Here is a 141988-nt window from a genome sequence, read left to right on the forward strand (position 1 = left end):
CCACTAGTATATTACCACAGTATATTACCACAGTATATTACCACTAGTATATTATCACTAGTATATTACCACTAGTATATTACCACTACTATATTACCACAGTATATTATCACAGTATATTACCACAGTATATTATCACAGTATATTATTACTGGTATATTACCACTAGTATATTACCACAGTATATTACCACAGTATATTACCACTAGTATATTATCACTAGTATATTACCACTAGTATATTACCACAGTATATTACCACAGTATATTACCACAGTATGTTACAACTAGTATATTACCACTAGTATATTACCACTAGTATATTACCACTAGTATATTACCATAAGTATTTATACACTGAGTATACCAAACATTAAGAACACCTTCCTAATATTGAGTTGCACTTGCACCCCCCATTTGCCCTCAGAACAGCCTCAATTCGTTGGGGCATGGACTCTACAAGATGTCGAAAGCATTCCACAGGGATGCTGGCGCATGTTGACTCCAACACTTCCCACAGTTGTGTCAAGTTGGCTGGATGTCCTTTGGGTGATTGACCATTCTTGATACACACGGGAAACTGTTGAGTGTGAAAAACCCAGCAGCATTGCAGTTCTTGACACAAACCGGTGCGTCTGGCACCATAGCAAAAGGTGAATGCACCAATTTGTAAGTCACTCTGGATAAGAGCGTCTGCTAAATGACGTAAATGTAATGTAAATGTAAAGGCACTTAAATATTTTGTCTTGCACATTCACCCTCTGAATGGCACACATACACAATCCATGTCTCAATTGTCTCAAGGCTTAAAAATCCTTCTTTAACCTGTCTCCTCCCCTTCATCTACACTGATTGAAGTGGATTTAACAGGTGACATCAATAAGGGATCATATCTTTCACCTGGATTCACCCGGTCAGTCTATGTCATGGGAAGAGCAGGTGTTCTTAATGTTTTGTACACTCAGTGTATTGTCCTGCTACCAGTCATTTTTCAGCCCTGTTTACATGTATATCCGAATATCCCGCATACACTGACACTCTTACACACACACTCACCACCACTTATGCTGCTGCCATACTGTTTACTATTATTATTATTATTATTATTATTATTATTTATCCTGTTACCAGTCACTTTGTCCTAATCCCAGCCTACATGTACATATCTACCTCAATACTCCAGCATCCCTGCACACTGTAAATGTGGTATTGGCACTGACCCTGTATATAGCTTCCTCTCTTATGTCTCATGTTTTCTTTATTATATATATATATATTATTAGTTCTACTATTTTGATATTGATTACTGCACTGTTGGGTAGAGCTTGCAAGTTAAACATTCCACTGCATGTGACAATAAAACTTGAACTTGAACCCGATGATGCAAAGCTTGTTGCAAAAAGTGTTACAAAGCCTCCTCAATTGAAATACACTGAACAAAAATATAAATGCAACATGTAAAGTGTTGGTCCCATGTTTCATGAGCTAAAATAAAATACATTTTCCATAAGCACAAAAAGCATATTTCTCTAAAATGTTTTGCACACATTTGTTTACATCCCTGTTAGTGAGCATTTCTCCTTTGCCAAGATAATCCATCCACCTGACAGGTGTGGCATATCAAGAAACTGATTAAACAGCATAATCATTACACAGGTGCACCTTGTGCTGGGGACAATAAAAAGCCACTCAGTTTTGTCACACAACACAATGCCATAGATGTCTCAAGTTTTGAGGAAGCGTGCAATTGGCATGCTGACTGTAGGAATGTCCACCAGAGCTGTTGACAGATAATTTAATGGTCATTTCTCTACCATCCAACGTCGTTTTATTTTTTTATTTGGCAGTACATCCAACCGGCCTCACAACCGCAGACCATGTGTAACCCCGCCAGCCCAGGACCTCCACATCCGGCTTCTTCAGGATCATCTGGGACCAGCCACCCGGACAGCTGATGAAACTGTGGGTTTGTACAACCAAAGAATTTCTGCACAAACTGTCAGAAACTGTCTCAGGGAAACTCATCTGCGTGCTCGTCGTCCTCACCAGGGTCTTGACCTGACTGAAGTTCGGCGTCGTAAATGACTTCAGTGGGTAAATTCTCACCTTCGATGGCCACTGGCACGCTGGAGAAGTGTGCTCTTCACGGATGAATCCCGGTTTCAACTGTACCGGGCAGATGGCAGACAGCATGTATGGCGTTGTGTGGGCGAGCGGTTTGCTGATATCAACATTGTGAACAGAGTGCCCCATAGTTGCGGTGGGGTTATGGTATGGGCAGGCATAAGCTACGGACAATGAATATATTTACATTTTATTGATGACAATTTGAATGCACGGAGATACTTTGCCGAGATCCTGAGGCCCACTGTCGCGCCATTCCTCCGCCTCCATCACCTCATGTTTCAGAATGATAATGCACAACCCCATGTCGCAAGGATCTGTTCACAATTCCTGTAAGCTGAAAATGTCCCAGTTCTTCTATGGCCTGCATACTCACCAGACATGTCACCTATTGAGCATGTTTGGGATGCTCTGGATTGACGTGTTCGACAGCATGTTCCAGTTCCCACCAATATCCAGCAACTTCGCACAGCCATTGAAGAGGAGTGGGACAACATTCCACAGGCCACAATCAACAGCCTGATCAACTCTATGCGAAGAAGATGTGTCGTGCTGCACCAGATACTGACTGGTGTTCTGATCCGCGCCCCTACCTTTTTCTAAGCTATCTGTGACCTACAGATGCATACCTGTATTCCCAGTTTTGTGAAATCCATAGATTAGGGCCTAATGAATTTATTTAAATTGACTGATTTCCTTAAACGAACTGCAACTCAGTAAAATCTTTGAAATTGTTGCATGTTGCGTTTATATTTTTGTTCAGTGTAGTATATTTAGTCTAAACATTTACTAGGCTTATTATTGTGAGTCTTTGGAAATGAAATGTTCAAGTTACAGTTGCATCAATAACCATTTTAGGGTTACTGTATGGGATAAGTTCTGTCCCTTTGGATCAGACAGGTGCACCTCCCCCTGTCTACTCTGCTGAAAACCACTCTGTTATGTCAACCTTCAACCAGCAGAGAGCAATCTTTGCCTACAGGTATACAAATGTGGGTCATTCCAAGAGCCATTTTGGTTTTGGTCTATAGTAGCTTTTTTGCTCTCTAGATCAATTCTATAATTCATGTTTTCTCACTGTAAAACAAGCCTGAGAGTATTACAAAGGGGATTGTTCAAACTCAAATTATGTAAGTGGAGCAACATTCTCCCACCTAGAGCACAAAATACACAACTCCCTAAAGCCCCACTTCGGTTTTTCAAGGTGCATACAATGCAAAGGGAGAGATCGAGTTGAAATGTTTTCAATGTTGAGTTTGCATCCCAATATTACACTTGATATACATCACAGAAAACTGAAATATAACAAAACCGTTTGACATACAAACACTGGATTTTTGGCGGGTTTTTGAAATAATGTTTATTAATTAGGAAATTATGATAAATATGAATAACATTCCACCCATGAGGCCACTAGGTCAGTTGACTGCAGGAAAGAGCTACGGCCTCTAGAAGTGCAAGTGACATAAAACACCAAATATTCAATAATATGCTGTAATGTTTGTAAACACTTAACCTAGCAGACAACCTGCTTGCACCAATCCCTTGTAATTACAGTAAAATACTGTGAAATATAAACCTCTCCCTTCAACGAATTTAATTCCTTAATTCCTTAATTCCGATTATGGTAGCATTTACTTTTTGACAGTGTAATGCAATCAATTTTAAGGTATTGTACTATGTGTCATTACACAGTACTTGCTTTGATACCATATTCATATTACAGTAGGTGTACAGTAATATAAAATACAGAGTTTTACTTGCCACCAAGCTGCCTGTAAGCTACTGTCAAAATCACAGTCAGCTGGAGCTGGCTATCAGTCCAGCCAAGGGTCAAATAAGTGTGTGTGTGTGTGTGTGTGTGTGTGTGTGTGTGTGTGTGTGTGTGTGTGTGTGTGTGTGTGTGTGTGTGTGTGTGTGTGTGTGTGTGTGTGTGTGTGTGTGGATGGAGGGAGGGAGTTACAGAAAGAGAGAGAGAGAAGGAGAGAGATTGTGAAAACTTCAGAAACAGCATACTCTTGCAGACAAACAATGGGGGTTGTGCAATGGTAGTGTATGTTCCATTCCCAATGCACAAATTATTCACACTCAGACTCCCATCATTCTAGAATGATGCCCCCATATATCTGTTTTCAAATGTACCCTGTGTGTAATAAAAAACATGAATACAGTCACAGAGTAAACATTACATGATTTATTTAATCCCTATGAAATATCAACATTTCCTGCTTCATATCAAAAACATACAATTGTTATTTTTTATTGCGCATCCTCTGGAGTTTATTATTCAACAGTGAGAGCGTGAGCCCTCATGACGCCAACGTCTGAGATAAGCTGTAAATGGTCTGAGATAACCAGTATGGGTAAAGTGGATCTGAACCAATAATGAGGCCAGGGCTAATGCCCAACATATCCTTAGGACTGGGAGTGGGTCCAAGATTTGTTTATGTAAGCATGTTCCCATAGTTGAGCCACATATCGACCCCTCCCATGGCAGCCCGCCTCGACATAAAAGCCAGCGGTAAACGGTGAAGAGTTGGAGTTTGTGCCAACTTTCACCGGAGTGGACTACTACCGTCAGCCTGGGTCAAGGACCGCCGCGGGCGCAACAAGCAGCCAGCAGCCGCAGCAAGAAGCAAAACCACCCCGAGAAGAAAAATGCCTCCCTTCGACAAATCTATGGAGCTGATGCCTTTCAAGCAAAGAAAATGCCTTAGTTGGTGCTTCTATTCTACTCTATTGTTCTATTCTATAGTCATTTTTAAATGATAGCTCTAGTCTTCTTGATGCATTGTCATTATGGTGATCATAGCGCATGATAAATGTTGGTCACGTGATGTTTTGGTTCATTCCAACCCCTATAATAGAGATTCTAGTGGTCTATAATAAAGTGGTAATGTTCTTCTGTTATGCTTTTTCTAGCGACAAGAAAACATGAAGTGTGCAGTATTCGTATTAAATTCCCAAACAAGTTACCTGTGAGTAATTTTGCTGCTCTTGACATTATGGTAAATTATTGCGTCCAATCAAATGCAAGGAATGCTAACAGTTGTCTATTTGTGTGCTGTAACTGCAAAGGTGATCGTAGAGCGTTACCTCCATGAGAAGACCCTTCCCCTATTGGACAAGACCAAATTCCTGGTTCCATTCGAGCTGACCTTCGGTCAGTTCCTCTGTCTACTCAGGTGAACACTGGTAGGGTGTGTGTGAAAAAGGATGTGTGAGGAAATCAAAGTGTATTTGCTGACAGTTTGTATGTGTGTGTGTGCGTGTGTGTGTATCCGTGCGTGCGTGTGTGTGCATGCGTGCGTGTGGTTTCCGAGATTATTGTGTGTGCATATGGGATTGACCATGTCTTCACGGGAACCCTGTGATAACCCCGGTTCCTATCCTCAGGGCCGGATTAAGAAATCATAGACCCCCTTCCCTCCCCTCTTCCCGGCACACCAACATTTTCTGTAAACAAATCCGTGCACCAAGATGCAATTTGATGCGTTGTAAATGTACTGTTGAAGAAAAGCCCCGTTATAATAAAGCCATAATAGCATTTGCCATGTGGCATAGGCTACAGTGGAGCAGAGGTGTTTGTACGATTTTCACACATAGGGAATGTTTTTTAGCAGGGTCCGCAAGAAACATGCCTTTTAAAAACGCATTTCATGCAGTTATACTTCATTTACATGACAGAAGACATTATCTTAATCTTTTTTAATACCACAAAAACGAGTGGCTACTCTGACAAATTGAGATCAATCTGGTCTTGAATTCAAACAAACAATAGCCCAGGCCAATGAAGCGACACACAGATTGTACAATACTAGGAGGCAATATACAGTACCAGTCAAAAGTTTGGACACACCTACTCATTCAAGGGTTTTTCTTTAATTTTACTATTTTCAACATTGTAGAATAATAGTGAAGACCTTGTCACAACACAACTGATTGGCTCAAACGCATTAAGAAGGAAATAAATTCCTAAATTAACTTTTAACAAGGCACACCTGTTCATTGAAATGCATTCCAGGTGACTACCTCATGAAGCTGGTTGAGAGAATGCCAAGAGTGTGCAAGGCTGTCATCAAGTCAAAGGGTGTCTACTTTGAAGAATCTCAAATCTCAAATATATTTTGATTTGTTTAACACTTTTTTGGTTACTACATGATTCCATATGTGTTATTTCATAGTTTTGATGTCTTCACTACTATTGTACAATGTAGAAAATAGTACAAATACAATTTTAAAAACCTTGAATGAGTAGGTGTGTCCAAACTTTTGACTGGTAGTGCGTTTGTATTTTGAAATCTGCAAAAGTCAAATTGACAAGCGCAACCAACCATGTAAATATATAATCCATAGATGGCAGTTCCCATTCAAGTCAGGACTGGCATCCATTGCTAGTGTACCCATGATTTTAACAGTCAAATTGCCAGGGTTAGAGGTTACAAAATCCTTCTTTGGATTATTTGTCTATGACCACGAAGCATCAAGCTGTAGCTAGCATGCTGCCCAAAGTGCGGCCTTCGCGACTGTAGGCATACCAGTAACTGCCAAAATAAAGGAAACACTTGAGTAAACAAGGAATACAAAAAAGTATATGTTATGGTGTGGGGTGCATTTTCCTGGCATGGTTTAGGTCCACTTGTAGAATCTATGCCGAGGCGCATTGAAGCTGTTCTGGCAGCTGATGGTATTGCAACAACACCCTTTTAACCTCTATGGGATCGATGTCCCGTATACGGGACGAATGAGCTAACATGCACTAATGTGATTAGCATGACTGTTGTAAGTAATAGCAAACTTTCCAGGACATAGACATGTCTTATACAGTTGAAGTCGGAAGTTTACATACACTTAGGTTGGAGTCATTAAAACTCGTTTTTCAACCACTCCACAAATGTCTTGTTAACAAACTATAGTTTTGGCAAGTCGGTTAGGACATCTACTTTGTGCATGACACAAGTAATTTTTCCAACAATTGTTTACAGACAGATTATTTCACTTATAATTCACTGTATCACAATTCTAGTGGGTCAGAAGTTTACATACACTAAGTTGACTGTGCCTTTAAACAGCTTGGAAAATTCCAGAAAATTATGTCATGGCTTTAGAGGCTTCTGATGCTAATTGACATAATTTGAGTCAATTGGAGGTGTACTTGTGGATGTATTTCAAGGCATACCTTCAAACTCAGTGCCTCTTTGCTTGACATCATGGGAAAATCAAAAGAAATCAGCCAAAAAATTGTAGACCTCCACAAGTCTAGTTCATCCTTGGGAGCAATTTCCAAACGCCTGAAGGTACCACGTTCATCTGTACAAACAATAGTACGCAAGTATAAACACCATGGGACCACGCAGCCGTCATACCACTCAGGAAGGAGACGCGTTCTGTCTCCTAGAGGTGAACGTACTTTGGTGCGAAAAGTGTAAATCAATCCCAGAACAACAGCAAAGGACCTTGTGAAGATGCTGGAGGCAACAGGTACAAAAGTATCTATATCCACAGTAAAACCAGTCCTATATAGACATAACCTGAAAGGCCGTTCAGCAAGGAAGAAGCCACTGCTCCAAAACCGCCATAAAAAAGCCAGACTACGGTTTGCAACTGCACATAGGGACAAAGATCGTACTTTTTGGAGAAATGTCCTCTGGTCTGATGAAACAAAAATATAACTGTTTGGACATAATGACCATCGTTATGTTTGGAGGAAAAAGGGGGCTGCTTGCAAGCCGGAGAACACCATCCCAACCGTGAAGCACGGGGGTGGCAGCATCATGCTGTGGGGGTGCTTTGCTGCAGGAGGGACTAGTGCACTTCACAAAATAGATGGCATCATGAGGAAGGAAAATGATGTGGATATATTGAAGCAACATCTCAAGACATCAGTCAGAGTTAAAGCTTGGTCGCAAATGGGTCTTCCAAATGGACAGTGACCCCAAGCATACTTCCAAAGTTGTGGCAAAATGGCTTAAGGACAACAAAGTCAAGGTATTGGAGTGCCATCACAAAGCCCTGACCTCAATCCTATAGAAAATGTGTGGGCAGAACTGAAAAAGTGTGTGCGAGCAAGGAGGCCTACAAACCTGACTCAGTTACACCAGCTCTGTCAGGAGGAATGGGCCAAAATTCACCGAACTTATTGTGGGAAGCTTGTGGAAGGCTACCCGAAACGTTTGACCCAAGTTAAACTATTTAAAGGCAACGCTGCCAAATACTAATTTAGTGTATGTAAACTTCTGACCCACTGGGAATGTGATGAAATAAATAAAAGCTGAAATAAATAATTATCTCTACTATTATTCTGACATTTCACATTCTTAAAATAAAGTGGTGATCCTAACTGACCTAAGACAGGGAATTTTTACTAGAATTAAATGTCAGGAATTGTGAAAAACTGAGTTTAAATGTATTTGGCTAAGGTGTATGTAAACTTCTGACTTCAACTGTATGGGCAGAAAGCTTAAATTCTAAAATTTTTACATTTTACATTTCAGTCATTTAGCAGACGCTCTTATCCAGAGCAACTTACAGTTAGTGCATACATTTTTTTTTTTTTTCATACTGGCCCCCCGTGGGAATCGAACCGTGTTAATCTAACTGCATTGTCCAATTTACAGTAGCTATTACCATGGAAAAATACCATGCTATTGTTTGAGGAGAGTGCACAACAACAAAAAATGTATCACGGCAACTGGTTTGATACATTCACCTCTGAAGGTAAATAATGTACTTACATTCAGTAATCTTGCTCTGATTTGTCATCCTAAGGGTCCCAGAGATAAAATGTAGCATAGTTTTGTTTGATAAAATCCATTTGTATATTGAAATGTAGGAACTGGGTTCTACAGTTTGAACCCCTGCTGTCTCTGGCTCCACACCCACCCCGCCCGGCCATCTAGATGTGTGAAAGTTAGTGTATAAGCTAATGATCCATCATGTATGACATTCCTGGGAGTGTGTAAATTTACATATTGAATTACCATATCATTTTTGTGTGTTCTCTATAGTTATGTACTTGAAAATATATCAATTGACCAATTCGGCACATTTGGGCAGACTTGATACAAAATAGTCCAGTATTGCAATGCTTCACTGGATCAATCTGAAACTTTGCACACACACTGCTACCATCTAGTGGCCAAAATTGCGCCTAAACTGCAATATTATATTGTGGCCTTTCTCTTGCATTTCAAAGATGATGGAGCAAAAAAATAAATAGAAAACGCATGTTTTTTGGTTTGTATTATATTTTACCAGATCTAATGTGTTATATTCTCCTACATTAATTTCACATTTCCACAAACTTCAAAGTGTTTCCTTTCAAATGGTAACAAGAATATACATATCCTTGCTTCAGGTCCTGAGCTACAAAAAAAAAGGGTCTGATCCTTATTAAGACACTTTATGTTGGTGTTTCCTTAATTTTGGCAGATACCTGTATGTGCTTGTGAGAACAATTGATCCTCTGTGGCTAAATGATGCTCTCTGGTGTATTTTGAACATTGAGAATGGGCTGCTGTCATTGGATAAAAAAGGATAATAAAAACAATAACATCATTTGTATTTGTTTTGCCTCTTGGGCCCCCTACGGGCTTGGGCCCAGCCCCTGACTCACATAATTGACCAGTCACATTTATTTATTATGCATTTGATTTTTGTTGTTGTTGATTAATCAAATCAAATCAAATCAAATCAAATTTTATTGGTCACATGCGCCGAATACAACAGGTGCAGACATTACAGTGAAATGCTTACTTACAGCCCTTAACCAACAGTGCATTTATTTTAAACAAAAAAAGTAAGAATAAAACAACAACAAAAAAAGTGTTGAGAAAAAAAGAGCAGAAGTAAAATAAAGTGACAGTAGGGAGGCTATATATACAGTAAAATAAAGTGACAGTAGGGAGGCTATATATACAGGGGGGTACCGTTGCAGAGTCAATGTGCGGGGGCACCGGCTAGTTGAGGTAGTTGAGGTAATATGTACATGTGGGTAGAGTTAAAGTGACTATGCATAAATACTTAACAGAGTAGCAGCAGCGTAAAAAGGATGGGGTGGGGGGGCAGTGCAAATAGTCCGGGTAGCCATGATTAGCTGTTCAGGAGTCTTATGGCTTGGGGGTAGAAGCTGTTGAGAAGTCTTTTGGACCTAGACTTGGCAGGGCCCCCCATTTACCCACGTGAGCCCCCTACCTTCTCTCCTCCCCCCTTCTGATGATTAGCAGAGCGGCAGCAGGCAGCAGCAGGCTGTCTACACTCATTGAGAGCTGGCTCCTGAGTCTTCCTGTGGTTGGTGGTTGCAATGAAAAAACATAAAATATAAACTACATATATAATATATACAGTATATATTTCCTAAATAATTAAGTGTTCTTTTTACATTGTTTTTTTGGCTGCCTTTTGGGCCCCCCACGGGCCTGGGCCCAGGGCTTTCAGCCCCGGTAAGCCCCTGCATTAAACCGCCCCTGCCTATTCTCTATCTCTCCTCAGGAGTAAGATTGACTTGGAGTCCACCCAGGCTCTGTATCTGTTGGTGTCGGAGAGGAGCATGTCCTGCATGTCGTCCAGTATGGGAGAGGTCTACTCTCAGTACAGCGACCCGGATGGCTTCCTCTACATCACCTACGCCTCACAGGACATGTTCGGAGGGGATGCAGATGCTACCCATCCCCGCTGAGCCCAAACCATGTCTGAAAGATCTGTCCTCTCCTCGCTTCCTCTCTCACCAGGTGAAGCCAGTCCAAGTAATGATGAGCTTCCACCATATTGTTTTCACCTGTCAAGTCTTTGACGATGAAGTGACAGTGTACGGGAGGAAAGGTTGGATTTTCATGTGCTCTGTTCTCCCGCCCTTCTACCTCACGAATGGACTGCGAATCACTGTACTGCACCTTCGTCCTTCTCTTGGTTAGTTTCTGACCACTTCCAGCTCTGCCAGAGTTGGACTGAGATGATTGGACTCTATTTGATTTATCGATTTATTCAAGGAGATTTAAGAAATAGAAAGAAACCTCTATAATAACTCTGTAATAATTGAGTAAAATATCAGAAGAGATCATTGTCGTAACACCAGAGAGAAATAGGTTGGAGAGGGATGCCCTACCTTGTGGGTACTCACCCTGACACAAGTGAAATTCCTTCCTGTTTTGATATTGTATCACTTCCATGAACCACTGAGGTCTGTTGGGTGCTCTGGGGTCCCCCATGTCTCCTATCTGTTACCTCCTCCGCCTCTCACAAGAAACATGTTGAAACGGAGGAAAATAAGGTCAATGAGAAGATCTTAATTGCATACTCCTCACGTCCTCGCTCTTTGTCTCCTTCTTAAAACCCATTGGAGGAGAAGGTCAGAGGGGTGGGACCTCTTGCTTTCAAATCCAATGGGTTTTTTCGAAGGAGACGAGGAGCGAGGACACGAGGAGTATGCAATTAAGATCTTCTCATAGTCTGGTTTTACTTCTTAGCACTTAAAGCTCCTTTAAGATCTCCTTTCTGTGTTCCTCATGAAACGTTATCATTCCTTTCTGTCTTCCTCATGAAACATTATCATTCCTTTCTGTCTTCCTCATGAAACATTGTCATTCCTACAAAATGTGAATTTTTGACCTTCAGGCACAGTGTTATTAAACACAATGTTACAAGTTAGTCAAAGTGTTACATGTGTTATTTGGACTGTTTATACTCAATGAAGACTTAGATGTGTTCATGTTGTATATCTAACAATGCTGTGCTCTGTGAAATCAAATGTAATCAAATTTCCCAAATAAACTCCATGTCCTTTTAATGTATACTATGGTTTGATTTATGGGTAGTCAAACAAGCCTGTAATTGACCATTCCCCATAGCATCATATAGCCATCATAACAGCCTTGTGATCATGTAACAGCATGTCTTTTTTTGTTCAAGGACACAAAGTCATGAATGCATGACTTCACATGCATCACCCAAGTTTCAGTAACTTCAGAAAGTCATGAGTTATATTAGTCATGTATGATTACTGGAACATGCCCATACGTACAGGCATGCCATGACACACACACACACTGTACTGACACACAAAGCTGCCATGCTGCTTCCCACCTCTGTCTTAGATGTGGCACCTTTCTACATTTAGCTGTGTTACAAACCCCCCTGGCTGCCTTTAACAGTACGGGTCAGGAGGGGTCAGTGTGTCACAGGGTCATCGGGGGGAACAGGGGTGTGAGGAGGGGGCCGAGCATAGAGATAGATAGAGGACTCTAGTGCCCAAAATCCTGTTTTAGCATGGGCATCGCCATTAAGGACTTTCACCATTTTTAAGTAGTCAACTGCAAGGGATTTCCTATTGGTTAAGAAAGGATCACACAATTCCATCCATGTCATCAGGAGGGATCAGCCAATGAATTATACTGTCTTTATACCTTTATACCTGTTCAAACAACACACTCCAGGTGGCAGTATGCACCCTTTCAGTTTGTTTGCCAACTCATAGAAATAGTAGAAGAAGAAAATGTACTACTTTCAAAATGGAGATGGCCTCAATGGCGCTGCACATGCTCCCACAGACGGCATAATGGGACAGATACAATGATGCGATGTCTATCTAAGTCTATGGGGAGGACAGAATGACAGTGACCCAGAAATGGACTGATGGAAGTAGAGAGAAAGAGATGGTTAGAGAGAGACAGCTTCACAAACAGGGGTAGATAGAGACACGTATAGAAAAAGACAGGGGGAGAGAGAGACAGGGGAAGAGAGAGACAGGGGGAGAGAGATAGGGGAAGAGAGAGACAGGGGAAGAGAGAGACAGGGAGTATAAGGGTTGAGTTAAGAGGAGGATACGTACACCCACTCACTTCACACCACCGTGGCCATTCTAGCACCCTTTTCTTTTGAAGAGTGGTTTAAACCAGACAACTGGGGGGTTCTCTCTCAGCTGTACATTCAGGCCATGGTGGAGTCAATGTTATGAGTGGCAAGGTTATTTTTGACACACTGTGCATGGCGTGGAAGCTGTTCTATTTAATCAAATGTGTGAAGAACACAGAGCAATGCTAAGGAAGACCTGTGAAATGGCTGTGTCATGGGACTTACATCATGTGCTGTTGGTTTACCTTAGGGTACTGATAGCCTTATACTACTAATAATATTATGAGATCATTTGAGCTGTTAACAGATTGTTCTAGTTTAAGTGTACTGTACAGATACGTTCAACACAGACATACAGTAGCCTATCACAAAGATGCCACACAAGCACTGTATTGATGGAAACTTTTGGAACAGTATCTCACCCATATCTATTACTCACAAGAGGAACTATAGCATTTACAGGTCAGTCAGTAGAACAGTAACAGATATAGTGTATGTAGGAATAACTCAAGATATTGCCCTAGTACCAATCAAAAGGAAAACAGTGTAAACCGGTTCAAACCTAATCCTGTCACACCAGAGGCATGTTGTGGGGATCATGCGGAACAGGGTCAGAGCATGACAGAGTATCACACAGTCTGAGTTTCATGCTGGGCCTATAGCTGAGGGTTTGACACGAGGAAAAACGTGTGTGTGTGTTTTTGATGCTAGCAAAAGATAAGATACACCACAAAAATCAGGTTCTAAAGGGAAGAAAGATGCAGACAAAATCAGAGCTGTCATGGAGACACAAAGGAAACATATAAAGAAGAAAACAACTGCAGTCATTATTGTGTAGTAGGTATAACCTTTATTGTGTGTAGTGGGCATCAAGTTCAAATATTAAGAGGTGCAACACAGAGCACAAAAACAAGCTTCAAAGTGTAAACAATTAGCTGCTTCTCCAGATGTAAAACAATCCCCATGCTGCATTCAAACAGCAGATGAGCCTGCTATACAGTAAACATGCATGAACAGACTAACGCACAGGAAACCAGATCAGGGTACCTCTGCATAACTCACATTCCTGTCCCTGGCCTATTCTCCATTAGCTAGATGTAATTTCAGTGCCATGTATGAAGAGAAAGATCTATGATCACCATAGAGACAAGGCATTGGGGGCAAAACAACTAGGCGGGGTTGGGGGGTGACTGTCATCGTGATGGTATGGGAGTTGTGAAAAAGTAAACATTGTCAATTGCAATCAATCTAGTACAGTTTGTTGAGTGGAAGTTTAAACATAGTTACTCTCTCGAGTGCTCGCAGTTTGAATCAAAGATATGGAACTAAGAGCATTTGAATGATGCAAAACTGGCACATCTAGACTTGCCATCTAACAATATCTAGGGTTGAGGTGAAACCAGTCTAGTAGTTTAAAACCTGCTTTTGAAAGCTTCAATGGTTTAAACTTTCAACTAAACATTTCTGTTTATTATTTGTGTCAACGTTCTGGAACTTTCTCAACTGTGCTTCCAGCATTCTAAATGATCTCCACATGTTCACCGTGAATGTGTTCCAGAATCTCATAATCAGTTCCTTCTTTCTCGGTCAGTATCTTCAGTTGATCAGTAGGCCTACAGCTGTATCTCTCCACCCTTGGTCAAAACATATTTGACAAGCAGATACATAAGCAGAGTCCTGTCCTCAGGTGCTTGCGTCCAGCTCACCGACAGGGGGGCACTTATGTATTAAATTCAATACAGGTAGACATTTCAAAATAAGAGTTTCCAACGTAGTAAATAATACACTACTTAATTGGGATCAATATTTCCTTTTTATTCATCTGAGAAAAAAATAAAATGGAAGCATTTGAAAGCATCTCATAGTAAACAGACAGGAAATACAAAAATATAGCTAAAACAATTCTAAGTGAGAATATTTTTTCACCAAAAAGGACAAGTTAATTACGTCTCTTTGGCTCAACATATGGACAGTATATTTTAAATGTCTTTAACAAGTTTCCCATCCCCTCACGCAACATCAACACATTCTGTTGCATTAATGTCCATTCATCAGTTCCAACTCTCCACCCGCCCAACCCTCCCTCTCATCAAATCTTCAGAAACATTTCCCCCACAACTCAAAACAACCCCTCCCTAACCCAGCCCTCCCCAGCTTCTCTCTGGCTCATTAGATTGCATTTTCCCCCTTCCTCCCAGCCCCATATCACTCTCCCATATCAATCTCCTGGTGGCGTTTAGAAGGTGGCACCAGGTGTTCCGGAAGCTTCCCTGGCAGCTCATGTCCCTCCAGCTTCACTCTGATCAGGTGATTGGCCAGCGCAAACTCCTCATCGTCTAGGTAACCATCCTTATCCACGTCGGCCAGCTTCCAGATCTTGCCCAGGACCGTGTTGGGCAGCTTGGACTTCACCATCTCCTTCTTGGCTGCCGCGCCCGACACTTTACCGTTGATCGGTGACAGAGTGTAGAAGATCTCATCGTACGAGGGTTTGTCCCGGCCCACCACCCACTCCTGCTCGTCGATGCCTTCCCCGGCGCCCTCTCCGTAGCCGTGACCGAAGGGGCCGGACATGGTGCCTTCGAAGGCGCCACCGTGGACAGCCTGGCTGGGCATGGCGGCTTCCTCCTGGCGAACCAGGGTCATGAGGCGGGCGATGTCGTTGGCCAACATGTCCTCCACAGCCTCCAGCAGCTTGGGCTTCATGGCAGGGAACTTAGAGAAGTCGTGGCCAGCCAGGAGCTCCTTCAGAGACGAGGGGAGATGAATACTATGTTAAAGGTCTGAGGTTCTCTGAGGAAGCTACACTAGATATGGATTCAGAGTCTCCATCTCACCTGCATCTTCTTGAGTTTAGGGAAGTCTCCAGGGGAGATCTGATGTTCCCTCTCTATCTTCAGGTACGTCTCTCCCAGGTTGGCGATCAGTTCCTTCTTCTTGTTCTCCTTCCCAAACACACTGGGCATCTCCTTCTTCAGAGAGCTGATGATGTAGGCATGGACCTGGACAAGGGTTCAAAGTTCACATAACCTTTAGAAACAAGCCATTGACCCAGACTGATATTCTGCCATAATAAACCATCTAGTTGAGGATGTAGGCATGTACAAGGGTTGAAACATCCTTTAGAAACTACCTGTTAACCAGTTGTGGAAAAGGTACCCAACTGTCATACTTGAGTAAAAGTAAAGATACCTTAATAGAAAATGACTCAAGTAAAAGTGAGTCATCCAGTAGAATCCTACTTGAGTAAAAGTCTAAAAGTATTTGGTTTTAAATATACTTAAGTATCAAAAGTAAATGTAATTGCTAAAATATACTTAAGTACCAAAAGTAGAAGTAAAAGTATAAATAATTTCAAATTCCCTATAATAAGCAAACCATACGGCACCTTTTTCTTGTTAGTTTTTTTAATTTACGGATAGCCAGGGGCACGCGCCAACACTCAGACATCATTTACAAATGAAACATGTGTTTAGTGAGTCCGCCAGATCAGAGGCAGTAGTAGGGATGACCAGGGATGTTCTTTTGATAAAAGTGTGTGAATTAGACCATTTTCCTGTCCTGCTAAGCATTCAAAATGTAACGAGTACTTTTGGGTGTCATGGAAAATGTATGGAGTTAAAAGTACATAATTTTCTTTAGGAATGTAGTCAAGTAAAAGTAGTCAAAAATATAAATATTAAAGTAAAGTACAGACACCCCAAAAAACGACTTAAGTAGTACTTTCAAGTATTTTTACTTAGCTACTTTACACCACTGCTGTTGACCCACAACAAAATACTACTAACTTGAACTCTGCTCCTCTCTGCTAAAGTGCCCTCTTGGATATTCCCTTATTCCTAGTCCCAATCTTTTAATATAGCTTAAATAGAACAATGAGTTTATAATGGTGAACGAGTGTTGCGCCTTTTCAATTATAAAAGAAAAACATGTTGCACCTCGACTCCCATTGGTTGAGTGCCCTCCACTTCTTTCTCCATTCTATGCCCTCATACCTTCCTACAAACATCTGGACCCCTCACCTCACCTTAGCTAGCCGGGCCCTCTTGATGAGGTCGTTGAGCTTCCGTATCGCTGCATTCCGGGGAAGACCCTGGATGTCCTGGAACAAGTCCTGTTCCTCAGCCTCAAACAGCTTCCTGTTGTCAGGGATCAGGAGAGGCTGGGCCCAGAACGACCCGATGTACACCCTCACCACCTGAGGACCACAATATATATATATATATATCTCAACACAGTGTACAAAACATTAAGAACACCTTCCTAATATTGAGGGCAGGGCATGGACTCATCAGACGCCCCCGAATGTGTTCGCATTCGGTGAAGAGTAGGGAAGGTCAGATCCAGACTCATTGAGAAGAAACTAACGTCCACGGGCGTGGTGTAGCGTTTGGCCATAGCAAGGAGTCTGGGTAGCCAGGCACGGCCCCAGCAGGACCACAATGGAAATAAGTTAGTAGACTTTGCATCCTTAATGTATGTGTTGTTGTGTTGTAGTCTGATGGCTAAGGCAATTCTATATGCATTTAAAAATTGTCTGCATCTGAAATGACACCCTATTCCCACTAGAGTGCGCTACTTTTGACCATGGGAAAGTAGTGCACTATATAGGGAAGTGAGTGCCATTTGGGAGACCTATGTTGGCCCTGTTTAAAATAAGTGAACTATATAGGCAATAGGGTGCCATTTCGGACGCACCTTTGTGGAAATAAATAAAATAATAATAATTCACCTCGGGGGTGTTGATGATCTTCCCCAGCGACCACATGAGGGCGCCGTAGACTCTCATCAGCTGCTGCGTGTTGATCTGGTCAGCCTTGTTCAGCACCACACGCATCTTGTCCTCGTGGTTCTTCAGGGCGCGGATCACCTCAGAGAACTCGTCTGAGATGTCCAGCTTGTGGGCGTCAAACAGGAGGATGATGCGGTCCACGCGTTCTGCGAACCACTCGAGTACCGCCGCAAAGTCATACCCTGGAGAAATTTACATTTTACATTACATTTTAGTCATTTACATATTACATTACATTTTAGTCATTTAGCAGATGCTCTTATCCAGAGCGACTTACAGTTAGTGAGTGCATACATTTTTCATACTGCAAGGGGAGGGTGGTTATGGTGGATTCATAAACACCAGTCTGGACTAGGTCTATTAGCAAGACTTATGTTGAGGAGGAACCCCAAATGAGATTGTGAGGAGACAGATGAGATGGCGAGGAGGCAGATGAGATGGCGAGGTGGCAGATGAGATGGCGAGGTGGCAGATGAGATGGCGAGGTGGCAGATGAGATGGCGAGGAGGCAGGTAGGGAGACAGATGAGATGGTGAGGAGACAGATGAGATGGCGAGGAGACAGATGAGATGGCGAGGAGACAGATGAGATGGCGAGGAGGCAGATGAGATGGCGAGGAGACAGATGAGATGGCGGAGAGACAAAATAAAGAGGAAAAGTGGGTATCGGGTTTTGAGGATGTGGGTTGTTGGTTTTGGTTTGTATTCTGTGGGTTGGACACTAACATGATCCTATAAATTGACAACTACATACTGAAACTATAGACCCTATGCAACGTGTTTCAAAACGTTGCTGATTCTGTCAAAATATTCAAACGTATTCAGTTCCATCCTCTTTAACCTATTTTTAAAAAAACAACAGGAAACAGATGAGGCTGAAACGTAATAGGAACAGAGAGGCCTTTTCTTCTTCGGAAACAGAAGCCTGGGGAGTTCTGGCGCAGCAAACCGAGGCTCTTTAAACAGACAAAGGAAAAGAAAGATGAATAGAAAAAAAGAGAGAGAGAGAATGATGGTTTTGATTAGTGCCGGTGTCATCTGATCAGGGAAGAATGCAGTCAGTCTGTCTAAAAATCTCATCTACGCGGCTGACCACACAATCAGCACCAGCTCTGCTGCACACGCATTGCAGGGGGAGGCTTTGTGCGTCGTGCGTGTCGGGGTGGAGTGGGGGAGATCAGTGGAAAGTGAGAGTGGGAGAGAAAACATTTGAGCAAGAGAAAGTGAGTGAGTGAAAGTGACAAAGAGACAATCACTGGTAGAGAGAGAAAAAGGTAAATCATACCACCAGCATATCAAGACAGGAGAGAGAGAGAGAGAGAGTCACAGCCAGAAACAGAGACACAGAGAGAAACAGAGAGAGAGATGAAGGGTCACAGACAGAAACAGAGAGAGATATGGAGAGAGAGAGAGAGAGAGAGAGAGAGAGCGAGAGAGAGAGAGAGAGAGAGATGAAGACAGAGACAGAGCCATGGAGAGAGAGAGAGAGAGAGAGAGAGAGAGAGAGAGAGAGAGAGAGAGAGAGAGAGAGAGAGTGTTATGGAGAGAGAGAGAGACAGAAAGAAACAGAGAGATATGGAGAGAGAGACCGAAACAGAGAGAGCGACAGAAACAGAGAGAGATTGAAAGATAAGGGAATCTGAAAGTCAGAGGCACATGGGATTTAGAGGACATTCCTTCCGTCAAATGGATAGTTTGAAACAACTGTCCCCACACAATGACAACTACACCACTCTCTACAGTCTACCAACTGTCCCCACACAATGACAACTATACCATTCTCTACCAACTGTCCCCAAACAATGACAACTACACCATTCTCTACAGTCGACCAACTGTCCCCACAATGACAACTACACCACTCTACAGTCTACCAACTGTCCCCACACAATGACAACTACACCACTCTCTACAGTCGACCAACTGTCGCCAAACAATGACAACAACACCACTCTCTACAGGTCTACCAATTGTCCCCAAACAATGACAACTACACCACTCTCTACAGGTCTACCAATTGTCCCCACAATTACACCACTCTCTACAGTAGACCAACTGTTCCCAAACAATGACAACTACCCCACTCTCTACAGGTCTACCAATTGTCCCCACAATTACACCACTCTCTACAGTAGACCAACTGTTCCCAAACAATGACAACTACACCACTCTCTAGTCAACCAACTGTCCCCACACAATGACAACTACACCACTCTCTACAGTCGACCAACTGTCTCCACACAATGACAACTGTCCCCACATGACAACTACACCACTCTCTACAGTCTACCAACTGTCCCCACATAATGACAACTACACCACTCTCTACAGTCTACCAACTGTCCCCACATAATGACAACTACACCATTCTCTACAGTCGACCAACTGTCCCCACAATGACAACTACACCACTCTCTACAGCCGACCAACTGTCCCCACATAATGACAATTACACCACTCTCTACAGTCTACCAACTGTCCCCAAACAATGACAATTACACCACTCTCTACCAACTGTCCTCCAAATTAATATTCATTACAGTGAGGGAAAAAAGTATTTGATCCCCTGCTGATTTTGTACGTTTGCCCACTGACAAAGACATGATCAGTCTATAATTTTAATGGTAGGTTTATTTGAACAGTGAGAGACAGAATAACAACAACATGTCAAACATTTTATAAATTGATTTGCATTTTAAAATTAGGGAAATAAGTATTTGACCCCTCGGCAAAACATGACTTAGTACTTGGTGGCAAAACCCTTGTTGGCAATCACAGAGGTCAGACGTTCCTTGTAGTTGGCCACCAGGTTTGCACACATCTCAGGAGGGATTTTGTCCCACTCCTCTTTGTAGAGCTTCTCCAAGTCATTAAGGTTTCGAGGCTGACGTTTGGCAACTCGAACCTTCAGCTCCCTCCACAGATTTTCTATGGGATTAAGGTCTGGAGACTGGCTAGGCCACTCCAGGACCTTAATGTGCTTCTTCTTGAGTCACTCCTTTGTTGCCTTGGCCGTGTGTTTTCGGTCATTGTCATGCTGGAATACCCATCCACGACCCATTTTCAATGCCCTGGCTGAGGGAAGGAGGTTCTCACCCAAGATTTGACGGTACATGGCCCCGTCCATCGTCCCTTTGATGCGGTGAAGTTGTCCTGTCCCCTTAGCAGAAAAACACCCCCAAAGCATAATGTTTCCACCTCCATGTTTGACGGTGGGGATGGTGTTCTTGGGGTCATAGGCAGCATTCCTCCTCCTCCAAACACGGCGAGTTGAGTTGATGCCAAAGAGCTCCATTTTGGTCTCATCTGACCACAACACTTTCACCCAGTTCTCCTCTGAATCATTCAGATGTTCATTGGCCAACTTCAGACGGGCCTGTATATGTGCTTTCTTGAGCAGGGGGACCTTGCGGGCGCTGCAGGATTTCAGTCCTTCACGGTGTAGTGTGTTACCAATTGTTTTCTTGGTGACTATGGTCCCAGCTGCCTTGAGATCATTGACAAGATCCTCCCGTGTAGTTCTGGGCTGATTCCTCACCGTTCTCATGATCATTGCAACTCCACGAGGTGAGATCTTGCATGGAGCCCCAGGACGAGGGAGATTGACAGTTCTTTTGTGTTTCTTCCATTTGTGAATAATCGCACCAACTGTTGTCACCTTCTCACCAAGCTGCTTGGTGATGGTCTTGTAGCCCATTCCAGCCTTGTGTAGGTCTACAATCTTGTCCCTGACATCCTTGGAGAGCTCTTTGGTCTTGGCCACGGTGGAGAGTTTGGAATCTGATTGATTGATTGCTTCTGTGGACAGGTGTCTTTTATACAGGTAACAAACTGAAATTAGGAGCACTCCCTTTAAGAGTGTGCTCCTAATCTCAGCTCGTTACCTGTATAAAAGACACCTGGGAGCCAGAAATCTTTCTGATTGAGAGGGGGTCAAATACTTATTTCCCTCATTAAAATGCAAATCAATTTATAACATTTTTGACATGCATTTTTCTGGATTTTTTTGTTGTTATTCTGTCTCTCACTGTTCAAATAAATCTACCATTAAAATTATAGACTGATCATTTCTTTGTCAGTGGGCAAACGTACAAAATCAGCAGGGGATCAAATACTTTTTTCCCTCACTGTATATAAATAGGCCTGTTTAATTTTGCCTGGCCTGCCTTTCCAAATAAAATGGAAAAAAAAATTCTCATATAATTTAAAAAACTGCTCGATAGGCGTAGGCAAGACCATAAGCAAATAGGTAAACTGGGATAATACTAAAGAGTTAATCAGGGTGATTTTTCAAAAAATTGACAGGTATTTACCTTTCCATGGTAGCAAGATCTTATCTATTTTTGCTAAATTTCTATTAAAATTTCTTGGAGTGAGATCATATATTTCATTTGGGATATGTATTCTGAGAATATCCACATCACCAACAGACCATTTTATTGGTAAACTACATGGTAATGTACAAATTGTACACATTGTATTTTTTAGTGATCCAATAGGTAATATAGTACATTTATCCAGAGAGGTTAGAAAATGTATCTAGATCCTCTATGAGGCTGTGGAGGGATTGAAGTTGTGGATTTAAAAGAAAACATGAATCATCAGCGTACAATGACACCTTTGTTTTTAAACCCTGGATGTCTAATCCCTTGATATTATTGTTGAATCTGATTTTAATAGCTAACATTTCGATGGCCATAATAAATAGATATGCCGATAGTGGACAACCTTGTTTCACTCCTCTTGACAGTTTAAAACTTTCTGAGAAATATAATTATTTACTAGTTACTCTACATGATTTTAATTCATTTTATAAGAGATTCTCCAAAATTGAAATGCTCCAGGCATTTATATATAAACCCCAGTCGTACTTTATCAAATGCCTTTTCAAAGTCGGCTATGAATAGCAGGCCTGGTTTCCCAGATTTTTCATAGTGTTCTATTGTTTCCAGTACTTGCCTTATATTATCTCTAATGTATCGTCCATGTAAAAAACCTGTCTGATTTGAATGAATGATGTCCGACAATACCTTTTTAATTCTATGCGCTATACATTTTGCTATAATTTTGCATCAGTCTCCTAGCCAGTCTCCAGACCTGAACCCAATAGAAAATCTTTGGAGGGAGCTGAAAGTCCGTATTGCCCAGCGACAGCCCCGAAACCTGAAGGATCTGGAGAAGGTCTGTATGGAGGAGTGGGCCAAAATCCCTGCTGCAGTGTGTGCAAACCTGGTCAAGATCTACAGGAAACGTATGATCTCTGTAATTGCAAACAAAGGTTTCTGTACCAAATATTAAGTTCTGCTTTTCTGTATCAAATACTTATGTCATGCAATAAAATGCAAATTAATTACTTAAAAATCATACAATGTGATTTTCTGAACTTTTGTTTTAGATTCCGTCTCTCACAGTTGAAGTGTACCTATGATAAAAAATTACAGACCTCTACATGCTTTGTAAGTAGGAAAACCTGCAAAATTGTCAGTGTATCAAATACTTGTTCTCCCCACTGTATGTCTCTGACCGCATTTATTTTTCTGTTTTGGCTGCATATAGGCAACTCACAGCAGGGCCATAAAACAGATGGGGACTTCTCTTTGGTGTATGGGTCGCTCAGGTGGGTGTCTAGGATATAGGGTTGGGGATTGTTCCATCATGATAGGACAATAAAAAAATAGATTAGATGTATACTTTATTTTAAAATGTATATCCCTCATCTGCACAAAATTGAAAGCTCTCTCTCTCACAACCCCCGCTCACAGGCACACGTTGGTTCTGGGATATGCAACCATTTCCTTTCTCAATCACTTAACGCCACACTTTTTCCAAACACAAAAATGCACACCACACCTTCTATCACAATACATCCACACATACCCACATACTGTGCCTTCTATGTCTTCTGTTTGCTATGTTTCTATCTCCTCTATGTTGATTGAGTACTTGTGTTCTAATTAGTTGTATTTGAAGATGTATTATTTTGCTTGTTATCTTTTCTTGTAATACCATCTTATCCCTTTATAAAATACTATAAATGTGCTTTATTATTACAATCCCTACCATTGCTAGTATTGGGTGTTCCATTATTCGACTCCTCTATTAGAACTTTCAGAATAGCCATGGAGTAGTCTTTGTGTCGCGGAACATTTGGTTGTCAATATACAGTTTATCGACAACGAGAGCAAAACGCTTCCCTTTTAATCTATTTTCCTTGAAGATTGGGTACAGAACTTTGCGCCGTTCTGCAATCTCCCTCGGGAACTGATCATTCATGCCTATTTTCATGCCAGCAAGTCTTTTACCTTTTAACCATTACATTATCCTAAAAAAAAGTGAATTTGGCAACGATTGGACGCTCATATCTCTGTCCTCTTTGTCCGAAACGGTGTACACGTTCGAGTTGGATTTTATCGACAGCCTCGAGTGGGATTTGAAGCGCTGTAAGAAAGAAGTCCTTCACAATTTTTTCGATAACCGCTCCTTCTTTTTCTTGGATACCAGTAAGTACTAGATGTTCTCTCATCGATCTAGTTTGTATGTCTTGTAAGGCTTCTCTCAGAAAGTTGTTCTCTTTTTTAAGTTCTTTAACGTCCGTTTCTATCTTAGTGACTGTCCCTTTTAGTTTTTTTGTATCGCTCTCCGTTATCGCAGCTTTTCCATCACTCATTTCAAGACTCGCCTTCAACTCTTTTACATCATTACTGACCAACTCTAGTACGCCTAGTTTGTCATTTAACTGATCGCTTTCCACACTTACTAGTCCCAGTGGTGAAAAGCATAAATCATCTGTATCAGTCGATGAGTCGCATTTTCTCTTGGAGATTGATTCTCCTCGTTTATCCTCTGTCATGTTTGAATGTTGCTTGTTGTTGTAATATTTGTCAATACATTTCTCTAGCCTTATGATTTGTTTTGTGTTATTCTCCAGATTGAATGTTATTACCCGCAAATATATGAAGTGCGAATATTTAGTCTAACCTACTGATATTGAATATTATGTTTTTATCTTGAGGTGATTCGTACCGCTCTGTATTCAATATGCCATCTTTTCTACCGGAAGTGAGGGGTCACGCTTCTTGACGCTCACTCAGTTTCACAATGACAACTGTTGCTTCTAACCCAGTCCCCTACCAGGCCCCGGCACTGTCATACTGCTGACGAACAATACAGTCAGCCCCGTGTGTGGAATCATAGGCGTCTGAGGTATGAATGTGGTATTCCAGTATCACGTTTCGCCTGCGTCTCCCCCCCAAGGCTAAACAGGGTCACCTTGACACACATTCATGTATGCATTTACACACTCCTCCCCTCTGCTCTCATCTCTGTTTATCTTTCTCATACTTCTCTATTTTGTCCCTTCTTTCATGTCTTTCCTCTCTTAAGATCTCTGCCCAGCTCTCCCTCTCAACCTTTCACTTGTAGGGGAAATAACTGACCCAATAAGAGATGATACTACTAAATATTATCAGCAGGATGAGCCAATAAGGAAAATATTGGCTGAGCAATATCAGAAGAATGTGCAATATTGGGGTTATGGGGAAATTCACAGTCATCTCAGTTCTAGTCAGCTTCCCTTCCCAGGACCCCAAATGTCATACGAGACAGTTGGATTACTTGCACTTCTCTTGACAGAAAAGAGAAGTATTTGATACTATTCTCTCCTCTTAGCTGAGTTTTAAATGGCCTGTGTTACCTCTGACCCGCTTTGAGTGGTTGACACTGGCAGGCTTGACACATTTGAGTTTACGGTGATATATTAGTTTGTGTGTGTGTGGCTGACCTCTGCTTATCCTCTGTTTCTCCCCTGACAGGATTCCAGGGGTATCGATGATACTGATGCTCTCCAGGACTGGGTTGGGCATCTGAGCACACATAAATCTGAGAGAGAGAGAGAGAGAAGAGAGGAGAGAGAGAGAAAAAGACAGTTAAGTAAGGATGCTGAAACAAAGCAAGGCATTCATGTATGCCCAAACTATGCTTCCAGTCAACCTGTCACAGCTAGAAATGTGAACTGAATGGTTTGACTGGAAGTGGAACAAAGCACAATTCAAACAAGGAGAGAACTGTTTTCTGTGAGAGTTGAATGCTGCATCATTTCTTCAATTATCCATAGAATAACCTTGACTCGCTGCCCAAACCCATACAACACATGATGTTGTCATCTTGCATTAGCTTTACAACTTCTATTACTTCTCATCCCAGAACTCTGCTGCCCCACCGCTCCCTCAGAACTAATATTCTGGACACTGCTCCCTCAGAACTAATATTCTGGACACTGCTCCCTCAGTACTAATATTCTGGACACTGCTGCCTCAGAACTAATATTCTGGACACTGCTGCCTCAGAACTAATATTCTGGACACTACTGCCTCAGAACTAATATTCTGGACACTGCACCCTCAGAACTAATATTCTGGACACTGCTCCCTCAGAACTAATATTCTGGACACTGCTCCCTCAGAACTAATATTCTGGACACTGCTCCCTCAGAACTAATATTCTGGACATTATGCTACATGCATTAGGTCACAAGACTACAAGAACTAAGCTCTTAACTTACATTCTCCCAGGATAGTAGATCTAGTCTACAACTGGACCGTTTACAACAGACGTTTCATAGAGAGAAGGGGGGGGGGGGCACAGAACATTTAAGGCCAAACAAGAAGTCAAATAAATAAGGGGGGGGAGTCCTGTGGTAGAGTCGTATCATATTACAATGGGAATATTTGCCAAGTATTTAAAAAAACAGTGTATTTTTCCACTTTGTATGTCATACAGTTGAATTCGGAAGTTTACATACACTTAGGTTAGAGTCATTTAAACTCGTTTTTCAACCACTCCACACATTTCTTGTTAACAAACTATAGTTTAGGCAAGTTGGTTAGAACATCTACTTTGTGCATGACACAAGTAATTTTTCCAACAATTGTTTACAGACAGATTATTTCACTTATAATTCACTGTATCACAATTCCAGTGGGTCAGAAGTTTACATACACTAAATTGACTGTGCCTTTAAACAGCTTGGAAAATTCCAGAAAATTATGTAATGGCTTTAGAAGCATCTGATAGGCTAATTGACATCATTTGAGTCAATTGGAGGTGTACCTGTGGATGTATTTCAAGGCCTACCTTCAAACTCTGTGCCTCTTTGCTTGACATCATGGGAAAATCAAAAGAAATCAGCAAAGACCTCAGAAAAAAATGTGTAGACCTCCACAAGTCTGGTTCATCCTTGGGAGCAATTTCCTAACGCCTGAAGGTACCACGTTCATCTGTACAAACAATAGTACGCAAGTATAAACACCATGGGACCACGCAGCCGTCATACCGCTCAGGAAGGAGACGCGTTCTGTCTCCTAGAGATGAAAGTACTTTGGTGTGAAAAGTGCAAATCAATCCCAGAACAACAGCAAAGGACCTTGTGAAGATGCTGGAGGAAACAGGTACAAAAGTATCTATATCCACAGTAAAAATGAGTCCTATAGACATAACCTGAAAGGCCGCTCAGCAAGGAAGAAGCCACTGCTCCAAAACTACGGTTTGCAACTGCACATGGGGACAAAGTTCATACTTTTTGGAGAAATGACCTCTAGTCTGATGCTGCCACCCCCGTGCTTAACTGTTTGGCCATAATGACAATCGTTATGTTTGGAGGAAAAGGGGGGTTGCTTGCAAGCCGAACAACACCATCCCAACAGTGAAGCACGGGGGTGGCAGCATCATGCTGTGGGGGTGCTTTGCTGCAGGAGGGACTGGTGCACTTCACAAAATAGATGGCATCATGAGGAAGGAAAATTATGTGGATATATTGAAGCAACATCTCAAGACATCAGTCAGGAAGTTAAAGCTTGGTCGCAAATGGGTCTTCCAAAGGACAATGACCCCAAGCATACTTCCAAAGTTGTGGCAAAATGGCTTAAGGACAACAAAGTCAAGGTATTGGAGTGGCCATCACAAAGCCCTGACCTCAATCCTATAGAAAATGTGTGGGCAGAACTGAAAAAGCGTGTGCTAGCAAGGAGGCCTACAAACCTGACTCAGTTACACCAGCTCTGTCAGGAGGAATGGGCCAAAATTCACCCAACTTATTGTGGGAAGCTTGTGGAAGGCTACCCGAAACGTTTGACCCAAGTTAAACAATTGAAAGGCAATGCTACCAAATACTAATTGAGTGTATGTAAACTTCTGACCCACTGGGAATGTGATGAAAGAAATAAAAGCTTAAATAAATCATTCTCTCTACTATTATTCTGACATTTCACATTCTTAAAATAAAGTGGTGATCCTAACTGACCTAAGACAGGGAATTTTTACTAGGATTAAATGTCAGGAATTGTGAAAAACTGAGTTTAAATGCATTTGACTAAGGTGTATGTAAACTTACGACTTCAACTGTACATTCTGCGGAACTCTGGCCAAGCCTTCCCGTTTATCTAACATTTCCCACACAATTGGGCTAACCTCAGAATCACTCTCTCTCCATCACACACTGACACAGTAACCCACATCATGCTGTCCCCCTCCTCACCCCCACCAGGCAGACCTTCAACTTCCCAAAGTGAAGAAATACTATCAGCATTGCCATTCATTGTATGAGCACTGAGGAAGTGGTGGACTGTGCCGCTGTGCAAGACAAGTAGGCCTACGTATTTTACAACACATTTCTCTTTGAGATGCTACTGGAAGCCCCAATGCAGTAATGTGCAGAGTCAGTCAGTCATTAAAACAGAGTTCAGTAAAACGGAACCCCAACCCACTGACTCTTACTACTCCCATTGTGAACACAAACGCACAGAGTGGCCGATGGCTGGTTGTGGTAGTTAAAGGTCAACGCTACGGTTATAGACCTATAATTACCACAACATCTGTCTGTGCTGTCCTCTCAGTTACAATAGTCATCAGTCTTGTTGTAAAACAGCCCTGTCTCATGGGCCTTGTGATGACTTGCGAGAATAATTATCAATTGACCCTCATTTACTTTCTCTGCTATGAGTCAATGGAAATCAACTGTACAGATGCACCCTGGGTAATGTAGTACCCCAGAACAGGGGTGAGGAGGAGTTTAATCCAGCATCAGTGTTGACCCATGTGTCTTGAGCCAGCATATGGCGGTGTGTGAGGCACCACAGCTAATCTGGGGTTGAGGAAATCCCCTATTGCCAGGTTCAGCACATGACTTCCTCTAAAACCTGTACAGTCAGTCTGTGTCTCTCCAACATGGAGAGAGACAAGGCCAGGTTTATCTGACCATCTGTTTGAGTGCTGTGTATTGTGGTGCCAGCCAAGCTCTCACAGAGAGGAGATAGACCTTCTCTCTAGCGGATACTTCAGCAAAGGACACTACAATAAAACAACCTTGAGGGATTGTGTGTTTGAAGACAAAGATAAGAGTACACACATAAAGCCCCAGAACAGACAAACTAACTTATTGTTGTCATAATGCCACGTAGAACAGACTAGAACAACTGACTGTGGTGTCAGAATGCACTAGAACAACTGACTGTGGTGTCAGAATGCACTAGAACAACTGACTGTGGTGTCAGAATGCACCATAGAGCAGTCTGGATCGCTGAATCACTTTGATGTGTCATGATAATGAGTCACTGAATACACAAGAAGACCAGCTGAGTACTGAGTAGCCATAGCCTAGATGCTGACTGACTGTGCTGTCACACTACCATGAAGAACATACCAGCACTGCACTATGACTAGGATTTCCTAATGCATCATAGCAGGCAGAAGCCTCAGTGGGAGTTGGCCAGCTGTTACTACTGATGTGGCAACCGTAGCCTTTTCTGGGGTGTGCAACTAAGGAGAAGAAAGATAAAGCACTGTCGCCTGCCTGCTGAAAACACAATCCATTATTTTCCATTTACCTTTCAGTGCTGCTGCAGGCTAAACAATGTTGCCAGACTAGTTTAGATTAGGCTAGGTGTTGTTACACTGTTCAAATAGCCAAGGGGAAAAGGTTCTCTCAACTTGGCAAGGTGACTTGTCCAGGTGGGTTAACAACAGGTATGGTGGATGGAACAGAGGCTACAATCTGTTGTGGTGATGAAATAAAGGGGTAAACACCTTGGGCTAAATGACAGGAGGAATATGATGCAACAGTAGAGATAGTTTTGCTTCAAAGAGTCCCTACATGCAGAGGCTTGTGAGGGAGGTATTTTATGGAATGTTGAGAGAGGTGTTACCATAGAGATCCTATTAAATTCCCATTGGGCCTGGGAACTTGGCATGAGTATTTATTTACCTGTTGAGGAACGCGTTACCAAAGGCGTTGAGTTTGCGGAAGGGTTTTTGGGGGTCGACAACCAAGGCGTTTCCAGGTATCATCCCGTCCTGGTCACCGTGCATCACGGCTATGAAAGAGTCTGTCGTCGGCTCCGGACCTATTCTCATACCGGGGAAGTCCTGCTCCATCAGGTGCCGAATAAAGGTGGTTTTCCCGGTCGAGTACTGACCAACCAAGAGAACCATGGGTTTGTTGTCGAAATCGGCATCCTCGAGCGCCGGTGAGTGGAAGTCGTGGAACTGGTAGGTGTCCTCCAGGGGAAAGAGTTTAGTCCGATATAGCTTTTTCAAACCTTGCGAAACATCCTGGAACGGTTCAGGCGTTTTTTTGTCCCTACTGCGGAACATGGTGGGCTGTTGAGCTGGTTTGACACAGCACTGTCGCTTTGGATCTGAAAACAGCAGAGAGAGAGATGGCGATGTAGTTAGCGCAAGCAACTATCACAGATAACAGTAGTAGAGTAACGTTAGCTAGAGATGCTAAAGTAGGCGAGGTCTTGAAGTGTTGATCGTCCCTCCTTCCTGACTAGCCAAACACGCCCCAGCTAGTTATTAACTTGAGAATTAATGTATCGCGACAGCAAGTAACTATCTTTTGTAGGAGTCGAGAGCGTAATTTCTCTTAAACATTAAATAATAACCACACGCTATCCGTTAAAAGGAGGAAAACATCACTTTTACCTGTCCGTTTGTGTTCTGTGGCCGTGTTCACCGGCTGGCTGACACTTGTGTGTGTGTGTGTGTGTGTGTGTGTGTGTGTGAGACACGCAGGAAGCGGAAGTGGAATGTGAACTTCAAAATAAAAGTCCCAGCGAATTAATGAAGTGCGTAGGCCTATGATCGCTCAAAATGATTCAGATGATTGTGAGGAATGAGGATAAAGAAACAGATAATTAATACCTGACTTCTCGTCATCTCACCAAGTCTTGTGATAGCTGCTGCACATTGCTGGTTTGGCCCTAAGGTTTGGCCTCACTATTCTGCAATTCATTAAAAGATGGACTCAGCTCTATAGTGCCCCATCTGATAGCCAAAGAAAAATCTGCTGTGTGTATGATTGTGTGTGTGTTCATTGCTGGCCCAAATATATGGTAGGCTGTGATGAAGACCAGATACAGTGAAAAGGAGAGACAATTACAGTAAATATCAGTATATTTATTGTGAAAAGTAACACTATACAGATACATTAGAATTGAAAGGCCTATTCAAGTACATACAAGTACATAGACAACGTCACATACAGTAGATTAAGGCTTACACCGTGCATCCAGGGTGACGACCAGGGGTGTCTCTCCGCCCATAACAGCAGCTCCACTGGAACCCTGAGCTATTCCATATGGATATGCTGTTACAGCCAGCAAGCACCAGACACTGGAGTTATACTGCACCTTGTAACACAGCCATAAATCCACATGATTCAGTAGTAAACCATTTAAGGACTGCGTCGTGCCTAAGAACAGCCTTTAGCTGTGATATATTGGCCATATACCACACCCCCTCGGGCCTTATTGCTTAAGTATAGCAGGGCTGTTCAATTACAGTCCTGGAGGCCCAAAACACTTCTGGTTTTCATCCTCTCCTTCTAATAAAGAAGCTCCGATGACGTGGACGTCAATTAAGGCAGCCCCCGCACCTATCTGATTCAGAGGGGTTGGGGTAAATGCGTAAGACACATTTCGGTTGAATGCATTCAGTTGTGCAACTAACTAGGTATACCCATTCTCCTAATAAGGGACACATTCAGACCTGGGACACCAGGGGAGTGCAATTTACTACCAGGTAGAGACAAAAACCAGAAGTGTTTCGGCCCTCCAGGACCGGAATCGAACAGCCCTGATGTATACATGAGAATTAAAAGGCATATTCAAGTACATACAAGTACATAAACAACGTCACACACAGTAGATTAAGGCTTACACCGTGCATCCAGGGTGACGACCAGAGGTGTCTCTCCGCCCATAACAGCAGCTCCACTGGAACCCTGAGCTATTCCATATGGAGATGCTGTTACAGCCAGCAAGCACCAGACACTGGAGTTATACTGCACCTTGTCACACAGCCATAAATCCACATGATTCAATAGTAAACCATTTAAGGACTGTATCCCAAGTCTCAAGGAGTCATGTAATGAAGTGTGAGATTAGACTGCCTCCTGTTGGTCAAGGAGAATTACAACACAGAGCTTCTGTGCCATAAATCTGAACATGTGATGAAAGGAAAGGGAAAGGGGGATACCTAGTCAGTTGTACAACTGAATGCATTCAACTGAAATGTGTCTTCCGCATTTAACCCAACCTCTCTGTCAATGCATAAAATGCATGTGATAATCAGTGGTGGAAAAAGTACCCAACTGTCATACTTGAGTAAAAGGTACATCATTTTCTTTAGGAATGTAGTGAAGTAAAAGTAAAAGTTGTGAAAAATAAATAGTAAAGTAAAGTACAGATACCCCCAAAAACTACTTAAGTAGTACTTTCTTTACCTTTGATCTAGCTCATTGCTTATTTACAATACAGATTGTGTATCACTTATTATGGCAATAAAATCATGTTGATTATCTGAATGAAACAGTATGACTAAAGAGAGTGGTGATTATCTGAATGAAACAATATGACTAAAGGGCATGGTGATTATCTGACTGAAACAATATGACTAAAGGGCATGGTGATTATCTGACTGAAACAATATGACAAAAGGGCATGGTGATTATCTGAATGAAACAATATGACTAAAGGGCATGGTGATTATCTGAATGAAACAATATGACTAAAGGGCATGGTGATTATCTGAATGAAACAATATGACTAAAGGGCATGGTGATTATCTGAATGAAACAATATGACTAAAGGGCATGGTGATTATCTGAATGAAACAATATGACTAAAGGGCATGGTGATTATCTGAATGAAACAATATGACTAAAGGGCATGGTGATTATCTGAATGAAACAATATGACTAAAGGGCATGGTGATTATCTGAATGAAACAATATGACTAAAGGGCATGGTGATTATCTGAATGAAACAATATGACTAAAGGGCATGGTGATTATCTGAATGAAACAATATGACTAAAGGGCATGGTGATTATCTGAATGAAACAATATGACTAAAGGGCATGGTGATTATCTGAATGAAACAATATGACTAAAGGCCATGGTGATTATCTGAATGAAACAATATGACTAAAGGGCATGGTGATTATCTGAATGAAACAATATGACTAAAGGGAATGGTGATTATCTGAATGAAACAATATGACTAAAGGGCATGGTGATTATCTGAATGAAACAATATGACTAAAGGGCATGGTGACTGTGCCCGCCAGCGCAATGTTCTCAAAGGGTTGGTCCCGTTCAGCACATAAGTAGTCTGGGTGTCCTGCAAAGGGGTTTCAGTTATTCAACTTCAATCAATGAAATACTTTTATATGCATTCATGATTGAATTTCAATTACATTTATTGAATTGAGAGGATTTCAAACAGTATTGAACTTACTATGATAAACATAGTATGAATCGTAGGCCTTCTCTAGTTCCAGAATCTTAGGCCTTCTCTTTCTTGCTGTCCTTCCCAGAATCTCTCTAGACTTTGACTCACTGATCTTTACCCTTCCAGCTTTGCAAAACAAAACAATAAAATAAAATAACAAGAGAGTGACTTTGGACCCTTATTGCCTCCTTCAACTTTGTTCACCTTTCTGTCTTACACATTGCTCTCTTTCTATATTTTTGAATTCATTTGAGTTTCTTTGTCTAATCAGTGAATTCACATATCACGAAATATAATAATGTAATCACTTAGAATTACAAAGTACTTAATCCGTTAAATCAAGTACCTAAAGAAGTTAGGAAATCAGCTGACTTTCTCTGCGCCTGTCAGTTACAAGAAGAGGAAACCAGAAGATGAAAGGCTACCAGTGTCCTAAATAAAACGGACTATGGATGGAATGATCTATTGCACTTTACTACATTTCTTCGTCTCATCCAAGGGGATCTCATGATGTAGACAGGTTGAGATTTAAACATAACAATTTGAAAACAAACTGAACCTACTCACCCTCAGGAACTGAAGTTCAGTAAAGGACTGGTCAAGGAGTGAGTGAGGGCTGCTTAAGACTGTGAGAGGGAGAGATAAATGAATAATTATATGTACAGTAAATATGTAACAGGCCCTGCCCATAAACTCTGAATCCTTGCCCATAAACTCTGCATCCTGTTTGAATACCTACAGGTATACAGTCATACTGTAAGACCTTAGCAAACACACAAAGCCTACACATACGGGCGCGCGCACACACAAACACACACACACACACACACACACACAATCACACACACCCTAAACTCAAATAGTAACTGTAAACGTATGCTCAGGAATCAGATATAACTTTATATACACTGCTCAAAAAAATAAAGGGAACACTAAAATAACACATCCTAGATCTGAATGAATGAAATAATCTTATTAAATACTTTTTTCTTTACATAGTTGAATGTGCTGACAACAAAATCACACAAAAATTATCAATGGAAATCAAATGTATCAACCCATGGAGGTCTGGATTTGGAGTCACACTCAAAATTAAAGTGGAAACCAGACTACAGGCTGATCCAACTTTGATGTAATGTCCTTAAAACAAGTCAAAATGAGGCTCAGTAGTGTGTGTGGCCTCCACGTGCCTGTATGACCTCCCTACAACGCCTGGGCATGCTCCTGATGAGGTGGCGGATGGTCTCCTGAGGGATCTCCTCCCAGACCTGGACTAAAGCATCCGCCAACTCCTGGACAGTCTGTGGTGCAACGTGGCGTTGGTGGATGGAGCGAGACCTGATGTCCCAGATGTGCTCAATTGGATTCAGGTCTGGGGAACGGGTGGTCCATAGCATCAATGCCTTCCTCTTGCAGGAACTGCTGACACACTCCAGCCACATGAGGTCTAGCATTGTCTTGCATTAGGACAGGGGTGTCAAACGTCCGGCCCGCGGGCCGGATCAGGCCCGCAAACGGGTTTAATCCGGCCCGCGAGATGATAAAAAAAAAATATATATATATATATAACAAACAAAAAAATACAAAAAATTGTAAAGTATAAAAATGCGCTGCAATTTTTCAATAAAATAAACTGCTGTTCCAATTGCGTCCACTGGATGGCGCAATAGCAATTGTGTTAAGCAAGCAAACTGTTTATACCGGGGCAGAGCAAGTAGGTCAAGCACGTGCAGCCAATGAGCTACTTTGTTTTGCCCGCGATATTTATTACGGCTTCTACTTTTAACATTATGTGCTTTGGCACCCTCATTGCCCCAATATGTCTCTGTCAAAAAAGAGAAAAGTGGACGCAGAGTGCAGAGTGTTCCAAGAAAAATGGTCATCCTATTTCTTCACGGAATTGAATGGGAAAGCTGTATGTTTGGTGTGTTCAGAGCATGTTGCAGTGCTGAAAGAATATAACCTTCGTCGCCACTATGTGAGTCTTCATGCCGACAAATATGACAACTTTCAAGGACAGCGGAGATGAGAGAAGGTGAATGAACTGTTGGCGGGTCTGAAGAAACAGCAGTCTGTGTTTACTCACAGCCGAGACATCAGTGACGCTGCAGTGAAAGCTAGCTACCTCATTGCTAATGAAATCGCAGTGGCTTCAAAAGTATTTAGTGAGGGTGAATTTGTAAAAACATGCATGATGAAGGCAGCGGAGATTGTGTGCCCTGAAAAGCGGCAGGCTTTTGCAAATATCAGCCTGACAAGAAACACAGTTGCAGACAGGATTTCCGATCTTTCAGTGGATTTGGACAGCCAGTTGAAGCAAAAAGTAAAGTCATTTATTGCGTTTTCGGTTGCAATTGATGAAAGCACAGACATTACAGATGTTGCACAACTGGCCATTTTCATCCGCGGAGTTGATGACACATTGACCGTCACCGAGGAGTTCGTGGAGTTGGTGCCGATGACAGATACAACGACAGCAGCTGATATTTTTACCGCACTCGTCGGCGCGCTGGACAGGGTCGGAGTGGACTGGTCCCGCGCTGTCAGCCTGGCTACAGATGGTGCGCCCTCAATGATCGGGAAAAAAGCAGGCGTTGTGACAAAGTTCAGAGAGAAAGTGCAATCTGCAAATGGAGGACGTGATTTTTTGACTTTTCACTGTATTTTGCACCAGGAGGCTTTGTGTTGCAAGTCATTAAAGATGGATAACGTCATGAAGGTGGACATCCAAACTGTTAATTTCATCCGATCCAGAAGCCTGAATCACTGTCAGTTTGACAGCCTGCTCAGAGAGAAAGACCACATCTATGGCCTGCCATACCACACTGAGGTAAGATGGTTAAGCCGAGGTGCTGTGCTGAGGCGTTTCTTTGATTTACGAGAAGAAATTGAACAGTTCATGGAAGAAAAGGGCAAACCAGTGTTAGAATTTCATTCCACAGAATGGATGCAGGACCTTGCATTTATGGTGGATGTTACAGAGCACCTGAATAACTTGAACAAACAGCTGCAAGGGCACAACAAAGTTGTCACGCAGTATTATGACAGCATACATTCTTTCAAGTTGAAGCTGTCATTGTGGGAGACAACTTGCCGGTGGTGATGCAGCTCACTTCCCCTGTCTGAAAAATGTGTGCGCGACCCAACATGTGGCAGACATGAAGCGGTTCAAAGATAAAATAACGGGACTGTTACGGGAGTTTGAGCAACGCTTTCAGATTTATGTTTATATGTTTTTATGTTGATGTGCTATTGTTTTTAATTGATTTTATTTTATTTGTATATTTAACCTATTCTTGACTCTGTGGTTCTTGCACTTGTTTGGGGAACAGGATTTCATTATTTTTATCTACATTTCTGCCTGAGAAATGACACCCTGATATAGTTCTGTGATCTGTGATATATTTCTGTGAATCACTGAGGCATTGTGTGTTTGTGTGTTCTTTGTCCTCAGAACTTTCAAATAACTTGAGGTGTTTTATGATTAATAGTGATGTTGTGCTTTTGGACACTGTCCTCAGGCTCCAGCTTTATGTTTATATGTTTTTATGTTGATGTGCTATTGTTTTTAATTGCTTTTATTTTATTTGTATATTTAACCTATTCTTGACTCTGTGGTTCTTGCACTTGTTTGGGGAACAGGATTTCATTATTTTTATCTACATTTCTGCCTGAGAAATGACACCCTGATATAGTTCTGTGATCTGTGAAACAGTTCTGTTAATCACTGAGGCATTGTGTGTTTGTGTGTTCTTTTTCTTTAGAATTTTCAAATAAACTTGACGTGTTTTATGATTAATAGTGATGTTGTGCTTGTACTATTTTGGACGCACTGTCCTCAGGCTCCAGCTTTATGTTGTATGTTGATCGTATTAAAACAAAGAAAACAATCTGAAGTTGTTGTTTTTAAGTTATATATACCATGATTTTTCCGGTCCGGCCCACTTGGGAATAGATTTTCCTCCATGTGGCCCCTGAGCTAAAATGAGTTTGACACCCCTGCATTAGGAGGAACCCAGGGCCAACCGCACCAGCATATGGTCTCACAAGGGATCTGAGGATCTCATCTCGGTACCTAATGGCAGTCAGGCTACCTCTGGCGAGCACATGGAGGGCTGTGCGGCCCCCAAATAAATGCCCACCCCACACCATGACTGACCCACCGCCAAACCGGTCATGCTGGAGGATGTTGCAGGCAGCAGAACGTTCTCCATGGCGTCTCCAGACTCTGTCACGTCTGTCACATGTGCTCAGTGTGAACCTGCTTTCATCTGTGAAGAGCACAGGGCGCCAGTGGCGAATTTGCCAACCTTGGTGTTCTCTGGCAAATGCCAAACGTCCTGCACGGTGTTGGGCTGTAAGCCCAACCCCCACCTGTGGATGTCGGGCCCTCATACCACCCTCATGGAGTCTGTTTCTGACCGTTTGAGCAGACACATGCACATTTGTGGCCTGCCTGAGGTCATTTTGCAGGGCTCTGGCAGTGCTCTTCCTGCTCCTCCTTGCACAAAGGTGGAGGTAGCGGTCCTGCTGCTGGGTTGTTGCCCTCCTACGGCCTCCTCCACGTCTCCTGATGTACTGGCCTGTCTCCTGGTAGCGCCTCCATGCTCTGGACACTACGCTGACAGACACAGCAAACCTTCTTGCCACAGCTCGTATTGATGTGCCATCCTGGATGAGCTGCACTACCTGAGCCACTTGTGTGGGTTGTAGATTCCGTCTCATGCTACCACTAGAGTGAAAGCACCGCCAGCATTCAAAAGTGACCAAAACATCAGCCAGGAAGCATAGGAACTGAGAAGTGGTCTGTGGTCACCACCTGCAGAACCACTCCTTTATTGGGGGTGTCTTGCTAATTGCCTATAATTTCCACCTGTTGTCTATTACATTTGCACAACAGCATGTGAAATGTATTGTCAATCAGTGTTGCTTCCTAAGTGGACAGTTTGATTTCACAGAAGTGTGATTGACTTGGAGTTACATTGTGTTGTTTAAGTGTTCCCTTAATTTTTTTGAGCAGTGTACAATACAGGCGGCAAACAAAAGTGGAGCTTACCCATAATGAAACTATAATGTGTGTGTATAAATCACACAGTGTTCAGAAAAGGTTATAAAGACACTGTTAGTGTGGTGTTGACTGGATACCCCATTCACATCGCTCTGGCCAACTGACGTTTCTTCTCAGCAATCGATAGAGCAGTGGAATTAAATTCAGGGTGACGTCAGGGAAGGTGTGCCACTAGATGGCAGCAATGTGCTGTGAATGAGAATGTTTGGAAAATGTGGTAATTTTCTATCCTATCAGGCCTCCGTACTTGCATGTGGACTGGTCGGTCTGAAAGCGGTGTTGTGTGTTGACCGATTCTGAATGTGAGTTGCTAACGTTAGCTAATGTTGCACAAACAAATAATGATATTTAGTAAAATAACGTTTATGAAATGGTTGAGCGCCATCATTTTTACAAGTGCAATGCAATAGTCACCCTAGCTATATTTTACAGCCCATTATCAATTTACTCTGCAAACAGGGTTCTTCTTACAAGCTAGCAGGAGAGGGTAACTGAAATTAGCCATCTCATTCATCCATCATACTAGCTAACGTCAGTTTACAGTTAGTTAGCCAGCTATATGTAAACACAGATAATACGGCAAAGTTACTGGACAATTCTTATTTGGTTAATTCATGATTTTCATGTGGTGGTCTGTAGATACTAAAATGTTTCCTGCGGGACGTTACCTAAGTGATGCTGCTTTGTTATCTTCATAGGCAGTTCAGTCTAGTCAAGTAGCTAACGTTACACAGCTAGCTAGCCAGCACATTCTGGACCTATGTAACAACCCATCTAACTAAACTAGTTATACGGGTAGCATGTAATTGGTTAAACCTGAATCTCAATCATATAGACATAACGATACATGTTTGTGGCCCTTGGATCTATCAGACTACGAAGTGAAACTCTTCGCTTTCATGTTCTCTCAGCAAGATGGCAGAACAAACAACGTTGGACAGCCTGCTGGAAATGGGATTTGACAGAAACAGAGTGTAAGTAGCTAACTGAATTAATGTGGCTATTCTTCTACACACTAAAGATCATGATAAGATGATGTGATCAACTCTGATCCTGTCCATCTTTCGTCTGCTTGCAGGGAAAAGGCTGTGGCACACACAGGAAACCAGGGCATAGAGCGGGCCATGGACTGGTAAGTCAACTGGTAGGGGCATTGGTGAGCTAGTCTCAGAGGCTTCTTCTTCCTCAGTTAAGTTATTCACATTGGATAACGGATTCGTGATGTCTCTCTTCTATCATGCGTCTTCCACAGGTTGATGGAACATGAGGGTGACCCAGACATTGACGAGCCCTATGTACCTCCTGTGGGGAACGTGCTTGGAGGAAGTGACCCACAACTGCCTAGTCCAGCAGCCCAACCCACAACACAGGGAGCAGACCCTGGTAAGTGGTAAATTGTCATGACAGCATATTGCAATATGGTTACTTATATTGTTATGATCTAGTTATAACTATGACTTCAACTTCCCATTACTGGTTAACATGGTTGTTGGTTTACATTGTCTTCTTGTCCCTCGACTCTTCTATGTCAACTCTACCTTTTAGCTACAGATGGTGGTGACCAGATGATCCATGACGGTGATACCAAACGACCAATGATAGAGGAGGAGAAACGTGAGCAGATAAAGAGGTCAGATAATTCACCACCACTGAGGTTCTGTTAACACAGTTATCTTATTCTGTCAGAAACTGGGGAAATGTCCTCTCAGGTTTGGTCAATAGATGTTACTCAGTAAGATGGAAGTATCAGGAAAAAGCAAGGCCTTCTGTTGGAAATACAAAGAGACGGCATACAATGAAACCTGTGTGTGTGTACCAGGCTAGAGGAGCTGATGCGGGTGAAGCAGGAGGAGCGGCGAGAGAGGGAGCGAGCGGAGGAGGTGGACAGGGAGAAGCAGAGGAGGAGGCAGGGCCAGGAGCTGCTGCAGGTCAAACAGAAACTGCAGGAGGATGAGATGAAGAAAATGGTGGACCTGCGCCGGAGAGAGAAGGACGGTGACAGAATGGCCAAGTAAGCCAAGATGTCAATGGGCTTGTTCAACATTTCAGCCAACATTGCAGGCGACTGCCGATTAACTGATCTACAGAATACCTTGCATATAAGTATTATTATTTGTAGGTCATTTAGTCAGTCACAATTTACCCACAATACATCACGGATGGATTTGATGCTCTCGACATGGCCAATGGCTGTTGTCTCAAAGCACATTGGAGGAGAGGATCCAAGGTCCCTCCCTCGAACCTCCTCCAATGAGCTTTGAGAAGAATTGAGGAAACAAGAATAGTTAGTAACGTTTTCAGACACAGCCAATAGTTACTTCTTCTAAACGGCTTAGTGCAAATAAGGTCTATTCCCACTCCACAACTCTTCTCTTTATCCAACGACTGCTCTCTCTCTCTCTCTCTCTCTCTCTCTCTCTCTCTCAGGCAGCGGGTGCGAGACAAGATAGCACGAGACAGAGAGGAGAGAGCACTTAAGGTACTGACTGCACCTACAGCATCTGACTCCTATGCTGAACTGTTGCTAAATAATGTCTCCATATCTTTCATAGAAAGAGTTGAACTCACTAACCCCTTCTACTCCTCTCTTCTCCCTCTCCAGTTTGGAGGCGGTTCTTCTAGTACAGCTCTAACCTCCCTTTCAGCAGAGGGCCCTCCCTCCTCTCCGCCCAGTCAGGGCCCGCCTCCCGCCAAGAAGGACTATAACGAGTGCAGAATCCAGGTAAGGGGCCATGGATGTCTACGGCCTAGTTCACATTCTGTTCACACTCACAACTGATGTACAACGCATTGAACACAACAGTTGTAATACAACAGATATGTTTGTTTGTTTGCTCAACAATCTTTACACAACTGTTGTTTGGTGTCTCAACAGTCAATAACGTTTATTCATTCATCCTTCTGTCCGCAGGTGCGTATGCTGGACGGCTCGGCGCTGACCTCCGTGTTCAAGGCCCAGGAGCCGCTGGCTGCCGTGCGTGTCTACATCCAGATGAATGGCGACGCCCCCGAGGGCCAGGACTTCACGCTGCTGTCCCCGTACCCCCGCCGCGTCTACACAGAGCTGGACATGGAGAAACCCCTACAGGAGCTGGGTGAGCAGACAGGATGATGCCCCTCTTACTGGGCTTGTCTCCTTCATCCGCACTAATCTGAAAGGACAAAATCAGCCAAAGCCATATTGCTTTCTTCTATCCTGTGTTGTCAGATCAGTGCAGTTATAGAGGAATCTAATCTGAGATTGAAGGTGTGTTTCATTTGATACTGTTTTAACTGTTTTGTGTCATTGTTCAGGTTTGGTGCCTTCAGCTGTGCTGGTCATTGCCAAGAAATAAGGACCTGAAGTAAAACTATGCTTTATGAGCCAACACATCATTTATCACCCCAACAGGACAGAGATGAGGATGTCAACTATGGATTGGATCTCCTTCAACAAACACTTTGAACTTTAATCTGAATCTTCTGTAGCAACACAAAATGGATTACTTTATTGGTTCTCATGGGTCCTAAAGTTAGACCTGGCTCATGTTGACACTGACACTTTCCACTGCTTTGCAAGTTGTAGTTTTTCAAAGCTAAATCATTTTACAGTGGTGTTATTGCATACTCACTCAAACTTGAATAAAACTTACTTGGAGAGTAATGTGGTGGACTGAACATACTTTCCATAGAGAATGCAACAATTTAAAACTTACAGGAATAACCTGTTATTTTTTATGAAGCTCCAAATCAGCTTAACATATACCTTCAACATACAAGAAATCGTGTCATATCAAATTTCCAAGAATTCACATTAAGCACATTGTGCTTCACTGAAATGTTTTATTGAGCAATGTTAAAAGGGAAGATTAAAAAGTTACATTGTCAGACATTTTCAAAAACTGAGAGATAAAGGCAAAAGTCGTGGTGGTTTATGAGTGGATTTAGCCATACATTTAACAGTTTCCTACTCCTAAAGTTTTACCAAACATGAACCAAAACATGACCGATACTGTTGGTTTTGGACATTAGGTACAGCACAGCGTACATACACTTACTACTCCTTGCTTAGCCTCAGACCAGAGGCACTGGTACACCTGCATACAACAACATGGCTTCCCTATCTTCTGTCTGGAGGACTCGACTGGGCAGAAACTTGAATGGCGATCCACAAGCATTGAATGAGGGACAATAGATTGATCTTAACCTGCTCGTATACGAAAAGAGCTCTGACTTCACACTATAAAACACCATTATGTACATTAGGAAAAAAAGACTAGCCTATACTTCTGGAATGATGCAAGACTTTAAATAATACAGGACCTGTGGAGAGAGACGGTTTTGCTTAAAGTGAAAGGGGCTGCATGTAGAATAGAATACAAAAATAGTTTATCATTAAAACAATGTACAAGAGCACATTTTCAAAGACCAAATGAGTAGTAGATGTCACAGGTCACACCCCTGTTCCTGATAAAAGATATGAGATGCATCCCTAATGGCACCCTATTCCCTACAAAGTGCACTACTTTTGACCGGAGCCCTATGGCCCCTAGACAAAGATCGTGCACTATATAGGGAATAAGGTGCCATTTGGGACACATCCATGGAGTTTAAACTGAGGTGGTGGTGAGTTCACTGAACACTGGGTCCTCAATGCTGAATCATCCTTGGTAACCTCTGCTGTCTGTTGGTGTCACATCATTTATCTTCCCCCTTAGCTGGGAGGGTAGTAACCCTGATTGTAGTTCCAGGGTTGCTGGTAGCCTCCGTATCCCCCATACTGTTGTTGCTGAAAGAGGAGAGGAACATCATTTAAAAAATGAAGGAACACCCCATCTCTAATCAACACTTTAGTGCAGGGGTATTCAAATCTTAACCAGAAGTAGTTTGGACCTCGTAGGGTTTCTGTTCTACCTGATAATTAATTGCACCCACCTGGTGTCTCAGGTCTAAATCAGTCCCTGATTAGAGGGGAAGAATGTAAGAAACACAGTGGCACTGTTTTCGAGGTCCAGATTTCGAGATCCAGGCTTTAGTCTCTAATATCTGGCTCAATTTCTAAAGACATTGACCATGTAAGAGTGTATGTAACCTATATTCATGTATCATAGTTTGTACAGTGTAACAATCTCTCATACCTGATACCAGCTTCCATATCCTCCGTAGCCCGCATGAGCCGCAGTCATGTCCCCACCCATCATGGGTGGAGGTGGTGTCGTCATGGGAACATGGGGCATTGAAGGAGGGGCCTGTGGTGGAGCGGGAACAGCGGAGCAGTCTTCTCCTTTACTCATCTTCTCTGGGTCCTCACTGTCTCTGCAGATCAATCAATACAACAACTACGTCAATAACCAAGCCATGAACAGTTTATCCATTTGCTTCTCCATAGTCGACTGTCACATCTCAATATGCTGAGTCACTACATCACACTATTTTATCGGTAATAAACCCTTGCATGATATTGACAGATATGCTATAAATCTCACCCATTCTCAGCCCCTCTCTTCTTGTTGCCGAGCTCTTTCAGCAGCTTCTGATGCTCCTCATAGACTGTTAGCACACTGCAGGCCAGAGTACAGCAACAGTACAGCAATTTAAAACATAGTCAAGTGATGCTCCTCATAGACTGTTAGCACACTGCAGGCCAGAGGACAGCAGCAGTAACATTTAAAACATTATAAATTGCATTTCTACCGGTTTCATTCCATTAAATTAAATGCCTTGAGATGTTTCTTTTTCTCTGGGTTCCTGATTGTATCTAAAAACAACAAACAATCCTGTGACCCCTGACCTTTGCACAGAGGTCCCATAGTCCTCAGCGTACTGCAGGCCCCTCTGGGAAAAGAGGATCTTGGTCCGTGGGGAGAGGGGTGCGGCCAGTGCCCGAGTCACACACTGCTGCACCCCCTCGGCCGACCCTCTGGGGTCACCAGACACCTCCAGCTCCAGCAGGTTCAGGTGCAGCTTCCCGTTATCCTGGGAAAGGGAGAGAGGATAGGTGGAGAGAAACAGAGGAAAGAGAGGGACAGAGAGTTATAACCTACTGCTTGGTCAAGAGATCTTCATCAAGAAAGAAAGGGAGATCTGGCTTCAAACCATAAGTGATATTTTCTCTGAGGTTTCATGTAAAAGTTAGAGCAAGTGATCTTCTTCCCCTCTGTACTAAAAGCTTCTAGCTTTGTTATTCCCTTGATCAGGTATCTCCCTCAATCCCCCCTTCTCTCACCGGGCTAATCTCCAGCGCCTCCTGCAGGACTCCCCTGGCCTTGCTGGGGTTCTTGCAGAGTTTCAACAGCAGCCGGGCCAGTTTGATAGAGTAGAACGCATGGAGGTGGGGAGTCTCTTTGGCCTGGGCCACAGCGTCCCTGAGCAGAGCTTCTGATTCATCTAGCTGGCCCGCCCGTCTCTCTAGCCCCGCCCTGCGCAGCCGGACCATGGTCAATCCTGGGATAGAGGTTTCCAGAGATTCTAGAACACGCCGTGCCTCTGTTAGATCACCTGGGAGGAGATGGAGGGGAGGAGGGCGTGAGTGGGCTACAACACTGGGTAATGGTGTCCTGTGTTTTTCATCTGACGTGTGTCTTCCTCTCTCACCATGCCTCTCCTCGAAGGTGGCCCACTGCAGGTGCATGGTGTGTTTGTGGGCCAGGTGGATCTCACAGGCTCGCCGGAACACTCCCCGCGCCTCGTCCAGACTCTGAGGTTCCAGGTACTGAACATACTGAGAAACATACATACAGTATACATTAGTTACACTGACATACAAACACGTTACTGACACACACACCCCTGCAGCCCGTCTTTACCTTGGTCCAGAACTCCTCGTAGAGAGCGCAGGCGATCAGACAGCGCTCAAACAGGATTCGTACCCTCCGGTCTCCCCCGGCAACAATCCCACTGCTCTTTGACCCCTCCTCCTTTTCCTCCTCTTCCTGGCCCTCCATGGCCTCTGGTTCTGTCTCGGTCTTCACCTCCTTTTCCTCCCCCCCTCCCAGCTGGGTGAGCTCCCAGTCCAGGTAGGAGTGCCAGGCCCTCAGCTGGGTCCGGTCCAGAGGCTTCACGTGGAAATACGGACGCTTGATCTGGAATGAAGGGAGGAATGGGAACAGAAGGGAAGATAAGTCAATGTTTCCAACCAATGAAAGTGTCACACTTCAATCATAGCTTCTGAGTTGCACATAGAAGGGATGAGTGTGTGTGTGTGTCTGTCAGAGGTAACTCACAGCTTCCTCAAAGTTCCACCTCTTCCTGACCTCTCCCTCCAGGTCCTGGTACACCTTCTCCCTGCGAGCCAATAGGAGTTCTCGCATCTTCGGAATCAGCTCTTCCTGATTGGGTGAACCGTAACATGACAGTTTTGATGACAGACTTTTAAATCAGTTTAACAGAGTTAGATCGTATACTGTAACCTCACTCCACAGCTTAAAATGTCTCCACTATCTGCTATTTTGGCAGCATCTGACACTCATTTTAAATATTTATCCAACACTAGCAGGGATTTGTCATTTTTAAACCACCTCTGTAGGTTCCTTCTCTTCCCCAGGTGGTAACTCATCTTCCCCCTCAGCCAGCTCAGACTTCTCAGTCTTGTGGCTCTGTTTAGATTCCTCAAGCAACCCCTCATACTCCTCTGCTGAGAGGACGTCCTTGGGCGCATGGGCATTAAGATGAGTCTTGAATCTGTAAGAGAGAGAGAGAGAGAGAGAGAGAGGAGGGATGGAGAGAGTGGAGAAGATTCACCAGGTCAGCAAATATGAGGTCCCGATTAAGAAGTGAGCTTGATAATCATCCAATTATCAAAATCTAGAATTTAATCCAATGTTAAAATGTCATAGTTTTGACTGATTTGAAGCGCTACTGTTTCTGAATGTGTATAGTCTCACTTCTCATAGTGGCTGCTGTACAGCTGAGTGGGGATTCTGAGGACTCTGTCGTAGACTCCAGTGGCAGCCTTCATGTCTCCCTGCTCCTTCTCCCACTCGATGTACAGCTCCCACAGACGGTCAGAGTGGAAGTCCAGTCCTGCTGCCACCACCGCCTCCTCAAATGCACTGGGGAGAATAGACAAGGGACAAGGATCAGTCAATCGGATTTATATAAAAATAGTTGTTTAAACATTAAGCTTTTGAATGAGAATAAGTACTGAATTAAAAAATGTGGAGTGTTCTGGCTAGTGTTGAATGTAAAGATGGCAAAAGAAGTAAACAAATGTGTATAAGTGTGACACTGACTTTAAGAGTGTATGAGTGTGTACCTGCGAATGCGCTGAGAGGACTCTGGCAGGTTCATGTTGAGCGTGCCCAGTAGCAGGTTAATGTAGTGGATCCACAAATCTACGCTCAGAGGGATGGCCTTCAGACCCTGAACACATACCTGGAACAACACAAAAACATTATGATGAATCACATCACTTAGATCATTTCCTAGTGCCAAAGACTTTCAAAAAATGTAGCACTGCAGTGTGTGCTCTTTGTTTAGTCAATGGCTATTAAACATAGCAGATGCTGGTTATTAAACAACTAATTGACCGACATCGGTTCAATTACTGTAATTCCATTTAGTAGAGCGAGGGATAGAGACAGTTCATGAAAGAATACCTGATCTACTTTGAAAAACTAGTAAAATAATTGTCTAACAGCTCTGCAGCATGCTTAGGCAGGCTAGCCTAGCTAAATTGGATGACTAAAGACAGTACAGTATGGGGAGCACAGAGATAACGTGAGATGGTTGTCTTCCTGTCTGCTACTGCCTGAGCAGAGATCAGTTGATGACTAAGGAATTAACAATTATAAAGTCATCAAATAAAAGTAAGTAATTTTAAATGAAATATTTTATTATTTCATAGTAATTTCCTATTTTTCTATGTGGACCTGACAGAGACAATGGAATATTTTAAATGTTTTGGCAATTGAATGTTCACTATTTTTGGCTTTGGAATTTCCATTAAATAGGTATTTCATAATGCATTTAATGTAAAAAATAATAATAATCGAAACAGAAATCGAAAACAGTGATTTTTGTATATATATAATCAAACCAAAACGACCTAAAAAAAGCACTAATCGCTCAGCACTAGAAGACACACATCCATGTCACTCTTCTTCATCATACCTCCTGAGCTTTGTTGGTGTAGCCTGCACGTCGCTCCAAGTCGGCAAACTTCTTCCAATATCCGTAGCACAGGGGGTAACGCGCCAGAAAGGCAACCAGCGCTCGACGTGATGCTGTCATGTGACTCTGGGGACCATTAGAACTCTGGGTTAGCTGCAAATTCACTAAGGAACAATGAGTTTAGTTGTCAGTTTAGTTAAAATCATTATTGATGTGAAGTGTTGGTTTCCACTTCAACACTGCATTCCTTAACAACAGTAATATGGTTAGCTATGAATGTATTATTCACGCAGAAGAGCTTTGGTTGTATGTCAAAATGCCAATAGGAATCTTGTCTGTCCCCTCACCTCTTGCTCACTGTACTGCAGCAGGTCAGTCCAGCTAGAGAAGTCCTGTGGATTGTCATGGGCCAGTTTCCAGAGTCGGTCAAAGTCCACCGGCAACTCTCCGTCCTCTTCCTCCTCATTCTCCACCAGAGGCATGTTGTATGCTGTCGCAGCTGCTGCTTCTGAAGCCTCTTCTCCACCATTCTCCTCTGATGCCTCTTCCATCTCCGTTGGAGGTTGGACAGCCTCCATGGCTTCCGGAGCTATCAAATGAGAAATTGAGAAAGTTACACAGGGAAGAAAATGGTTTTATCTATAACACAAAGAAATGGCAGGCCTGCTCGATAACGCATAAGCAGATGTCATTTACGGATGAAATGTAGATTAATGCCATTATATGGGGAATTCCAGTCACTGATGGTATTTGTAGCCATTCATTCATTCGGATTTATAGATACTACACACAGATCATGACGTCGGCAATGTCAACAAATGGCATAAACTGCTGAAATTCAGCAGGGCAACTGCGATTTATGTCTGCATCTACAGTAGTTAGATTAATATACTATAACAAAATAACCAGCCTGGTAAGTACTAGCTAGTTCATTTACTCTGGTACTAACTAGGGGAAAGCCTATTTCTGTTTCGCCAGTTTGCGCAACATAAATTAATGTTAGCCATATCGGCTAGTTAGAAAGCTAGCCATCGTTTCACATGCGTCGTTGCGACTGCTAGCTGACATGTGAAGTTACAAACGACTATGCATATGATCTCTGCGTTACTCCTGAATAAGTTCGTCAATATATTTGTATTATTTCATGCTTTTACAACCTGAAGGATCCTCCATTAGCCCGTTGCTGCTCAGGTCTTCTAAATCCGAGCCTTCGGCCGCCATGATTGAAAATGCCAGAAATTACGTCACTCCCATGCGACAAGTACCTTCTGCAAGAGGTCGTCACTAGTTACCACATCCACAAAGTTATAAACCCCGCCTATTTCTAAACCAAACCCTATTTCTCTTCTTAAAAATGTGATTTTAAATCTAACCTTAACCCTGACCTTAACCACCTTGCTAACCTTATGCCTAACCATAACCTTAAATTAAGACCAAAAATATGTTTTTTTCATTATCGTTTACGATATAGCCCATTTTGACTTTGTGGCTGTGGTAACTAGTCGGCATAAAAACGTTGGTCCGTGCTATCTGGGATCCCTGGGACGGCTATACCTCCCATTACTCCATTGAAGTTGACGTTTATATAATGGTTACGGTAAGGGTTAAGGTTAGGGTAGGTGTTAAAGTTACGGCAAACGTTGGCTAGCAAAGCTCAAGACGTCTACAACAGAAGGCTACTGAGCGGAGCCCTGCTCATTATAATGGCTGGAATGTTATCAAACACTTGGAAACTGTGTTTAATGTGTTCGATACAATTCCATTTATTCAGTTCCAGCCAGTACTATGAGCCCGTCCTCCCTAATTAAGGTGCCACCGGCCACCTGTAGAGAAACAAGTCATCGGTCTAACGGTCGTCTCCCGTCGAACTGCACATGTGCAGGCCGTCAAATCAAACGCACTCCTTCGATATAAAGTTGTTTTAGACAGAAATGAAAACGTGTCAGTTTGTCACTTTCACGAGGTTTGAGTAATAACATGTTCAACTACATAATTGGCTCTTATCTAGGTTGTGCCTTTAGATTGAGAAAATTAACTAAGGAATAATTTTTCACTTCTCTCATTGACTTCTCAAACCCCGGCATGGTCTGTTTTGGTATATTTTGCAAACGTTCAGCGTTGATTTAGGGTCAGTTTCGACATATATTTCACAGACAGTATTCATAGGAAAAAGATAAGCGGACCCTGATCAGTGACTTTTCTTAAAAATGGCTGGTATTATCGTAGTCCAAACTCGTATTCTGTACAGACACAATTGTATAGAAAAGATTTAGGTTTACACAATATCTTTCTTTGGTACAACAAAACAAAGACATTTGATTGGGAATGTATAGTTACTTTATTACCACCCCTATCTACGTAAGCCGCATTAATTAATATAATTAAAAACAACAATGCCCTCTCACATTTGGTCAAGTTTATTTTAACTTGGTCTGCCATCTTATCACATACAACGGGCCTCCTTGCTTCCCGGTTCCAACACCTAAGAACACACTTCCGGAGAATGTTGCAGTAAGATTTTAATTCTCAACCACAAAATAATCAAGAAAAACTCTTCAAAATGCTTTATCACCAAGGACAGTAGGGAACACAACAACCCCAAAAATATGCTTTGATCAACCATGACCGGTCCCTTGTCTCCAGAGAATTCACAGCATATTTGTAAACCAACTACATTTCTATATCTCTAATTATTTATCCCCCCCCTTTTCTTAGTCACATTTAGACAAATTTGATCAACAATGTAAAGAGCATATGACACTGAAGACACTGGACCGTGACCGTGTACCCCAACCCACAATCTAACCCCAATGCCTGACCCTAACTGCTTTAGGTTCAATCTGGACAAAAAGCTCTCAGCTTCCTCTCTTCAAGTGCATTTGAAAATCAAGTAAACAAATTGAACATAGACAAGTCAGAACAGAAACATGTTATTAGGATGAATTTCCAAAAGTCAGTGGTTCTAACCCCTGAATAATTCCAATATGAGCAAACTTAAAAAGCCAAATCCCCTTCCATTAAGTTGTTACTGACCATGTGTTTCATGTCTTTTACCACCAGTACATTAAAACATGACATAGTAATGACTGATGTAAGTACACACAATCTGATCAGAAACTAATTCGGGGACAAACTAAGGAGGAATGAGTAACCTTAAATGAGGGATATTAGCGATAAGACTCAATACACCTTATGGCAATAAGAAGAGAAATGCACATGACATTTACAGATGGTCTTTGATCAGTGCAGCATTGTTGCTTGGTGGAGCGTTTAAAATAAAACCTGAATAGAAAGTAGCACGAGTTGAAAGTAAAATGGAGCGATTTGGCTTTCCTGTTGATTGCTCTTCAGTAATTACAAGGGGTAATGGAATGAAAACTTGAAATAAATCATTTAAAGTAATAAAACATGGCCATATGGAATTATTATTAAATACTAACTACACTACAGCCTCTGTCTGAACGAGTGTCTTAATTTTGTTGTCAGCAAACTTATTCAATGATCTCTTACATCTAAAGCATACTTGACGGAAAACCGACAAAAAAAAAAAATCATCCATCGGACTTGAATGTCTTTGAGTACTCTCAAACATTCACTACAACAACATCATGATTTGAACTGTGAATAATTTTTCCCTAAATGCAACTAACAAACAATAATCTACCTGGTAACCCTTCAGTAAGTTGACCAACTGTCAGTTTGACTGAATGCAAGATGGACATGGAAGAGACGCGGTTCAGATCTACAGGCAGTGTTTGTTTGCAAGCTTGTTATGGAACATTGTGTGTTTGGATAGTCCTGTATCCCCTGTCTAGTCTGTGTACCACATTAGAGCAGTCCTTCCAATATCTTGCTTGGTGCATTACGATTGCAACCCGTGTCCACTCAGTCCCTCCATCTCTCTCCTTTCCTGTTCAGTCGTCATCCTCCCCCCTTTTCATCTCCTTGGTTACTGAAGCACCACAGTCCAGTCCACCCCTGCGTTGACGCCCGGCTTGCGAAGTGTTAACACGGACATGGAGGCATCGAACTCAAACTCCAGCAGACTCTCCTTACCATCTACAGAGAGAAAGACATCAGAATAGATCAATAAAAGTCATTTGAGACCGACCTGCCATTATACACACAGTAATCAATATACACAAAGAATGACACTAGTTTACTCCAATTGGGGAAGGGGTGGTGGGGTTAGAAAGTAATGAAGGGACATTTTATTTAAAAAAGGATGTGTGTGTGTGTGTGTGTGTGTTATGGATGTATGTATATATACACAGTATCTCACAAAAGTGAGTACACCCCTCACATTTTTGTAAATATTTGAGTATAATCTTTTCATGTGACAACACTGAAGAAATGACACTTTGCTACAATGTAAAGTAGTGAGTGTACAGCTTGTATAACAGTGTAAATTTGCTGTCCCCTCAAAATAACACAACCCACAGCCATTAAATGTCTAAACCGCTGGCAACAAAAGTGAGTACACCCCTAAGTGAAAATGTCCAAATTGGGCCCAAAGTGTCAATATTTTGTGTGGCCACCATCATTTTCCAGCACTGCCTTAACCCTCTTGGGCGTGGAGTTCACCAGAGCTTTTTTTTTTTTTTTTTTTTTTTTTTTTAGTCATTTAGCAGACGCTCTTATCCAAGCTTCACAGGTTGCCACTGGAGTCCTCTTCCACTCCTCCATGACAACATCACAGAGCTGGTGGATGTTAGAGACTTTGCACTCCTCCACCTTCCGTTTGAGGATGCCCCACAGATAGGGTTTAGGTCTGGAGACATGCTTGGCCAGTCCATCACCTTTACCCTCAGCTTCTTTAGCAAGGCAGTGGTCGTCTTGGAGGTGTGTTTGGGGTCGTTATCCTGTTGGAATAGTGCCCTGCGGCCCAGTCTCCGAAGGGAGGGGATCATGCTCTGCTTCAGTATGTCACAGTACATGTTGGCATTCATGGTTCCCTCAATGAACTGTAGCTCCCCAGTGCCAGCAGCACTCATGCAGCCCCAGACCATGACACTCCCACCACCATGCTTGACTGTAGGCAAGACACACTTGTCTTTGTACTCCTCACCTGGTTGCCGCCACACGCTTGACACCATCTGAACCAAATAAGTTTATCTTGGTCTCATCAGACCACAGGACATGGTTCCAGTAATCCATGTCCTTAGTCTGCTTGTCTTCAGCAAACTCTTTGCAGGCTTTCTCGTGCATCATCTTTAGAAAAGGCATCCTTCTGGGACGACAGCCATGCAGACCAATTTGATGCAGTGTGCGGCGTATGGTCTGAGCACTGACAGGCTGACCCCCGACCCCTTCAACCTCTGCAGCAATGCTGGCAGCACTCATATGTCTATTTCCCAAAGACAACCTCTGGATATGACGCTGAGCATGTGCACTCAACTTCTTTGGTCGACCAAGGCAAGGCCTGTTCTGAGTGGAACCTGTCCTGTTAAACCGCTGTATGGTCTTGGCCACCGTGCTGCAGCTCAGTTTCAGGGTCTTGGCAATCTTCTTATAGCCCAGGACATCTTTATGTAGAGCAACAATTCTTTTTTCAGATCCTCAGAGTTCTTTGCCATGAGGTACCATGTTGAACTTCCAGTGACCAGTATGAGAGTGTGAGAGCGATGACACCAAATTTAACACACCTGCTCCCCATTCACACCTGAGACCTTGTAAAACTAACGAGTCACATGACACCGGGGAGGGAAAATGGCTAATTGGGTCCAATTATGACATTTTCACTTAGGGGTGTACTCACTTTTGTTGCCAGCGGTTTAGACAATGGCTGTGTGTTGTGTTATTTTGAGGGGACAGCAAATTTACACTGTTATACAAGCTGTACACTCACTACTTTATATTGTAGCAAAGTGTCATTTCTTCAGTGTTGTCACATGAAAAGATATACTCAAATATTTACAAAAATGTGAGGGGTGTACTCACTTTTGTGAGATACTGTGTATATATACATACATCCATACACACACACACACACACTTGTGAGATATATATATATATATATATATATACACACATATACATATGTATATGTGCAAGAAAAAAACCATATGGGGGATTGGAAGTGATGTAGACAATTACATTGATGGAAGCTAAAATCTATCTGAAATATTAAAGCTGATCTACCCCCTAAAAAAATACAATAATAATTTTTAAAAAATGTAAATGACAGTTTTATCGCCCAACTGTTTCTGTCTCATAATTGCCTACTTGGGTGTGAAAACAGGAAACATTCAAACACACAATGACTTACTGGCATCTTAACTAATCCATAGAACTAATAAGACAGTGGGAAAAACTCACCAGGAGTCTTTAGAGTGACCTTGCTGGGCTTACTGGCCCCCAATATGACAATCTTCTCAATCCATGAGGGAGTGGTGAACTGGGAACCAGGGGCCAGGTTCCTGCAGGGAGAGAGAGGGAATTCAGAGTTACACTCACCATAGACAAAAAGCAAGGAGAGTAACAACGAATGTAAACATTATGTGAGAGAAATGATCTGACAGACCTGGAGGACAGGGCGTTATTGGCAAAGGAAAGTCTTCTGTGGATGAACTGCTTCTGTTTGTCAAAGTTGAAGGTGTGGCCGTCGTCTATGTAGAGCTCACCCTGGGCAAATCTCTAACGGACATAAAATATGAAAATGTTAAAAGGTCAAATCCTGAATCCCACTTCTCATGCTGCAGAAATCCATCCAAATGGGGACACAGTATAAGTGACAAGGTGTGTGTTTGTGTTACCTTGGGGCTGAGGGCAACGAATAAGGTGTAGGGGTCGTGTTCCATGCAGGATGATGACCTTCGAACCCGGGCCTTCCTGGGGATAATGGAACCACCGCGCTGGAATACCGGAATCTGGGAACGAGAGAGAGTCAGACAGGGAGTGTCTTTCCAAGCTTACACAATTCTCTCAACAGAACTTAATATGGTCTTAACTATATGTGACTGTTTAAATAAGCATTTAGCCCCCTGAGCATGAGTGTGTTGTAGAGTTTCTTACAGAGCTCATGGTGACAGGGATATAGAGGTTCTGGGCTCCGTTGTGTTTCTGGAACGTGTGGACGTCAAACCAGACCTGAAGGACACAGAACAGAGCAGTTAGGAGAGGGTTTCAAATAGACGGCTGACATACCCTACACAATACTTATAATAGTAACATAACGTTATGACAGTTCCTGAGAGAGACTCACCTCTCCTTTTCCAGGCAGATAGGCAGTAACACCCCTGGCCCCCTCCTCAGTCACGGGGTGCACCAGCAGATCTTTCCCTGAACCAGCAGGATAGGTGGAATGTGACTCAGTCATGGTATCAGTCATAAAAGGTAAGCAAATACAGGAATATCTATTGACACTGAGCTATACTAGGGAATAACACGATCTCACTCACCAAGCAGGAACTGGTCATCCATGGAGAACGTGGCCGTATCCTGAGGATACTCCACCCACAGGGGTCTCATGACGGGCTGGCCAGTGTGGTGGGCGTGGTAGAACAGCTGGTACCAGTAGGGCAGGAGGGCGTAGCGCTGGCGGACAGCCTCCCTGATCAGAGCCGTGTTCTCGGGCCCAAACAGCCAGGGCTCCCTGCGGGGGGTGTCCAGATGGGCATGGGCCCGGAAGAAGGGCTGGTACGCTCCCGTCTGGTACCAGCGCACCAGGAGCTCAGTACTGGGAGACTTGAAGAAGCCACCAACATCAGCTAGGAGAGGGGGAGAGAGGAGGAGGATGAGCAGTGGTACAGAGATAACCATTTACAATGTGGTGGGGTGTAAAGAAACAGGTAATGAACCATAATAATGTCATGTAAACAAGTAATGTAAACAAGCAGATAACCCCAACATAAAATGTTGCTAAATATTTCCAATGTATTAATTTCTAAGCTGTGGCTTTTAGTGGAGAGGAAAACAGGGGTGTTAGCTAAGACTGAGTCAGACTCACCTCCACAGAAAGAGACACCAACTAGGCCCAGGCTGAGACACATGGGGATGGAGATCTTCAGATGGTCCCACTCAGCAGCGTTATCACCTGTCCACACAGCACCGTAGCGCTGGGAGCCAGCGAAGAAGGCTCTGGTCAGGACAAATGGCCTCTCCACTCCCCCTGAACGTTCAATCAGACCCTCTGCTGTGGCCCTTTGCTGAGGGAGAGAGGAGAGGTGGTTACTGCAAGTAGCAAAGCTCGGTAGAAACATTAACAGTCATTTCTTCAAGAAAAAGTATTGAGGTAATAACATGGAGATCCTACTACTACAGAGGAAGGCCTACTGGATATTCTATCTAAAAACACTGACCCCTATTGGTCTGAATATTGACTTTGATCTCAGGGCCTTCCTATGAACAATACTTCTTGCTTCTTTATGAACAAGTCTTATAAATGAATATATTCTTTCTACAGCTTATCAGCATACACCCAATATGTTCCCCCTGTTGATGATGCTTATTATGCATTATGGTTGAACAAAAATATTACATGTAACAAAAATGTAATTAAATTGGAAACAATTAAATATATATAGATATGAAATTAAATTAAACAATAATGTATGTTGATGCTAATATTATGTACAATATCTAATTTTGTTTCCATATGATAACAACAGCCTAATATATTCTATATGCTGGAAACTATCGTATTTTAACAGTTTCACTCAATTCATTCTAATCAATCTAATTATTATGACACACCCCTCTCTATTGTCATTGGTTGCACTAATTCTCTACATAACCTGGTTCAAGCTTTCATGACGTCACCCTGAAGAAGGCACAGTGATGCCGAAACGTTGGTGTTTTACCCAATAAATTATCTTCTGTATAGCCCCCTACCTTGTCACAACACAACTAATTGGCTCACATGCATTAAGAAGGAAAGAAATACTACAAATTAACTTTTAACAAGGCACACCTGTTAATTGAAATGCATTCCAGGTGACTACCTCATGAAGCTGGTTGAGAGAATGTCAAGAGTGTGCAAAGCTGTCATCAAGGCAAAGGGTGGCTATTTGAAGAATCTCAAATATAAAATATATTTAGATTTGTTTAACACTTTTTTGGTTCCTAAATGATTCCATATGTGTTATTTAATATTTTTGACGTCTTCACTATTATTCTACAACATAGAATAAGAAAAATATAGAAGAAAAACCCTTGAATGAGTAGGTGTGTCCAAACTTGACTGGTTATGTATGTATGTATGTATGTATGTATGTATGTATGTATGTATGTATGTATGTATGTATGTATGTATGTATGTATGTATGTATGTATGTATATTAGTGTGCAACTATTTATTTTTTAAGAAAAAGTCTACCATTGCCCCAGTTCTAGTGAAGATGTGGCACACACTCACTCACCACGTAGAGTCCGTAGAGGTTGTGGAGGTCACGGTTCTCCCATTTCCCGTGCAAGGCATCTTTATGCATGGTGACCTCTGGTCCGTTAAACACTGAAGGCTCGTTCATATCGTTCCAAGTATACATGTTCTCCATGGAACCCTGAGATCAGAGACGGGAATGAGATACAGTGGGGGAAAAAAGTATTTAGTCAGCCACCAATTGTGCAAGTTCTCCCACTTAAAAATATGAGAGAGGCCTGTAATTTTCATCATAGGTACACGTCAACTATGACAGACAAATTGAGAAAAAAATATCCAGAAAATCACATTGTAGGATTATTAATGAATTTATTTGCAAATTATGGTGGAAAATAAGTATTTGGTCAATAACAAAAGTTTCTCAATACTTTGTTATATACCCTTTGTTGGCAATGACACAGGTCAAATGTTTTCTGTAAGTCTTCACAAGGTTTTCACACACTGTTGCTGGTATTTTGGCCCATTCATCCATGCAGATCTCCTCTAGAGCAGTGATGTTTTGGGGCTGTCGCTGGGCAACACGGACTTTCAACTCCCTCCAAAGATTTTCTATGGGGTTGAGATCTGGAGACTGGCTAGGCCACTCCAGGACCTTGAAATCCTTCTTACGAAGCCACTCCTTCGTTGCCCGGGCGGTGTGTTTGGGATCATTGTCATGCTGAAAGACCCAGCCACGTTTAATCTTCAATGCCCTTGCTGATGGAAGGAGGTTTTCACTCAAAATCTCACGATACATGGCCCCATTCATTCTTTCCTTTACACGGATCAGTCGTCCTGGTCCCTTTGCAGAAAAACAGCCCCAAAGCATGATGTTTCCACCCCCATGCTTCACAGTAGGTATGGTGTTCTTTGGATGCAACTCAGCATTCTTTGTCCTCCAAACACAACAAGTTGAGTTTTTACCAAAAAGTTCTATTTTGGTTTCATCTGACATTCTCCCAATCCTCTTCTGGATCATCCAAATGCACTCTAGCAAACTTCAGACGGGCCTGGACATGTACTGGCTTAAGCAGGGGGACACATCTGGCACTACAGGATTTGAGTCCCTGGCGGCGTAGTGTGTTACTGATGGTAGGCTTTGTTACTTTGGTCCCAGCTCTCTGCAGGTCATTCACTAGGTCCCCCCGTGTGGTTCTGGGATTTTTGCTCACCGTTCTTGTGATCATTTTGACCCCACGGGGTGAGATCTTGCGTGGAGCCCCAGATCGAGGGAGATTATCAGTGGTCTTGTATGTCTTCCATTTCATAATAATTGCTCCCACAGTTGATTTCTTCAAACCAAGCTGCTTACCTATTGCAGATTCAGTCTTCCCAGCCTGGTGCAGGTCTACAATTTTGTTTCTGGTGTCCTTTGACAGCTCTTTGGTCTTGGCCATAGTGGAGTTTGGAGTGTGACTGTTTGAGGTTGTGGACAGGTGTCTTTTATACTGATAACAAGTTCAAACAGGTGCCATTAATACAGGTAACGAGTGGAGGACAGGGGAGCCTCTTAAATAAGTTGTTACAGGTCTGTGAGAGCCAGAAATCTTGCTTGTTTGTAGGTGACCAAATACTTATTTTCCACCATAATTTTCAAATAAATTCATTAAAAATCCCACAATGTGATTTTCTGGATTTTTTTCTCTCAATTTGTCTGTCATAGTTGACGTGTACCTATGATGAAAATTACAGGCCTCTCTCATCTTTTTAAGTGGGAGAACTTACACAATTGTTGGCTGACTAAATACTTTTTTCCCCCACTGTATTTGAGCAACAGCTTTGATGGCAAAAGTCAAACCTGGGCAGAAGGGACTTACCTCATACTGATCGTAGGCAAACATACTGGCCCACCAAGCTCTCATCTCAGGGTTGGTAAAGTCTGGGTAACCAGAATTACCTAGAATAGAAAGAGGAAAGATTAGAGATGTTGAATACTTGCAATGTGTTTTTCTGTAATTAATTTCCTTCACTTTCTTTGATTGTGGATCAGACTAATTTCCCCATCCCTTACCAGGCCAGCACCAGCCCTCGTAGTCTCCACCATCTTTGTTTTTGACGTAGAAGCCTTTGGAGCGGATCTCATTGTGGATCTTGTAGTTGCTGTCCACCTTGATGTGGGGGTCCACAATGGTCACCATCTAATGGTACAGGGGGGAACATGAGGGAGAAGGAAAATAGCAAAACTGAGATGAGACAACTTGTCAACGTGTCACAGAACCTTTTACTTTTTTCATTCTTCAGCCTTTTATCCAGTCAAGTCCCAATAAGACAGAAACGTCTTCTTCAAGGGAGCCCTGGCCAGACAGCTGTAACACATGAATGTGCTCACCTTGCGTCTCTTGTCTACCAGACCCTGCAGCATGTCTTTGGGCTGGGGGAACTTGTGAGGGTCCCAGGTGAAGTAACGCTTGCCGTCCGTGTGCTCTATGTCCAGCCAGATGAAGTCGTAGGGGATGTCATGCTCGTCGAAGCCCTGGTCCACCGCCGCCACATCCTCCTGGTCATTGTAGTTCCAGCGGCACTGGTGGTAAGCCAGTGAAGAGAGAGGAGGGAACGCCTGGGTACCTGGAGGGGAGAGAGAGCTGGGTGGTCATATACAGATAGTTGTATTATGAGGGACCATGGTGGCAGGCCAGCGCAGACAGGGGAGGGAAGGCTTGGGTACCTAAGCCTATATGCAATGGCACAAGGCCTGGGGAGGATGTCAGGTTCTCTGACATTTCAAATGGGACAAAAAAAATATTCTGTTATGTTTGGAGGAAAAAGGTGGTGGCTTGCAAGCCGAAGAACACCATCCCATCCGTGAAGCACGGGGGTGGCAGCATCATGCTGTGGGGGTGCTTTGCTGCAGGAGGGACTGGTGCACTTCACAAAATAGATGGCATCATGAGGAAGGAAAATGATGTGGATATATTGAAGCAACATCTCAAGACATCAGTCAGGAAGTTAAAGCTTGGTCGCAAATGGGTCTTCCAAATGGACAATGACCCCAAACATACTTCCAAAGTTGAGGCAAAATGGCTTAAGGACAACAAAGTCAAGGTATTGGAGTGGCCATCACAAAGCCCTGACCTCAATCATATAGAAAATATGTGGGCAGAAATGAAAAAGCGTGTGCGAGCAAGGAGGCCTACAAACCTGACTCAGTTACACAAGCTCTGTCAGGAGGAATGGGCCAAAATTCACCCAACTTATTGTGGGAAGCTTGTGGAAGGCTACCTGAAACGTTTGACCCAAGTTAAACAATTGACAGGCAATGCTACCAAATACGAATTGAGTGTATGTAAACTTCTGACCCACTGGGAATGTGATGAAATAGCTTAAATAAATAATTCTCTATTATTATTCTGACATTTCACATTCTTAAAATAAAAGTGGTGATCCTAACACAAGGGAAGGCATTTTTACTAGGATTAAATGTCAGGAATTATGAAAAACTGAGTTTAAATGTATATGGCTAAGGTGTATGTAAACTTCCGACTTCAACTGTACATTGCCGGAAGCAAACAGTCTGCCTAGAGAGACTAGGTGTGTGAGGGTGATATGAGTGAAGTGGCACGATCTGCGACACTAACCTCTACAGGGACTTAGAAAATAGACTGGTGAACTGCAAAAGTGGACTGGGAATATGAATTGGGTTTCTGTAGTGGGAGTCTGACCTGTGAGTGAGGCATACTGGGAGAAGACGTCAGTGGGAGTGGGTCCCAGCATGATGAAGACGTCGATGATGCCGCTCTCTGAGATCCAACGCACGTCTGTCTGTGGCGTCTCACTGGAGCCCTGAACGTAGTCCAGCATTTGGCCAAACACTGTCTGCACAACCAGAGAGAACCAGCGTAGGGGTAAGAGGGTGCGTGTTCTCTCTGACAGTACCCTTCAATGTCTATATACAGGGTGGCTCAGAGGTGTGAGTCTCACTGGGAACCTGGAGAAAAAGGATTGATTGACTAACTGTGTGTGTGTGTGTGTCTTACCTTGCCGGCGGTGTTGGAGCTGATGTCCACCCAGGTCTCAGCAGCGTTGAGCCAGAAGATGCCCATGGTGCGCTGTGCACTGTGGGACAGCATGACAGGGATGGCACCGTACAAGGCCATGGGGTTGAACACCTCATACTGGAACACGTCTAGGTTAAACAACCGGTACGGATCCCCTCCACTGGAAAATGCATACGCATATATTATTGTACTGTCATATAGTTGGTCATTTCGTGTAATTTAAAAATCTTCAACCCACAACGTTGAAAATAAAATAAAATGCATACACAAACAGAGCGTATAAGGATGTCTTGCACCCTCAGAAAATACATACGCTAGAAAACCATCTGAAAACATGCAGTAGTCTTAGTTAACTACTGTCTCAATGAACCAATGTCATGGCCAATGTCAGTGTCACTCACTCAGTGGTTTTGAGTTTGAGGCTGTCTGCGTGTTCTGGGATGCCATAGACGTTCTCCACCCCTGGCAGAGAGAAGTCCAGACTGATGGAGGAAGGGCCTAAGAGAGAGAACAGCCAATCAGGATATATTTAAAAACCAAATCAACACTGACTGGTCACTGTGACTAAAGCAAGTCATAAAACTCATCCAATCATAAAATAATATCTCCAGCAGATGAGCGGTGAGGACCCAGGATCAGAATACCAAGTCTTCAACTGCAAGCCGCCTCTTTCACCTGTCAATTGAAATTACGGGTCCACAGAAAAGTGTCCGTACCATTGGGTTTGCTGTCTTTGTGCGATTTGAATGTTTCCTCCCACATTCCATCTTCCACTTTCTCATCCTCCTTTACAGTCTAGGAAGGAAGGAACAAACAATGGTGGAGACAGATGGAAATAATTGGAGAATAGCATTGTTGTGGAGAGAGAGAATGGGGAAATCAACAGAAAGGGGTTTGATTTCAGCCCATTGGCAAAGGCAGTAATGGTACAATAGAAAGCAGTGTTACAAAACCCTTTAACTGCATCTCTTGTTCAGTTCAATGATCCTAAATCAGAAGCCTGGGGGAAACCTTGGTTACAGTGTTAACTCTCCCTCCCTCACACCCTCACACACCTCCTCCTCCTCTCCTCCTGCCGGTTCGTTGGCAGCATCAGTTTCTTCTTTCTTCTCAGTTCCTTCTGGGTCTACCTGACTGTGGGGGAGAGAGAGAAATGTCACCAAAACAGACTGAGTAAATACAAATCCCAATAGGTACAAGAAGCACACAGGGAAGAGGGAACATAAATAAGGAAAATCATTATGACCCCACACAGCCTTCTCACTAGAATGAAAATAGAGTTAGTGTCAAACTACTTCACCCTCTAAGATTTCACTCTAATGACAAGGGGGAACAAGAGGAGAACAATTCCCTACCTTGTGGTTATTTTGAGCTAAACACCAAGAGACTCCCCCCAAATACTACCAGTACCCTGCATTACACACATACCTCCTCCTACAGCACACACTGACCAGCACAAACAAGCCTTGAGAAAGATAGATTTTGGTCTACTCAGTGCTATGGGATTAGACTACGCAGCCTCTACATATAACATGACTGTTGGGGTCAACGGAGTGGTGAAATGGCTGTACCATGAAGACGTTTGAAGTAAAAAAAAAAAAAAAAGTGTGGGAGAAAAAAGGCTTGTGAACTACTCTGAAGACGGGTAAAGAGCAAACCAAATGGTAGTGAGCCTAGAACTGGCTTTCATGCCTAGACAGGAAAATAAGTCACCACATCCTTGAGCCATTTGGGCATGTCATTTTTGGATGTCTAAACTTGTATAACTCAACTCCATACTCCTACATTGCCAGCACAGACAAACACAAACCTACAAAGCTGAAGGAATTTACCTAGAGAATACCCACTTGATGTTTTCCCACATGTTATTAACTTTGCTTTTTATCTTATAGGAGATGCTGAAAGGTAGAAGAGAAGAACGGAACAGAATGGAAGAAAATAATGATGAAATGGAGAAACAATACCAAGCAGTGAAAAAGCAAGAAAACAAACAAAGAAACATGTATAAAGATCATCAAGGACATCAACCACCCGAGCCACGGCCTGTTCACCCCGCTATCATCCAGAAGGCGAGGTCAATACAGGTGCATCAAAGCTGGGACCGAGAGAATGAAAAATAGCTTCTATCTCAAGGCCATCAGGCTGTTAAATAGCCATCACTAGCACATTAGAGGCTGCTGCTGCCTATTGAAATCACTGGCCACATTAAGAAATGGAACACTAGTCACTTTAATAATGTTTACATATCTTGCACTACTCATCTCATATGTATATACTGTATTCTATTCTATAATATTCTACTGTATCTTCGTCCATGCCGCTCTGTCATGGCTTGTCCATATATGTATATATTATTCAATTCCATTCCTTACTAGATTTGTGTGTATTGGGTATATGTTGTGAAATTGTTAGATATTACTTGATAGATACTAATGCACTGTCGGAGCTAGAAGCACAAGCATTTCACTACACCCACAATAATATCTGCTAAACACGTGAATGTGACAAATAAAATTAGGGATATGTGTATGGGTGTCACTCACGTATCCTTGCGGATCCGGAGGTGCTCAAAGGCCAGCAGGCCACGGGAGTTAAGTGACAGAAGAACCTCCCGCCCCTCCATGATGTCCAATCGGAACGGCTTAGCGCTGACGATCAGCCGCTGAGAGTCTGCCCCCAAAGACAGAACCACCCCGTTCTCATCCTGAGACAGGAGAGACAAACTGAGGAAGAAGAGGGAGAGCGAGAGAACGAGATGAGTGTGAAAGAGATAAAATAATGGGTGGAAACAATAAGGCAACAGAAAACACACAAATAATGTACATGAAATTATTCTGTGTATCTTGTCTCCACTGTCCATTCACACAGATGTATTCTCTCTTGGTGCTGGAGGCTATAACATTATCAACAAATCTAAGCCACTTCCTGAGAGCCAGGCCATGTATTTACTGCATGCCCTCAGGTAGTGTTTTCCTGCTTCCTCCACTAGCCTCCACTAACTAAATTTCCTTTTAACTCTGTCCTAACCAATTATTTAATTCTCCCCATCCACATGGCTCAATGTCACCCATCACCCACCCACTACTCCAGATGGCTCCCTGTGAGACTTACGGCTCTGTGGGAGGGTCGTTGATGAGCACATCGGGGACCTCAAAACGAGGCTTCAACGGCTTCAACTCATTTATCTTCACCCTGGTCATGTTGCCCTGGAGACGATAGAGCTCAAGCAGCAGACGCACCTGAGGGAGCGGGGGAGAGAGGGAGGGGTAGAATGAGGGTTAAAAAATACAAGAAACCAGGACCCAAAGGGGTTTTAACACACCTGTTAATATATGTATAGATGTACAATAACATATTACATCATCTGTGAATTAAAGTATGTGTGTATGTGTGTGTGTGTGTGTGTGTGTAACAAACCTTGTTGTTGTCATTGATGAGCTGCAGTGTGAGTTTGGTGTTGGTGAGCTCCAGGGTCTCCAGCAGGGCTCTGTACGGGGACTGGCCAGGCTTCAACGCTCGCTGACGCCTGAGTGCACAAACACACATCGAGTTAACACAAACCCTGATAAACATGTTGTGTGGATGTAGAAGTACATATTGTGAACACTGGACCATAAGTGAGGAAGAGAATGGGGGTAGACTTGTTGAGGGCTTACACATTACCGTCAGTCACTTAGACACTGACCGTACACAATCAATGAGAGTAGACTATGTCTATGATGCTGCTAAGTGCTGTAGCTGCGTATCATCCAGGACTTACTTGCAGAAGGCACTCTGGTCACAGGTTTTGAAGTTCCCCCGGTCCACCGCCCAGGTCCCACTGAGGCAGACAGCCAGCCACAACACTAACAGAGGCCCCATCCTGAGAGGGCAGAAGAGAGAAACAGAAAATGGGAAGTAAATGTTAAGAGAATGAAATACTTCATACGTTCAGCTCTGTAATGTTACAGTGATAGATAATGATGCTGACAACGAGTCATAAACGCCTCGACCACTGTTTCCCAACTCCTCGAGTACCCCCAACAGCACACATTTCTGTTGTGCCCCCAGACAAGCAGTCCTGATTCTACTTGTCAACTAATCATCAAGCCCTTGACAAGTTTAATCAAGTGTTTTTGTCTGGGGCTACAACAAAAATGTATGCTGTACTCAAGGATCAAAGTTGGGCAACACTGGCCTAGACGGTGAAATGTATGTGGAAATGTACACTAAAATTGACTTTAACCAAGTTATACTTCCTCAAAAAACGTTAATACAAATGGCACTTGCTGAAATGCCAACCGGAGGCAGCCTATCCTGTTGATTAACCTCGTCTAAAATGTTTATAATGAATCACTAACGTTACAGCTAGCTATATATGTTAATTAGTTAGTATGTATGGGTAATAGAAAGCCCATCTTTGGAAAAATATTATCTGGCTAGCATGGCTCCTTGTCGTGATTTGGGCTAGCTGCCTCGCGCTGTCCTAAAATGATGGAAGATCTCTTCAGCTGGCCAGTTAGCTAGCTAACTGCTAACGTCGATTTGGTCCTGTCAAATCTAACTAGTTAGGCAACACCGGTCGCAGGCTAGCTAAATCCTCGTCCTAATACAAAATGTAGGACACAAAAGACAGATACGAACATATATTTCACCGTTCGAAATAGTTAGCGTACCCATGTACGTCCATCATCTAGTTAGTTAGATCATCCTGAAAGGTTAGCTGCTTAGAGCTCTCATACCGAGCGCTATTTCAATTCAAGAGGGCTCGCGCTTCTTCCTATGACTGCTGCTAGCTAGAGACAGTACAACGATAACTCGACCAATCTACTCCCGGATATACAAGCGAATCACTGTGCATGCGAAATATTTTTCGAAACCACTAGTTAAATGCATAATTTCACCACCGAAATGCTTTGTCTTACCTTCCGAAGGCGGCCATCTTGGTTTAGTTCCAACCTTGGCCCAGCCCCGTTTCACGTCGAACTAACAAATATAGTGGAGAGTAACACTATTTTTTTTGCAGTCTTTAAATGTAGGACAAAATTCGACATTGGTGGATTATTTTCAATATTTATTGATTATATATACAATTCTCATCGTCAATTACATTCGAAACTATTATTTTGTATTTATGATTCTTCCGGAAGTTGTCCACCCGGTATTTCCGCTCCTTGTATTACTTTATCCTCTCAAACACGGACACGTCAGCTCGAGGTGGTCAGTTCTGGAGCAATCATCTGTCCTGCTCTGGTTGGACTGCACTTGCATCTTTTTCCTTCAGGGACAAACACACTTACAGGCTCTCCCAATATAAAACCACTTCGTGAACCATTTACACAGAGCATATGGAAATCAGAGCCAATCATCTTTTACATATGTATGGCTCTGTTTAGAATGGCATGCACATTTGGGGTCAATTCCTGAATTGAAAATTGCATTAAGTGTCAGCAAAGGTGTAGTGTTGATAGAATAACAGTCTTAGCTTTGCTGCACTCTTGCACATTTATTAGGAGATCTGGTTCAAACTTAAATCTGTATGTAAAGACATTTTAAGGAATATTTGAGTAATTCATCATATACCTGCAGACTGTGTTTGTACCTTTTCATTACAAAGTTGTATTTCTATTTCAATTCGAGAAAAAAATAGTTTTATTGAAATTCAGAACGCAGAACTACTGTAACTACTAGTACTCCTGAGTGGCGCAGTGGTCTAAGGCACTGCATCGCAGTGCTAACTGTGCCACTAGAGATCCTGGTTCGAATCCAGGCTCTGTCGCCGCCGGCTGCGACCGGGAGACTCATGGGCGGCGCACAATTCGTCCAGGGTAGGGGAGGGAATGGCCGGCAGGGATGTAGCTCAGTTGATAGAGCATGGCGTTTGCAACGCCAGGGTTGTGGGTTCGATTCCCACGGGGGGCCAGTATAAAAAAATTAATAAAATATGTATTCACTAACTGTAAGTCGCTCTGGATAAGAGCGTCTGCTAAATGACTAAAATGTAAATGTAACTCAAAATGTAGACAGTCAAGTTCAAAGGCCAAATATTTGAAACAACAAAAATATGATCATCACTCTTTTTCCTGGTACTTTATTTATGGTATATTACATGTTTTTATCCCCCTACAGTAACAGCTACATACAAAATTCTACTTAATCTAGAAAATGATACAAAACAGGAGAGATAAACAGTAGATATAACATGCTCAGCATTTGGTGAAGTATATGCTTCAGAGTGCATACAGAACTAGATTAGTTATTGAGCGACAAACAAGAAAACAGCAAAGCAACATCAACACAATTCCCTATAACCAACCACCCCCTATCCTAATTTTTCACAAACAATCCCAACCATCCCCCTTCTTGCACCCTTTCCCTCTCCATCCCTCCCTCAGTTCTCTCCTTCCCTTGTTCAGAGCTGGAAACGCCAGCATAGATGCCCCAGCCGGTCAATGTTCTTATGCAGGACACTGTGGATGGGCGCTACGTATCTTGCCACGTCTCCGTCCCGCGAGAAATCCCGGCAGAACAGGCCCTTCTCAGCACTGAAGACAAACTTCTGTGGCATGGGGCCGTTGCCCCTCACATATTCCCACACAGCCAGGAGGAGAAGCCTCACCTCGAACGGCGTCAGGTAGGGGAAAGCCTCGTGGACGTTGCCCAGCACGGGGGGCAACAACTGGCCCTCGCCCATACAGGACACCAGCATGCAGGAGGCCTGGAGGTGCCACGGGGAGTCCACTGCCAAAGCCTCCCTCGACGCCTCCCAGTGGGCTAGCAGAGTGGCCAGAAGGCCCCGGAGCACCGCAGAACAGTAACAGAGAGCAGGACGCCCGGCCGCCACAACATGGAGTAACGGAAAGAGGACAGGGTGGGCCTCGAAGCAGCGGCGGATGTGTATGTCACGTTCTACAGTGGTGCGGGCATGTTCCTCTGGCGGCCATGACAGTTCCCCGTTGGCCACGTCGGGGCAGATATACTCCACCAGCGTCACCGCCATCATTTTGGCTGCCTCAGCGTTGATGGGCGGCGGCTCGTCAGGAACGGAGGGCTGGTGTCGGGCGCCTCCACCGTTGCCGCCATTCCCAGATGGCGTGCTGCAGCACTGGACGGCGACAGCCAGCAGAGTCTGGACGTTCTGTATGACACTGGCTGGGTCGGGGTGAGGTGTAGCGCTGCGCTGCTTCAGACCCTTCCCTATCACCCCAGCATGGAACACAGACCACACGCTGCCAGAGAAGTTGACCGTGGTGCCGAACCTACAGTTGATGTCCAGCAGGGAGCCCCCCCGGTCAGGGGCCAGGGACAGGAAGATGGGGGTGTCCCCTCCAATGGCCTCACTCTGCCCTCCGAACAGGTCAGCGTTTCCTTTATGTAGAGCTCCCTCCACCAGCTGCTGCAGGACACATTTGAGGGTTAGAGGGGAGTAACCTACCAGACGGGACAGGAGGAGCACCGAACAGTTTACCGCCTCTCCTCCCTGGCCTTCATCTGTCCCCTTCCCTGCCTCTCCTCTCCTCCGCAGCGCCAGGAAGAAGTGTGTGACGGCGGCCCGACAGACGAGCAGCAGGTGGGAAGGCGGGAAAGCACGGGGGAGGGGGCTGCGGGACAGGAGCCGCACTGCAGCGTGGGATACCGCCGGGTCACCATGGAGGAGCAGAGGGCAGAAGTCATGGAGGTGTCCTGAGACCGCTGCTCCAACCTGCACTGCCATGGAGGACTGAGGACTAGCACCTCCTCCTGGACCCCTCCTTTCCTCCTCCTGTACACTCTGCACGGCGGAGGCCAGGTTGAGGAGGAGCTGGCAGAGCTGCTTGGGTCCCAGGGTGTGTGTGTGGATCTGGGCCACACAGCGGGTCACTGCGGCAGGGATGAGGCCTGGCAGGCAGGCGGACAGTGGGGTGTGGAGCTGCCAGGCCAGGGCCAGCTGGTCTGGGTTCCGGGCCAGGATGAGCAGCTGACAGAGGGCCTCCGTGGCCACGCTAGGGCCCCCGTATATAGACAGCAGACACAGCAGACACAGCAGCTGGTGCAGCCAGAGATGACGCTTCCTCTCCAGTCTCAGCGTCTCGGCACAGAGCTCTCCCACGTGGGACTGCAGCTCCTCCAGGAAGGGGACCACACGGGGGGCCTGGGAGGAGGGAGAGTGGGGGCGGCTGTAGTAGCCGTCGTCCCCCTCTGAGCGGGTGTAGACCAGCTTGTGGAGGTGCAGCAGGAGCATCTGGAGGAGGCGGTCGCAGGCCTCTCGCACCCCCTCGTGAGGGGAAGACGTGGGGCCAGAGATGATGACGGAGGCGGGGGTGGCCGTGTCGGCTAGGAAACGGAGGACGTGTGCCCCTCCAGCAGGGCTCTGGGCGATGAGGTGGACAGCCAGCCCCAGCATGTTGTCAAGCTCGTCCCTGGGAAGGCCCTGTAGAACAGCCTGGAGCTGGAGCAAGACTGGAGGCCGTAGAGACTCCACCAGCTCTGTAGACACGGCGCCCAGCAGAGAGGGAGACAGCGCCGCCAGCTGGAGAAGGAAGGGCACTGTGGCTCTGCGGAGCTGGGCTAAGTTTTCCCAGGAGGTGGACCCAGAGCTGGGGGGTATAGTTGGGGGACTGAGGCTCTCCTGGAACATCCTCAGCAGCTCCCGCCGGATGCTGTCAGAGTGCCGTGCCGCCAGGTGGCCCAGGATCCCCACCACAGAGCCGATCTTAGGCACTCGGCTGCTCTTGTCTCCCTGACACTTGTCAGCCGTCCCGTGGGAGCAGAAGTCTTTAAGGCCACAGGCCAGGACGCGGCTGATGATGGTGCCCGGGAAGGAGGATCCAATGTGGGCCACCACCCAGTCGAAGTGCGGGGAGTGCTGCACGGAGGTGTCCAGGAGAGCGTCCACACATTGGTCAGGACACCAGGCTATCATGGCCGCCAGGCACTGGGTATAGGCCTCCATGAGGGAACGTGTAGCTGCACAGGACATCCACAGCTGCAGCAGCTCATTGAGGCTGGAGGAGTTGGGAGCTGCCCTACGGCCAGCATGCTTGGAGCTCAGTTGCCCCAGCAGGTCTACAGCCCAGGTAGAGACGAGGGGAGCCCAGGCTCGGGGGTTGAGCTTGATGAACTCCGCCAGGACGCCATGGACCTCCGTGATGACGTCCTCCAAGTTGGAGTCCCCGTCGCCCTCGCCGTCCGTCTCTAGATTGTGAAGAAAGGCTGAGACGTGCTCGTTGTACACGCCCCTTAGGTGCTCAAGGACCGCCCCGCGACAGGCAGGCACGGACCGTAGTAGACGCACGGCACAGCGGGCATGCTCGCGGACGCTGAGTTTACGACCCTGGGTCTGGTCCACGCCACTGATGAAGGATTTGATCTCCTGGGACAGTTCCTGGGGGCTACACACAAGACAAAAGTTCACACAGTTGCAAAAAATCTAAAAACAAACGTAATTCTAATTGGTATCATTTGTATTTTCTCTCAGACTAAAACATTTCATATATATGCTTGAAAAATGCTGACCACTGCATCTTTCCACAATAACCTTAGCATAATAACAGCCGTATAACTTGTTGGTACAGTAGGGAAGCAGCCACATAGCTCCAACTACTGCACATAGCTCCAACTACTGGCTAGCTAGCATGCTAGCTAGCTAGCTATGCTAAGCAACTCACCTAAATGCATTCTGCGGTGTGTGAGTGAGAGAGGTCTGCATGGTGACTGTCAGGGAAGTCCCGTCAAACACGGCAGACATCGTTCAACTTCCCAAACTGCAAATAGAACATGAACAACTCTCCCCTTGTAACAAACTACGAATAATCAACTCTACACGTCAAATATGATGATATTTTTTAAGCAACGTTCAAGACAAATAACAAAAGTGCGCTCCAAAACCGGAAGTCTTTATTTTCTTCTTCTATCATGTCTTTCGAGGGGTAATTTATTGCCATCTACTGGCCTGACACTGTTCTTGGAAACTACGTCAGCACGCACGTTGCCAGCAGATACGCCCTCGGATTTGTTCGCTTTTTCCGAGTCAGCTGATCGTTGACGTCTAACGTTATTTATGTGTTCGAGGTAAAGTAATCAACATCGAGGCCACGACACCGAATTTACTGTAAGTTATAAGAATGTACAAGTATTTCAGTTATTATCTGGACTAACATACTTGTGAGAATTACAAATAGCTAGCTAACTGGGATCGAAGTCATGCCATGACTCTTGACAGCACGCAAACATTGTCTCTGTTGTGTGCCGTCTGTGGTCAGTTACAGTAACGTAGCTACAGTAGCTAGCTATTTCGTTGCATAATTAATGTTTTTTACAGTAGTGGTGCGTGGGTAAAATCACTGGGGAAGCCATAAAAAAAGCCATATTACAACCTATGTGTTGTGATAATTGCGTTGTTTGCTGTATAACCTGTTAATTAATATGCCTTGCCACCGTGATATGTAGGCCTAAAGACCGAGATAATAAGACACAGTGGCATAATAAATTCACCCACACCTTTGTTTGATAAGATAAATATGATGTGGCTGTCCATGGTTCTGATTTATGTGTGCCTTGCGCATTCCTGCAAGTAGAAAAATATGTTGACTCACCCTACTTGTAGAGAAACGCCAATGCCATCCTCCTCTCTTTCATGTTGAGGAAACGGTCTATCACACTGTCATACAGTACAGACTGTTATTTTTTGTTGGTCTAGACTACCTGGCTAAAATGGTTGCTTGCTAGCTTAAGTTCCATTCATGAGGAACGTTAGCTAGTTAACATTACCCTTCTACATCTAGCTACATGTTGAACTTCCATCCTCTCAGGCCAGGGGCACAACAATGTATGAATTAATGGTTGGATCAGAATCGCCATTATAATCATTGGCCAGTATGGAGAATTAAGTAAAACCACAAGTCCAAATCCCTATCTCCATCCATGGCTAATTTAGGAAAGGGCCAACTTTAGCTAGCTAGGACAACAACACAACGAGATGCAACAATTGAAGTTGTTTCTGTCAATGACATATGCGCTCAATGCGATTTGATAGGAGTGACGCCAAAATCCAAGCTGGCTTCCCTTTAAAAAATGTTTTGGTGCGCCAGGACCATTCACAGTTGAGCTCGCACAGTTTAGCTCAATGCTGATTGGCAATTATTTTATACTTTTTTATCAAGGGAGGCCAAATGCTCGCAGGCTTCCCTTGCATTCCATTCAATGCTATGGTCGGCAACAATGTCATACTCGTTTGGACCAGACAGCATCAGATAGATGGCCTACACATAGAGAGACAGAGGGGCGCTGTTTTCAGATGCTTTCTTAGGTGAGATACATATGGAGCCAGATAGCTGCCAAAAGGTTGAACATATGTATCGTTAGGATCGTAAGAAAATCCATGCGTGAAACATGAAACGTAAATGTGAAATTTCATCTTTGAACATACAAACACCATGTTACGATTACGGACTAACATTTTAGGCTTGAACAAATCTTGTGTTGCAATTCTGATGTACAATAATACCTTTCAGAGTTTTGGCAGTTTCATCTCACCAACAACAACAAACGTACACCAAACGGCCTGTGAGGAGTGCTATGAGAACAAGCATAACACAGTATAAAAAAACGGAAGTCAGGGAAACCGGAAAGAGGCATCCTGCACATTTTCAAGTTAAAAGTCTCCATTCTATATTACTCCTCAGTTGAGTTTACTTCACATTTAGGTAGCTAATGTAATGGATTTGTTTGCCAGGGCAAGTCTAGATAGCACTAGCTGTATTATGCCTACAACAGTGAAGTTTCAGTCCGCTAGGTGTATCTCTACAGCATGGGCATATCTCTGGGTGAGTTGGACATCCCCATGCATGCACCTTATCAAAATATGACTAATTCATTATTGCACCATCCCATTCTCTGGGCTGTGTCTGCAATGATAACCAGTAGTATATACCAGGAATAATGAAACATAGAATAATAGATGTTTGGTGACTCTATGAATTATGTATGACCACTGGAGTCTTTGCCACTCAAACTATTTTTTTATGGAATATTTTGACATTTATTTCATCACTCAAAAACTTGCCAAAGCATATTCTGTAGGAGGGGTTAATATGAATTTAAAATAATTTGACATGATTTACACTACCGGTCAAAAGTTTTAGAACACCTACTCATTCAAGGGTCTACATTGTAGAATAATAGTGAAGACCTCAAAACTGTGAAATAACACATATGGAATCATGTAGTAACCAAAAAAGTGTTAAACAAATCAAAATATATATTATATTTGAGATTCTTCAAATAGCCACCCTTTGCCTTGATGACATCTTTGCACACGCTTGGCATTCTCTCAACCAGCTTCACCTGGAATGCTTTTCCAACATTCTTGGAAGGAGTTCCCACATATGCTGAGCACTTGTTGGCTGCTTTTCGTTCAGTCTGCAGTCTGACTCATCCCAAACCATCTTAATTTGGTTGAGGTCGGGGGATTGTGGAGGCCAGGTCATCTGATGCATCACTCCATCACTCTCCTTCTTGGTCAAATAGCCCTTACACAGCCTGGAGGTGTGTTGGGTCATTGTCCTGTTGAAAAACAAATGATAGTCCCACTAAGCCCAAACCACATGGGATGGCGTATCACTGCAGAATGCTGTGGTATCCATGCTGGTTAAGTGTGCCTTGAATTCTAAATAAATCACAGACAGTGTCACCAGCAAAGCACCCCCACGCGATAAGACCTCCTCCTCCATGCTTTACAGTGGGAAATACTCATGCGGAGATCATCCGTTCACCCACACCGCGTCTCACAAAGACACGGTGGTTGGAACCAAAAATCTCAAATTTGGACTCCAGACCAAAGGACAAATTTCCACCGGTCTAATGTCCATTGCTCGTGTATTTTGGCCCAAGCAAGTCTCTTCTTATTATTGGTGTCCTTTAGTAGTGGTTTCTTTGCAGCAATTCAACCATGAAGGCCTGATTCACACAATTTCTGAGGCTGGTAACTCTAATGAACTTATCCTCTGCAGCAAAGATAACTCTGGGTCTTCCTTTCCTGTGGCGGTCCTCATGAGAGCCAGTTTCATCATAGCGCTTGATGGTTTTTGCGACTGCACTTGAAGAAACTTTAAAAGTTCTTGAAATGTTCCATATTGACTGACCTTCATGTCTTAAAGTAATGATGGACTGTCGTTTCTCTTAGCTTATTTGAGCTGTTCTTGCCATAATATGGACTTGGTCTTTTACCAAATAGGGCTATCTTCTGTATACCCCCCCACCCTCTTTATTTTTCTCTGTCAATTTTTGGGTGAAGCCTGGCTTCCCTTTGCATCCATGAATACATGGCACTGGTTTTTTATTGACACCGAAACATAGTGAAATTAGATCACTGTCTAGTTTATTAGCCAATAGATTGTCTAATATTTTGTTAGCTAATGTCTTAGGAAAACAGGCCCCAAAATATAACCCATAGATTTCATTCTGACTTTACAGGGTTGAGATAAAAGCTCAGGAAATAGGAAACGGAAAGTTATTTACAAGCAGAAGGGAAATCAAAGCTGTGGAAAGGAAATAACAGTAACCATGGCGCCAACATTGGTAAGTAATGTCCAATCCAAATATTGATTGTGTCCACTGTCTCTGTGTGGTCTACCTGTTTTTATGCAAATATTTAAATTTTGTTTGTACAAGGTAGTGTTTGCATGACTGAAGAACTTGTAATAGTTTTGTTCCCTGATCTAAGCACTTTCCCTTTCAGAACGGCATACTTGGCAGTTGGTTGGCAGTTGCATACTTCAACAAGAGGGTGTCTAGCAACAACACCCATGTATGTGGCAATACACAGATTTGCTAAATCATACTTATTATTTCTCCCTTGACAGTACGACGAGAAGCCGGAGCCAGGGGATCTGATAGAGATATTCAGAGGGAACTACCAGCACTGGACTTTGTACATTGGTGACGGTTTTGTCATTCACCTGGCCCCACCCTGTGAGTAATAATATTGAGTATGGTCAAATCTTTATTTTAGAAGATATAGTGCACTCAACAATTTATACACACTAGCCTACATAGATATAGAGTACAGACAATGCCTTCAGAAAGTACTTTTCCCACATTTTGTGGTTACAACGTGGGATTAAAATTGATTTAATTGTCATTTTCTGTCAACGATCTACACAAAACACTAGTGAATCCGGAAAGTATTCAGACCCCTTGACCTTTTCCACATTTTGTTACGTTACAGCCTTATTCTAAAACGGAGTAAATTGTTTTTTTCCGTCATCAATCTACACACAATACCCCATAACGACAAAGCAAAAACAGGTGTTTTGAAATGTTTGCAAATGTATAAAGAATACAAAACGGAAATATCACATTTACATAAGTATTCAGACCATTTACGCAGTACTTTGTTGAAGCACTTTTGGTAGCGATTACAGCTTCGAGTCTTCTTGGGTATGATGCTAGAAGCTTGTACTTTGCTCCGTTCATCTTCCCTCAATCCTGACTAGTCTCCCAGTCCCTGCCGCTGAAAAGCATCCCCACAGCATGATGCTGCCACCACCATGCTTCACCATAGGGATGATCCCAGGTTTCCTGATCCCAGGCCAAAGAGTTCAATCTTGGTTTTATCAGACAAGAGAATCTTGTTTCTCATGGTCTGAGTCCTTTAGGTGCGTTTTGGCAAACTCCAAGTGGGCTGTCATGTGCATTTTACTGAGTGGCTTCCGTCTGGCCACTCTACCATAAAGGCCTGATTGGTGGAGTGCTGCAGAGATGGTTGTCCTTCTGGAAGGTTCTCCCATCTCCACAGAAGAACTCTGGAGCTCTGTCAGAGTGACCATCGGGTTCTTGGCCACCTCCCTGACCAAGGCCCTTCTTCCCCGATTACTCAGTTTGGCCGGGTGGCCAGCTCTAGGAAGAGGCTTGGTGGTTCTAAACTTATTCCATTTAAGAATGATGAAGGCCACTGTGTTCTTGGGGATCTTCAATGCTGTAGACATTTTTTGGTACCTTTCCCCAGATCTGTGCCTCGACACAATCCTGTCTCAGAGCTCTACTGACAATTCCTTTGACCTCATGGCTTGGTTTTTGCTCTGACATACACTGTCAACTGTGGGACCTTATGTAGACAGGTGTGTGCCTTCCAAATCATGTCCAATCAATTGAATTTACCACAGGTGGACTCCAATCAAGTTGTAGAAAGCTCTCAAGGATGATCAATGGAAACAGGATGCACCTGAGCTCACTTTTGAGTGTCATATCAAAGGGTCTGAATACTTTTGTAAATAAGATATTTCAGGTTTTTTATATATTTTTTGCACACATTTCTAAAAACCTGTTTTCGCTTTGTTATTAGGAGGTATTGTGCGTAGATTGATGAGGAAACAATTTTATTTAATCCATTTTAGAATAAGGCTGTAACCTAACAATTTGGAAAAAGTCAAGGGGTCTGAATACTTTCCGAATGCACTGTATACATGTTAGAAACACCTTTGGTAGCAATTACAGCTGTGCGTCTTTCTGGATAAGTCTCTTAAGAGCTTTGCACACCTGGATTGTACAATATTTGTTCATTATTCTTAATAAAATTCTTCAAGCTCTGTCAAGTTGGTTGTTGATCATTGCTAGACAGCTATTTTCAAGTCTTGCCATATCTTTTCAAGCCGATTTAAGTCAAAATTGTTACTAGGCCACTCAGGAACATTCAATGTCGCCTTGGTAAGCAACTCCAGTGTATATTTGGCCTTGTGTTTTAGGATATTGTTCTGCTGAAAGGTGAATTTGTCTCCCAGTGTCTGTTGGAAAGCAAAATATGAAGAGTGGTACTCAGTGATGTGTTGGATTTGCCCCAAACCTAATGCTTTGTATTCAGGACAAAACGTTCATTTCTTTGCCACATTATTTGCAGTATTACTTTAGTGCCTTGTTGCAAACAGGATGCATGTGTTATCCTGTACATTCTTCCTTATTTTCCTTCAGTCAATTAGGTTAGTATTGTGGAGTAACTACAATGTTGTTGATCCATCCTTAGTTTTCTCCTATCACAGCCATTAAACTCTGTAACTGTTTTAATGTCACCATTGGCCTCATGGTGAAATCCCTGAGCAGTTTCCTTCCTCTGGCAACTGAGTCAGGAAGGGCATCTGTATCTTTGAAGTGACTGGGTGTATTAATACACCATCCAAAGTGTAATGAATAACTTCACCTTGCTCAGATATTCAATGTCTGCTTTTTCTTTATTTTTACCCATCTACCAATAGGTGCCCTTCTTTGTGAGGCATTGGAAAACCTCCCTGATCTTTATGGTTGAATCTGTGTTTGAAATTCACTGCTCGACTGAGGGACCTTAAAGATAATTGTATGTGTGGGGTACAGAGATGAGGTAGTAATTAAAAAATCAATCATGTTAAACACTATTATTGCACACAGAGTGAATCCATGCAACTTATTATGTGATTTGTTAAGCAAATATTTACTCCTGAACTTATTTAGGCTTGCCATAACAAAGGGGTTGAATACTTATTGACTGAATTTGTAAATAATTTGTAAACATTTTGAAAAACATAATTCCATTTATGGGTTATTGTGTGTAGGCCAGTGACACAAAATGTCAATTTATTCCATTTTAAATTCAGGCTGTAACGCAAAAAAAAATATATACTTTCTGATAAAAACTAATGTGACAAAACTCAATTTTAAACAAATCTTTGGCTCTGATGATATGTTTTATGACATCTTTTGTCTGTGCACCCCCTCCCTTGGAACTTTTTCCTCTCCCATGTCTCTTTGCTCCCTAGCCGAGGTGCCTGGAGCCAGCTCCAACAGCATGATGTCTGTGCTCAGTGACAAGGCTAAGGTGAAGAAGGAAGAGATATGGGACGTGGTGGGGCATGATCAGTGGTGCATCAACAACCAGCTGGATCAGCAATACAAGGTCAGTACCAGTAAGTACAGTATGGCTGCGTCCCAAATTGCACCCCATGGGCCCTGGTAAAAAGTAATGCACTATGTAGGGAATAGGATGCCATTTGGGACACTACGTTGCTCAGTTGATAGAGCATGGTCCTTGCAATGCCAGGATCGTGTTTTTGATTCCCGCTGGGGCCACCCATATGAAAATGCATGCATGCACTACTGTAAGTTCGCTTAGGATAAAAACGTCTGCTAAATGGCATGCATTATATTATTATAGGTCAGACCCATCCGTGAGATACTGAGAAACGCCCAGGCCTATGTTGACCAGGAGCTGCCCTTCTGTATCTTCAAGGGGAACTGTGAGCACTTTGTCACAGAGCTGAGATATGGGAAGGCTGAGTCTCGACAGGTAGGTACAATGGACTGGTGCTCATCGATAGGTGTACTCTGCTCAGCGTAGAGTAATCTCGTGAGCCATAATAACATTCTCAAGCTATGAATGTGTGTCAAGAGAGTGTAGAGTAACTGGATTACTTATTGTTAAACATTCAAAGCACCTATGACTATTTCTGAATCAGTCATTCATTCAAATTAATGTTTGTCTTTTTCTGTCCAGGTTCAGCAGGCTGTGGAAACGGTGGGAATGGCTGCGATGGTGGGCTTCGGAGTCCTTGCTGTTGCAGGTGTCGCGGCGGCCATCTTTGGAGGCGGAAGCAAAAAGAAGAATAAAGAAGGAGAATATAAGTGAGCACCTGTATGATAGCTTCCTGAGCAGCCAATCACCAATAAGCCTAATAGAGATTCATTATTCAACTACAGTACTACTGCCCTCGTCACTTGAATAATTCTGGGGTTTTCAGAAGGGAGGATTGAGTATTTCCATACATATTTTTTAAAACTTTTAGAGTTACACAGACAGGAATTGAAAGCACAAATGAAATGAGGAACAGTGTCTCGTTATAATTCCAAGGTAGACAGCCTTGGAGGTGCCATAGCCTTGTTGGCTGCTAGACTAAGCTAGCTGATTTTAAAGCTAGCTGATTCCCTACTAAAGTTTCAACATATTTATGTAATGTAATATGATATTTAGCAGACGCTTTTATCCAAAGCTACTTACAGTCATGTGCGCATACATTTTTACGTATGGGTGATCCCGGGGATCGAACCCACTACCCTGGCGTTACAAGCGCCATGCTCTACCAATTGAGCTACTGAGTGAGACTGAGATCTGTTTATAATGGTATTAAATGGTATTCCACTGAAGTTCTGATATTTCTATCATGAAGTCAATTGTCTCTAGGACCCACAGAACTACTCCTGGTTCAGGTCAGAGTGGATACATCCAGTGGCGACCCATCATTCAGGGCAGGTGGGGCAGAGCCCGTTTAGCTAAAACATATATAAATATATATTTTTTGTGTGCCTGTTTTGCATGTTATTTTGGCATTAAAACGTGTCACATATCAGTTAGCAAACAATGTAAAAAATGAATCATTGAGTTAATAAAGCCGCATACAAACAGTCTCTTTTTTGCTTTCTTGACTAAGGCAGCTCCAAAATGCAGGTGTTTCAGCCTAGCTCAGTGCTTTCTGTGGTGGTGGGGCAGCCAGCGGAAAATACGGAGTGTAGGGGTTGGTAATGTTCTCTAGTTGTGCCATTATTGGCTCAGTGTTCTGTCACTCATGGGGACACTACGTCACTGCAAAATCTAAGGGTAGAGCTCGACAATTCAAGCCGCTTGGGTGCTGCTATTGAGTTACATTACAAGTGCCCATCCAAGAAGGCTCAAGGTCATTGGCCACTGATAAAATTACGTCAAATCACGTTATATCTACCGTAGCTTTGATTGGACTGATCATGTCAACATCATACTTTCAAAATCTTAGCTAGAAAGCTAGACAAGCAGTCATCATCATGAATCATGTCGACAATCTACTGGCAAATCCTTTTCAATCCTTGTCATATGAAGAGAAATTATAGATAAAAACGTATCGGTGCTCATCGGCCATTATACATAAACATTACACAACAAGTTGGAAATCGCAAATTCAACAATGAGTGGTTTGAAGGAGTCAGTGGCTAACTGCAAGCTTTGCAAACCAATCACTAGCCTGCTATTCAGTGGACTGGGTGTGTGGTCCAAGTCTGGGTTTAAGGGTCTCGTTTCCAAGCTTAAAAGGATAAACGTTCAAAACCATGGGCCAGAAAAGTTTGAATAAATTAGCCATGTTGTCAATCCAGCATGACTTCTGCCACGTTCAAAACAACTGGAAACTCAGAACTGGGAAATCTCAGACTTCAGTGAGTTCAAGAGAAACCTTTTTTTCTCCCAAATGTTTTCGATCTTGTCTCATCGCTACAACTCCCCAATGGGCTCAGGAGAGGCCCGCATAACTGCACTCCTTAACACCCGCACCAATGTGTCGGAGGAAACACAGTTTAACTGGTGACCGGGGTCAGCCTGCCACAAGGAGTCGCTAGAGCACGATGAGCCAAGTAAAGCCCCACCAGCCAAACCCTCCTCTAACCCGGACGATGCTGGGCCAATTGTGCGCCGTCCTATGGCACACCTGGCCACGGCCGGTTGTGGCACAGTCTGGGAATGAACCCGGGTCTGTAGTGACGTCCCTAGCACTGCGATGCAGTGCCTTAGACCGCTGCGCCACTCGGGAGGCTCTCGGGAAAATACGTTTTGAACGGTCATCCAACTCGGAATTCCAAGTCGGGAACTCTGGCCTCTTTCTAGATCTCCGACCTGAAGATCACTGACGTCATGATTCAACAAGGACCTCCACGCCATCTTCCTTTTCAAGTGATTCCCATCGGGGGCCAGTATGGAAAATGTATGCACTCACTAACTGTAAGTCGCTCTGGATAAGAGTGTCTGCTAAATGACTAAAATGTCAAATGTAAGTGAGCACAGCACAAGGTGAGTCCAAAAATGTATTGTATGCTGCTGCATAAATGATGTAATATGCCAGGGAGATATGTATACTGTATGTAAGAAAGTAATACTAAGTGTATGTTGTGTAGTAAGCTGTTAGTAGCCCATGTGCCTCACCCTAATCATTTGGTCCCTTTCCCCCTCATAACTTAGCTTCTGTTCTGACTTGGTGGTGAACATGTAGCCTATAGCCTGTTTTAGAGAAATGTAATCAATGAATATTGTAAGAGCTTTCATTGTCTGCTTATATGCCCCCTTTATTTATCCTACGGTTCTGACTTGGTGTACAGGGAGAACACTGTAAGAACGACCCATGTTCTGAATGATGTCGCTGTACATTTAAAAAGTGCTGAACAAATAATGTTACTGACTACGTCCGTCCTAGCTTGTTAATGAATATCTTCATTGAAATTACGGATTGCCTCTTATCCGCTCGTCGTCCCCTTATGCCATAGTTTGTACATCTCAATTGTCAGTAGAAACCACATTTATTTAAGCAAGTCAGCCATGTTTTTTTTAAAGGCAGTAAATGAGGCTGAATGAACTGTTTCGCTGCCAGACAAGGCTCTGTTGACAGCCAGGTGTAGCGGTGGTAATGATTCACTCCATGGTGCTGAAAAGAAAGCTCTGCTGTTGGGACAGCTTTATGTAGGCCCTAACAGTTTGTGGACACCGGTTGTCACCGTTATAGTGCAATTCATGTATTGTTTAGTGTTGTGGCTTTGCTGGCATGCATCTAAAATATTTCCCCCCACCAAGATTTACATGCTAAAGTCGCCACTGAATACATTTCATGCACCTTATATCGCTTTGTAATGACTAACAGTGTTATGAACAAAAACTGAGTATACTAGCAATTTCATACGTTTAAATATTCTAAATGTTGGATTGAAAATATTTAATCTTAACCGGTGTTTGATCCATAAAAACTTGAGTTTGCACATTAGTTAAGTTCATTAAATATATTTATAATTAATAAACAGAACTTTATTAGCATTTTAGATTAGTCGATTTGGTCTTGATTTGCTCTTTGCTTTAAGTTGGTAAATGTTTAATAAACATTGTTTGGTCTCTAATAGGTTTGGGGTCTGATTAAATTAAACTTGTCTTAGTAAACAAAACAAACACCTCTGTTATCCCACAAGGAATTTTCCAGTGGATTTGAAGGTTGACAGAAGTAGAACTTGTTCTGAATATATTAGTAAAACAGTGCACACCCTTTCACATAACACACTTTATTTTCATGGTTTTATTTTGGGAATTGTTCATAGTACACAAGATTCCTTCTCTATAAAACAATGCATCTGATTTCACTGTCTGTTCCTCTCCCATACGGACATCCCTCCCTCGCCACCCACAACATATTTCAAAATCACAGAACACAGACCATCTGACCACCTAACCCCAGTAAACAGTGCTGCCATCAAATAAAGGCACAAACAGAACCTTCTCTTTCCCTTGACCCACCCAACAAGATAGTTGATGAGCAGAATTATCTTGAACTTTTATGATTTGATTTTAAATAGCTAAGTGACTCCATTAATATACAGGAGGAGGAATCTATAGGTAAGATTGCATAACACCGTCCATGCTGAATATGAAAGCTTCAAGTCAGTCAACCCACCACCACTAATAATAACCGATTGGCACCGAGGGGATGTAGCCAGGTGTATATTATTCATCTGCGTACAGTGAGGTATTGTTAATCAACAGAGACCAGGGACACATTCAGTAGGCAAACGTTGTGGAACGTTGAAGATAGAAATATCATGAATAGACCTGGCATGTGAGAGAGGAATGTTTGTTCTTCATAACATATTTCTATCTGTTCCACAAAGTTCAGCCCTGCTGACCGTGTCCCAGCATTACCCAACAGGGAGGTACCATATGCCGTTTGGTAGGTCAGTCACATATACAGCCCCAAGCATGCAGACTATCAGTCTTATTTCTGCAGTGTGACTGACAGCTTATCTAAAACCTTCATAACTATTTATGCGTATATGTGAAGTAAACATTCAGCATATACACACTATATATCAATATAATAAAAAAAGGAAAAAAAACATTCAGACAAATGCACCACCTATGTACATTTCTTTACATCTTTGTTTTTATATAAAAACAATATTTACGTTGTAATGTGAATAATGTTTAAATAGCCTGGATGAGACATGCCTCAGCCTCTGGCACTCTGCTCCCCTCTCAGCCAATGAGCAGCTTGCACAGTCGTCAAGTTCACAGTGTCTCGTCTTCCATCCTCTTCTTTTTTTGATTATGGAATGTTGAACCTTCCATACATTCCACCCTCTCTGCGGGAGTCAGGGAAAAGTCATCATAGCACTCTGTCTGCTTTGATTCCTGTCTTCCGCCAGCCCTCCTCTTCCTTCCAGTCAGTCCAGTTTCCGAGCGCCCAGTTTGAGAGGACCCTTAGCTGCTTTGCGTTCTGCCCGTTTGGCCTCCAGTTCTTTCCTCCTCTCCTCACGTTTCTTCTTGGCCAGCTCTGCCTTGCTGAGGCCTGCTTAGGAAACAAAGAGACAGCTGTTATGGATTGGCTTGGGGCTTGGCTTGGGGCTTACAACATGAATAGCATCTCATATTATATTATTATTAAAGGACTCCCTGGTTTCAGATCATTGAGAGAGATAATGGAGTTTAGATAGATGTTAGAGCAGGTTGAGACTCACCTTGACTTCCGTCCACAGACTCCCAGCTCTCCTCGGCTCCCCAGTCTACAGCAGGCTCTGCACTCCCATCACCAGCCTAGCATGAACCAGAAAACACATTAAAACATGTATTGTATTGTGACGTCCTCCCATTTCCACCTCAACTGTTCCCCACTTAGCATCAACACCTAACTTTTACCTCCACTTTGACAAACCTGCTTGTCAGTTCTTCAAAACACAAAGCCTACTCCTGTCAAACTTTTATTTATAAAGCCCCCCCCTCCTTTCCTCACCGTAGCAGTGGGGGTGGGCGTTGCTCTCTGAGACACGTTGGCGAGGAAGTCAGTCTGCGTGGCCCCCTTACTGTCCCAGTCATACTCGCTGGCTAACCGAACCCCCTCCGGCAGAGCAGCACTCTTAGTGGCTGGAGCAGTCGTTCCCTCCTCCTCCCAGTCATTGCCCCACCCCTCCTCTCCCGGTGAACTCTGACCCTGGCCGTCAGCCTCCTTCTCATTGGACCAGCTGTCGTCGGCGTCCCAGCCCGAGCTGCTCCAATCAGAGCTCTGCTTTTTCACTGCCTCAGAAGTTGCTAGACCCACCTGGATGGAGATGGAGACAGCAATGAATGAATATTCCCCATGAAGTTTCAGCACTCACACAGTTTTAAATCATGAACCCTTATTCAGTAGGTTGGAACTTTCAGGAAATTGCAGACAGGAATGTATTTACATATTAGTCATTTAGCAGACGCTCTTATCCAGAGAGAATACAGTTAGCACATTAATCTTAAAATAGCTAGGTGAGAACCACATATCTCAGTCATAGTAAGTAAATTTTTCCTCAAAGTATATAATCCGCAAAGTCAGAGCTAGTAAGAAAAGATAAGTGCGAGTGTTAGTTACTTTACAGAACTAGCGTGACTATGCAATGTGCCATTATCTTTGACTCTATTCAAACATTCTGCCTCCATGAATAAGCCTCAGGTCTGGAGAAAACCAGATACGTACTCCTCTTACACTGGCCTTCTTTTTGACTGACGACATTCCTGACCAATCAGAGGAGTTCCAGTCATCTGGGTCTGCTGCCTGTACCTTCTCTGGGTCCTGTGGGGGGGAGAGAGCGAGAGTAGTTGAATGAGTTAACTGATCAAATAGAACATGCCTCTCCAATACAAACATCACTGTTTCCCATGTTCTGTGACAGTTGACGTCCCACGGTCCCAACTGTCAAATTCCACCACAAATCCAATCCATGTGAATTACCTCCAAACTTCCCCAGTCCTCGTCATCCCACCGGTCTCCGGTTGGCTCCTCGTCCTTCTCTGTCACCTTAGGAGAGTCTGATTGGGTAGCAAGGCCAGAAGCAATGGGTAGAGTCATGGAGCCCGGCGGTGGTTTAACTTCAGCGCCTGGAGGAAGGAGAGATGGAGGGAGGAGAGAATGGTGAGGTGAAAGGTGGATGTAAATAGCGGATGCCATTAACTGATGGATACAGCTTTGCCGGCTCTTCCTATGCTTCTATGGGGGATGCCACCCTAACCAAAAAAGAAACATATCTAAGATCTGAGTGATCCTGCTCACAAGTCAGTTCCTTACCCCCAGGTCCTCCATCTGTCACAGGGCTCCCGGCGCAAGGAGAGGCAGTACCACCACCAGCAGCAGGGGTGTTCTCGGCCAGGCCGCCCCCCTCTGCCCCCGGGCCGGTCCGGATGAGCTTGGAGGTCAGAGAGGACACCCCCGTCACTGCCCAGCCTGCCCAACTGGCCGCTGCCCCAGCCGGCTGGGCTGATGACATCACATCCTTTTCTAGGGTGAGAGTGAGATAAGTAATATTAGAGACTCAAAGGCTGTAATCAGATTCCTTATAAGGGATAGTTTGGGATTTTGGCAATGAAGGAAGTTACAGGTACACTACATGACCAAAAGTGTGTGGACACCTGCTCGTCGAACATCTCATTCCAAAATCATGGGCATTAATAGGGAGTTGGTCCCCCCTGCTATAACAGCCTCCACTCTTCTGGGAAGGCTTTCCACTAGATGTTGGAACATTGCTGCGGGGACCTGCTTCCATTCAGCCACAAGAGCATTAGTGAGGTCGGGCACTGATGTTGGGCAATTAGGCCTGGCTCAGTCGGCTTTCCAATTCATCCCAAAGGTGTGCAATGGGGTTGAGGTCAGGGCTCTGTGCAGGCCAGTCAATTTCTTCCACACCGATCTCGACAAACCATTTCTGTATGGACCTCGCTTTGTGCACGGGGGCATTGTCATGCTAAAACAGGAAAGGACCTTCCCTAAACTTTTGCCACAAAGTTGGAAGCAGAGAATCGTCTAGAATGTAGTATGCTGTAGAGTCAAGATTTCCCTTCACTGGAACTAAGGGGCCTAGCCCGAACCATGAAAAACAGCCCCAGACCATTATTCCTCCTCCACCAAACTTGACAACTGACACAAGGTAGCGCTCTCCTGGCATCAGCCAAACCCAGATTCGTTCGTCGGACTGCTCCAGAGTCCGAGCTTTACACCACTCCAGCCGATGCTTGGCATTGCGCATGGGTGATCTTAGGCTTGTGTGCGGGTTTGCGGCTGCTCGGCCATTGAAACCCATTTCATGAAGCTCCCGACTAACAGTTCTAGTGCTGACGTTGCTTCCTGAGGCAGTTTGGAACTCGGTAGTGAGTGTTGCAACCGAGGGCAGACGATTTTAAGCGCTACGCGCTTCAGCACTCGGCAATCCCGTTCTATGAGCTTGTGTGGGTTACCACTTCGCGGCTGAGCCATTGTTGCTCCTAGACGTTTCCACTTCACAATAACAGCACTTACAGTTGACCGGGGCAGGTCTAGCAGGGCAGAAACTTTACGAACTGACTTGTTGGAAAGGTGGCATCCTATGACGGTGCCATGTTGAAAGTCGCTGAGCTCTTCAGTATGGCCATTCTACCGCCAATGTTTGTCTATGGAGATTGCATGGCGGTGTGCTCAATTTTATACACCTGTCAGCAACAGGTGTGGCTGAAATAGCCGAATCCACGAATTTGTAGGGGTGTCCACATACTTTTGTATATACACTACCGGTCAATTTTTTTTGAACACCTACTCATTCAAGGGTTTTTCTTTATTTTTACTATTTTCTACATTGTAGAATAATAGTGAAGACATCAAAACTATGAAATAACACATATGGAATCATGTAGTAACCAAAAACTGTTTAACAAATTAAAATATATTTTATATTTGAGATTCTTCAAATAGTCACCCTATGCCTTGATGACAGCTTTGCACACCCTTGGCATTCTCTCAACCAGCTTCATGAGGTAGTCACCTGGAATGCATTTCAATTAACAGGTGGGCCTTCTTAAAAGTTGATTTGTGGAATTTCTTTCCTTCTTAATGCGTTTGAGCCAATTAGTTGTGTTGTGACAAGGTAGGAGGGGTATACAGAAGATAGCCCTATTTGGTAAAAGACCAAGTCCATATTATGGCAAGAATAGCTCAAATAAGCAAAGAGAAATGACAGTCCATCATTACTTTAAGACATGAAGGTCAGTCAAAACTTTGAAAGTTTATTCAAGTGCAGTCGTAAAAACCATCAAGCGCTATGATGAAACTGGCTCTCATGAGGACCACCACAGGAATGGAAGACCCAGAGTCACCTCTGCTGCAAAGGATAAGTTCATTAGAGTTACCAGCCTCAGAAATTGCAGCCCAAATAAATGCTTCACAGAGTTCAAGTAACAGACACATCTCAACATCAACTGTTCAGAGGAGACTGTGTGAATCAGGCCTTCATGGTCGAATTGCTGCAAAGGAACCACTACTAAAGGACACCAATAAGAAGAAGAGCCTTGCTTGGGCCAAGAAACATGAGCAATGGACATTAGACCAGTGGAAATGTGTCCTTTGGTCTGGAGTCCAAATTTGAGATTTTTGGTTGCAACCGCCGTGTCTTTGTGAGACGCGGTGTGGGTGAACGGATGATCTCCGCATGTGTATTTCCCACCGTAAAGCACTGAGGAGGAGGTGTTATGGTGTGGGGGTGCTTTGCTGGTGACACTGTCTGTGATTTATTTAGAATTCAAGGCACACTTAACCAGCATGGCTACCACGCCATCCCATGTGGTTTGGGCTTAGTGGGACTATCATTTGTTTTCAACAGGACAATGACCCAACACACCTCCAGGCTGTGTAAGGGCTATTTTACCAAGAAGGAGAGTGATGGAGTGCTGCATCAGATGACCTGGCCTCCACAATCCCCCGACTTCAACCAAATTGAGATGGTTTGGGATGAATCGGGCCGCACAGTGAAGGAAAAGCAGCCAAGAAGTGCTCAGCATATGTGGGAACTCCTTCAAGACTGTTGGAAAAGCATTCCAGGTGAAGCTGGTTGAGAGAATGCCAAGAGTGTGCAAAGCTGTCATCAAGGCAAAGGGTGGCTATTTGAAGAACCTCAAATATATTTAGATTTAACACTTGTTTGGTTACTACATGATTCCATGTGTTATTTCATAGTTTTGATGTCTTCACTATTATTCTACAATGTAGAAAAGAGTAAAAAAATAAAGAAAAACCCTTGAATTTGTAGGTGTTCTAAAACTTTTGACCGGTAGTGTATATAGTGTAGTTTCGCGAGCAAATGATACCGAGCATAGCGCAATGACTGGAAGTCTTCGGGTACAGCTAGCGCTAACGCTAGTTAGCATTGGCTCACAAAACTACCTCAAACTTCCAAACATTTTTATCCACGAGTTCATCTGACTCTGGGGAAGAAGATAAAGGACTTAATTGCCAAAAACCAGTACTATCCCTTTAATGTGAGATCAGTGCTTGAGGCCTTGTTGTCTTTGGCGACCTGGAGGTTTGCGACTGTGTACAGACCTATGTCAGCCAGCTTGGTTGGATCTTCAGAAACAGTCTCCAGCTTCGTCAGGAAACTCTTTATGGCTTTAAATGCCTGAGGGACAGAAAAAAACGTGTTTCACAAGCTAGGTTTCCATCCAATTAGCAACAGATTTTCATGCGAATATTCTAAAATCTTCATTAAATAAATTATATGCATTTCCCCACCAGAGATGTGTTCCATCAAATTACTTGTTGTGGACAAAAGTCTGTGTGATGACGTAGTGCACATAAAAATAACTTTTGCATTTAATTCCCATGTACGAATACAAAATACAAGTTAAATGTAGCTCAGTTGGTAGAGCATAGCGCTTGCAACGCCAGGGTTGTGGGTTCATTTCCCACGGGGGGCCAGTATGAAAATGTATGCACTCACTAACTGTAAGTCGTTCTGGATAAGAGCGTCTGCTAAATGACTAAAATGTAAATGGATTTTCCATCACATTTTCAACTCTACTGATGGTTTCATCACCAGAAATGTTGTGCTATATAGCTAATGTACCCACTCTGGTGTTGGCATGTGTGCTCTAGCGAACAGCTCGCAGATAGTGCAGGTATAGCCTATATTATGAGATTATTATGGACAAAAGAACAAGATTATTTTTAATTTGTCAAATGGCAGCCAAGTATCGAACAAGTCACCAGAATAAGACACTCAATATTTATTGGAAAGGAGCATCAAGCTCACCCTGTGAAGTTCATCATAACGGATTCAACCTTTAGCCTAACAAACTGCATAGTGGGAGGACCACAAAACATGTCATCTCGTGACTCCAAGTTTACTTCGATATGTTGGTTATTATATCAACATTTGCGCATAAAAGCGTTGCCACCGCCATTTCTCACATAATACATTTTACAGACACAAAAAGATCCCACCTTGTCTAGCGTATTTTGTTTTGTCGATATTTGGAAAGTTCACTGCCAAATTATCTGTTTCCATCAGGCCCGTCGTGGCATTCTTTATACTTTACACGCACAAAAAGGTTGGATGGAACCTGCTTACAGATGGAATGTTGCAATGTGAAATGAGAGAGTAAGAAAAACTAGATTTTCACATGCAGATGGAGTGTTTCTAAACTAAATGTTTCTAAACAGAATGTAAGCTAAATGTACTAGTGCAGTTATTTCAATGTCTAAGGTGTTTGTGTAAGGCTCCCTTCTCCAAACCTGAACCCACCCCCCAGCAGGACCCACTGAAGTGGTTTGGAATCCTAGTGCCTCAGACCCTGAAACAGGCCCAGGCCTCATTCAAACAGGTGGTAGAGTTGTCAGCGGAGGTGGCTGCTCTCCAGTCTGCAGTCCTGACCACCAGTCAACAGCTGCAGATGAAACAGAAGAGCAGCAGCCAGACCCCGGACCAGACGGACAGACAGACTGACCAGATCATGGTTTAGATCTTACACAGACTAGACATACTGGCTCTGTAAGGAATATGGTGGAAACTCACTCAAGCCATGCTTACACCCCTCCAATGCTTTTAAATGCATGAGGGGGAGTGAACGAGTGTACACTTCTGCAGAAGGGTAGAGAATCGGAACACAGCCACTCTCTCCCACATAGTATAGTAGTGCACTAATTCAGTCTAGAGCCCTTTGTACAAAGGCATAGCCATGGGAAGTAGGGTTGCTGCAGCCCCCCCGATAAATAAATAACTAATATAGAAATAATAATAAAATATACTTTTTTTCTCACAAAATTGGTGAACTTTATTACGCCTGTATTAACGGAGAGAAATACTCAAGGTACGTTGAGGTAGATATGTACATGTAGGTAGCAGGGGTAAAGATGTGGTACCGGTCGGGGGTTTGGGCACACCTACTCATTCCGGGGTTTTTCTTTGTTTTTGCTATTTTCTGCATTGTAGAATGATAGTGATGACGTCGGGGCTATGAAATAACACATATGGAATGGCCCTGTGTAGCTCAGTTGGTAGAGCATGGCGTTTGCAACGCCAGGGTTGTGGGTTTGTTTCCCACGGGGGGCCAGTATAAAAAATTAATACAAATGTATGCACTCACTAACTGTAAGTCGCTCTGGATAAGAGCATCTGCTAAATGACTAAAATGTAATGTAAAATGTTTCTAGTGCTTCTCACCTGATCTCTAACGTTCTTGTCAGGGTCAACAGTGAGGGTACAGAGCGTTGGTAGTACCCGTGCTGCGCTCTCCATCACACTGTAGTAGTTGTGCGTCGCTGCAAAGCCCAAAACTCCGGCCGCCCGAGAGGCGGGAAACGGGTCCTTAGTGGCCCGAGAGAACGCTGAGATCAACACTCGCTGCCGCGTCTGTGGAGGAAAGGAGAGGGAGATGAAAGAGATGGAGAGAGGGAGAGGGAGAGGGAGAAAAAGGGGGAGACGGGGAAGAGAGAGAGAGAGAAAGAGAGAGAAAAAGACAGGATAGATAAAGATGCTCAACATGCTCTGCTCACTCCTACTGTAATGGTTCGAGTCTAAACCACACGAAAACAACACTAGACACTATGGAACAAAGCTTTTACTATCTCATCCTGGAATATACAAGGCCTGAGGTCATCTGCCTTTGGCCTAAAGAGCAAGAACCCAGACTTCATCAAAGAAATTGGAAATACAGACATTGTCTTCCTACAAGAAGCATGGTATAGGCCTCCTGTAGCTCAGTTGGTAGAGCATGGCACTTGCAACACCAGGATTGTGGGTTCGATTCCCACGGGGGGCCAGTATGAAAAATGTATGCACTCACTAACTGTAAGTCGCTCTGGATAAGAGCGTCTGCTAAATGACTAAAATGTAATGTATAGAGGAGACGGACCCACTAATTGCCCTCTAGGTTGCAGAGAGCTGGTAGTCCCACCCACCAAACTACCAGGTGTGAAACAGGGAAGAGACTCAGGGGGTATGCTAATTTAGTATAGAGCAGACCTTTCCAACTCTATTAAATTAGTCAAAACAGGAACATTTTACATCTGGCTAGAAATGAATAAGGAGAGTATCTCAACAGAAAAAATGTCCTCACGTGTGCTACCTATATCCCCTCCAACAGAATCCCCAAAGTTTAACGATGACAGCTTCTCCATCCTACAGGGGGAGATCAACCATTTCCAGGCCCAGTGACATGTACTAGTCTGTGGTGACCTAAATGCCAGAACTGGATAAGAACCGAACACCCTCAGCACACAGCGGGACAAACACCTACCTGGAGGTGACCGCATTCCCTCCCAAATATGCCTCCCTAGACACAACTATGACAAAACAACTAACAAAAATGGGTCACAACTCCTGCAGCTCTGTCGCACACTGGGGCTGTACATAGTCAATGGTAGGCTTCGAGGGGACTCCTACGGTTTGCTTATCCCTTGGCAGTAGTACAGTAGATTACATTATCACTGACCTTACAGTCAGCCCACTGACACCACTATCAGATCATAGCAAAATCACAGTCTACTTGAACAAAGCAACACGCAATCATGCGGCATCAAAACCAAAGGAACAGCACAATACTAAGAAATGCTATAGATGTAAGGAAAGTAGTGTAGAAACCTACCAAAAAACTATTGGGCAACAACAAATTCATTCCCTTTTATAAAACATTTCACTGTAATAGTGAAGGTGTAAACTTGTCAGTAGAAAGCCTAAACAGTATATTTGACCTTTCAGCTTCCCTATCAAATCTAAACAAATTCAAGCAGACAACCTAAGAAAATTAAAAACAATGACAAATGGTTTGATGAAGAATGCAAAAACCTAAAAGAAAGAAATTAAGTAACCTATCCAACCAAAAACCCAGAAAACCTGAGTCTACGCCTTCACTATTGTGAATCACTAAAACAATACAGAAGTACAATATGGAAAAAGAAGTAACAGGACGTCAGAAATCAGCTCAATGTAATTGAAGAATCCATAGAATCTAACCACTTCTGGGAAAATTGGAACACACTAAACAAACAACACAAAGAGTTATCTATCCAAAACAGAGATGTATTGATAAACCACTTCTCAAATCTTTTTGGCTCTATAACAAAGAACAAACAGGAAAAACATATACATGAGCAATTACAAATCTTAGAATCAGCTATTAAAGACTACCAGAACCCACTGGATTATCCAATTACATTGAATGAACTACAGGACAAAATACAAACCCTCCAACCCAAAAAGGCCTGTGTTGTTGATGGTATCCTAAATTAAATGATAAAATATACAGACCACAAATTCCAATTGGCTATACTTAAACTCTTTAACATCATCCTTAGCTCTGGCATCTTCCCCAATATTTGGAACAAAGGACTGATAACCCCAATCCACAAAAGTGGAGACAAATTTGACTCCAATAACTACTGTGGGATATGCTTCAACAGCAACCTTGGGAAAATCCTCTGCATTTTCATTAACAGCAAACTCGTACATTTCCTCAGTGAAAACAATGTACTGAGCAAATGTCAAATTGGCTTTTACCAATCTGGAAGGTTCTCCCATCTCCACAGAGGAACTCTGGAGCTCTGTCAGAGTGACCATCGGGTTCTTGGTCACCTCCCTGACCAAGGCCCTTCTCCTTCGATTTCTCAGTTTGGCTGGGCGGCCAGCTCTAGGAAGCATCTTGGTGGTTCCAAACTTTTTCCATTTCAGAATGATGGAGGCCACTGTGTTCTTGGGGACCTTCAATGCTGCAGAAATGTTTTGGTACCCTTCCCCAGATCTGTGCATCGACACAATCCTGCCTCGGCGCTCTACAGATAATTCCTTCGACCTCATGGCTTGGTTTTTGCACTGTCAACTGTGGGAACTTATATAGACAGGTGTGTGCCTTACCAAATCATGTCCAATCAATTGAAATTTACCACAGGTGGACTCCAATCAAGTTGTAGAAACAGCTCAAGGATGATCAGTGGAAACAGGATGCACCTGATCTCAATTTCGAGTCTCATAGCAAACAGCAAAGGGTCTGAATACTTATGTAAATTAAGTATCTGTTTTTTTATTTGTAAAAAATTAGCATACATTTCTAAAAACCTGTTTTCGCTTTGTCATTATGGGGTATTGTGTGGAGATTGCTGAGGAATTATTTTCATTTAATCCATTTTAGAATAAGGCTGTAACGTAACAAAATGTGGAAAAAGTCAAGGGGTCTGAATACTTTCCGAAGGGACTGTATCAACAATCATGGTGACAGTAACATCTGTTACTCCTAAAAACTCTGTTGCCGCTTCCACAATGATCTTCAACTTGGCAGTTCTTCTTTCCACAAATGCAGTCTGGTTGATAACCTTTCCAATGAAAACTATGAAGTCAATCTGATTAACTATTAAGGTGTCCTTTGAAATGACACATTTGTGAGAGCAAGATTTCTGAACAGGTCTCGTATCCATGTCTGGACCAACAGAAGCAACATTTCCTACAGTAGGTCCACTTATTCCAGGAGTAACCCTATTATCTCCATCATTCTACCTAATAGTTCCACCAATCTGCATTAGAGATCTTTGGGCCTCTCTTTTTTTTTTTTTTACTTGCACAATTTTTTCTTTATATCCAGTTGGTAGTTACAGTCTTGTCCCATCGCTGCAACTCCCCTACGGACTCGGGAGAGGCGAAGGTCGAGAGCCATGCGTCCTCCGAAACACGGCCCTGCCAAGCCGCACTGCTTCTTGACACACTGCTCGCTTAACCCAGAAGCCAGCCGCACCAATGTGTCGGAGGAAACACCATCCAATTGGCTACCGAAGTCAGCTTGCAGGCGCCCGGCCCTCCACAATGAGTCGCTAGAGTGCGATGGGACAAGGAAATCCCAGGGTGCCAAACCCTCCCCTAATCCGGACGACGCTGGGCCAATTGTGCGCCGCTTCATGGGTCTCCTGGTCACAACTGACTTTGACACAGCCTGGGATCAGGAGGCCATCTTTGGGCCTCTCTCTCTTTCTGCACCTGGCATCCACAAAATGCTGCACTGTGATCCCCCCACAATTACAACATTAAACCTTGGCATTGTTCCCACATTCACCATAATCATGTTCCCCTCCACACTTGGCACATCTTTTCTTTCCTTTGCACAGAGCCCTACATGTCCCATTCTTTGGCATTTAAAACACCTTAATGGAGGTGGGACAAACTCTAACAGCCAGGAAGCCCATCTGTACTTTCTTAGGTACAGCCTTCTCAAAGGCTTTCACTTCTCTGCCCCTCTTTCTTACAGAACAGCCTTTTGGCTTCAACCACTATGCCCCCCTCTACATTTATTTTGTATCATCTATGGACATACAGTTGAAGTCGGAAGTTTACATACACCTTTGCCAAATACATTTAAACTCAGTTTTTCACAATTCCTGACATTTAATCCTAGTAAACATTCCCTGTCTTAGGTCAGTTAGGATCACCACTTTATTTTAAGAATGTGAAATGTCAGAATAATAGTAGAGAGAATGATTTATTTCAGCTTTTATTTCTTTCATCACATTCCCAGTGGGTCAGAAGTTTACATACACTCAATTAGTATTTGGTAGCATTGCCTTTCAATTGTTTAACTTGGGTCAAACGTTTCAGGTAGCCTTCCACAGTAAGTTGGGTGAATTTTGGCCCATTCCTCCTGACAGAGCTGGTGTAACAGTCAGGTTTGTAGGCCTCCTTGTTTGCGCACGCTTTTTCAGTTCTGCCCACCAATTTTCTATAGGATTGAGGTCAGTGTTTTGTGATGGCCACTCCAATACCTTGACTTTGTTGTCCTTAAGCCATTTTGACACAACTTTGGAAGTATGCTTGGGGTCATTGTCCATTTGGAAGACACATTTGTGACCAAGCTTTAACTTCCTGACTGATGTCTTGAGATGTTGCTTCAATATATCCACATAATTTTCCTTCCCCATGATGCCATCTATTTTGTGTAGTGCACCAGTCCCTCCTGCAGCAAAGCACCCCCACAGCATGATGCTGCCACCCCCATGCTTCACGTTCGGATGGTGTTGTTCGGCTTGCAAGCATCCAACTTTTTCCTCCAAACATAACGATGGTCATTATGGCCAAACAGTTCTATTTTTGTTTCCTCAGACCAGAGGACATTTCTCCGAAAAGTAAGATTTATTTTGTGATTTTGATGTTCATCTTCTTTCTTTCTTTTTTTTTTTTGTCATTTAGCAGACGCTCTTATACTGAGCGACTTACAGGAGCAATTAGGGTTAAGTGCCTTGCTCAAGGACACGTCGACATATTTTTCACCTAGTCAGCTCGGGGATTAGAACCAGCGACCTTTCGGTTACTGGCACAACGCTCTTAACCACTAAGCTACCTGCCGCCCTCTTTGTCCCCATGTGCAGTTGCAAACCGTAGTCTGGCTTTTTTATGGCGGTTTTGGAGCAGTGGCTTCTTCCTTGCTGAGCGGCCTTTCAGGTTATGTCGATATAGGACTTGTTTTACTGTGGATATAGATACTTTTGTACCTGTTTCCTCCAGCATCTTCACAAGGACCTTTGCTGTTGTTCTGGGATTGATTTGCACTTTTCGCACCAAAGTACGTTCATCTCTAGGAGACAGAACGCGCCTCCTTCCTGAGCGGAATGACGGCTGCGTGGTCCCATGGTGTTTATACTTGCATACTATTGTTTGTACAGATGAATGTGGTACCTTCAGGCGTTTGGAAATTGCTCTCAAGGATGAACCAGACTTGTGGAGGTCTACAATTTCTTTTCTGAGGTCTTGGCTGATTTCTTTAGATTTTCCCATGATGTCAAGCAAAGAGGCACTGAGTTTGAAGGTAGGCCTTGAAATACATCCACAGGTACACCTCCAATTGACTCAAATGATGTCAATTAGCCTATCAGAAGCTTCTAAAGCCATGACATCATTTTCTGGAATTTTCCAAGCTGTTTAAAGGCACAGTCAACTTAGTGTATGCAAACTTCTGACCCACTGGAATTGTGATACAGTGAATTATAAGTGAAATAATCTGTCTGTAAACAATTGTTGGAAAAATTACTTGTGTCATGCACAAAGTAGATGTCCTCTACTTGTCCTAACCAACTTGACAAAACTATAGTTTGTTAAAAAGAAATTTGTGGAGTGGTTGAAAAACGAGTTTTAATGACTCCAACCTCAGTGTATGTAAACTTCCAACTTCAACTGTAGTGGAACCCCAGAAATGACCCCCTCAGCTTCGCCAGAGCTCCAGGGACAGGATTCCTTCCCATTGAGAGTTTATTTTCAGAATGTTCCCTTGCTGAACATAGTCAGCACAGAATATTAACAGTCTACCATTACCAATGAACCAGGCTAATGTGAATTCCCCTCTCTCTTTCTTAATGGCATTGGTTAATCGAATAGGGTGTAGATGATACCCCGTGGTCGCATCAAACACGATTACAACTTTCCACTCCGACACATCATTACTTTTGTTTTTCACTACCTTCACCCTCTTCTCAATAGCAGGGCCATTCTTTTTTCCCTTTACTTTTCCCAACAGACCATCCTGGTCCCTGACTTTAATCTCCCCTACCCATACCATCACAATTATCAACCATGTCGACCACAGTCCAGCACAGCTGTTGCTAAAACCGCCTACCACAATATAGAACGATGTATGGAGAAATCATAAGCTGTATGTGGACAGAGAACAAGGACAAGCCATGTGTTATGTCGGTCATGTGAGTACTAGAAGGTCAGTGTGCCAAGATAGATTGGGGGGCCACTGTTGCTAATCTTAGGATTGGTGCGTGATGGAATGGCCTGGCTAGGGTGCCACCCGACACCAAGGAGAGGAATGATATGTAGGAAGTGAGTGGCAGTTAGTAATAGTTAGCAACTGGGTACGATAAAAGTAGGTTGGAAGGGCATTATATAAGTTGAAAGATGTGGTAAGGAAGTCAGTCATATGATAAGAGGCAAAGCACGTAATTTTTTTTGATTATGTCAAATTCTGCTTATCTGTGGTAAGGCTGAGCTGTAACAAACGTTTAAAATTCTATATTTTAAAAGGGGGACGATGAGTGGTGTTGAACGGATGTAAGGAGAATATCAAATTGGACAATGACATGGTGCTTATGATTCAAAAATACGGTGTGTTTAAAATACTGAGTGAAGGCAAGAGAGGACAAACGAGTGGGCACAGGCACTCTTGATGTCAAGTACGTCATAAAGAGAGTGGATTTTTTCCCTTAATGTAAAACAGTACATTATAAAATGAGTGGGCGCAGGGTCCCTTAATGTAAAAGTACATTATAAAAGACATTGGGTATAAAAGGAATAGGTTATGGACCTTTGACGTAATAAATCGTCATAAACAGAAGAGAGCCTTAGTACCTTGCTAATTACTCAAAACGGCCAGGAGAGGGAACCAATGAAATGTAATATATTGAATCATAAGCACTAATGGTATACATAGGTAAACAAAATGTTACTAAAGATCGAGGTGGAGAGTTGATTCAACCATTTAATTACTAATATTCTATAAACTAATATAAGCGACAATGGGGAGTCAATTCAGCATACCGATCATAAATCAGAGTTAGATTTACCTAGAAGGGAACGAAAAGTTATGACGAAATTGTTGCAGACAAATCCGCATCTAAAACATATCTCTTTTAAGAGCATTGAACATCAAATACCACGTGACTGGATGTTAATTAAATTGGGGTTTTTCTATGTGGAACCATATCTTAGTGATTTATCAGCATGGACAGATAATGACTATCCTCTTGATGGTAGTTTTAAAAGGGATAAATTACAAGTCACACGTAAGTATATAATTGATAATACAGCAATAAGCAACCTGAAATGGGATAAAAAATCCAGAAAATCACATTGTATGATTTTTAAGTAATTAATTTGCATTTTATTGCATGACATAAGTATTTGATACATCAGAAAAGCAGAACTTAATATTTGGTACAGAAACCTTTGTTTGCAATTACAGAGATCATACGTTTCCTGTAGATCTTGACCAGGTTTGCACACACTGCAGCAGGGATTTTGGCCCACTCCTCCATACAGACCTTCTCCAGATCCTTCAGGTTTCGGGGCTGTCGCTGGGCAATACGGACTTTCAGCTCCGTCCAAAGATTTTCTATTGGGTTCAGGTCTGGAGACTGGCTAGGCCACTCCAGGACCTTGAGATGCTTCTTACGGAGCCACTCCTTAGTTGCCCTGGCTGTGTGTTTCGGGTCCTGGTCATGCTGGAAGACCCAGCCACGACCCATCTTCAATGCTCTTACTGAGGGAAGGAGGTTGTTGGCCAAGATCTCGCGATACATGGCCCCATCCATCCTCCCCTCAATACGGTGCAGTCGTCCTGTCCCCTTTGCAGAAAAGCATCCCCAAAGAATGATGTTTCCACTTCCATGCTTCACGGTTGGGATGGTGTTCTTGGGGTTTTACTCATCCTTCTTCTTCCTCCAAAAACGGCGAGTGGAGTTTAGACCAAAAAGCTCTATTTTTGTCTCATCAGACCACATGACCTTCTCCCATTCCTCCTCTGGATCATCCAGATGGTCATTGGCAAACTTCAGACGGGCCTGGACATGCGCTGGCTTGAGCAGGGGGACCTTGTGTGTTAATTAGTGTGTTACTAATGGTTTTCTTTGAGACTGTGGTCCCAGCTCTCTTCAGGTCATTGACCAGGTCCTGCCGTGTAGTTCTGGGCTGATCCCTCACCTTCCTCATGATCATTGATGCCCCACGAGGTGAGATCTTGCATGGAGCCCCAGACCGAGGGTGATTGACCGTCATCTTGAACTTCTTCCATTTTCTAATAATTGCGCCAACAGTTGTTGCCTTCTCACCAAGCTGCTTGCCTATTGTCCTGTAGCCCACCCCAGCCTTGTGCAGGTCTACAATTTTATCCCTGATGTCCTTACACAGCTCTCTGGTCTTGGCCATTGTGGAGAGGTTGGAGTCTGTTTGATTGAGTGTGTGGACATGTGTCTTTTATACAGGTAACGAGTTCAAACAGGTGTAGTTAATACAGGTAATGAGTGGAGAACAGGAGGGCTTCTTAAAGAAAAACTAACAGGTCTGTGAGAGCCGTAATTATTACTGGTTGGTAGGTGATCAAATACTTATGTCATGCAATAAAATGCAAATTATTTACTTAAAAATCATACAATGTGATTTTCTGGATTTTTGTTTTAGATTCCGTCTCTCACAGTTGAAGTGTACCTATGATAAAAATTACAGACCTCTACATGCTTTGTAAGTAGGAAATCCTGCAAAATCGGCAGTGTATCAAATACTTGTTCTCCCCACTGTATATCCCATACAAATTGATTAGGAGGATATTAATTTTCAACATTCATTTATAGTAAACGCTACAACTACGATGGCATTCATGGGAAGAAACCTTTTAAGTAAACTCGATGCAACCATTTTTTGTTCACCAGATGGCATCGAGGTATATGGGACAACAGAGGCTATATTATGAACAAAGAGCAGAAAGTAATTTTTATCTGGAAGGGTGCATAATAAATTATATGAATGTATATGATAATTTGATATAAGTTTGGATAAGAAGTTACGATATATATAACTGAATTAAGTCATAAAATATCAAGGAGTGATATAGAAATTGTGAGGTTATTTTAGAGTGTAAGGGAAAAGTATATGTTTTAAGGAGAGGCTTGACTTTGACGGGGTTTCCTGGGGGTTAGAGAACCGGGGAGGATCCAACGTAAGGAAGGTCAGTGTCCTTGAAACTACAGTCTGTTCTTTTTGGTTCCGCTGGGAGTGTTTGTAGAAGTGATTTGTGTCTATTAAGAATTGGTTAAAAACACCACGAAGGGATTCTTTGATGTGAGTACCTAGAAGTTTCTAACGTTATATATGTATTAACTTGCTCACCCAAACGTAGATGTACGTCATGGGTGGGGGAGTAATTAATATGGGTTTTCTAAGTTGTACCGTTGTTAGATCCTTTGGTAGTGATAACATTTAAGTAATTAACTGCCCATACGGAGTGGAATTTATAGACGTAAGTTGTAATATTGTACAAAGCCAATGTAGGGTTTCCATTTAACTAATTATTATTGTGGAGCTAGGATGGTGACGTGAAGGTGCTTCATTGTGTATAAGAGGTTAAGATGACAAACCATTGTCATTGCGCTATTTGTGGGATGTCTGTGTCATTTCAATAGCATTGGGGCAATGGCATAGAGTAAACAAATCTGGGTTTATGAGTGTCATTCAACTGTTGGTATGTGTTGCTTAGACAGAGACGAAAAAAGTATTTGGTTTGGTGATGTAGAATGGAAGTCTTGTAGCGTGGTTTGGTTCAAATAGAAAGACTAACTTATTTAACAGGAATAGTGAGACGATTTCGTGGTAGTCATTTTTTGGAGTTACCTAAGGGTTTGATAGATTAAACGATTGAGGTGACGTAATGTCAGTGCATGGATTGGATATTGATAATATGGATAACTAAAACAAATATGCTACTGACTGTTATGAAGACAGGATAAAGTAGCATACTGTGCCTCACCTAACAATGTTCTGAAGATTTTTTTCAAAGGGTGAAGGCAACTCTGCCCAGCCTAACAGGAGAATCTGGACATTGTATGCACCGTGGAGACTATGTGGCAGTAAAGGATTACATAAAGTAAGAGCGGAACAGAATCTAGGTGGAGAGCAGTCTCTCTCTACTTCCCTATTGGTCCGCTGAAAGAAGGACACACTACACAGAGTGATGTGAACAGAAATTGGGAAGTATATTAGAAATTGGTATTAAGAATAATTGGTATAACATAATAATTTGTAATATAGTCAATGCTTATATGGTTTCTTGGATTAGAAATGAAATGAACTGTTATGTTCTGTCTTCTAGTGAGGTAAATACAGATGGTGTCTTGACGCATAGCAGGGATAATTTGGCCTAGAATGGTGTGAACCTTAAAAAGAAACAACCTCTGTACCGGCTGAAGATGAACATTAGAGGCGTTGAAGACGTTTTTGTAAAGCACCACTTCTACAGGCAACCGGGGTAAAACAGACAATTGAAGCTATCAACAGATTTTATCATGTTTTTATATCAAGAGAGTGGGAAAGGAGTCCACCATTGAGTGAGAATGGAGAAATGTATGTTCAAATACAACATTTGTAATGTTGTTGGTATAATGGTTGGCAAATGGGCAAGACAAAGGAGGTTGTAGGGTAGGTGGTGACTTGGATGAGACATTGAAGTTGGGACGTTGTCATGGGCAATTCATTTTGAAATATGAAGATGTCTGAAGAACATAATGAAGAGACGCCTGAAGATTTAAGTGCTGGGAAAAAGAAGGGGTTACTTAGCTGTGTTGATAATACATTTGGATTTATCTAAATTTGCTAATGTGAATAGGAGGTATATACACTGCTAAATTAATAGTATTACGAATGCATTGAGAGGATGATCTGTATTTATTATCAGGATGAGGAAGGTCATAATATAATTATGGATATTTATACTGTAATATAAGTGTACATTCTGACAGTTGAAATGGGTGATAAAGTTGAGGGTTTTAATTTTGATTGATAAGGACCAAGTGAATCAATAAGAATTGTCATTCTAAATTTGGTTTTGGTTATAATATAAGATGACTGAGGGATTTAAGTAAATCATTAGTATATATTAGTAACTAACTATTTACAGCATGAAGGATATTGATTGTACAATTGAGATAACTGTCATATAGATATTGTGGTTGAATTTCTCAATCCTAACTAGTTCAGGGGTGTACTCATTTAACAGGGGCTGAAAACGGAGTGTTATACTGTGTCTCTCATCAGGCATATTAGGGGTTGAACAGTGTTGAATATTGTACCTATTAACAGTCATGGGTTTTCATTTACATTTACGTCATTTAGCAGACGCTCTTATCCAGAGCGACTTACAAATTGGTGCATTCACCTTATGACAGCCAGTGGGACAACCACTTTACAATGTATGTTTATTTTTTTTATTTTGGGGTGGGGTAAGGGTGGGTAGAAGGATTACTTTATCCTATCCCAGGTATTCCTTAAAGAGGTGGGGTTTCAAGTGTCTCCGGAAGGTGGTGAGTGACTCCGCTGTCCTGGCGTCGTGAGGGAGCTTTTCAAGCTATTGGTTCTAAGATGGAACTCATTAGACAATTTGCAATTGATAATCACATAGCATTGGATGCAATTATAGTAGATAAGGGGGAATGTATGCAATTATAGGGGGAGAATCATGTTGTACATGCTTGACATCAGGATTAGTAAGGTATTGGAATTTAAGTAAAGCTATGGGAAATATTAGACATACAGGAAGGTATTAGGAGTATTCATTCTTCATCTATATCATCTTATTCCATTGTAGAGGTCATGAATCAATGTATTTTGTGGAATGATGTCAGGATGTTAGGAATTCATTTGTATGTTTGGTTTGTTTGGTTCAATTAATGTTATATTAATGGAATTCTCTTTGCAACAACAAATAGAAAGAAAAATAGGAATTGTTATGATGATTTGTGGAGAAATCATAAGCTGTATGTGGACAGAGAACAAGGACAAGCCATGTGTTATGTCGGTCACGAGTGAGTACTAGAAGGTCAGTGTGCCAAGATAGATTGGGGGGCCACTGTTACTAATTTTAGGATTGGTGCGTGATGGAATGGCCTGGCTAGGGTGCCACCCGACACCAAGGAGAGGAATGATATGTAGGAAGTGAGTGGCAGTTAGTAATAGTTAGCAACTGGGTACGATAAAAGTAGGTTGGAAGGGCATTATATAAGTTGAAAGATGTGGTAAGGAAGTCAGTCATATGATAAGAGGCAGAGCACGTTCGTCTTATTATGTGATCCAGTACTGAAATAAACGTAAATCAAACTTCCATCCGTGTCAACTGCTCTCTTACATCCTGAACTTCTCAATACCAGAAACTCATCATAATGACTGACATGCACAGTCAACTGTGAGACCTTATATAGACAGGTGTGTGACTTTCCAAATCATGTCCAATCAATTGAATTTATCACAGGTGGACTCCAATCAAGTTGTAGAAACATCAAGGATGATCAATGGAAACAGGATGCACCTGAGCTCAATTTCGAGTCTCAATTCAAAGGGTCTGAATACTTATGCAAATAAAGATATTTCTGTTTTTTTAAATATATAAATTTGCAAAATGTTCTAAAAACCTGTTTTCACTGTCATTATGAGGTATTGTATGTAGATTGATGAGAAAAATAAATAATTTAATCCAAGGCTGTAACGTAACAGAGAAGAGTCCCCTAAGCAAGCTGGTCCTGGGGCTCTGTTCACAAATACAAAGACCCCACAGAGTCCCAGGACAGCAACACAATTAGACCCAACCAAATCATAAGAAAACTAAAAGATACTTACTTGACATATTAGAAAGAATTTACCAAAAAGCACAGCAAACTGGAATGCTATTCGGCCCTAAACAGAGAGTACACAGTGGCAGAATACCTGACCACTGTGACTGACCCAAAATAAAGGAAAGCTTTGACTATGTCCAGACTCAGTGAGCATAGCCTTGCTATTGAGAAAGGCCGCCGTAGGCATACCTGGCTCTCAAGAGAAGACAGGCTATGTGCACACTGCCCACAAAATGAGGTGGAAACTGAGCTGCACTTCCTAACCTCCTGCCAAATGTATGACCATATTAGTGACACATATTTCCCTCAGATTACACAGACACAAAAAGAATTCGAAAACAAATCTAATTTTGATAAACACTGATTGTAAATTGTAAATATAACCCATATTTATTTTCCCTTTTGTACTTTAACTATTTGCACATCTTTATAACACTATGTCTCTATTCCTTTGAAACTTTTGTGAGTGTAATGTTTACTGTTCATCATCTATTTCACTTGCTTTGTCAATGAATTAAAAGAAAGAAAGAGAGAGCGAGAGAGAGAGAAAGCTAGAGAGCGAGAGAGAGAAAGCTAGAGAGCGAGAGAGAGAGAGAGAGAGAGAAAGCTAGAGAGCGAGAGAGAGAGAGAGAGAGAGAGAGAAAGCTAGAGAGCGAGAGAGAGAGAGAGAGAAAGCTAGAGAGCGAGAGAGAGAGAGAGAAAGCTAGAGAGCGAGAGAGCGAGAAAGCTAGAGAGCGAGAGAGAGAGAGAGAGAGAAAGCTAGAGAGCGAGAAAGCTAGAGAGCGAGAGAGAGAGAGAAAGCTAGAGAGAGAGAGAAAGCTAGAGAGCGAGAAAGCTAGAGAGCGAGAGAGCGAGAGAAAGCGAGAGAGCGAGAGAGAGAGAGAAAGCGAGAGAGCGAGAGAGAGAGAGAGAGAGAGAGAGAGAGAAAGCTAGAGAGCGAGAGAGAGAGAGAGAAAGCTAGAGAGCGAGAGAAAGCTAGAGAGCGAGAGAAAGCTAGAGAGCGAGAGAAAGCTAGAGAGCGAGAGAGCGAGAGAGAGAGAGAGAGAGAGAGAGAGAAAGCTAGAGAGCGAGAGAGAGCGAGAGAAAGCTAGAGAGCGAGAGCGAGAGGCAGAGATAGAGGGGGAGAAAGGCAGAGAGAGAGGGGGAGAAAGGCAGAGAGAGAGGGGGAGAAAGGCAGAGAGAGAGGGGGAGAGAGAGAGGAACAGGGAGACCGGTAGAGAGAGAGAGAGAGAGCAGGAGGCAGGTGCAAGTTACCCCAGCGTTGAGGTAGGGGGCGATCTTTCCCAGGCACACGGTGGTGTTGCAGCGGATTGGTCCCTGCTCGTCTCTCGCCTGCAGCCGTGCAAAGTGCCTCATCAGCTCCTGATTCAGATTACTCTCATTCAGCTTGGGGGCCAGCAGCAGCATGGACTGGGAGAGGGAGGAAAAGAACAAGAACAGACCTTTGGGAACACCATTAACTACAGGGAAGGAACACTTTCAGTTACACTTGAACGAAGGAGTGAGTGAAGCCATCTGGTCTTGTGAGTGTATGTTAATCACAGTCTGACAGACTGGGTGAGCCAGTTATACCTTGACAGTCTGTTCTCTGATGGCTGGGTTTGTGTCTGTGAAACCGTGAACGACATGAGGGAAGATCTGCGAGTTTACCGCCGCATCGTTTAGATACTGAATAAACTGTTCCATCTGAAGGAAATAGAGGGATGAGAAAGGGGTTTGAAAGAGGAATAAAACAAGGGTTCTGCAGCAAACACTCATTCTGTCGTAATGGCCGTCTCTGTACTCTGATGTGTGGTACACTGTACCTGTTGAAGCAGTCGTATCCTCATGGCCCGGTCTGTAGAGGAGAACATCTTCACAATGACAGGAATTATCTTCTGCTGGTACTCCTCCGCAGACAGGAACTTCCCCACCTGACAGAGACAGAAAGAAAGAGGAGACATGGAAGAAGGAATGATCTTCTGCCCTCTCGGGATCGTGAGGTGGGTTAGTGGTCTGTTGATATCCCTTTGGTGGTGTGGGGGCTGTGCTGTGGAAAAGTGGGTGGGGTTATATCCTGCCTGGTTGGATGGGTATCTGGTGTGACAACTGCTGATGTAAAAAGGGCTTTCTAAAATACATTTGATTGATGATTAGTTGCCAAAAGAATGTTTCCCCTGAAGAAATGCCTTTAACCTAAACCCCTTCTAATGATTATGCTTTACATAGATATGACATAGTTTTCCCACTTCTGCATAAAAGAGAGGAGCAATTCAATGCCAGGCCAGTGAGCCATTCTCCTATCTGAATCCCTCCTCTCTGCCTCCACAGCACACATACCTTAAACAGAGGTGTGAGGACGACAGCCCCGGCGTTGCCAAACTCAAAGGCGGTGAGTAGCTGTGGCAGCACCTTGTGCTTACAGAAGTCCTCTGGGAATGAGTCCAGGTTCTCACTCAGGTCATGAAAGAACTGCTGCTTCTCTGCTGGGTCTTTGATCTGGATCAGATAGAATAGATAAGATAGATTTCACACTTCACTAAATAAAACATTTTATCGGTAAGTCAACACATTTCAATGAGAGCTGTGTCATCTCTATTGTGTCAAACTTTTTCTATAGCGGGGACGGGGGTCAGGAATCGCACCTGGATCTCCTCTAGGAAAAGGTTGCTCTCCACGAAGCTGTTGCTAAGGAATCCTCCGGGCGCTCTGCAGTTCTGGAGGAAGCGGGCTGGGTTAGGCCGGGCCCTGGCGTTGGCCCCTACCAGCTCACAGTAGTGAGGCACCAATGCTTTAGGGATCTGAGGGACAACAAACCATAATATGTTTTCACATCACTTCCAATTAATTCATGACCTTTGATCTTTTTGACAGGAGTACATTAGAATCACTTTAGGATTTCCTTAAAATGTGTGATGCTCTGGTAAAATGTTAGAAGGTAAACGGTGGGGTGTAGGGTACCTTTCCGAGGGAGCGTAGGGAGGAGGCTCGGGGCAGTGGACCATTGAACACTTCCCAGATTAGACAGCCCAGCCGCCACACATCCCCAGCCCTGGAGGACAGAGAGATGGATTCAGACAATACAAATATGAAGTATCTTCAGATTACATCAAGCATTGAACTAAAAACTTTGTATGCGAGATACCAGGAATACAATTTGCCATGAAATCAGTCTTTTTCATTCTTAACTCATTCTCGGTCTGCCTTACCATTTCTCTCCACTGTTTGGTGATTCAGGGGGGTCGTATTTGTCCATGTCAGGGTGAACAGCTTTGGCGGAGGGTAGTGATGTGGAGGCGTCCCCGTTCTCAGGGGTCATGTGGTCCAGACCGCCAAGCTTCCATTCTCCAGCCCGGTCCACAAACACAGCCCAGATACCCAGGTTGTTGTGGAGGAGGTGGCAGTCATTCACCAGGAAACTAAGGGCTTTCTACAAAGGGGAAATAGAGTGTGTGAGAGATGATTTGATTAATTATTTGCCTGTATTTGATTTGATATAGATTGATATGTAATAAACATGATGTGTGGGAAGACGCAGACAGATGCATTCCTTTGAGGAAAGTTAGTCTACAATCATCTGTTGTAACTGAGTACTGCTGTTCCTACCTTTGACCTGTTAAACTGCCAGTATCAAATGTCTGCCAGTGTTGAATGCTATGGTTAAAGTTTGACGCCATTCTGGGCCAGGGACACACTGATAATATATCTGTGAACCTGTTTGATTCTGTAGCAGCTGATGTTGTGACTTCATATGAGCCTTTTGGGCTGGTGTTTAGAGAACATTCAGTGCTATGTGATTAATATATAAGGGCCTTCTCAGAGAAGATGGAAAGTCATCTTTCCATTGAGTAAGAGATTGATAGAGAGAAAGGAGGATAATGGAGTAGAGGTGGAAGAGGATTGATAAAGGACAAGCAGCACTCAACATACAGAAACATATGAGGAAATCAGAGCACCCATCTCCCTCCAGTCTACTGACCACGGTTTGATGCAGGCCCCAGGACACCTCTAGCTCCCCAGAGCCCCCCCTCTCTGACTGGGCCTTCAGGTGGGCTGCCAGGGGGGTGACCTGTTCTGTGACCAGGTACAGGCTCTTCTCTGTCTGCAACGCACCAGAAAGGGACAACATTAATGCATTCATGATGACTTGGTTAAAATGTGCATTAGTCTTTTAAGTATGGTTCTATTATACAGGGAGTACACTAACGACTAGCACACTAGCTACTGTTTCTCTCTAGAACTGGTAGACAGGGGAACTAACTGATACTCACCACACTCTGCATGAAAAACAATTACAAGAAAAACAAATACAGAAGACTGAGAAAATGGTGACAGAATGAGTGTTATGCAATACTGTTGTTTGCCTTTTAAATATCAACTACATTCTGATGTTATGCTATTTGCATTTGGGGTGAAATACACAGACCTCCAATCCATCTACATAGGCCAGGATGTTGGGATGTCGGAGGGTCTTCATGCGTTTGAACGCTGCCTTGGCTAGCTGGGTCTGTTCCTCTGTCCCCGAAGACACCTCGTACACAAACACCGATACTGGTTCCCCACCCGTCTAAGGAGATGTCATAATGTGACAATGTCATGTTTCGTCATTGGTAAGAGGAGAGATGTTATTGAGATTTAGGAGAGCTGAAGTTACAGTCTCCCTGGTGAGGCCAGAGACCTCCATCACACTCACAGGAGTGGTGTTGTTCAACCCTGTTCCTTGCAATAAGGGTTGCTGTCATGTCACCATACAATTTGTCTCAGTCAACTAGCTACCTATTTCAGGTGAAACACAGAACGACACCTACACACGTACGTCATCAAAGGTTCCACCATTGCATCTGCATGGCATTGAACAATAAGGAAAAGGAACAAACAATGCTAAGCGGAACCTTTGATGACAAATTAGCCGGATAACGTTAGCATCTAGCTACTGTTAGTTAGTTACCAGTCAAAACAAGAATGACATGACAGTTTGTCGAAATACATTTCGCATGAGCATGTAAGTGGCTGACGTTGCTAGCTCGTTAGGTGACAACAGTGGCTAGCTAGCTAACTAGTTACTGTAGCAGAGATTGACGTGGCGAGAATACGTGGCCCAGCATAAACAAAATATAGTTAGCTAGCTAGCTATACTAGCCTAGTAGTAACGTTCGCTAACCGTGCTGTTTTAACTAGGCGATACATATCCTCACAACGCTATATATTTATATATATAGTCATACATCGTGATAATCTTATGGCAATTAAACATCCATTTCATCCCCAAAATAAGAATGGCGTCCTGCCTTCAACTTGTATCAGCTAACAAGACATCTGTCAAATATATTTCTGCCCCAAATATTGTATTTACCTTTCGCTTGCCCCGATGCAGCGTCCATATTCCGGACGTTTCTTGAGTGTCCGGTAAAATGTCATAATTAAAGTCTTTGACTGGATCCCGAGCGAAAAAGGACCACATCTCTCCTACATCAAGCAAACAACTAGCTATGGCGAACCGCAGCCTGCTAGCAAGCTGACTACTCGGGATAGATCAGATCCTTCCCTGAAGTTGATTCCACCGCTTGGGGGAAGCAGAGTGCCATAGTGGCACCCTGGCTACTGTAAGCAGTGGGTGGTTCAAATGTTGACTTTCTTCCTGAATGTATATTTCAGTACCGGTAAATAAATCCACTGGCTCTTCTAAGTGATCATGGGACCTTTGACCCTGTCAATGTGGAACCTATTTGTATTTATTATGGATCCCCATTGACTTCATCACTACTTGTGTTCATGTTGGGTGCACCGAGCTGTCTGTTTGAGCTACTGGCGCACAGCTCGGTCACCCATGCATACCCCACAAGACATGCCACCAGAGGTCTCTTCACAGTCCACAAGTCCAGAACAGACTATGGGAGGCGCACAGCTGTGCTCAGCTGGTAGAGCACGGCGCTTGTAACGCCAAGGTAGTGGGTTCGATCCCCGGGACCACCCATACACACAAAAAAAAATTATGCACGCATGACTGTAAGTCGCTTTGGATAAAAGCGTCTGCTAAATGGCATATTATTATTATATTATTATAGAGACATGACTACATGGAACTCTATTACACATCAAGTAACTGATGCAAGTAGTAAAATTAGATTTAAAAAACATATCAACAGCACAAAAATTAATGTGTGTGTATAGTGCGTATGTTATCATGTGTGTGTATGCATGTGTCTGCATCTATGTTTGTGTTACTTCACAGTCCCTGCTGTTCCATAAGGTGTTTTTTTTATCTGTTTTTTAAATCTAATTTTACTACTTGTATCAGTTACTTGATGTGGAATAGACTTCCATGTAGTCATGGCTCTATGTAATACTGTGCGCCTCCCTTAGTCTGTTCTGGACTTGGGGACTGTGAAGAGACCTCTGGTGGCATGTCTTGTGGGGTATGCATGGGTGACCGAGCTGTGCGCCAGTAGCTCAAACAGACAGCTCGGTGCACCCAACATGTCAACACCTCTCATAAACACAAGTAGTGATGAAGTCAATCTCTCCTCCACTTTGAGCCAGGACAGATTGACATGCATATTATTATTAGCTCTCTGTGTACATCCAAGGGCCAGCCGTGCTGCCCTGTTCTGAGCCAATTGCAATTTTCCTAAGTCCTTTTTTGTGGCACCTGACCACACAACTGAACAGTAGTCCAGTTGTGACAAAACTAGGGCCTGTAGGACCTGCTTTGTTGATAGTGCTGTTAAGAAGGTAGAGCAGCGCTTTATTATGGACATACAGTGGGGAAAAAAAGTATTTAGTCAGCCACCAATTGTGCAAGTTCTCCCACTTAAAAAGATGAGAGAGGCCTGTAATTTTCATCATAGGTACACGTCAACTATGACAGACAAATTGAGATTTTTTTTTCCAGAAAATCACATTGTAGGATTTTTAATGAATTTATTTGCAAATTATGGTGGAAAATAAGTATTTGGTCACCTACAAACAAGCAAGATTTCTGTCTCTCACAGACCTGTAACTTCTTCTTTAAGAGGCTCCTCTGTCCTCCACTCGTTACCTGTATTAATGACACCTGTTTGAACTTGTTATCAGTATAAAAGACACCTGTCCACAACCTCAAACAGTCACACTCCAAACTCCACTATGGCCAAGACCAAAGAGCTGTCAAAGGACACCAGAAACAAAATTGTAGACCTGCACCAGGCTGGGAAGACTGAATCTGCAATAGGTAAGCAGCTTGGTTTGAAGAAATCAACTGTGGGAGCAATTATTAGGAAATGGAAGACATACAAGACCACTGATAATCTCCCTCGATCTGGGGCTCCACGCAAGATCTCACCCCGTGGGGTCAAAATGATCACAAGAACGGTGAGCAAAAATCCCAGAACCACACGGAGGGACCTAGTGAATGACCTGCAGAGAGCTGGGACCAAAGTAACAAAGCCTACCATCAGTAACACACTACGCCACCAGGGACTCAAATCCTGCAGTGCAGACGTATCCCCCTGCTTAAGCCAGTACATGTCCAGGCCCGTCTGAAGTTTGCTAGAGTGCATTTGGATGATCCAGAAGAGGATTGGGAGAATGCCATGTGGTCAGATGAAACCAAAATATAACTTTTTGGTAAAAACTCAACTCGTCGTGTTTGGAGGACAAAGAATGCTGAGTTGCATCCAAAGAACACCATACCTACTGTGAAGCATGGGGGTGGAAACATCATGCTTTGGGGCTGTTTTTCTGCAAAGGGACCAGGACGACTGATCCGTGTAAAGGAAAGAATGAATGGGGCCATGTATCGTGAGATTGAGTGAAAACCTCCTTCCATCAGCAAGGTTATTGAAGATGAAACGTGGCTGGGTCTTTCAGCATGACAATGATCCCAAACACACCGCCCGGGTAACGAAGGAATGGCTTCGTAAGAAGCATTTCAAGGTCCTGGAGTGGCCTAGCCAGTCTCCAGATCTCAACCCCATAGAAAATCTTTGGAGGGAGTTGAAAGTCCGTGTTGCCCAGCGACAGCCCCAAAACATCACTGCTCTAGAGGAGATCTGCATGGAGGAATGGGCTAAAATACCAGCAACAGTGTGTGAAAACCTTGTGAAGACTTACAGAAAACGTTTGACCTGTGTCATTGCCAACAAAGGGTATATAACAAAGTATTGAGAAACTTTTTTATTGACCAAATACTTATTTTCCACCATCATTCGCAAATAAATTCATAAAAAATCCTACAATGTGATTGTCTGGATTTTTTTTTCTCATTTTGTCTGTCATAGTTGACGTGTACCTATGATGAAAATTACAGGCCTCTCTCATCTTTTTAAGTGGGAGAACTTGCACAATTGGTTGCTGACTAAATACTTTTTTCCCCCACTGTACTTCTCCCCATCTTAGCTACTGTTGTATCAATGTTTTGACCATGACAGTTTACAATCCAGGGTTACTCCAAGCAGTTTAGTCTCCTCAACTTGCTCAATTTCCACATTATTTATTACAAGATTTAGTTGAGGTTTAGGGTTTAGTGAATGATTTGTCCCAAATACAATGCTTTTAGTTTTAGAAATATTTACGACTAACTTATTCCTTGCCACCCACTCTGAAACTAACTGCAACTCTTTGTTAAGTGTTGCAGTCATTTCAGTCGCTGTAGTAGCTGACATGTATAGTGTTGAGTCATCCGCATACAGACACTGGCTTGACTCAAAGCCATTGGCATGTCATTAGTAAAGATTGAAAAAAGTAATGCCTAGACCGCTGCCCTGGGGAATTCCTGATTATGTTGGAGGCTTCCATTAAAGAACACCCTCTGTGTTCTGTTAGACAGGAAACTGTGTCCTATGGGCCTGTCGGTTTACATTTTAGTCAATTAACAGACGCTCTTATCCAGAGCGACTTACAGTAGTGAGTGCACTTTTTTCCAGTACTGGTCCCCGTGGGAATTGAACCCACAAACCTGGTCGTTGCAAGCGCCATGCTCTACCACCTAAGCCTGTTTGTATATTCAGTAATAAATGAGAGAAGCAGTATATGAGACGCGCTGAATGTTCTGTGCGGTTGTACTCCTGACATGCACCATTGCCTCTGGTACAGTGCTGATCTGTAACAGGCCTTCTAGGGACAAGACTCCCTTGAGTTTTTATAAAAACAAAAAGCACATCGAGACGTGTAACCCAAATAAAGCCAGTGAAATTGAAAGGTCAAGATTGAAGGCAAGTTTTAATTGTAATAATAGGACACATTTTGTACAGTTAATTGATTTTATGTTCATACAAATGACACCATTTCCAACAGTTCTCTCATGTCTCGAATCGCAAGTCATGATCCTCATACCCAACCAATAGACTAAACCCCCCCCCAAAAATCCAGTCGAAAATTCCAGTTTCTCCTGACGTTCAAGCATAGTTGGTTGTGTAATTGAGACAATTGTTTGAATATATGTAAAATGTCAAAAGATTCATCTCTGCATATCGGAACACCAGGATTAATAAAGATGACTGATATTCACCCTTTGTCGTGAGGGGTGCATACTAAACAGGGTTCATACACATTTCGACAGATGGCATTTCATGACTTTTACCCACATTTCCATGACCAACAATTGGCGGCGTCTATGTACGTATATATATATAAAAAAAAGTATATGTAATGTGGTATTGACAGTGGGATGCTGCTCTCTGATCCCATGTACCATCTCCTGTCATTGCGCAAGGCTCTTAACCCCCCACAAAGTAGAATACCGGTTATAAAGTGGGTGGTTTGAGCCTTGAATGCAGATTGGCTGACTGCCGTGGTATATCAGTACATATACCACAGGTATGACAAAACATTTATTTTTACTGCTCTAATTACATTGGGAACCAGTTTATAATATCAATAAGGCACCTCTGGGGTTTGTGGTATATGGCCAATATAACATGGCTAAGGGCTGTATCCAGGCACTCCGCGTTGCTTCGTGCTTAAGAACAGCCCTTAGCCGTGGTAAATTGGCCATATACCACACCCCCTTAGGTCTTATTGCTTAATTAGACAACTGTATAAAACACGTGGTCAACCCAGTCTGGAGCGCTACTGGGTGTGCAAGCCATTCTGATCAAGCCCTGCTGCTGAAACACATCAGAGCCAGTTTATCAAGGTCCGATTGAGCAGCTAATTTCTCAAATATGGTTTGTTAGAGGGGGACTGGAATAAAAACCTGCACAACCATTAGCTCTCCTGGCGTAGCCTATAGGACCTGGTTCAAATTATAACTTTCACACTCAACATAGCCACTTCATATGCGCACCCACGCCAGAATGGGAAAAATATCATTTCCATTTTATTAAGCTAAATTCAATTATATTCTTCTTACTATAAAATCATATACACTGAACAAAAATATAAAACGCAACATGTATAGTGTTGGTCCCATGTTTCATGAGCTGAAATAAGAGCCCAGAAATTTACCATACACGAAAAGCTTATTTCTCTCCAATTTTGTGCACCTCCCTGTTAGTGAGCATTTCTCCTTTGCCAAGATAATCCATCCACCTGACAGGTGTGGCATATCAAGATGATTAAACAGCATGATCATTACACAGGTGCACCTTGTGCCGGGGACAATAAAAGGCCACCAAAATGTGCAGTTTTGTCACAACAATGCCACAAATGTCTCAAGGGAGCGTGCAATTGGCATGCTGACTGCAGGAATGTCCACCAGAGCGGTTTTAGAGAATGTAATGTTCATTTCTCTACCATAAGCCGCCTCCGTCATTTCAGAGAATTTGGCAGTACGTCCAACCGGCCTCACAATTGCAGACCATGTGTATGGTGTCGTGTGGGCAAGCGGTTTGCTGATGCCAATGTTGTGAACAGAGTGCCCCATGGTGGCGGTGAGGTTATGGGCAGGCATAAGCTACGGACAACAATCGCATTTTACCGACGGTAATTTGAATGCACAATGACGAGATCCTGAGGCCCATTGTCATGCCATTTATCCACCGCCATCACCTAAACATCTGGCCATACAGAATCACAACTACTCACGGACTTCTGCCCCATTGATGCGTGCGCATCGTTTGTGATGTCAGCTAACCATCTATAACGACAGCAATTTTATTCAATATTTTAAGGCGCAATACTTGAATTATTTAAAATAGCAATCTGACTAAACGTATTAAAAGTACCTAGGTTCGCCAGTTTTAACGAGATTCCCTAAGCAGCAGGTTGAGAAAAGCAAAGACAGCGCAGGGAATTGAACCCCGTCCTGAGGAATATCAGGAGTGCCACCACCGGAGTCTTTTGCTTTTTTGTTGAAGGACAAAAAGCAAAACCTGGAGGAACAAAAACCAGAAGGTTTGTTCCCCCAGGAAAAGAAAAACCCTTAGTACCTGCTGCTCTACACGAACCTGAGGACTTTAGCTTCATCGCGAGCCTGAAACTAGAGGAAAATATAAGTGCCCTCCCCCCCAGAAAGATTGGTGCGCTAAATGTCATAAGAACAATTCCACAACATTACTATGTTTCAGACACGATACATGAAACTCAAGACATTATGTAGATCTCTTATCAATGACGTGGTCCAGATTCAGAGGTTAGTCAAACTTGCAAGGATCAAGCTCTTAGATTTGAAGCTGTAATAAGAAAAGAGGGACAATTACCTCCACCCCACCCAACGCAGAACCCGATATTCTCTGAAATTGAACTCCTTTTGAGATTGTCATTTACTGTGACTGACAGAAACAGTACAAACCGCGCCCAACCGGTTTCTCCACACTGACGCGCTCTACTTCCAAGAACTGGATCAAACCAAGACAGACGCACTTCCTGTGACCCTGAAGCTGCGAGCTGTCCCAGGGCTCCGTAGAAACACAAGTTGACTCAAGAGATATCTGAAAGGAAGAAAGAAAAAAGTGTTGCCCCCACCCTCCCTGCGTCCACTCAAAACTACTGGAATGTGCCCATTTTACGCAATAGCTACATGGAACATTTAGGTTGCATATTCTGAAAATCTTAATGTTATGCAGAGCTGATGTGCATGCAGTCAAAAGGTTGAGTTACACATAGTGTGTTCAAAGTCAAATGGGAACCAAAATGACTTAACTTAGTAAACAAGAAACTGAAGAGATGCTAAATTAGCAGCAAGACAAGCTTGTGGCTCTTCATCTGAAAGTGACTGGGTTCTCAGTGTTTCATCACGCCGTTAGGGGAGAGATCAGATGCCAATTCAAGACCATTTTACTTCGGATTGAGAAATTGTCACCTGAGAAACCAAAAGGGGGTAAGGAAAGGGGCACAAACACAGCAGAGGGAGAGGAGACGGTGAAGAACGTCGGGCGGAGGTTGACTTTAAGCTCAAGCGACTAGAGGGAGATGGTAGGTACTTCATTCAGTGGCCACACTCATTTGTTGACAGCTCCCGGCGGCTGATACATTCAGATGCAGGAGGCGCAATCGTAGTGGACAGTGAGACGAGAGAATGATCTGAAACGAAGAGGTTTCTACACAAACACATTCTCCCACCACAGTACTCACAATACCTACATGACGTTTTACTCAACTTAATTTGTTAAAGATGCAAAGCAGTAAGGCTCTGGGGCCAAGGCATATGCCGGTAAAAGCATGGCTTGACGATGGTTATTAATGGAAGTTAACAGTAAGCCAGTTCAAGATGTCCATTGAATCAAACTAAAACATGACAGGGGTCTCATTAAATGAATATAGTGAAAAAGGTAAACACCTTCCTACATGTTCCAGGTTAGAAGAAGTCATTCGTGCTTGCGCCAGACTCACTCCGATTTCTGTAGAGAAAAAGTGCACAATTCCCCTCCCAAGCCCAACAAAAACCAATCCAAAAGCAACACATTTGCGCTGCACTCAGTCCAAATTACAGCTGCACAGTTGCGCAGTGTTCCTCAGCTACCTTAATTTGGGAAAGCGGTCACACAGTTGCGCGACTGCTGCAAAATTATTAATCCAAATGCTATACAGTTGAAAAGCAAAAGGCTACTACGATACAAGACTGCCTGTCTCCTTGCACAGTTGCACAAGTGCTGGTAGCTGAGGAGATCTAAAAGACAAAGCTAGAAATGGTCTTTAATGTAACGAACGTTCTCAAACTGTCCTGCCTGTGTAGAGACGAGGTCAAAGGACAGGGTGAATCCTGTAAAGGACAGGGCGATTCCTGTGGCCATGTTGCGTGTAGATGGCATTCTTCGTTAGGGCTTTTGCAATTCTGCAAGATCAAAAGCAAAACAACCAACACCCCTATACCCACCCTCACTGCATCAGAACTGACATGTTCCCCATACCCAAAATACAATTTTGATTTAAGGGTTTCCACCAAATCTTCCTGTTGGAACAGAAGAGATTTGCACCCATAGGGAAAGCACAGCAGTGCAACTTCTACATACCACAAGTAGTGCAGAGCCGTTGCATTGCTAGGTAGATGCTTCTCTATTCAAGACCAATCAACTGAGGCGGCAATAGTGCCCATTCAGACAACCAGGTGGCATATCTAGACTTTTCCCATATTCAGACATGGATATGAGCTGGATTGAACTTATCTGAAACCGTCACTTTTCACCATGTAAGAGCTGCCATCAAGCCCAGGTCACTTCCGTGCTCTAAAAGCGCCAAGCTAAGTCATACCTGAAAAAGCACAAGAAAAGCCCCCAGACAAGATTCCCCCCAAAAAACAAATGCATACCAAAAATGTCTTAAAATCACAATAAGCTATGCATTTATTACCAATTATGAATCCTTTACAGATAGCTCTGTTGCATCAATACAAAACATTACCTAATTTGCAAAGGAGTGCAATTGACAAGTTGCCAAATAATTTTATATTAATGAAATACTGAAAAGGGAAATGTGAACACATTTGTAAGTGACCTTACTTGAGACCTTGCGAGGTGTTTTGAAGCGATAGTAAACCTTTACATACAATGAGTTAGGGGCGTTCCTGTTGGTCTTGAGTATTGAAAACGCAGTAGGACACGACACCGCACACTGAAAAATGCAGAAGGGAAAACAAGCCTTCCACCATCCCCACCCACACAGACAAACCCAAACACCACATCACAAGTACAGTATCAAAATTGTATTAACAGTTGCTAATATACAATTCAAATATCCACATTTTGAAAAAATACCAAATCAACTTTCCACACAAAAAAACTTTAAATACCACTGGCCTCTATGCGTCACCTTTTCTCCTTAAGACACACGGGGTAGCTGTGGACCTCTAGTTGCTTTCTTTCATTGAGGGGTGGGTCATATAATAATCTGGAAAAGTCACAATTAAGCAGTCCCCTGACGACATAAACCCCAAATGCAACTTTAAACTCCAGGACATAGAATGTATCAATCTAAAGGTGACCGTTACCACACTCCCTGGGAGCACATGAGTTGACATCACAAAACTTCGCCCGGAATCCGCCGAGGAATCTCTACACAAGGCAAAACGGACACCCGAAAGATGTGGACCACCCGGTTGATTCCTTGCTCCCCAAACCTCAATGCTAGCCATTTGGTTCTTTAAATGCTGCTTTACACGAAGCTGTGTGAAAGAATTCTAGGAAAATATTTGGATTAACACCCACACAACCCTCCCTCTCCCAGAACCCAAATGATGCGTTTGCCCAGTTAAAATACATTGGAAGAAACACTTAACATACGTATGGTAGAACATATTCAAATGTGATCAACTCACTACAGAAAACTAGCACAAAATACCTTCCTACATCACTTTAATGCCAGAGGTTTCACTTGATCCATCCTTAGAACTATCGTTTAGGTGATGTGCCCAACTCGTTTTGATTAATGTGGTGGGTAGTACTAAAGAGGGACTCCCTTGGATGGTCAGCTATGCTTTAAGGAGCGAGCCTGTGAAAAGAAGAACTCGGAAAACGTTCCCCCCCCACCCACAAAGGCACTACAGTTTGACCAATAACACTAGACTAAATACAAATTCAGGGATAATCCCTTACCAATACGAAGGCAAAAGTAAATTTGATATCAATATTTAGCTAGCGGAATAGTTACTCCGCACGTGATCATATCATGCATTTAAACTCACTGCTCACTTTAACCAGCAGATGTAGCAGCTCAGCACCAAAGGGGCGTTGCCGTATGGATGTTCAGGAGAAGACCTTCCACTCAACACACTCCCATGTAGACCACTTCTCAGGGGGGGTAGACCTATTGAACTCAATGACAGGAGAAACTCCTCCACCCTCGGGGGGCACTACATCTGCGCTGCAGGAGGGTGAAATCCTTTAAGACGGTCCTCCTCTCACCAGCGCACTCTACCAAGAAGGCCAAGGGGGACTCATCACAGCAGACACCACACTCAGAACACAGGAAGGGGGTCGTGACCAGGAAAATAAACGCTTTACCACACCATTGCCTGAAAGAGGAAGAAAAAAACTTTGCGAGAAATTGTGTTCTGACAGATTTAAAGTGACTTTAAAAGACCGTTGGGCTAGTTAAACGTTACCACTACCCATCATACAAACCAAACGCTTTTCCTGTGACGTGCGAAGCTAGTTGACCCTTTCACTCGTATGCCCTTTAACTCGTCTGCCTCATTGCTGCTGGGACCCACTGGCTGGCTTAGGACAACATTCGACCGGGACTGCTCCGCTCACTCTGCGATGCACGCTACCCTGCAATCTGGCTCACTCCCTCTGATGATCCCCGGCTGCTTCCCGCGACTGGGTCCCATCTGCTCCTCCCTCGATCCCCCTGGGTCCTGCCTGGCTCCCCGCTGGTCCTCCCAGTTTCCCCTCGGCCTGGTTCCTCCCTCTGATCCTGAAATGGTCCTTCCTCGCTTGATCAAACTGCTAACTAGCTAAGTCCTTCCCTCCCACAAATCAAACTCAGTCCATTCTCCTCCGGGGAAAAATAAGTTCTTCGCTAGAGCCAATTGTGTTTAGAAAAAGTATAAAATCTGAGGCGTGACAAAGCAAGGTCACGTTTGAGCCTGAGATTACTTAAACTACAGCTCCTGCTCTTAAGGCAACCACTTCACTTGGATACGTTAGCTCAGCAGCACATCTTGTTCTTCATTTTAGGTTTTAAACATTTGTACTTCTTGAAGTAGCTCAAATGACTGATACAGGCACCTTATGGCCAAATTCCCTTCCAATACTTAGTTTGCTACTCAAATGAATAAGGCTTCACAACTTTTCATATGGTTCAAGTTCAGCAGGTTTTTTCCTTTCATGTGTTAGCTACAGATTTTTTTCTTGACAAGTAGACAACTATCAGCACTTGTTCTTCAGTTCAAGTACAACCAACAAAAACGTATTGAAGTTGCTCAAACACGTCTGATAAATGGGACCATCACCCAACCTCCTTTCTTCAATTGTCCTGATATGTAATCAAATATCAGCAGCACCAGTTGTTAGTCATTTTAGACTTAAAATAACTTCTTAAAGCAGCTGAAACACATCTGATATTCACGCAACTTCTATTGCTGAATCTTGTTCCCTATAAAATGTATTATTTCCTGATATATAAACTATCAACACCACTTGTTAGTTTCAGTTTAACCCATTGAAGTTAGGTAAACTGCCTCGGAGACCACCGCCCAACTTCTTTTCAAATATTTAGCTGGCTAGTCTCATGACGTCACAATTCTTCATAAGATTCGTGTCTGGTAACTTGCATATTTAGCTGCCTATTCGCAAGACTTCATGTAGTTATTTTATTGTAATGTATTCTTCATTTCAGAAGAAAAAAACGCATTGAAGTAACTATACTGCCTCCGATAAATGGAACCTTCGCGCATCTTTCATACAGTTATTGTCTTGTAACTTGGTTCTTTCGATGACGCTTCTTATACAACCTGATTCTTTCCTGATCTTCGAAAATAGTCGCTTGGACTTCAGATAACCGCACCATCTTTTTTCAGCACTGCATCACCAAGACAGCCATTTCTCCCTCATCGCTTCACGCGCCGCCATTTTGAATCGGGCCAACAAGTGCGCCACAAGACGCGCCTTTTGTTTGGCAAACAAGTCATTTTGGCTAGCTAGTAAACGAATAAAAAAACGAATTTGACATTTTCGCCATGTTACTTAGCTTGGAATTGAGACAGAGACGCCAATTCAGTTGAAACAAGCATACTTCTGAGGTAAATTACGTAACTGCCGCCGTTACAAATAAGACCCTGCCACCTAACGTTAATCTCGCTGTGGTGGCTTTCATCTCAGAATTCTAAAGTCACTATAACGTACTTTGTTGCTCTAATTGCCAACGAATTGTACCTAATTTAGTATTCAATTAAACACAACCTGTCGCTAGAAAGTTATATATATATATATCTATAACAACAAGTCTAGGCGTCGAATGACAAGCTAAAAGCTAACGTTACTTAACAAGCTACAGTATCTACTCAATTTCAACAATTGCCACACTACTCACACGAAACATGTTATACTTAAGTTTAGGCTATCATTCTGCACGTCTCTAACAAAAGTAGCCCAATAAGCGAGTCAGAAAATTTAAATAAAATCAGAACGACCCGACCGCCGACACATCACAAATAAATTGTTTCAATGCAGTGTTCAGAAGGGGGATTTGCTGACTGAATTTATAGTCTAGTTGTGATGCGGCTAACGTCTCAATGCGAATACCTCCGACCTAGTGATTCCACGAAATAGGCCCTACTTTGTCGAGCCTTTATGAAATTACTACGTACTTTTACTTACACTTTTTTACTTCACCGTGAAACATAAGCTTACAAACCTACTCATTTTGATTTATAGTCATGAAAAAAGGGGTTCGGAAGAAAGTAACTGTGGGAGCCTATCAAAATATGCGCATTGCTTTCACATCCATGAACCAACCTATCTATATAAACAGTTTCAAACTTGCCAACCATAATACAGTACTGTAAATGTTGCCATTATTTATTATAAAGTCTACTCAGTCATGGGGAGTCAGTCATGCTTTTCAAATAACAACAGCTGACGTCAAAGCATTTGGTGCTCGGATGAATACGGAGCTAGATGTGAATAGTCGTTGCAAACCGGATGAAACTGGTATTCACTGGTTCATTCTACCGGGTCTACTACCCTTATACTGCATTGCTGAAGTTGGATTTGAGTGATGTCGAACATTGTGTCATTTACATTTACATTTTTTTTTTTGTGTGTCACACATCTTTGATTGTGTAGCCTACCAATCAAGCAATCTCACCCATCTTTGAAACAATATAACAACTACACATTTGTAGAAGAGCTAGTTGATAACTGTGTGGGAGAGAAAACCAGTTTTATTTTCCTTTAACAAAAATAGGCGGAGGAGCTGTAACATGACTCATCATGGGCATTCCAAATATAACGTAATCAGAACAAAACTCAAGATGGCTGTAGTAGGCCAGAACAAACCTGTGTGGTCTATATGCTGGAAAAGTGATGATTATTCATGAAGCCTACATCGGCAGACGCCAAACAACATCCATCAGCAGGTTTATTTGTGTCTTATCAACTTTTTTCATTTGATATCTTGGCACAACAATCCGATTAAATAAAAGAGAGAAAATTATCGAAATTATTGAATTATCTGGGTCTACCTGTCTATTTAGACACCAAGTGATCAATATCAGCTAGCCAATGACATTTTGTGTCTTCAATATAGAAGATTAAAATAGAATCTTGAGAATCCAACAAAAGGCTCAGTTTGTGATTGTGTGTATGTGTGGAAAAGTACTGCCTGGACTCTGGAAGGCAGAGGAATGCGTTTGCATTCACCACCAGATGGCACAAAGCTATTTCACAAAACCTCATGCGTCACTCGACGTGTCATAGTCTGTATGAAAATGTATGCACTCTAACTGTAAGTCGCTCTGGATAAGAGTACGTCTGCTAAATGACTAAAATCTCAAATGTAAATGTAATAGTGACGATCAAACTAGGAAATGAATAGGAAGATCATCTCTAAAAGCGAAGCAGTAGGCCAAGATGGCCCAGAGCCTATATTTGGCTCTGAGTAGCATTCAGTCTCCATCACACTGACATCATCATCGCGATGACATCAAGACACAAACCAGACTAATGTAGGAGTTTGATGAAGGAGAGTATACTGCTTAAATAGGAAATATTATGCCCTGAGCCTATATAATAGAGAAGATAGAAGCAGACATAGGCCTGACATATATTTCACAAAAATACAAAACAACAAGTCTAAAGGTCCTGGAAGAACTGCTGCTTCTCTGCAAGTTTCTTTGAACTAGATCACACACACACAGACACATGCACAATACAATAGAACAGGCATTAATTTGGGTGGTGTCTGAACATGTACATTTCGAATGACACAATCTGTCTTTATCAGTAGCTCCAGGCAAAAACACTATCAGTCATTGTGTTTTTATTTTTCAAGAGTAGGGCTGGGCAGCCTGCTGCTATCACCATTGATTATGAGTGTTGCCAGCCTTCCTTTAGGCAACTAATCTAATGATCGGTGAAAGTAGGGCGTGGAGTTCTGTCCTCTGGATTCAATGTAATCATGTCTTGTCTGGTGGGGGTTTAAACATGATATAGTTTTTTGTTTAGGCTTTGTTTAGTTAACACGTGGTAAATAAGCTGTTTCAGTTACTATACCTTATTTGCATATGGATGATGACCAGTCCCTGGTAGGTGTTGGTGTGTCACACAAACAAACAATTGGTACTACAAATTTGCATTGAATGGTCATTGATGATGCATGCATTTTAAGTTAATAGGCTTGACATCAGAGGTGTCAACGTCATTTTGGGGGCCACTTTGAAAACATAATGGTCTGTAGGGCACACATTGGCAAACAAAAAGTTGATTTATATGCCTCTATTTACAGTAGCCTATTGTCACAGTATAGTGTCTGCCTCAACAGCATTACATGTGAATTCACTTCTGTTACACAGCTAGGGTTGGGAGTACAAGTCTGGGCCCACATTCAACCAGATGACAGGCTACAAAATGGCCCCCAGTCTGCATGTGTTTCATGTGTGACAGGGCCAGTGCTTAATTTGTAAATTGGGAGGTGCTGGAAACAAAAAGTGAGCACGAGCTCTGAGGTACCGGAACGCATGAGGGGAATAAACACCTTAATAATTAAACATTGCATGCATATCATTGCATTTGCATAGTGGCATAGAGCAGTAGACTAGAGGCACTTACAGAAGTTGCACACATGGGGAACATTTTAGTAGCCTAGGGTCCGGGAAAAATGTGGCCTTTTATAAACGTATTTCATGCAATTCTACATAATTTTACATGACTGTTGACTTTGGCAGAATATTTTTTAATACCACACAAATGATCGAAATTACTTGCTACTTTGACACAGACAAACTGAGAATCAAAGATCAATAAAAACGACCTTGAATCCATCAATAGCATAGGCCTAGGTGTGTGGAGACATATTGTAGGCTACAATATGAGGAGGAAATTATAGTCCTAAACATCCTTGCCAGTTTCACTGACTCACCCAATGATGCGCAGCTCACTCGCCGATGATGGCCGATGCATTCGTGGCAAAAGCCTATATCTGGCTATTGTTTTACTTTGTATTTGGAAGTTGATCACATATTTTGTTAGCCTACAGCAGACAGAGTAGAGTCTTCTCTTTTCAGCAGGAGCCATTTGTCACAGTATAGTGTCTGCCTCAACACATGTAATGCTGCAGGAGCCATTTCCAACCTGTATTTTTCCGCGATTGTATTTGAAATATTGTGAAAGGCCTGTTTTGTCTGCATGCTGTTCAGTGACAGATTTCCCGTGAGTTACCGACTGTAGGCTATGGCTTGTTATTGTGCTACACACAATCCACAACTAGGCATTTAAAAAAAAAGAAGCTATTGATCCTCTATGGCTAAATTATGGTGTAGTAGGCTATTCTGAATTATTTCATTTATTTCTGAACAGACAGCAGTTATTCTATAACTTTGGCAAATCTATTTCAATTTAACAGAACCCTTCGCGCAGAGATTATTCAATAAAGAAATAAATGATGAAGTGCAATGCTGGAGAGATGAGAGTTGCAGGGTCATGTCTATCAGAGCAGAGAGAGGGAGAGAGATCATATAAAGTGAATTTCATTCTAGTTCTGTGAGAGATACAGACGCGCTATTCACACTACTCACACAGCTGTGGCCACGGATTTTGGTCTCAAACATAAGTTACAATGTTATGCAAACCATAAACCCGGGACAAGGCCTATATATATGATCCATAATAATCAATGATAGAGGCCAAGGGTAACCCCACACTTATAACAATAATCCACATCAATAGGATAAATGAACTGCACCAATGTTCTTGTTGCAGCTGTGTCGGTTCGATCCTGTTCTGCATTCATGAGGACAATTGTCAGTCTCACGCTTTCAATTAGGTTAGATGAAACACCATTACATCAGGATTCGATGCGGTTTGACTGATGTTGGGTCAGGGATTTGGCACAGTCATGCAACTATTCTAAAGTTGGAGGGCGAGGGAGACAGATGGATAGCAACAAGACCAGAGGCTGATAAACTGTCCAGAATTACTTAACAGCTGGATACTTCATTGAGATAGTTACTTTCCCCTTTCAGCAGAAACAACTTTGGGTTAGTTAATTGGAAACATTTAAGATTAAAAAAAAAAAAAAAACAGACCCTTTTTGGACGTTTTGGCATTTGTGCTTATCTTGAAGGACTTCTTACTAATTTCTCATTCAGACAGAACAGAAGTAAAACCTGTAACCTGCTGACAAAGTGATGGTTGTTCATCTTCTGCTTTGGAGCTATGATCTCTGAGGCTGACAGACAGGGAGCAGTTAGACCCAAGAGGTCACCGTCAGACGGGCACAGGGATAGGGACAGGGACCGCAGCCCCAGACGGAGAGCAGAAGCTGACCAACACTATTTACAGGAGAGACATCAGGAGGGCATCGACGACCTCCCTGCAGGGAAGAAACAAATGATGGAGAAGTTTTTCACTCCTGTTCATAGTCCTCCTCCAGGTGGGATCACATCACAGAAGCACCGCCATCACAACCCCGATCATCACCACCAGCACCAGGATCAAGAAAGGGAGACACACAGGTAAGATCACTTTTGAATTTCCCTTTTATTAAAGTTTCCTTTTTTAAACAGTAATGAGGAATGCACATTTGATGAAGACTACAATTGAGTGTGGGAATTGGATGAATACATCTTTAGGTCATGTCACCATATCAACTACAGCAGGTCACGGGACAATGATAGAGGCAGCAGTGAACGCCACGGTCACCACCATCACCACGGTAACCATCTCCAAGATGACCAGGAGCAATCCCATAGACGTCACCATCATCCTCAGCACCTTTATCACGACAACGAAATGTCGGACCACCACACCACCGTCACCCTCTCCAGAGCATCTTCCTCCTCCCTTTCATCTTCCTCCTCCTCCACCGACTCTTCCACCGAATGGTCCTCTGAGGCCGGCATTGACGACAAGTTCTCCCTGAAGCATGCCAGCCGGCCGCAACATACCATGTCCTGCTCCAACATTGCAGGAGGACGACAGTTCCGGGAGGATGACAGTGAGCTTCAGGTGTGCGCCACCGTCAAACAGGGGCGAATGCATGGAGGAGGAAACCCTGGGACACACCATCGGGCCCAGGGGAGGGGAGGACACGAGCCCAGCTACTCCGAGCTCAACCGGTGCCACAGCCGCAGTGAAGAGGGGCTGCTGCAGAACACAGGCACTGACAGAGGGAAAGCACGGACACCCCCACACCTGAAGCACGGACCCCTCTACAAGACAGCCAGCCTGGGCCGGAGCCTGGCCTTCAGTGAAGAGGTCCTGGCTGGGCCGAAGAGGGCGGTGTCCTCTATCCAACTCCCCAGTAAAGGCATCCTGAAAAACAAGGAGGCTCCGCGGGACATCCGCAAGGCCAAGTCCATGGAGGTGCTGTCCCCCCGGGTGGCAGGCAAGGAGGCAGGGCCCAAGGGGAAGCAGGATGTGGAGGCTCTGAAGGACGCAGCCAGGCAGAGCATGGTGAAGGGGAAGATACAGTTCTCTGCTTTCCTGGATGAGATCACTAAACAGGTCATCAGCCCCGCCCGTCTCAATACTCTGGGGGTCCCTGTCGAGACCGTAGGACTGGGTCCAGCCAAAGCCCCAGCATCCCCCAAATCTCAACTGAAAAGTCAGCCCCAGCTTCCCACGAAAAAGCAGGGAGATGGGCAGGGGGAGGAGAGGGAAACAGTTACTAAACCGCAGGCTCTGCCTAGGAAACTGAGGAATGACTCTGACACACGGTCACGGAAAATATCTCTCCCTGCAAAGTTTGGGTATGAAAGCAAGAACCACACTCCTCGTCTAGGCAGCCCCCCAACCCGCCACTCCAGCCAACCCTACCCACCCCACCCACCAGCTGGCTATGAAGACCAACCAGCCTCCCTGCCTGACTTCCAGGGTCCTGTCGGTAATAGGCATGGACGGTACGGCCCGCTTCTTACAGACGGCACTGTCTGCTCTAGCCCTGAACCCAGCCATCACAAACACTGGAGCTACAAACACCTTGACCAGAGCCACAGGCCCTGCCATAGCCCACCTTCATCTCCACACACCCAGCAACCCCAGCTACCCCACCGCACCCCGATCCGCACACACTCCCCTCCTCCAGTGCCAGGGCCTGAGTCGGAGTCTCCCTCCAGCAAGTCGGACTCGTCCCGGAACAGAGACCGAGACACGGCCAGCCCCAGCTCCGAGCATAGCGACCGACACAACCGGTCAACCTATCGCTGGCGTCCTAAGCCACACAGGGTGAGTCTAACTGATGTCAACTACAGATGTAGGATCTGAATTTGAGCCAGTTTGCTACAGCAGGAAAATAATCCTGCAGCAACAGGAAATATCAATTATTATATGGATTATAATTAATGGACGTTTTTGTAGTGGTTGACACATTTTTCGTTAGGACAAATCAAGTCTGAAATTTCAAAGTGGAAATTACAGATTTTAAAAGCTGTTTTAAAACACAAATACACTACAAGTTTGCATTTCCTGCTGTGCAGGATAATTCTCAGCAACAAAAGAGTGATCAAATTAAGATCTTACATATGTATGCTGGTGGAGTGAAATGGTCTAAATACGTACTATAGATAGTAGGTCCTAGCTGTAGAGTTAGGTAAATCATGCATTGATGTCAATTAGGATTTGTCCCAAAATTCTTTAAAGTTCTTAAAGTGATTCAAACCACACTGGGAGTGTCAGTTAGTGTCCTAAACCACAAAGCAGCAGTTATATAAAGATAACTCAAGCGTCATCCTCTGTCTGTGACGCTTGTCCACAATGAACCATATTAGGTAACAGGAAACCATTATAGGCAATGTGTTGCATTGGGAACAACACGCTACCCAACCCGAGAGTGCCTGAGTGCCAGCTAGCACAGAGAGTGCCTGAGTGCCAGCTAGCACAGAGAGTGCCTGAGTGCCAGCTAGCACAGAGAGGGCCTGAGTGCCAGCTAGCACAGAGAGTGCCTGAGTGCCAGCTAGCACAGAGAGGGCCTGAGTGCCAGCTAGCACAGAGAGGGCCTGAGTGCCAGCTAGCACAGAGAGGGCCTGAGTGCCAGCTAGCACAGAGAGTGCCTGAGTGCCAGCTAGCACAGAGAGTGCCTGAGTGCCAGCTAGCACAGAGAGTGCCTGAGTGCCAGCTAGCACAGAGAGGGCCTGAGTGCCAGCTAGCACAGAGAGGGCCTGAGTGCCAGCTAGCACAGAGAGTGCCTGAGTGCCAGCTAGCACAGAGAGGGCCTGAGTGCCAGCTAGCACAGAGAGGGCCTGAGTGCCAGCTAGCACAGAGAGTGCCTGAGTGCCAGCTAGCACAGAGAGGGCCTGAGTGCCAGCTAGCACAGAGAGTGCCTGAGTGCCAGCTAGCACAGAGAGGGCCTGAGTGCCAGCTAGCACAGAGAGGGCCTGAGTGCCAGCTAGCACAGAGAGGGCCTGAGTGCCAGCTAGCACAGAGAGGGCCTGAGTGCCAGCTAGCACAGAGAGGGCCTGAGTGCCAGCTAGCACAGAGAGGGCCAGAGTGCCAGCTAGCACAGAGAGGGCCAGAGTGCCAGCTAGCACAGAGAGGGCCTGAGTGCCAGCTAGCACAGAGAGGGCCTGAGTGCCAGCTAGCACAGAGAGGGCCTGAGTGCCAGCTAGCACAGAGAGGGCCTGAGTGCCAGCTAGCACAGAGAGGGCCAGAGTGCCAGCTAGCACAGAGAGGGCCTGAGTGCCAGCTAGCACAGAGAGGGCCTGAGTGCCAGCTAGCACAGAGAGTGCCTGAGTGCCAGCTAGCACAGAGAGGGCCTGAGTGCCAGCTAGCACAGAGAGTGCCTGAGTGCCAGCTAGCACAGAGAGGGCCTGAGTGCCAGCTAGCACAGAGAGGGCCTGAGTAACCCTGCTGTGGCTCTGGCTTTATTAACCTCACTGACGCACAATCAATAGCTTTTCCTGAAGCGTATGAACTAAAGTTCAATAATCAATTCCTTTGGCCCTGTTATGTCCCTATCATTCTCTCTGCCCTTTTCATCTCTGTCCAAAAAACAATCAATTCAGTTTATGAAACTTTATTAGAAAGTGAAGAAACTGCAGTGTACATTGTCAATGCTCACAGTAACAATATCCAAAGCGAATGATGTATATGGTAATGAGTCAAATAATAACCAAATAAAAAAACTGCTGATGATAACACTACTGATACAACTAATATAACTGTATTGAAAGTTATTGAATTATAAAATAATTGACAGTTATCTCTAATCTTTTCTTCTCTTTTGCTGTCTCTCTCCAAAGGCCTTGACGGGTGACATAGGCGAACTCCAGTGAGTGTGATTTTTTCCCCCTTCTTTCTCCTCCTCTCCTGTCTGTTCATCGATGCACTTTAAAGAACATCCTTTTTATTGTGAAAGGTCACTGAATATCAATTCCACTAATGGCTTCCAGAGCTCTCTCATCACCTCTATCAGTAAAGATGGATGAAGAACAAGCTGAAGGAGAAATGTGTGTAACAATGGTACAACGCACAGCGTTCATTCTGGATTAACTAGGCTATGTGAAATGTAACATGTCTAGAAGCTGACCTGAGCTACATCCATAGCATCTAATGTGCTAAAATGGCCTTAGGAAATGTGACTGTGCATTTTTGTAATACAATTCCATCTCCCATGACCCTCCTGTGTGTAAATAGGGCACTGCAGGAGGAAAATGCTGAGCTGCACCAGAACCTGATGCAAACAGTGGTCTGCATCGAGAGCCTGGAGGCGGAGCTAGCCAGGGCCAGGGAGGAGCTTGGCCACATGAAGGAGAAGTTCAAGAGGTCAGAGCTCATGATAATATAATGACCGCTATAATGTAACATAGTAACATGATAATATGATGACGGCTATAGTGTAACATAGTAACATCATAATATGATGACGGCTATAATGTAAAATGGTAACATGATGTCATGGTGTCAGTGTAATGCGGTAGACAAAGTCAGGCGCAGGACACAGAACTAAATGAAAACGTAACTTTACTGAACACGTAAAGAAACAAGTAAACCTCCACGCAGGGAGGAACAAACCCACTCACCAACGACACACGAAACAATAAACAAACACGCACAGAGCACAATGGGAGCCACAGGGTTAAATTGGGACGAAGTAATTACAAGATGGGAAACAATCAGACAACAACAGGTAGAACATAGAAACATAGAACATAGATCGGCAGCAGCTAGTACTCCGGTGACGACGAACGCCGAAGCCTGCCCGAGCAAGGAGGAAGGGCAGCCTCGGCAGAATCCGTGACACATGATCAATATGATGAAGGCTATAATGTAACATAGTAACACGATAATATGATGACGGCTATAGTGTAACATAGTAACATGATAATATGATGGCGGCTATAGTGTAACATAGTAACATGATAATATGATGACGGCTATAATGTAACATAGTAACATGATAATATGATGACGGCTATAGTGTAACATAGTAACATGATAATATGATGACGGCTATAGTGTAACATAGTAATATGATGACGGCTATAATGTAACATAGTAACATGATAATATGATGACGGCTATAGTGTAACATAGTAACATGATAATATGATGGCGGCTATAGTGTAACATAGTAACATGATAATATGATGACGGCTATAGTGTAACATAGTAACATGATAATATGATGATGGCTATAGTGTAACATAGTAACATGATAATATGATGACGGCTATAGTGTAACATAGTATCATGATAATATGATGACGGCTATAGTGTAACATAGTAAAATGATAATATGATGACGGCTATAGTGTAACATAGTAACATGATAATATGATGACGGCTATAGTGTAACATAGTAACATGATAATATGATGATGGCTATAGTGTAACATAGTAACATGATAATATGATGACGGCTATAGTGTAACATAGTAACATGATAATATGATGGCGGCTATAGTGTAACATAATAACATGATAATATGATGACGGCTATAGTGTAACATAGTAACATGATAATATGATGACGGCTATAGTGTAACATAGTAACATGATAATATGATGACGGCTATAGTGTAAAGTGCGTCAATAACAACAATAATCATTGTATAATACTGTAGTAACAATGCTTGCTCTTGTCCTTGTATATCTTTGGTGTGATTACAATACATCTGCCACTCCCTTTTCAAGTTACTGTGAGTACCAGGGAAGGCATGCAGCACATCTAGGCATGCCCTATATGGTTTACAGAGTACACTTTATGAAACTCTTATTCTGTGGAACCTGTGAAATAGCCCTTAGGGCTTTTTTCCTCTACATTTTTTCTTGGAAGGCAAATTCCACTGATCAATAGCTCCGTGTGACTGATTGGTGTGGTTAAATTGAGTGGTTCTCTGCCTGCCAGCTGTATGGTCTGATCTACTGTTAGGGTCAGAGGTCAGATGGTCTCATGACCAGGGGCCTAGGGGTGGGTGGGGGTTATAGCATACAACATGGTCCCAGAATTCATAGCCACACCCTTGCTTATGATGCTGTGTCTCTCTCTGCTGCAGGCTCCAGGACACACACACAGGTACCCAGCACACCAACAGCCTTCTGGGGGAGCAACTGCACTCAGCGGTAAGAATCAGGTTAAACAGGAGAGACGGAGAGACTAAGACAGAGACGGAGAGACAGAGAGAGAGAGATGGGGAGAGACACTGAGGTTATGTTATCTAGGGCCAGAACCTGACCAGGTAAAACTGTGGGCCCTGGCCTATAACTCGTTTTTCCAGGTCAGGTCATATGGTTAAGAAAGACTCCTGCCACTAAATAAACTCATACCCCCACCCAGGCATAGAAACATACACTGCTCTGAATATCCTTCTCCCGCTCTGTCACCTCTACAACACACAGTGTTGTGTTGATTTATGTCCTCTGCTCCGTTCTGTCCTTGAAGACTGAGAGCACAATAAGTACTACTGCTATATCATCTCTAGAACATGTTGAGTCATGTCCTGAATATGTACTGAATATGTTGAGTCATGTCCTCTGCTCTATCCCTGCAGACCGAGAGCCTTAGCTCTGAGAGGAAATATATGGTGCAGCGTATCACCATTCTCAGCACAGAGCTGGAGCAGGCCAACGTCACCATCGCCTCTCTGGAGAACATCAATGTGAGCACAGCACCATCTACTGAGCAATACATGAACCAAAACCCACACTAGCTTTGTTTCACATACTGGCAACAGAAAGAGTGGTGGAAAGACAATAGGATGATTATGTATTTGTAAAGTTGATAGTGGCCTTACATGAAAATATTGTATCCATAATCTCCTCAACTCATGTTCCGCTCATTGCCGCCTACATGATAATTTCTTGTACCTCCTCTACTGGTTTCTCTATGTCTGTTGTATTGTATGAACTGTCTGTGCTGTCCTCCAGGTTCCCTGTCTGATCAAGGAGCTCCTAGAGAAGCACTTTGACTCTGGAGACACTGTCAAGCAGTTCCTGAAGAATGCCTTGAAAACCGGCCAATCCACAGGCGACATTCAATCACCCGCTCCAAAACTGGAGCAGAAGCCGTCTGATTGGTCAGGCGCAGGACTGAGGGAGTTTGAGGCGAGTCCACAAAAGGTCACTTCTTTTGTGCCCTGGAAGCAGGAGGAGGGGTTTGGGGTGATAGGTCAAACAGGAAATGAGGATTCTCCCCCGATGAGTCCCCCTTTCTCCGTCGCTGACATCAGTATGGCTATCTATAAGAAGCTAGCTGCCAGCCAAGCAACAAGACAGCCCAGGCCTTCCAACTACCAACCTCACACTGACACCCCTCCCAACCCCTACCCTCTGGTGGAGTTGGGTACAGGGGGTGCAGGAGGTGCAGTGGGGGAGGGTTACCTTCTGCCTGCTGTCAAGGGGGGCGTGGCAGGGGCAGGGAGAGCAGCTGAGAGTAAGCAGGGTGCTGTTGTTGATGTGTCCTATCTGATGGCCCAGAGGGTTCTGGATGAGTTCATGCACCAGCTGACACACCCAGAGGATGGGAGTGGAGGTGGGGGGAGGGGGCACAAGGCCAACGGGGGAGGGGGAGGGGGAACAACTGAAGAGAGGGGTGCGGAGTGAAAGGAACCTATGAACTGCTGTAATTGTAACCTACTATTACATAGGCTAGGATTGTTCAAGTTGTGATGGTTTGTTTGTGATGGTTTGAGGCCTGTAGTTCTGCATTTATTTGACTCACTAAATGTCACTATACATTTGAGTGATGGCATTGTAAATATTATTCTGTTTCCTTCCCAAATGTCTTGTTGTGCGGTGGTAAAGAAAGTATTAGACTTAAACAATTAATTTACATATATACAGAATATAGTTATTAATCCAAGTTTGCAATGTGGTACTGTCCCTCCTTTCTGTTATGAAGTGATTTAGAATTGAAATAGTTTTTTGTTCATGTCTAGACAGTGAGTAGAATTTTCTATTTTATAACAATGACTGCTATTTTGTAAACTCCAGTAAGCCAATGAAGTAACCTTCATATCTGAATAACATAGATCCAGCTGCCATTAACGTATTACCCACTGTGTTTTGGGCTATCATGTCACATGACCTAGAGTTTAACCTTTACTTTAAGCCATTTCCAGAAATGAGAATTACACCAACAATGAAAGTAATTGTCTGAGCCGCCCCGTGGACCAGTCTATCCGGGGTTTGTGGGTGACCAGCCAGGGGTGCCCGAGGACGAGGGGACACTCCGGAGAGTCCACAATGAAAAACTGGATATCCTCCCAGAGCCACACCCTCTGTCCCGGGCGAAAGACCAGGGCTGGGCGACGCCTGCGGTTGGCCTGATGTTGAGACCTGACCGAGGCCCGCTTAAGCGCCACCCGTACCTGCCTCCAGGTGCGGCGACAGCGACTGATGTGGGGGCATAAATACACAGGAGAACAGGTAGACACAGGTGACACCAATAGGATAATGATTAGTCCAGACTGTGAGGGAGGAGGTGCCTATGGTTGTCGGAGGATGACAGCTAGTGGGTCGCTCCGGAACTGCGACCCCCTCCTGTAACAGGTCTTGTGACATGATTGTCCAAAACACAGGTCCCTATATGAATGCTATGCTGTCCATCCTAATAAACTATTTTAGCTAAAACTGTATAAAGCTGCTGTCATCCCCGCCAAAGACTTTTGATGTTGTAGATCAATAAAAGGACTAATTCTAAAGATGTATGGTTTCTTCATTTGTCTTTCTCCCAAACATTACTTCATGTGTTAAGCCATCACTCTCCCCCTCCCCCAGTCCCTCAGCCTGTAAGCTTAATCCATCTCTCTCTATCTGCATGTATAACATATAGCCCTGGCCCTCTCCGTCCTGTCTCAACTCTCTGTGAGTCTACCTGTCATAACAGTCAAATCCAACCTGTAGGCCCAGTGCAGATTTGCTGATCAGACACTGGCCTGCTTTCCCATTGGTGCTCCTGTCCTAATAGGATCCCAGGGACTATGATGGGGGGATTACCATATCCATACTGTACCCTCGACATTGGCCAGTCCGTGTCCTCCACCATGGGCACAGCAGGAATTTAGGGGTGCACCTTGACCACGCATAGACCACACCAGAGGGGTTCCATCTTAAACAAATGGGGGTTGTCATTGTTAGTAATTGTGTGAATCGAAGTGTCACTGTTGTGGTGCTACCATAACCGGATGATTTGAAGGATCATAGTTTTGCTATCAAAAAAGCACGTGAATTATCAAATAACTATTAGATTCATTATTATCTTGGCCTTCAGTTTTTGTCTCACAACTTCAATTGGATTACTTTAGAGATTTTTTATATTTTCCTTTCTACGCGAAAGTTTTGGATTATCGTCCCAACCCGAACCTGTCCTTCACCATCAGACGGATCTTCCTTCTTATCTCGACCGACAGGAACAACTTACAGGAGATCAACCTGATAATAACTCACCAACGCACCCTGGAAAGGCCAAGCCGTACCTGTCTGTCTAATACAACAACCTTCGCATAACCTACTCCTATGAACCTTATTTTTTGCCCAGAACATTCCTTCTTTGAACCTACCGATATTCTTTCCCCATCCTTCACTGTTATCTCTCTCTACTTGATTATCCCAACATCTCCTCCCTCCGTCCTCTTCTCTCGCTCTCTCTCTCTCTCTCTCTCTTCTCTCTCTCCCTCTTTCTGTGTCCTGTGTTGGTTGTTGTGAGCACCAGCCATGGCGCTGCTGAAGCTGCAGTTCCCCCTGCAGAGGCGTGTGCGTCTGGCCCAGGGTCTGTGGCTGCTGTCCTGGCTGGCCGTGCTGGCTGGGGCCTTCACCTTCTCCCTGGGAGTGTACCTCAAGACCGAGCTGCTCCGCAGGGCAGAGGTACCGACTGACACTATAACACACACACAGCACACACACCTGTTCACACATGGCAAATGACACACACACACATACCTGATGTATTTCACACGGCACACACACACACACCTGTCATGTTCAGACAGGACACACACACACACATGTCATGTTCAGACAGGACACACACACACACCTGTCATGTTCAGACAGGACACACACACACACCTGTCATGTTCAGACAGGACACACACACAACTATCCGCCTGTCTGTGTCACTACTGTTCCTGTCGTCTATCCTGGCTGGTTCCATTAAACACTTTGTTGTGTTTTCTGTGTGTCTCTCAGTGTGGCGTCTGTCTCACACCTTCACCTATCAAAGCTTTATTCACACTGCAGAGCAAAACATTGGGCTGTCATGATGCAGTTGACTTGAATCTGGACAAGCTTTGTGTGTGGCTGTGTGTATGTGGGGGGTAGAGGGGTTTATTGATGTGTAGCTGTGTATGTGGGGGGTAGAGGGGTTTATTGGTGTGTAGCTGTGTATGTGGGGGGTGGAGGGGTTTATTGGTGTGTGTATGTGGGGGGTAGAGGGGTTTATTGATGTGTAGCTGTGTATGTGGGGGGTAGAGGGGTTTATTGGTGTGTGTATGTGGGGGGTAGAGGGGTTTATTGGTGTGTGTATGTGGGGGGTAGAGGGGTTTATTGGTGTGTAGCTGTGTATGTGGGGGGTAGAGGGGTTTATTGGTGTGTGTATGTGGGGGGTAGAGGGGTTTATTGGTGTGTGTATGTGGGGGGGTAGAGGGGTTTATTGGTGTGTAGCTGTGTATGTGGAGGGTAGAGGGGTTTATTGGTGTGTGTATGTGGGGGGGTAGAGGGGTTTATTGGTGTGTGTATGTGGGGGGTAGAGGGGTTTATTGGTGTGTGTATGTGGGGGGTAGAGGGGTTTATTGGTGTGTAGCTGTGTATGTGGGGGGTAGAGGGGTTTATTGGTGTGTAGCTGTGTATGTGGGGGGTAGAGGGGTTTATTGGTGTGTAGCTGTGTATGTGGAGGGTAGAGGGGTTTATTGGTGTGTGTATGTGGGGGGGTAGAGGGGTTTATTGGTGTGTGTATGTGGGGGGTAGAGGGGTTTATTGGTGTGTAGCTGTGTATGTGGGGGGTATAGGGGTTTATTGGTGTGTGTATGTGGGGGGTAGAGGGCTTTATTGGTGTGTAGCTGTGTATGTGGCTGTGTTCATGACTCATGCTATGTATGGATTGTATGTATGGAGGGAGGCGGAGGGAGGGGGGTCAGTCAAAGATTCACACTTGTGACATATTGGAGGCCGTAACCTATCACCCAGATATGTAGGGTGCGCTGGTATATCTCCAATGAACCATTGATTAAGGGTGGCTAAAATCTGGGGCCTTTCAAAAAAGTAAACATTGTTTTCCAGTGCATCTGCTGGTGACAAATGCCTAGCTTCAACACTCAATGATTTTCTATACGCAAAGAACATATTCTCTGGTGCTTAGCGCTATAATGTAACATACATAGATCATTTCGATGTAGTTTATTACTGTGTTATAACTAGTATATTGCCTTTGTTATTACTTTGTTATAACTGGTATAGTAATGTGAACCTAGATTTGACCTTTGACCCTCCAGGTGATGGACAACACAGAGATCCACGTGGTGCCCAACATTTTGATGCTGGTGGGCTTGGTAACAATCGGGATCAACCTGTTTGCTGGGCGGGTGTGTCAGGACTCCCTGGACTCTGCCCGGTTCCCCCCCTGGAAGCCCTTCCTGCTGCCCTGGTATGGCCTGGCGTGGATGGTGTGTGTCTGGCTGCTGTCTGCTGTGGTGCTCAGCTACGCCCTGCAGGGAAAACTCGAGGAGTCCCTCAAGGTAAGGGCCACTGGGATGGCATGAAGAAGGATGAGACGGTGAATGCAACTGAATAACATAATGACAACACTCGGACCCTATCTCAATTAGTCTTTCTGTGATTCCTTGCATCCTATCTCCTCGCCTGCATCACATCCATATTGGAGAAGGTCAAGGCCCCCCCCATTGAGAACAAGCCTTGGCTCCCATGAGTACTTCCTGGTCTCTTTTATGACATCATCTCTGTCCAATCCCAGGTGGGCCTGAAGAACGGTATCCGGTTCTACCGGGACACGGATGTCCCGGGCCGCTGCTTCCAGAAGGAGACCATCGACACGCTGCAAATGGAACTGCGTTGCTGCGGCAACACCAACTACAGGGACTGGTTCGAGGTGCAGTGGATCAGCAACAGATACCTGGACTTCACCTCTAAAGAAGTCAAGGAGTGAGAGAGGGGGGGATGGAGGGGGGAGAAGGGGGGACAGAGGGGGAAGAGGGGAGGGAGAGAGAGAGAGAGGGGGTGGAGAGGAGAAGTAAAGTTAAGCCCACAAACCACCGTTCTCTGACTTGTCTGAGGTGATGATGACTCGCATGGGATTTCCATACATCATGTCTCATCCATCATTAAAGCCATTGTCACTTATGTAAGGTAACATTTTACAATGGAAACACTCAATCAAACCGTTAACCTATCTTCTCTCCAGTCGTGTGCGTAGCAACGTGGACGGTCGTTACCTGATGGATGGAGTCCCCTTCAGCTGCTGTAACCCTGGCTCCCCTCGGCCCTGCCTCCAGAACCACCTGACTGACAACACTGCCCACTACAACTATGAGCACCAGAGTGAGGAGCTGAACCTGTACAACCGCGGCTGCAGAGAGGCGCTGGTCGACTACTACATGGGCCTCATGAACACCATTGGCCCCGGGATACTGTCGGTCATCTCCCTGCAGGTATACATATGCACAAACACAGACAAAATATGAACATTGACCCTTGCCCTGTAATGTGGTGACAGTAGTTTTCAGTGGTGATTTTTTTTACCATCAACCTCTGCCCCTGTGATAAGGTGGCTGTAGATATAGATGTTGTAACCATGGCTTTGAGTTTAACCTTGACCCCTGTGACATCATCTCCACAGATGTCAGTGTTGGTGAGCCTGCGGTACCTGCAGACGTCTCTGGATGGTGTGGACCCGGAGAACCCCGAAGCTGACAGCGAGGGCTACATTCTGGCGAAGGGGGTCAAAGAGACCCTGATGGATGTCAAGACTACTGTGTTCAAACTGCTGCAGTTCGGACAGGTAGTGTACTACATACCCATAATGCTCTGTGAAACATATCAGGGGTGTGTTCAGGGACGTGGAACACTCTAAACGTTGCAGATAGAAAGATAATAAATAGAGCTGACAAAATGTCCCTTGTGGATCTGACAGACCAATCACACAGTTGGAGGATCTTAATTTGAGCCAGTTTGCTACAGCAGTAAAATAATCCTGCAGCAACAGAAAATGTCAATTATTATGGGGATTATAATTAAAGGACATTTTTGTAGTGGTTGATACATTTTTCGTTAGGACAAATCAAGTCTGAAATTTCTAAGTGGAAATTACAAACTTTGGAAGCCTTTTTAAAACTCAAATACACTACATTTGCATTTCCTACCGTGCAGGAATATTCTCAGCAACAAAAGAGTGGACATCTGTATATGTTCTACACAAAACATTTATATCTTAACATTCTGTAACAATACATCCTCCTGATCAGACCTGTACTACAGTACCCACAATGCTTTGTGTAACGCATTTGGTTGTATCTCACTAAAGATGTTCCAAGAAGATAACCTAATGGTGTTCCATCTCTTTATCAATACAGGTGGACGCAGGTGATGAGGCAGAAGCAGGGGCAGACGGCGAGAAGGCAGCCACGTCCAGCTAGATGGAAATATAATATATAACCATATATGGGTTTGAGACAGGGAGAGAGGCTTCTTAGTTCTGTGACCTCATGGTGGTCTAGCCTGTGACCAGGCTAATGGTGGGCTAGCTAGAGCTCTGTGTTGGCTTTGACACAGGCACTAATCTTTTTGGCTTGATTTATACTGCAACAACGCATGAGCACAAAAATACATAGGGAATCTTATCTAATCATGCTCTGCACAGACAAACAGACAAGACAAGATCTAACATTGCAGAGGGTGTTTAACCTGACAGAATTTGAAATGATAATCTTTGAGACCCAATTTTGTGCCCTGTTGCTCCTGATGGAGAATTTTATAAATACTCAAAAACAATATTCACATACTGGTGCACAAGTAAATGAAAACACACACACACACTTTGAAGTACACTAATGTTCTGATGATCTTTGATTCAGATATGACAAAATCTAAATCACACAGGTAACAACGTAATAATACGAACACTCACCCCGTGTGAAGAAGGCCTACTATTCAATCCTGGACTGGCTATAGAGTTTGTTAACACACTGCTAAGTAACATGTGAAGTTGATGTGAAGTTGGCATCAGGCATTTAATATATTAAAGTTAGTTGCTTTTAATGGATTTGCGGAGTTGAGTCCTTTTGTACTAGATAGATAGATAGATAGATAGATAGATAGATAGATAGATAGATAGATAGATAGATAGATAGATAGATAGATAGATAGATAGATAGATAGATAGATAGATAGATAGATAGATAGATAGATAAATAGATAGAGTGGGGGGGGGAAGTATTTAGTTAGCCACCAATTGTGCAAGTTCTCCCACTTAAAAAGATGAGAGAGGCCTGTAATTTTCATCATAGGTACACGTCAACTATGACAGACAAAATGGTCAATAACAAAAGTTTCTCAATACTTTGTTATATACCCTTTGTTGGCAATGACACAGGTCAAACGTTTTCTGTAAGTCTTCACAAGGTTTTCACACACTGTTGCTGGTATTTTGGCCCATTCCTCCATGCAGATCTCCTCTAGAGCAGTGATGTTTTGGGGCTGTCGCTGGGCAACACGGACTTTCAACTCCCTCCAAAGATTTTCTATGGGGTTGAGATCTGGAGACTGGCTAGGCCACTCCAGGACCTTGAAATGCTTCTTACGAAGCCACTCCTTCGTTGCCCGGGCGGTGTGTTTGGGATCATTGTCATGCTGAAAGACCCAGCCACGTTTCATCTTCAATGCCCTTGCTGATGGAAGGAGGTTTTCACTCAAAATCTCACGATACATGGCCCCATTCATTCTTTCCTTTACACGGATCAGTCGTCCTGGTCCCTTTGCAGAAAAACAGCCCCAAAGCATGATGTTTCCACCCCCATGCTTCACAGTAGGTATGGTGTTCTTTGGATGCAACTCAGCATTCTTTGTCCTCCAAACACGACGAGTTGAGTTTTTACCAAAAAGTTCTATTTTGGTTTCATCTGACCATATGACATTCTCCCAATCCTCTTCTGGATCATCCAAATGCACTCTAGCAAACTTCAGACGGGCCTGGACATGTACTGGCTTAAGCAGGGGGACACGTCTGGCACTGCAGGATTTGAGTCCCTGGCGGCGTAGTGTGTTACTGATGGTAGGCTTTGTTACTTTGGTCCCTGCTCTCTGCAGGTCATTCACTAGGTCCCCCCGTGTGGTTCTGGGATTTTTGTTCACCGTTCTTGTGATCATTTTGACCCCACGGGGTGAGATCTTGCGTGGAGCCCCAGATCGAGGGAGATTATCAGTAGTCTTGTATGTCTTCCATTTCCTAATTAATTGCTCCCACAGTTGATTTCTTCAAACCAAGCTGCTTACCTATTGCAGATTCAGTCTTCCCAGCCTGGTGCAGGTCAACAATTTTGTTTCTGGTGTCATTTGACAGCTCTTTGGTCTTGGCCATAGTGGAGTTTGGAGTGTGACTGTTTGAGGTTGTGGACAGGTGTCTTTTATACTGATAACAAGTTCAAACAGGTGCCATTAATACAGGTAACGAGTGGAGGACAGAGGAGCCTCTTAAAGAAGAAGTTACAGGTCTGTGAGAGCCAGAAATCTTGCTTGTTTGTAGGTGACCAAATACTTATTTTCCACCATAATTTGCAAATAAATTCATAAAAAATCCTACAATGTGATTTTCTGGATTTATTTTCCTAATTTTGTCTGTCATAGTTGACGTGTACCTATGATGAAAATTACAGGCCTCTCTCATCTTTTTAAGTGGGAGAACATGCACAATTGGTGGCTGACTAAATACTTTTTCCCCCCACTGTAGATAGACAGACATTCAACTGAGTTGGGTTATTTCAGTTCACCCAGAGGTATAGGACGATGTGTGTGTAATGACAACGTGATGCCAGTGATACTGTATGCCTATGACAGTATGGAGCGGAGTGACTGTACAATGTAATCTGGGCTGCTAGGTATACTCTGACACCTCTCATAACACCTTCATAATCCTAACATAGCTAATCCTTAGACTACTGCTACAGCAGTTCTCTGCACAGCAACAGGAACACTGGAGAGAGATGGAGTAAAAACATACCATAACAATGGACAGGGTTTGGAGAAAGTTCACTTGAAAGTGTGCTCATGTAGAAAGTTGTAATTACATTTTAATTATGTTTTGACCCCCCCAAAAATGTTGAGTGCAATATTAACTGCGCACTATCTTACT

At 43.5% G+C, this 141988-nt stretch overlaps 10 protein-coding genes across 18 annotated transcripts; 5 read left to right on the forward strand and 5 right to left on the reverse strand.

Annotated features, from left to right (window-relative positions):
- Positions 1-4551: 4551 nt before the first annotated feature.
- On the forward strand, positions 4552-11911 carry LOC121533487 (microtubule-associated proteins 1A/1B light chain 3C-like). Its single transcript, XM_041839467.2, has 4 exons — positions 4552-4839; positions 5046-5101; positions 5202-5308; positions 10614-11911. The coding sequence occupies exons 1-4, from the start codon at positions 4782-4784 to the stop codon at positions 10798-10800; spliced, it is 408 nt and encodes a 135-aa protein (XP_041695401.1). The 5' UTR covers positions 4552-4781; the 3' UTR covers positions 10801-11911.
- Positions 11912-14765: 2854 nt separating this feature from the next.
- Positions 14766-30849, reverse strand: LOC121533479 (EH domain-containing protein 1). The gene is made up of 7 exons (XM_041839453.1): positions 30741-30849; positions 30019-30451; positions 25543-25640; positions 17704-17945; positions 16999-17169; positions 15809-15973; positions 14766-15716 (listed from the first exon to the last, which is right to left on the reverse strand). Exons 2-7 carry the CDS (start codon positions 30405-30407, stop codon positions 15177-15179), a joined length of 1605 nt encoding a protein of 534 aa, XP_041695387.1. The 5' UTR covers positions 30408-30451; positions 30741-30849; the 3' UTR covers positions 14766-15176.
- Positions 30850-38833: 7984 nt separating this feature from the next.
- On the forward strand, positions 38834-42261 carry LOC121533467 (UBX domain-containing protein 1-like). 2 transcript variants are annotated; one of them, XM_041839434.1, is made up of 10 exons: positions 38834-38920; positions 39492-39592; positions 39697-39750; positions 39871-40001; positions 40164-40248; positions 40438-40629; positions 41046-41097; positions 41221-41340; positions 41530-41713; positions 41913-42261. In XM_041839434.1, exons 2-10 carry the CDS (start codon positions 39534-39536, stop codon positions 41951-41953), a joined length of 918 nt encoding a protein of 305 aa, XP_041695368.1. In that variant the 5' UTR covers positions 38834-38920; positions 39492-39533; the 3' UTR covers positions 41954-42261. The 2 variants fall into 2 exon arrangements, with proteins under 2 accessions (XP_041695368.1, XP_041695376.1); XM_041839442.2 differs by having other exon boundaries at positions 38839-38920; positions 39530-39592.
- A 159-nt stretch (positions 42262-42420) lies between these two features.
- On the reverse strand, positions 42421-48946 carry LOC121533460 (pre-mRNA-processing factor 39). The gene is made up of 14 exons (XM_041839422.1): positions 48866-48946; positions 48056-48297; positions 47709-47834; positions 46852-46970; positions 46481-46648; positions 46115-46277; positions 45821-45925; positions 45404-45679; positions 45192-45318; positions 44824-45095; positions 44389-44573; positions 44084-44158; positions 43736-43913; positions 42421-43386 (listed from the first exon to the last, which is right to left on the reverse strand). Exons 1-14 carry the CDS (start codon positions 48927-48929, stop codon positions 43312-43314), a joined length of 2175 nt encoding a protein of 724 aa, XP_041695356.1. The 5' UTR covers positions 48930-48946; the 3' UTR covers positions 42421-43311.
- A 1163-nt stretch (positions 48947-50109) lies between these two features.
- On the reverse strand, positions 50110-66066 carry LOC121533440 (neutral alpha-glucosidase AB). 4 transcript variants are annotated; one of them, XM_041839392.2, is made up of 22 exons: positions 65966-66066; positions 64822-64923; positions 64479-64587; positions 64173-64300; positions 63605-63784; positions 62117-62195; positions 61778-61856; positions 61463-61559; positions 61041-61221; positions 60726-60879; positions 59396-59631; positions 59078-59204; positions 58884-58963; positions 57068-57208; positions 55657-55855; positions 55109-55417; positions 54913-54989; positions 54723-54797; positions 54464-54577; positions 54232-54344; positions 54027-54127; positions 50110-51767 (listed from the first exon to the last, which is right to left on the reverse strand). In XM_041839392.2, the coding sequence occupies exons 1-22, from the start codon at positions 65980-65982 to the stop codon at positions 51658-51660; spliced, it is 2808 nt and encodes a 935-aa protein (XP_041695326.1). In that variant the 5' UTR covers positions 65983-66066; the 3' UTR covers positions 50110-51657. The 4 variants fall into 4 exon arrangements, with proteins under 4 accessions (XP_041695326.1, XP_041695334.1, XP_041695317.1 ...); XM_041839400.2 differs by lacking the exon at positions 65966-66066 and adding an exon at positions 65717-65889; XM_041839383.2 differs by lacking the exon at positions 65966-66066 and adding an exon at positions 65696-65889.
- A 1039-nt stretch (positions 66067-67105) lies between these two features.
- Positions 67106-70937, reverse strand: LOC121533431 (integrator complex subunit 5-like). Its single transcript, XM_045205803.1, has 2 exons — positions 70688-70937; positions 67106-70411 (listed from the first exon to the last, which is right to left on the reverse strand). The coding sequence occupies exons 1-2, from the start codon at positions 70765-70767 to the stop codon at positions 67453-67455; spliced, it is 3039 nt and encodes a 1012-aa protein (XP_045061738.1). The 5' UTR covers positions 70768-70937; the 3' UTR covers positions 67106-67452.
- An 84-nt stretch (positions 70938-71021) lies between these two features.
- On the forward strand, positions 71022-78845 carry LOC121533423 (phospholipase A and acyltransferase 4). Its single transcript, XM_041839366.2, has 6 exons — positions 71022-71130; positions 74493-74597; positions 74882-74990; positions 77804-77940; positions 78199-78330; positions 78538-78845. Exons 2-6 carry the CDS (start codon positions 74583-74585, stop codon positions 78667-78669), a joined length of 525 nt encoding a protein of 174 aa, XP_041695300.1. The 5' UTR covers positions 71022-71130; positions 74493-74582; the 3' UTR covers positions 78670-78845.
- Positions 78846-82084: 3239 nt separating this feature from the next.
- Positions 82085-109212, reverse strand: LOC121533402 (N-terminal kinase-like protein). Of its 5 annotated transcripts, none has more exons than XM_041839346.2 (19): positions 109032-109212; positions 108105-108245; positions 107950-107955; positions 107658-107780; positions 106888-107108; positions 106640-106730; positions 106324-106479; positions 106019-106177; positions 105505-105612; positions 105272-105385; positions 104954-105109; positions 90519-90707; positions 88400-88475; positions 85124-85333; positions 84791-84936; positions 84545-84631; positions 83822-84127; positions 83550-83625; positions 82085-83383 (listed from the first exon to the last, which is right to left on the reverse strand). In XM_041839346.2, exons 1-19 carry the CDS (start codon positions 109137-109139, stop codon positions 83256-83258), a joined length of 2601 nt encoding a protein of 866 aa, XP_041695280.1. In that variant the 5' UTR covers positions 109140-109212; the 3' UTR covers positions 82085-83255. The 5 variants fall into 5 exon arrangements, with proteins under 5 accessions (XP_041695280.1, XP_041695260.1, XP_041695251.1 ...); XM_041839326.2 differs by having other exon boundaries at positions 82085-83380; positions 84536-84631; positions 109032-109211; XM_041839317.2 differs by having other exon boundaries at positions 84536-84631; positions 109032-109211.
- Positions 109213-124512: 15300 nt separating this feature from the next.
- Positions 124513-133233, forward strand: LOC121535622. The gene is made up of 7 exons (XM_041842859.2): positions 124513-125708; positions 125850-127419; positions 129432-129460; positions 129826-129954; positions 131688-131754; positions 132183-132290; positions 132559-133233. Exons 1-7 carry the CDS (start codon positions 125410-125412, stop codon positions 133231-133233), a joined length of 2877 nt encoding a protein of 958 aa, XP_041698793.2. The 5' UTR covers positions 124513-125409.
- Positions 133234-134622: 1389 nt separating this feature from the next.
- Positions 134623-139896, forward strand: LOC121536810 (RDS/peripherin-like protein xRDS35). Its single transcript, XM_041844384.2, has 6 exons — positions 134623-135495; positions 137121-137363; positions 137600-137787; positions 138047-138293; positions 138482-138643; positions 139215-139896. The coding sequence occupies exons 1-6, from the start codon at positions 135346-135348 to the stop codon at positions 139275-139277; spliced, it is 1053 nt and encodes a 350-aa protein (XP_041700318.1). The 5' UTR covers positions 134623-135345; the 3' UTR covers positions 139278-139896.
- Positions 139897-141988: the final 2092 nt, after the last annotated feature.

Source organism: Coregonus clupeaformis, chromosome 2 (genome assembly GCF_020615455.1).
Source record: "Coregonus clupeaformis isolate EN_2021a chromosome 2, ASM2061545v1, whole genome shotgun sequence".
NCBI classification, from domain to species: Eukaryota; Metazoa; Chordata; class Actinopteri; order Salmoniformes; family Salmonidae; genus Coregonus; species Coregonus clupeaformis.

Excerpts from the sequence above, each read along its gene's own strand:
- LOC121536810 (XM_041844384.2), top strand. The coding sequence starts at position 135,346 with ATGGCGCTGCTGAAGCTGCAGTTCCCCCTGCAGAGGCGTGTGCGTCTG. Across the intron at positions 135,496-137,120 it reads AGCTGCTCCGCAGGGCAGAG|GTGATGGACAACACAGAGAT; the intron begins GTACCGACTGAC and ends TTGACCCTCCAG. Across the intron at positions 138,294-138,481 it reads TGTCGGTCATCTCCCTGCAG|ATGTCAGTGTTGGTGAGCCT; the intron begins GTATACATATGC and ends TCATCTCCACAG.
- LOC121533440 (XM_041839383.2), bottom strand. The coding sequence starts at position 65,733 with ATGATGGACGTACATGGGTACGCTAACTATTTCGAACG. Across the intron at positions 57,209-58,883 it reads TTGCCTACGATCAGTATGAG|GGTTCCATGGAGAACATGTA; the intron begins GTAAGTCCCTTC and ends CTCTGATCTCAG. Across the intron at positions 54,798-54,912 it reads ATCTGCCTGGAAAAGGAGAG|GTCTGGTTTGACGTCCACAC; the intron begins GTGAGTCTCTCT and ends TGTGTCCTTCAG.
- LOC121533460 (XM_041839422.1), bottom strand. The coding sequence starts at position 48,929 with ATGGCGGCCGAAGGCTCGGATTTAGAAGACCTGAGCAGCAACGGGCTA. Across the intron at positions 45,096-45,191 it reads CACCTTCGAGGAGAGGCATG|GTGATCTAACAGAGGCACGG; the intron begins GTGAGAGAGGAA and ends ATCTCCTCCCAG. Across the intron at positions 44,159-44,388 it reads TATGGGACCTCTGTGCAAAG|TGTGCTAACAGTCTATGAGG; the intron begins GTCAGGGGTCAC and ends TCTGGCCTGCAG.
- LOC121535622 (XM_041842859.2), top strand. The coding sequence starts at position 125,410 with ATGATCTCTGAGGCTGACAGACAGGGAGCAGTTAGACCCAAGAGGTCA. Across the intron at positions 127,420-129,431 it reads GGCGTCCTAAGCCACACAGG|GCCTTGACGGGTGACATAGG; the intron begins GTGAGTCTAACT and ends CTCTCTCCAAAG. Across the intron at positions 131,755-132,182 it reads GGGAGCAACTGCACTCAGCG|ACCGAGAGCCTTAGCTCTGA; the intron begins GTAAGAATCAGG and ends CTATCCCTGCAG.
- LOC121533423 (XM_041839366.2), top strand. Across the intron at positions 77,941-78,198 it reads AGCTGGATCAGCAATACAAG|GTCAGACCCATCCGTGAGAT; the intron begins GTCAGTACCAGT and ends ATATTATTATAG. Across the intron at positions 78,331-78,537 it reads GGAAGGCTGAGTCTCGACAG|GTTCAGCAGGCTGTGGAAAC; the intron begins GTAGGTACAATG and ends TTTTCTGTCCAG.
- LOC121533487 (XM_041839467.2), top strand. The coding sequence starts at position 4,782 with ATGCCTCCCTTCGACAAATCTATGGAGCTGATGCCTTTCAAGCAAAGA. Across the intron at positions 4,840-5,045 it reads CAAGCAAAGAAAATGCCTTA|CGACAAGAAAACATGAAGTG; the intron begins GTTGGTGCTTCT and ends TGCTTTTTCTAG. Across the intron at positions 5,309-10,613 it reads CAGTTCCTCTGTCTACTCAG|GAGTAAGATTGACTTGGAGT; the intron begins GTGAACACTGGT and ends ATCTCTCCTCAG.
- LOC121533431 (XM_045205803.1), bottom strand. The coding sequence starts at position 70,767 with ATGTCTGCCGTGTTTGACGGGACTTCCCTGACAGTCACCATGCAGACC. Across the intron at positions 70,412-70,687 it reads ACACCGCAGAATGCATTTAG|CCCCCAGGAACTGTCCCAGG; the intron begins GTGAGTTGCTTA and ends TCTTGTGTGTAG.
- LOC121533479 (XM_041839453.1), bottom strand. The coding sequence starts at position 30,407 with ATGTTCCGCAGTAGGGACAAAAAAACGCCTGAACCGTTCCAGGATGTT. Across the intron at positions 25,641-30,018 it reads GGTAACGCGTTCCTCAACAG|ATTTATGTGTGCTCAGATGC; the intron begins GTAAATAAATAC and ends TCTCTCTCTCAG. Across the intron at positions 17,170-17,703 it reads AGATCATCAACACCCCCGAG|GTGGTGAGGGTGTACATCGG; the intron begins GTGAATTATTAT and ends TGTGGTCCTCAG.
- LOC121533402 (XM_041839317.2), bottom strand. The coding sequence starts at position 109,139 with ATGTGGTCCTTTTTCGCTCGGGATCCAGTCAAAGACTTTAATTATGAC. Across the intron at positions 105,613-106,018 it reads TCCTCACACCTCTGTTTAAG|GTGGGGAAGTTCCTGTCTGC; the intron begins GTATGTGTGCTG and ends TGTCTCTGTCAG. Across the intron at positions 84,632-84,790 it reads AGGACTGGGGAAGTTTGGAG|GACCCAGAGAAGGTACAGGC; the intron begins GTAATTCACATG and ends TCCCCCCCACAG.
- LOC121533467 (XM_041839434.1), top strand. The coding sequence starts at position 39,534 with ATGGCAGAACAAACAACGTTGGACAGCCTGCTGGAAATGGGATTTGAC. Across the intron at positions 39,593-39,696 it reads GGATTTGACAGAAACAGAGT|GGAAAAGGCTGTGGCACACA; the intron begins GTAAGTAGCTAA and ends GTCTGCTTGCAG. Across the intron at positions 40,249-40,437 it reads AAACGTGAGCAGATAAAGAG|GCTAGAGGAGCTGATGCGGG; the intron begins GTCAGATAATTC and ends TGTGTGTACCAG.